Below are 144179 nucleotides of genomic sequence, written 5' to 3'. Positions count from 1 at the left end.
TGATAAGCGGAGTTGACTCGGAAGCTCTTCCTTCCTAGAAAAACATTTGAACAAATGGATTTTCTTTTTATTTCGTCGCACAAAACGATGTGGGCCTTTCCAAACAGAAACCCCGCACAGCCACCTAAAACTGCCTCGTCGTATAGGTTTTTCGTACGGTTAGATGTTGCATACTTTGTTTCTTGCGAATCAGCACTCGCCGGATCACGGAAGTGGCAAAGTTTCCTCACGGATAGCCCCGTAGCCTAGGGCTGTGGTCTTTTTAAAGGGACACTGACAATGTAATTATGCTAGCCAATGTCTTTTTTTGGACAGGAACTGTAGGGGCCCAACTACACAGAACATAATTTGAGGCCCGAAAATATTTTTAATTTTAACCTAAAACAGCCAGCCGGAATTAGGCCGGTCTCAGTCGCGCTCACTTTCTTTTCCATGGTCCCGTGGCGTTCAAACTATGTGTACCAAATATATTCAAATCGTGGGTCATCAGGCACACCTTTAATGTTAAAAATAGAAAACGGATATGAATCCCATTTTTGTTACCTCCAAAAAGCTTCAAATACGTTGATTAAAAAAAATGTTGCGCAGATATAAAAAAAAGTACATGTCCACGTCATTCTCGATACTGCGACGTACCACGGGCTGGACAACGCGATGGCGGCGCACGAGGCACCAACGTTGATACGGACGTTGGGCTAAATCGGAACTGTCGTTCGTGGTACCGACCAATCAATCTTCAAGCGTTGAACATCGAGCAGAAGGGATGTAAGTGCGAAACAGTCGCACGACTATCGGTGCACACAACTTCGTCGCCGTCTTCATCACACACCCGAGAAACAGACAAAAAGAAAAAAAAAAAAAACGCGGTCGGGTGCAGCCACGTGACTTCCAGCCATGAGCCTCTGTGCTCGTATTTCGGTTCCCAGGTAGCACCCAATGTCGTGCGAACGTTCCCTGGATGTTCGGAATGTTGAAGGAATGTTAAAACACCATTCGGAACGTTCTTGGAACGTTCGTATGCGAACATTACGTAGAAGGTAAGCTGCTCAACATTCTGGGAATGTTCGTTGGCGAACATTCGTATGCACAATATTCTAGGAACGTTCCTCTTCGGACATTCATATGCGCAACATTCTTGGAACGTTTGCTTGCGAACATTCCTAGAATTTTCGCATGTGAAGTTACGGAGCTCACGCGCAACCTGCGGTTGGAAACACAATCAACTTAATGTCACTTTGTGCCAAAAATATGCAAATTAAGTGGAGTTTCTGAAAACTTAGCAGAACGGATCAGTTCTATTTTTTATGAGTCTACCGAGGAATGTGATGTAAGGTGTAGGAGAAAAGCAATGGTTTTTAAAACTTGTTAATGAACTTGGCACTCACTCCATATATAGAGGGACAGTTTTAGATGGACCAGATTTTCTGTATCTGGGGTCTAACCGTTTCAAAAAGGTATTTCCCAGTTAAATGTGGGATGCTATGTTCTCGGCGTGATAATATGTTATGCATACGGCACATTGGGGAATGAAAGAAATTGGCAAATGACATGTAGGAGTAAATTTTCATTAGTACGGGCTGAGGCTGGTGCGCTGGGAAAGCTGCTAACTTGGCTTGCGCCTTCTAAAAATCTGTTTCGATTAGTAAATATCGCCCTGTGAGGAGCGTTATCACATTTATATATGTAGTGCGCCTCATTGGGGCTGTAGCTTAAGCAAGCCGTGATTGTGGAATCTTTGTAAATAGACCTCAGAGAATGTTCCCTGAGTGTAGCGATGTACCCACGCCACGTTCTGAGGAGATTGAAAGGATGTCCCCGCATTTCAGGAAAGTTACAGGTAATGGTAATGTTTTATGCCATTCTCAGGACGTTTTAAGAATGTGCATGAGAATACATTTTTCGAATGTAGCGGTAAGCGCCTGCACCACATTCTGATAACATTGGTAGAATGTTCTTACGTAAATTTGCAATATACCAAGAATGTTGCTTATGTTCTTTTGAACATTCCCGGAATGTTCTCAGAACGCTCTCTTGCTACGTGGGTTTCGGTTTCGGTTTCGAGCAGTTGAGTTGTTTTGGCTTCATTAAGAATATACGTGATTATACAGAAAAATATTGATTTCGCATTCCTTACTTCATATTAAATCACTTTGCAAAAAAAAAATAATTAACTACATCAGGAGATTTTAGGTTTTTTAGTGTGCCTAGATTTCAGAGTGTTTCCAAATACTCGATCGAGGCCACGTGATTGAACGGGCCGCGCTTGCAATGCGAGGGGTGAGTCGAGAACACCTAAAGCGTCGATCGTGTGCAATCGTCAACGCGCCGCCGTCCACTTTCCACCTCGCCACACGACAAGGCAGGCAGGGCAACGCATGCGCACTTGAGACCAGTCTGCGCAGGAAGCGTCCACCATTAATTTACAGACATGGTTTGCGTTGCTCCGTCTCTTAAATCTAGGCACTTTAGTGTTGTTGCGCGGCTGCGCAATTTTCGGGGTTGAGGGCGGCGTTCAGATGACTCTCTCGTCTAGCGACCCCGGACACGATCCGATAACGTCTCCAGAGAAGTAGCTCCCTCTCGTCGGCCAGTATAAACTACGTACATGGCTTTTGCGGCAAAAGCCATTCCCTGTTCTTGCCGGCACCGTGTCCTGAACCCTTCCCCTCCTCCCCCCCCTTCCCCCTGAGCGAAATTCAATGAGATATGTTGCGCTACAGTGACAGCATGGGACTACTCCCATACGCTGGTATGCCTGTTGGGAAGTGCGGTGAGTCTTCCGGTGAAGACTCCAGAAGTCAACCCAACTGTCGTTGTTAGTAAAAGGCGGCCCGTGTCACTCGTTTGCAAAGCGACGTAGATGGAAACAAATTGCCGCGGCCTTTTTCGCGGCCTCGGAGATGCAGGGGCGAGCCGACGTTAAAGGGACCATGAAGGCAGTTTCGAAGTTTTAATCGACGACTGAAATGGGTGCCAGGCACGTCTCAGATACTGTTGACCAAGTTCTAGCCCGAACAGAAGTTTGGGTGCTGCACCAATCAAGCAAACAGGCGCGGTAATAATAGCGCCGGGAACGATGCCTGGGGCCCCACCGAGGCGGCGGCAGAATGGTGAACTAAAGTGCGCCGAAGCGTGACGATAACGGGCTCCTCGTCTGGCGATTGGTTCAAACGATAGACGCGCTCTTGGTTTCGATTTCGGTGGTGAGATGTGATGAAAAAAAGTTTATTTGAACGTTGGATAATCTTTTGAAGTTGTAGTTGGGAATTAATAGGTTTCATACCGTGTATAAAAGCATAATCTGAAGTGATCCTTCCGTTTGTCACTGGTTGAACGCATCCCGCACTGCTACCTCGGGCGCGTAACAAGCATCGAGCAACCATGGACAAAAAAAGAAAAAGAGGTACGAGCGCCGGGGGCGGCGGGTTTTTGGTTTTGGTTTCGTGCGTCGTCTCGTGTTCGCTTTGCGAACTGGTGTCTCACCAATCATGCCGCGTTTATGTGCAGTAGTAGGTTGCGCGAAAGGTCGGCTAAAGACGTGCCGTCGATCGGGCGACGTTAGTTTGCATAAACTGCAGACCGATGCAGCAATGCGCTGCATTGCTGCATCGGTCGCCAATCCAGAGTTCTGCGTCCTTCGCAGCATCTCCCTTTCAGTCGGCGTGAGGTCGCTGAACGGGAGCTCAAACTCGTTTGCGAGCGCGGCGTTGTCGTCCATTTCTTCCAGGATTTCTTCACAGACCGCCGTGCACTAGAGCGAGCCACGGGAACCACACTGAGTGTGCACTAAATCCTACCGATGCCGACAGTGCTCCCTGACGTCACTTCTCTTTCCAGAGGCGAAAGAGGGAAGAAAGCTGAACGTTTGTTTCGGTTTCGCAAATTTATTTGGAGGTACAGAAATAAGAGTCAGAACGTTCTAGAAAAAATTGTGTGGCATGCCAGGACCCCAATGCTTCCGAAAACACCTTCTTTAAAAAAAAAAAATTAAATTGCCTTCATGGTCTTTTTAAATAAGATATGTTTGAACTACGACAGTGTCAGCAAGAGCCACGTAAATATCTGCTCACACTCAGAGCGGACGCGTGCGTTTGATGGGAGTGCTGTATTGCGCTGTTGGTAAGCGCTTCTACGATTGCAACTCGATACTGACGTGACACTCGCAAAAGGAAGGTTGGAACGGCATTGCACGTAGCTCCCACGAACGGTTATCGCTCGACAATGGCGTGCACTCGTGTCAGAATAAAAATGGCATATTTGTAGCGCGTTCGATGTTGAAGACGGAAGAGATGGCGCTACCGACTCCGAGCTTAGGTGAAACGTTCTGTTTATTCTCTCGTGCCACCGGGCTCGTATCGACGAATAACGTCGTCGTCTTTTATCTGCGGCTTGGTAGGCCAATAGACCGCCACAGAGCTCCCCCCCAGAGCCGTCGCCTGCGGGTATGCAGCCTGTAGGGGACGGAGCGATGGATTGGTTGCGGCAGCAGCAAGTGAGGTGGGCTGTTGCCGTTTGCGCTTGATACGAGCCAAACGACGTGGCAGAGAGCGGGGCAGTAGACAGCCTGCGCAAACCATGCAGGGAGTTGACGCTGAAGTCAGGCTTCTTGAAGCAATGCGGCAGCAAAGAAAAAGCACAACAGTTCGAGCCAGAACACCGTGGAGCTCGGACGTCTTTTCCACAAACTGGTGACCCGGACGTGATTTCCATGAAACGCGTAAGTCAAGGGCTTATGGTCCGTTAGGACGTGGAACTCATGCCCTTCCAGGATGTACCTGAAGTGCCGAAGGGCAAGGTAGATGGCAAGGAGTTCTCGTCCAAACGTACTATATAGTGTTTCTGCAGGTTTCAGTTTCTGAGAAAAGAAACCTAGTGTCCTCCACTGGCCGTCAAGAAGCTGCTGTAGTACAGCACCTACAGCTCTACTGGACGCGTCGGTCATGAGACGGGTAGCAGCCTCCGTCTGTGGATGGACCAGCAGGGTTGCGTTGACCAAGGCTTCCTTCACGGCGGAAAAAGCTGATGCAACCTCATCGGTCCATTTAAGTGACGATGATCGCCACTCCGACTCCCTGGAGAATTTTTCGATATCACCAAGTGCACTCCAACAATTCTTCACCTAAGCTCGGAGTCGGTGTGGCGATCGATCAATACTGATAACAAAGTCTACATACCGTGTTACGAAGGTAATCCATACGGCGTTTATTTGAGCTCTATATCACACAAAACAAGATAGAATCTACGAGAGTCTCATTTAGACGGCAATGTTCGTCAACACTGACTAGGAAAACAAGGAGATGACAGGGGAAGAAATTAACCTCACCTCTTAATCTAAAATTGAGGTCAGCGATCAAACTATAATACGGGAAGGGTCCACAAGGGTCGCGCGGGAATATTCCATTCAGCACGCCAGCCGGTCGTGGACAGGCGGCCTTGGCCAAGTACTGTTGAAGCAACGCTGCGCCGAGTCGGAGTTCCTGCTAGGCCTATATTCTGCCGAGCTCGCTTGACCGAGGTCGCTTGACCGAGGTCGGTGGATTCGTGGCCTTAGTCGCTTTTCTCAAGTGTTTGTGGATCCAGCGTTCTTGTTCGTCGTGGTCTGTTTCGAGAACTTTTTACTTTTTTCTTGCTGCTTGAAGTTAGGACGCGCGAGAAGAACACGTAGAAAAATAAACGTTCGTTGGTCGTCGCGGCGAAGTAACTGAACGACGCTGTCGGCCCCAATGCGCAAGCGCAGTAGTTGCTTCCTTTACAAGACGATAGATGGCACTTGGCTCTTAGCATTTTCAAATTCGTCAATTTTCGTCACATCTCTAATTATGCTACAAAATATGGATCTGAATATTATTTAACAAACCTTTTAGGAAATATTCGCCGGCTATTTATTGTTTATGATCGCGGTGCTGGAGAGGTATGCTCTTACCCAATAGGGGACGTGGATTCGGCTGACGTGCTGCGGTTCCGCGGATGCATCGCAGTGAAAAGTCAGAGAGCACTCGAAGGAAAGAAGGCGCAAAAGAGTCCAATTTTCTTTTCAGATTTCTATAGCGAATAATTTTTTTTGGCTCCCTATTTTTGTGTTATGGTGCTTCTTTTCACACCTTTTACGACGATCGGTGGATGAAATTCGATTTCCGAATCGTTTCATAGTTATTTTAAGTTTAAGGCCACGGTCCCACTGGATATGGCATTTTAGGTACTTTTTGGCAGGTCATTACTCATTTCTTTTGAATACTGTTTTGTGTGATGAATGTCCTTCGAATGTCAACGCGCTCTTGAGTCTTGTGCAGAGCAGACGCCACTGCCGATCGTCATGAATCAAAAGTGAGACTTCCTCAGCATTAGATCCGGTGTTAGGAAGATGATGCAATATTGCTTTGCTCTGTTGCGGACTGTTTAAACATTTCTGGAGGGCGGAAAACCGTTTCCTGTGATTTCAGATAAAGCTTCAGATAACTGGCAACCATGATTATAGGCCACAATATGGTCCAGTGTCGTTACCCTGAAGCGTAGCTTGTTTGATGACACTATTCATGCCCTTGTTCAAAGAGCTTGAAATACATGGAGGGGCCATGCCATAAGACCCGTGGGTTCCACAAGTCACTACCTTTTTACGCTTGCCTCTTCCTCATTGTTCCCAGTAGTGCCACTAAATTAGCTACGCTTCAGAGTAACGACACTTGGCCATATCGTGGCTTTAAATCATGGTTGCCAGTTGTCTGAAGCTTTATCTGAAATCACAGGAAACGGGTTTACGTTGTCCACAAATGTTTAAGCAGTTCGCGACAAAGCAAAGCAATATTACATGAGCTTCCTAACACCGAATCTAATGCTGAGGAAGTTGCACATTTGAATCATGACGATCGGCAGTTGCGTCTGCTCTGCACAAGCACAAAAATGGCGGCGCCCAGAACAATGTTGGGGAACGAAGTTTTGATACTCTAAGCGCAGCTCATTTAGTGGCTGTAGTTCCCGCGAACCACCTTTCCCCTGAGTTAAACTGAAACTAAATATAAATATTAAACCATTATTACATCTGATTTAGTTATACCCAACTACACATAATGAAAGGAGGAAGCGGACGGGTAGGAGAAACGCGGGGTTTTGTGCGACCGTTCTAACCGTCTCAGAAGAGAGAACGCGCAAGCTTTTGCTGGTTTCAAAAAGACCATCTAAAGAAAAGAGGCGGCACGTTGTGTACTTCGTGATTCTGCGTCTAATTCATATACAGGTATACTTGAAGATGGACGATGGACGTGGATTGTTTCGAGGTAATGTAACGTAATAGCATTATATAAATGATAAACATAATGATGGACTGAACGACTCAATTTTTCACTGCTTGAATTGTAATACATCGGTAGCCTATTGTACTTACTCTTAATGAAGAGCAATATAAGGCGACGACGTAATGATTTGATGATGAAGCTCTATAAGGACGACGACATTGGTGGTGTTGAACTACAACGTACAGTGCCAGACCTGTTTCAGGTATCGTGTACCCAAAAACGTTTCTTCACCCTCAACAGAATATGGTAGAATAAATTATGCTTTACAACTGTACGTGGAACAGGAAAACTGCTCTGTGCAAAAGTGCGGCTTATTTGTTAATATGAAAGATAGATTTCTAGCAGCATCTACTGATTGACTCCTTGAAACAAATGGCCTCGTTGAGGTAAAGTAACCCCGTTCCAAAATAATCTCGAAGCCTACTGAAACCGCAAAAGGGTTTGAGGCAAAAATAAGAAAAAGGAGTATGGTGTGAAAGGTCTAATCGCCCCCATAGCTTCTACTACCAAATACAAGGGCAATTACAGAATAGACAAAGAGAGTTTTGAAATTTTGTTGTATGAACACTCAAGGGCATTGATATCCAACGTATTTAGAGGGATAACACATTCTGGTCAGCCAACATGGTGCCTTTTCTACTCAAGTTTTACATCTAAGGCTGGACTTCCGCTGAAATTCCTGACTAGACGAGTTGTCCGACCGGATAGACTGACATTACTCCCTATCTGGGAATCTCTCGATCTTTGTTCGTAGGCCACAGATTTATTATATAAAATAAAGATAAATAAAGATTTATTATTATTATTACTATTATTATTATTATTATTATTATTTTATTTTTTGTTATTATTTCTTATTATTGTTTTATCTGCATCATCGTGAGGCCCTAAGACCTCTGCGAGTTTGCCCAGTGATTTTTTTTTCTCGTTGGTGCTCTTTTTGTCTTTAGTGCCCTACACTATTTGTAACTACAGTCTTGGTCTGTTCGTCCCGACGTTCTGCTTCGCCTTTCTTCAATACGGACGTACAAGTGTACGTGTGTGTGTGTGCGCGCCGATGAGTGCCGTTTCTTTTATTTAGTGCTCCGGCTGATCTGCTGGCCCAGCGGCTAACTCCGTTGATCGTCCTGCGGGAGCAATGACAATGTTTTGTGTAATTTTCTTCTCTTCTTTTATTTTTCCATACTGTGTGACAATATGCGAGCTCGCCCTTTGATTCTTCCCTTGCTGGATCTGGTCCCACAAGCCCTTGCCGGCTTTGACCAGGTCCGAAGCTGAACTTGGTAATTCTTCTCTCATGAATAAATATTATTATTATTATTATTATTATTATTATTATTATTATTATTATTATTTTTCCATACTGTGTGTCAATATGCGAGCTCGCCCTTTGATTCTTCTCTTGCTGGATCTGGTCCCACAAGCCCTTGCCGGCTTTGACCAGGTCCGAAGCTGAACTTGGTAATTCATCCCGCTTCGTAAAACATCAGGCTCAAAGTTTCCCTTCTGGTTCTCGCACGAATTACGTACTTTAATGAATAAGAAATTGCGCGCTCATCGAAAGTTTAAAAAGAACGATACCCCCGAATTAAAATCAGAATTTGGGCACTTTAGGTCTCTCTGCAAGGAAGTTTTTAAACGTGATCGTCAGGCGTACACTGATTCCGTCGAGTTGCAGCTAACTAAAAATCCCAAAGAATTCTGGAAGTATGTTCGCTCTCGGTCCCAGAAAAAAGGTAGAGGAGAGATCACCCTGCTGGACTCACAGGGAAACTCGACGACAGATGTTTGTGAAATTTTTGCACGCCACTTCCAGTCTGTTTTTAAGCATCATCCAATCCCTTCAACTACTGCCGCGCCAGCTGTCTCTGGGAATGCATCCTGTATTGCACTCTTTGACGAGGAGCTACTGCATGAGTGTGTAAAAAAAATGAAACCATCATTGTCTTCTGGCCATGATGGTATTCCGTCAGTCCTCTTGAAGGCATACAGTGCCATATTTATTCCTGTTCTAGTACAGATTTTTAACAACTGCCTAAAGAATGAGGTCTTTCCCGCCATGTGGAAAACGGCACTTGTTGTACCTGTGCATAAGTCCGGTCCAAAAACAAATGTGTCGAACTACAGACCTATATCTCTTCTTTGCACATTTTCGAAGCTCCTCGAAGTGGCACTACACAAAATATTGTCATTCAATCTCAAGCGTTATCTTATCCCTAACCAACATGGATTTATGGCGGGTCGCTCGACCACAACTAATCTCGCCTGTTTTATGTCAACCGCTGCTCACGCCGTCGCTAACAGAGGCCAGCTTGATGTGATTTACTTTGACTTGAGTAAAGCGTTTGACATTGTTAATCATGAAATGTTACTGGCTAAACTGTCAAAGCTAGATATTCACAACTCATTGCTTTCATTGCTCGAAAGTTATTTGCGTGACCGGAAGTGCTTTGTTAGCTCGAATAATAATTTTTCTGCTACTTATGAGGCGACAACGGGTGTGCCTCAGGGCTCCGTTCTCGGACCTCTTCTGTTTTCAGTTTTTGTTAATGATGTTTCGACTGTGATTCGTCACTCTTCATTTCTTCAGTACGCAGATGATATTAAGATGTTTATGGAGGTACGAGAAGACCGAGACTGTGTTTTGCTACAGAGAGATGTTGATGCTTTTGAAGAATGGTGCCGGGGGAATGACCTAAAGATAAATAGCTCTAAAACGAAAGTCGTGTCGTACACTCGTAAGACACATAACATTGTATTCCCATATGTTATTCAGACAGACCTTTTGGAACGTATGAACAGAATCAAAGATCTTGGCGTAGTGTTTGACAGCACCTTAATCTTCTCCAGTCATGTGGATCACATCGTGAACGCAGCTCTACGCACGCTCGGGAGTGCGTGCCGCATCACTAAAGAGTTTATTAACCCCTGCACATTTCTTATACTCTACAGTGCATTGTGTCGACCACAGCTTGAATACGCTTCTGTTGTATGGAATGGAATTTGTGCCACAAATTCCTCGAAAATAGAACGGGTTCAGAACAAGTTTCTTTCCATCTATAGACATCGTTGCTCAGCGCGCATTGTGCCCACCACTACTGATGTCCCTGTCCCTGTTCAGCGTAGCGTGGCACTACCTACCCTGCTTCGTAGGAGAGAACTTGCCGATATCTTATTTTTATACAAACTTGTCCACGCCGTCACTGATTGCACGGTATTGACGTCAAGAGTACTCTTAAAATTCCTCTAAAAACAACAAGGCAAAATGCGTCCTTCTGCAACAGGCGTCTACTCAACCTCCACGATCCTGTGTCCAGACTTGGGCATACTTATAATTCTTCTTTTTCTGAAACACTCGACATATTTAACAATAACACGCTGCAGTTTGTAAAAACGTTAAAGGCCATCACTTAAATTTGAACTGTATGCACTAACTTGCGGCGTTCACGCCGAAATTCCCCACTTTGAATGCATTTTTTTTCTTTCTTTCTAGCGATTGGTGTTGGCGGTAGTACCATTAAGCTTATCGTGTGTTGTGACTTTGTGTTTACTTTTTATAATTTTTAAGTGTATTTTTCTAGGGCTTGTCCGTTGTTTGTGTTGTCCGTACTATTGCTTTATACCCTGTTCTGCCTTACATGTTAACACAGTGCACCTGTACCAAGACCGCAAGGTTGTTCCCGGGCACGAATAAAAACATTGATTGATTGATTGATTGATTGATTGATTGATTATTATTATTATTATTATTATTTTCTCGTCGCGCAATGCGTCCACCTCAAACAATGATCCAGCAGTCCCAGTCCAACATAGCTTGGCATTGCCCACCCTGCGGCGTAGGAGAGAACATGCCGTCATCCTATTTCTGTACAAACTTATTCATGGCATCACTGACTGCACATCATTGATATCAAATGTGCGTTTGAAAATTCCCGTAAAACCTACAAGGCAAAATGCATCCTTCTACAATGCTCCCGTAACTATCTTCACGACCCCGTGTCGAGAATTGGGCACACCTACAATTCCTCTTTTACAGACTCTATTGATATATTTAACAATAACACACCGGAGTTCGTCAGAGCGCTAAATTTGGCTTCCCATTTTTTGCACCTGATTAGGTTGCTCAGAACCAATTTTTATACTCTCGCTTTCCTTTCCTTTCGCTATCGTGGTGGTATAGCCTAGCGAGTTTATGTGACATATGTGATCTTTTTTAAGTGTTTTATTGCTCACTGTTTGTTTGTTGTGTGTAGTGTTGTTTTTCATGTTTCCTGAGTGCACCTGTACTAAGAGCGCAAGGTTGTTCCTGGGCACTTCAATAAAAACATTGATTGATTGATTGATTGATTGATTGATTGATAGTGTCATGAGATCAAGGGGTGTGACTCTTCGTCCGCCGAACATTGCTTCGGCGGGTGTTTTCCCCGTGGAAGAGGAGACCGTCGCATGCTGCCGGAACAAGAACCTGGCGATTTTTCACTAAACTGCTTCTTCACCATGCTTCAAAAGGGCTTTCTCCCTTTCGCACACCATCTGTTTTGCTTGCCCGTTAGTTGCAGGATGGTATGGTCCACTAATGTAAAGCCTAATGCCAGTTTTCTTGACTTTTAAATTTTTTTTTTTTTTCATTTTAAACAAGATACGGCGCGTTATCAGAGAAAGGTATTTTTGGTAGGGCAAAAGTAGCGAAAAGAGAGCGTAGAAAGTCAATGACGCGTTTGAACATCGTGGCATGCATCGTTTAAACTTCCAAAAATTAGAGTACACATCGACCATGACTCCGCACATGCGGATACGTTTCGCCACCAACCGACTGAGTTGTGGATCATTTTCAGTTACTGTTCATGATGGCGCTGGACTCGAGGAAGACTTGGAGTCTTTCCGCAACGTAAGCCCAGGTGCCAACACATTTGTTGAAAGCGGCAAGTGTTCGAAATGTCGGCAGCGTTGGTAGCGACGTGCTGTGCTTGACACTGGACGCTTACCATTCGTTGAAAAGAAACTTGCTTGTTTGTTTGCCACAAGTCCTCCGATATCAGGTCATCACTGCAACTCCATCTCCCAACAAAACAGGTCATCATTGTCCGCATGTCCGTAGTTAGCAATCATGTGTGAACTTATAAATCCCCGAACGCTCATTGCTTGCCGTCGCTAAACGCCGCTCAATCATAGCGCCTTCATAGCAAATAAACGTTTTCCTATTTAATCTGATTCTTTTCATAAAATTACTCCTAAGCTGTAGTTACATCTTTATGTCTGTCGGTACTTCCGAAAATATTGTAATCGCATTTGTTTTTTGGGAGCTATAATGTAACAACATTTACAACATCTTCCGGATCCCATGAAACACAATATTTTGTGACGTCAATTTTCAGTCGTAATTATAATGGTGAGGTAAGTACCGTAATACCCCTGTCAGACAGGCATTTTAAAGGCCGTTAGAAGAAACTCCTTTATAAAATCGGCAAACCGGCGCACGTCGTAAGGCACGGGCGCACTCAACATTGCAAGCAGATTGGCTGTTTTTATAAAGGAGCTTAGTGAAAGGGACCTTTAGAACGCCGTTTGACAGGGGTATTAATCGCGAAGCAGTTTACTAGAAGTCCGCCTCAACTGGTGTCTTGGAAGATTGAGTCTACTGACTCAATCTTCTAAATTTTTCTGCAATTCCTGCAGAAGAATTTTTCATTGACAAAATTTTGACATGCCAATCAACAATAGACCGATCTCACCAAGCGTTCAGCGCATGCGTGACGCCGCCATAACTTTAGTTCAAAGGAAGCAAACGGCGGTGCACGAGAGGGCTCGTGATGTCTCGTGCTCCATACGCGCAGAGCTCCAGCGAGGTTGTCGCACGTGCAGAAAGACTAAAGTTCTCTCGAGGCATTGCAGCAGCGGTGGCGTAGTCAAACTGGCTGGTGAGATCGGTCTTCTTGGTAAGACTTATTGCGAAAGCAAGTCGAAACCGCCAAACCGCATGTCCATATTAGCGACGTGCGCGACCGAAAGCGTCGCTGTGGTCGGCCTCCCACGGTTGGCCGAACGCTGACTATGACGTCGGAAAGAAGATTTATCATTGACGAAATAAGAGGAATGAAAGAACTTTAATTTTGACGGTGTTGGCAGTGTTCCTTTGAGAGTGCAATGATTTCAAGCTTCCACCATGTTATTTACAAACACCATCGAACTTGTTGTTTGCAAGGTAATGACGTCACAAGGGGGAACCGTAAGAGGGCGCCACCAAAACATCTCGCCCGTAATAGGGAGTATTCACTGGCGGCCATAGTTGTGTGCGCGAATTCTGAGGGGGTGCTGATGGCGAGCTTTTACAGTTCGTTAGCAACGTGCATTTTACACCATCAAGAGTGCCGGTCTTTGCAGCCTATTGATCTGAGCTGGTTCTGAGCATGCGCTTTAAACAGCACCCACAAATAAGGCGTCCAATGAATACTTCCTATATCAGAGAACTATTATTACCCAGCCGGACATTCTCGCATACATGAGTTTGCTGGGCTGAGCACAGCTGGCTGCGGCGCGAGCAAGGCCACGATGGGAACGTGATGGTACTCGAGCCATCATCCCATTGTAAACCAATATTTTGGCCACCCCACTAAAGCCCCTTGATAAAGGCGTTTTTTACAAGTACCGCCAACCATTGTTGTGGAAACGCGCGAGACACGTGCCACCAGCGGGTGCTCCGCCGCCATTCGCTTCCAAGGGCCGCTCATTCCAGTGCTGCGCCGCCATTTGCTTCCAAGGGCCGCTCGAGACACGGGCCTCGTGCACTCGCGCATTTGACGCTACTTGCAAGACAAACGCAAATATATCAAGGGGCTTTACACCCCACGGGTGCCTGTCGCCATCTATTGGTTGAACTAACGCCTTGTTCAAGATGGCTGCCGTGGGACCACAGCCTTAAGAAGTGCATTGTTGGCTGTGTTGCAAAGGTTCGTTTAGTTTTACTTAGAAGAACAATCTTAAGGATGCATCAAGAACTGCTGGTAGAATGGTTTTAACAATGGTGCTATCAGAATTATTTTTTTTCCATTAAGGAACACGGGGACGTAGACAGTTGATCTATAGTGAATGAAGATGAAGGTTGTTTTGTCATATCGGGGATTGATGGCCGGAATATTTAAAGAATTAACAAGAAATGTATTTCTATAACATATTTACATGATTTATATACACTAACGTCTTCGTTTCCCATGCTATTTACCTAAATTATTCATAATTTTATTTTTATTTTTTTCAGAAGCAAAACAATAATTACCAAACAAGAGGCTTTCTGGTGTTTAGCCTCGTTTGATTAGACCAAGCTGGTGATTTGCTTATAGAGTGAGAATAATGTTAAAATATATTAACTATCATATTACCCCTTCCCACATATTTATTTTTGCTAATTGACTTAGTTGGTAAATGCGTTCTCTTAAACCTTTCACAAGACTGAGATGTGATGCCGTGATGAAGGTGAAGAAGAAGTCGTTCCTTGAATATCGAATGTAGCGTACAATTATTTTTTTCCTTTTTGTTGTTGTTATTTTAGAAAGAAAGAAAGGTGTGATGTGCTAAACGTTCAGTACTTTTTTTTTTTTGAAGAACCTGCATAAATGTAGTTTTTTTCTGCTCATTTTCATTTTTTTTTTACCATTACAGTATTTTATACAACTGCTTATTTGACAAGATTTAATTTTTGGTTACCTAACTGGATGATTGTTTTTGGAAAAAGTTGTTCTCATACTTATGATTCTTCCCCTCCTTTCTTCTTTTCTGGGGGAAGATGTTGAAATTTGTTGTACATACCGAGCAAGTGTTCCCAGTGATTGTTGGTATACATCTGGTTGTACGTTGCGATGTTTTACAGTTGAAGCTAATGTGGAAGCTTGCAGCTTTGGAACCAGTCTCTAGCTCCCTTGGCGATAAAAGTGGGGCCTTTCTTGAATGTGACTTAGCGCCTCCTCTTTGCGCGACTAACCTGGTAGGAAGCCGAATTTCCAAACTGGTTGGAGCATCCCTATCTCACAATATGGAGTCTTCCTTTTGCCATATATTTTATGTTGTAGCATGTTAGACTAAGAGTTCATCTTGCCCGTGACTTAGGACAGGTATCGTTCCAAATATGCTCGGTTTTTATTGTTGGTAAAGCTTTTTATGTTACTTCAGTTTCTTTTCTTCATTAAAAAGATGCTAAGTGATTTCATGAATAAGTTTTATTATTTTTGTTTAAAAAAATATTTTGTTTACTCAATGTAGCATTTGTTTACGAAGTTATTAATGCTGTGCTTTCAAAAAATGGCTAGAGTCAAGTTACATGTGGTGAAATAGTGTTCAATATCAATGCATTCCTTCCCGCAAGGACAGGTAGTTTTATTCCTGATGATAAATCTTTGAAAGTAAAATACAAATTTCCATGACGTGTGATCAGTTCCTTTATGTAAAAATGTGGAGGGAAGCAATAAGGAGTATTTTCTACTGACAGAACCCATTAAAAAAGTTCCTTTGTTTGTCCATCGTCCTTCCATTCGTGATCCCATCTCTGATAAGCAAGTTTTAGTACTTATTTATTTATTTATTTATTTATTTCAAATACCCTCAAGGTAAGTACATTAAAGAGGGGAGAGCTGTAAAATATTAACTATAAAGTGCACATATTAGTAATAGCATTTTTAAACATAACAATATCAGTGATGTTAGCAATTGAGGCGGGAAGGTGGTTCCAGTCTATAGATATTTGTGGCATAAAAGAATATTGAAATAATGAAGTTTTAAAATTTGGAATACCAACCTTATGGCTATGATCAATGCGAGCAGATATGTAGAATGGTGGAGCAATTAGTTTATGACGAAAGGTAACATTTTGATGAAATATTTTATGAAAAAGACACAAACGATAGATTTTTCGGCGGTGAGTTAGTAACGGCAGACCTAAAGTATTTTTCATGGTAGTAACACTGGCAGTGCGATGATAGTTCGTCAATATAAAACGAGCTGAGCGGTTTTGGATGGATTCAACATGAGCAACTAGTGACGAGTGAGCGGGGTCCGACACAGCAGCAGCATATTCTAATTTTGGACGGATTAGGGTTTTGTACATGGTTAGTTTTAATGAAGACGGAGCGAGGAAAAAAATTCTTTTTAAGTATCCTAACATACGGTTAGCACTGTTAATTATGTATTCAATATGAATCTTCGAAGAAAGGTTACAAGTTATATGAACACCAAGATATTTGCAAACAGACACTGAAGCGAGGGGATTATTGTTTAGATGATAAGTATGACACACCGATTGAGCACGTGACACTCTCATCGATTTGCATTTGTTAGTGTTAAGTTCCATTAGCCACTGGTTACACCACAGTGATATACGATTAAGGTCAGATTGTAGAATAGAGTCAGATATGCTAGTTATTTTCCGGTAGATTACGCAATCGTCAGCATAGAGGCAAATAGAAGACGACAAGTTCTGCATCAAGTCATTAATGTAAATAAGAAAGAGGAGCGGACCAAGCACTGATCCCTGTGGAACGCCCGAGGTTACTGGAACAGTACACGAATTTGTATTATTAGCTGTAACGATTTGTAGGCGGTTAGTTAAAAAGGCATGAATCCAATTTAATATACAGGAGTCAATGTTAAGTGATTGTAGTTTATGACGAAGGAGTTTGTGGGAAACTTTGTCAAAGGCTTTTGAGAAATCTAAAAAACACACTCGGTTTCAATTTGATTATCAAGAGAATTATGGAGATCATGCCTGAAGGATAGTAGTTGCGTCTCACATGAAACATGTTTTCTAAAGCCATGTTGTGAATTTGTGAAGAAGTCATTAGTTTCAAGATAATTTATCAACTGTGAGTAAATGACGTGTTCAAATATTTTACATAACACACTTGTTAAAGAAATTGGTTGATAATTGAATGGGTTTTGTTTTTCGCCAGATTTATGTAAAGGAACCACCTTCCCAACCAGTGGCGTACCAACTTGTTTTTGAGTGGGGGGGCAAACCAGACCCTCTCCCCCCCCCCCCCCCCCAAATCGAAAATTCGGCGCAACTTTTGTCGAACTTTTCTAAAGATTTGGCAATGATTCGGCAAAATTACAACGTTACCAGACTTAACATTAATATTTTGTTTTTTCTCACGAAAAAAAAAAATTTGCTTCTTCTTAAAATGAATACAACTTGTAGTGCCTATTGAAACAGTTATGACTAAATAAGGTGATATTCTAGAAGATAATTGTATCGATGTCGCTTTTGTGTGTTTACTGGCAATTTTAGTGTTTGCTTGCAGAAAGTGGCGTGACAACGAGGTTGGGTAGTAGCCGGAGCAGTCACGAATCACACTACGAGAGCTTTGATTTTGAGGCTTCATCAGTGCACGCCTGCAAGTGTGTTTACATTGTTAAAATAACGGAAATCACTGCGTTCTTACTTTCTCTGGGAGTCACCGTTTCGTGCGCGAAAACGGATGCAACGGTTGCTGAGCCTTCACCAGAAGAGATGACAATATTGTAAATATGCATGTTCTTCGATTTGAGTCACTTGACGTCAGCTTTGCATGAAAGTGCGCGTTCCACATTCGCAGCGTGCCGTTTTTAACCTTTAAAATTCCGGTTTCTGGTGTTAGGACACACACGGACGTTTAGGAAGATGGGGAGAGTTAGGAATGTCGGATGTGCAACGTCGAGGCATGATAGTTCTGTGTTTAACGAATACTTTTTATCAGTGTTTACTAACGAGTGCTTGGACTCCGTCCCCACTCTCCCTGAAGAGCTTTACGAGCGCATGCATCCTATTAACGTTAACTCCGCCGGTATTAAAACATTGATTGATAAACTAAAACTTACTTCGTCGGCTGGAACCGATAACATCAACTCTAAAATTTAAAAGAAACACCAGTGTTATTTCGAGTGAGTATTTAAAACTCATCTTTATTCAGTCCTTATCTCAAAGCTGCCTTCCATCTGATCAAAAGGTGGGAAGGGTGATCCCAGTCTTTAAACAGGGCAGCCGCTCTTCCGCATCTAATTATTGCCCTATTTCTTTGACTTCAATTTCTTTCAAACTACTTGAGCATATCCACTACTCCAATATCATGAGGCACCTATCATCCCATTTCTTTTCTTTAAACAGCAGCACGGTTTTCAAAAGGTACTTTCCTGTGAAACACAGCTCTGCGACTTCATCCATGACTTGCACACTAACCTTGAAGCGCAGTTTTTTTTTTTTTTCTTTTTTTAAAGCGTTTGACCGTGTCCTCCATCAACGCCTTCTTTCTAAGCTATCATCTTTTTGCCTCGACCAATAACCGTTTGCATGGATTCGTGACTTTCGTTTTTCCCGTGTACACTAGGTCACGTCCATAATGATCATGAATCTTCCTTAATAAATGTATCTTCTGGTGTTCCCCTGGGGTTCGTACTTGGGCCCTTACTCTTTTTAATATTTACTAATGACATTCCCACTGGGCTTTCTTCAAAAATACGCTTTTTCGCCGACGACTTCGTCATCCATAACAAAGTAACTTGTGTGCAAAATAATAACCAGCTTCAGGAAGATTTAGATAAAATTAACAATTGGTGCAAAGAGTGGATTATGCCATTAAACAAGTATAAACGCAAACTAATCCACTTCACCAAGAAAAAAACCACTCTGTCATTTAATTACTTCTTGGACTCCGATCTGATTGAGACCGCTACTGTGTATAAATACCTTGGTGTAAGACTAACATCTGACCTTTCCTGGAATAACCACATTGAAGTCATTACTGCCGATTCATCTGAAACTCTTGGACTAAGCAGACGAAACTTAAAAAGCGCTCCACCCTTTGTCCGTAAGCTAACCTTTGACACGTACGTCAGACCCAAAAATAGAATATGCTTCAACCATCTGGAATCCCCATCAACTGTACCTCATCAATACCCTATAGAGGCAGTTCAGAAGAGAGCTGCTCGCTTCATTTCATCCACTTACGACTTTTCTTTCAGTGTCTCAGCGCTAAAAACTGAACTAACCATGTCCTCTTTGCAGCTTCGCAGAAAAGTCTCTCAGCTGTGCCTTATTCACAAAATCTACTACCACATTCCCGACCTCAAAACCACTTTGTTATTACCCCCCGGCCGAACATCTTCTCGCCTCAACAACGTCTGCACCATCAAGCACATTTCTGACTCTACTAACGCTTTCAATTGGTCATTCCTTTCTCAAGCCATCAGCCACTGGAACAGTCCCCCATCTTCCATTGTCACCATCTTGGACCCTGCTGATTTCTCCTCTGCAGTAAAACTACACCGTTCTTGGCCCATGTGGTGGTGTGCGGGGCTAGGCAGATAGGTGAAAACCCTTACGCAGAGCGCCTGCCGGGCCAGACTTGTACGTAGTTCAACTACTTTACTCAAGTTACTGTAGTTTAACTACTTTTCTGGGTAGTTTAGTAACTTTTAATTACATTTATATTCTAGTAATTCGTAGTTTACTGTAACTACTTTTCCGAGTGACTTCCACTCAAATTACAAATTACTTTCTAATTTTAGTGGTTGTTTTGCCTATCAACAGAGAAAAGATGTCGGAAGGTCAGCTGATATTTGCAGAGGGGGAAGCATGCGGAGTAGAAAAGGGGGGGATGGGAAGGAAGAAAGCGATTTAGATAGCCCAAAAAAACCCAAAATTTTAACAAGCCCCCCCCCCCCCCCCCCCCCCCCCACTGCAGCAACACTGCTACGAGGCGCGGGGAGCGAACAGACACGACGCAAGAGAGGTCGAGTAACTGTGGGATTAGCTCCGAATAGTGGCGTTTCTTTGTATTCCGAAGCTCAAGGAGACTTGACGCATTTGAAGAAAGGGTTTGTCCCCGCTTCTCTCCAATGTATTAATTCTTGCCCACTACAGGAGGTGCACACACTGCTCCTTTTACGGTGCAGGCGATAGAACCCCTAACATCGACGCTCACGCCGGATGGGCTGCTCGTGTATCACTCGAAGCGCGTTAACCCACCCCCGCGCCTGCGTTCACGCCGCTTCGCGGGACGGTGTGCGGCTGCTAATTACAAATCTATTAACCCACCTAGCCCCCCCACCCCCCGTACACGCCGCTTTGCGGCGTCCGGTCGGCAACCCAAGCCCCGCTGCCCCCCATGCACTTCCGTAAATAGAGTCGATACGATTTAGTTTAGCGATGTTTCGTCAACAACATTCGTTTTTTTAGTGTTAATGGTAAAAAAGAAATGTAAATATCGCCAAATGCCTCGACAAAACAAAATGTTCGAGAAAAAAAAATAAAAAGAAGTAAGCCGGCCCACACCATAAATAGAACCCGGGTCTGACACGTATGAGGCAGACACCTCTTCGGAAACTCGCATTGCATCCGCTGCCTATGTTGACGGCGGCAGCGCCTATCTCGAAGCAAGCAAACAAAACTTTATTTTGTGTAAGGGCCTACGTCCTGGTCTGGACGGCCCGTCCGGCCCATGTCTCGCGGATGGATTCCGTAAGGTTACCGTGTAGCCTTGTTCGTGGGGCAAGGCTCCACGAACCAGCCAATCCGGCGTGCGTGAGCACCGTTGCTAGGGTTTGTATCGCCTGCGCGTTAAAAATATGCCCGCGCGGGTCGGGGGGCAGTGCCCTTGGTATTCCTTGGGTGCCGCCGGCCTGTGTCTGCTCTGCCCAGTGGCGGCCGTTTCAGGGGGGGCAAAACGCATGCCTTGCCCCCCCACTCTGAGAACTGGGGGGGCAAGTGCCCCCCTTGCCCCCCCGGTTGGTACGCCCATGTTCCCAACCACCCAATCGCTAGGGACTACGCCATGGTTAAGAGACTGCATATAAAGTTTTGAAAGAATTATTGAACAATACATATTACAATGTTTTAAGAACTTGCTGTTAATCCCATCTATTCCGGCGCAGGATGAAAGCTTCGTATTATTAATAATGCCAGCAATGCCAATCGCGTCAACTGCCACTGCGTCCATAGGCAAAAAATCAGAACATGACAATACCGGTACTTGGTTAACATCAGAGGTTGTAAATGACAAAATAAAAACACGATTTAATACACTTGCACTTTCAGTTACTGGTATGTCTATACCGTCAGGTGATTGAAGAACAATGTTGGACTGAAACTTGGGATAACGACATTCCAAAATTGTTTAGGATTAGCTGCTAGCATGATATTTAGTGTATGATTAAAAAAAATGTGATTTAGCTTCTGTAAGTGCTGATGTATATTCTTGATCTGCAGTTTTGTACGCAGCCCACCGTGCATCAGCGGAGGATCGTTTGGCAGCGCGAAACAGTCTTTTTTTTCTATTTCGCAGGCGCCTGAGATTAGAGTTAAACCAAGGCGAGTTAGTATTGCAACGAATCTTCCTTAATGGTATGTACTTTTCAATTAATAATAAAACAAAATTTTTAAACAGCATTCAATTTGACTTAACGGAGCGCTCTGAAACTTCGGGTAAGTAATCACTAAGGAACTCAGATAGGTACAAGTTAATTGACGTAAAATCAGCTCTGCTGTAGTCACGGATCAATTTTACGTGAAGTTTAGGCGCTATGAATGGGATATTTAAGGAAAAGTGAAGAACTGAATGGTCACTGAGACATGGCAGGTATGTTAGTGATGATATGACGCTCGGATGCGTTGTTAATACGAGGTCAAGTATGTTTGATGAGAGGTTTGTAACCCTAGTGGGCTCTGAGACAAGTTGAGAAAAGTTAAAATCAGAACAGAGTTCAATAAACTCGTTAGCTTCAGATGAGAAGGGGGTTGAAACAGGACGTAGATTAGACCAGATAATGTTGGGGTAATTGAAATCACCCATTAATATGATTGGCACTCCTGGATATTGGACGGTTATTTGGTTAATGCAATTATGTAACAAATTCACAAATGAACAACTGCTAGTGGGTGGTCGATAACATACAGCCATTATCATTTGTTTATGCTCAAAGGAAACGCAAACCCAAACAATCTCCAGTTCACAGGCTACAATGACAGGGCGAGAAACCAATGAGTCAGCAACCGCCAACAAAACACCACCGCCACTTCTGCCACGCCTATCGCAGCGACATGTATTGAAACGTTTTTTTACAATGAAACAGCTCGGTATCAGACACTTTGCTAGAAAGCCATGTCTCTGTGAGAGCAATGACGTCGGCGTCGCATGAGTCAGCAACTGGGCACCATTCATCTCGTTTACGAGTTAGACTGCGAATGTTAGTAAATAAAACGGAAACACTTGAAAAAATGTCAAACCACTTTTCTGCCTCGTGCTGATTGCTAAGTTGACAAAGAAGTAGACGCTCTTTGCAAATCGGATAGTGGTGTCGCGGAAGAAACTTCGAGACGAGGCATGACTACTTCATAAATACAGTCTTCGATTTCATTGTACGCATAACACTTGTTATTAACAAAAAGTTTCTTGTAACTTAGCTTAAACTGGTTTTCCTGGCTCTTTCCATACTCCAGCAGTTTGCGCCGAGCTAAGCGAGTTGAAAAGTTAAAATCTTCTGAAACAGAAATAAGGCTGGTTTTTAATTTTGACTTGGCCTGCAGGACACTTTCTCTAGTTTTAAAAGACTGAAACTTCGCTCAAATAGGGCGACGCTTCCCTGCTACAAAATGCCCCAAGCGATGAGCACGCATGATTTGTTCGCGCGAAATGATACAAGAAGCTAAATCTGAAAGTAAACGAACCACTTTCTCTTCCACCTGGGCCCACGTTTCACCAAGGCAATCGTCCACACCATGAAATACAAGATTGTCCCGGCGGGACTGGTCTTCAATCTCATCGAATCTACTGCGAAAAGCACGATTTCTTTTTGAATGCGCTGAACAGATTGGCTGGCACCAGCCAACTCGCGGTGTAATTCATCGATTGAAGACGACATCAATTGAATCGCAGAAACCCTTTGACCGATATTTGTTACCGTGACTTGTAGTTGTTGTTGGTTTGTTTTTGGTTCGTTAATCGAACCCGTATACTATTTTGCCCTTCCTCAACTCTCTGAGTTCGCGCATTTGTATCCTGCAACACCCGCATCATTTGATCAAGCTCCTTAGATAGTTCCAATATTCGTTGGTCCGGGGTTAGTCTCGACATCACCTCCAAGCAGCAGCAACAATACTCTGAACGAATTCACGAAAGCTTCTGGGCGTGGAAGCACTATTATACAGAAGTCATTAGACTTAAAACAATAGAAACCGTCATGACTACTAACCTGCAGGGTTAGAAGAAAAAAGTTGACGATGTGCATCGTGTGCATGCTTCCATGCCCTCTGACGATCCACGGTGACGAGGTCGGCCTCCTGGGCCAATGCGATGATGCGGGTGTTGATGTGACTGTTCCGGAATGACCGAGGTGAAGCTGGTTGATGACGGAAAAGTTGATTGCCTTGGTTGCCTGGCGTTTGTCTTCGTTTGTGGTACAGGAAACGTTGATGAAAGGAGAGATGCCATCCAGGTCGGTGGGATCCCTTGCTCCAGACAGGTTTTCTCTCATGAAGCCAGGCCGGAGACCGAAGGCCGTCCCGCTCAAAAACTGCAGGGTTAGCAGAAAAAAGTTGACGATGTGCATCGTGTGCGTGCTTCCATGCCCTCTCTAATACTTCTCTTTTAATATTTCTGTTAGGCCGAGGTAACAGAACGTATTCCCCGAACCGCCTCCCGGACGCAGCAAATCGATCCGCGAGATCGTACCCGAAAATTCCGGAGTGCCTTGTAACATGATAAAAGGAAAGGGTTGTGGATGATAAAATTGAAATATTAGTTTGTTTTATTTCAAATTCATTACGTAATCAGGAATCGATAGCGCTTGCAGTACGGACGAGATGTGATTAGAAACTACAGTTTAGTTTTTCCTGAACCATTTCAATATACTGTAAAACTTTTAGGATTGCAATGGGGCCTCTGCATCAAAGATGGAGTTATGCTTGGCCAGGCAGTATTTTCCAACTTCAGGTAGTCCACCTTTGTATTTTAAAATGCCAAAAAGGTGCCTTTATCCTATCCAAAATTACCGAACTATCAGTATATATAGATAAGGAGTCAGCTGCCAATGTAGTGATTCCATCAAATTTTTTAAAAGAAATGTTACTTCTTTTTGATGGGTTAATGAGCCTACTGTCAATTTGGTATTTATCTCTCTAGGGTGAACGGACAGTTGATCAAAGCTGTGGGTACTTTAAGCTGAAATATGTGGAAGATAAATACCTCAATATCGAGTGTTATGTGTAATGGTAGAATGTTACAAAGCACAGAAAGGCAGGTAATTAAGACCGTACAGAATGCTCTAGCTGTTTTGAGGACTGGAATTCTCTGTATTGATTTTAATAGTCTTAGCATGTGAGACTTTAGAGCATGTGGGAGTTTCGAGCATGGTGGGACACTCTAACTCACTTAAACTGCCCAAAAGGTCGATAGCGACAATCGCCCAGCTAGCACAGCATGTCGGCCAGTGCCTGGAAGTGGTGGTCAGACTCCGCCGTCAACTTTCCAGTGCTGGCCGATGTAGGCCGAGTGCTGGCCGACAAGCTGTGCTAGCTGGGAGGGAGATACGTTAATATTGCAAGTAGTCTTTGTAGATTTATTAACCCAGCAAATCGCCGTTTCACTCATAGGCATTTTTCTCCGTGTAAATTTTGAACAAAGCTTGGTCCAGAAAGAAGGACCGCCAATATTTAGCACTCATTCGAAAAAAGTATTTCGTTTATTAATCTTGCGTCGACGCAGTGGCGTTATTGTTTTAATTTTATCGGGATTTAAAAAAGAAACGTATAGTGGTGTATCCTTTGTTTATATGAAAACATTAAATCCTAAGATTTGCCAAATTTTCGTTGTTGTTTTAGTATGAAACTTCTGCCGTCGAAGCTATACCTGGGTTTTGCAGCGCGAGCTTTCTCTGCCAGCGCTCCGAGCTGCTGTGCGCTAACACACCCGCGGCCTCCGTTGCTATAGATCTGTCTACAGTGGCTCACTCACTACACCCAAAACACTTCATCACATACAGATCATGACCAAGTCTTATTTGTAACTTGTTATTTCCTTCGTAATTTTTATATTTTCAATAATTGCCTTAGTCGCGCCAGTGTACGCACTGACGTGTGAAAAGAGTATATAGTTGTTTTGTGTTTATCGCCTTTATTATTAACAGTTCCCTTGTTACCATTAATGTATATATCTGATACGCATGAATGTTTATCTTGTCTTTTATCAATAGTTATAATTTTGTTTCGGTGTATGTCAAGATATACGTCATGACTTTTCCAACTGTTTCGCACTGCGTGTAATGCCTCGGTAGATGCTTTTGAGGTAAAAAAAAATGAAATAAAATGAAACTCCAAGACGTTAATCCGAAGGACATGGGCTGCATTTACATGGATACGACCATAGCGCATTGAATCGAGATTTTACTATTTTGATTAGTAGCAGATGGGTAGAATAGGAAGAAGTAGGAAGGTGGACTGGATGCGACTGATCCCTGCTCGATTCCATACGCTATTATGTCATACATGTAAACGTAGCCATTGCTTAGGTTAAGATACTGCGCACCAAATATTCTGGAATATAATGTCGTTGCCAGGCACGTCCCTAAGGGGGGAGAGGAGGAAGGGGAAGGGGAAGGAGGGATAGGGCCCCCCCCCCCCCCCCCCCGAATTAAAATCCTGGCTACGTGCCTGATCGTGGCATATGAGATACATCGCGTAAAGCGAACTGTAACGAAGCATATTCGAATGAGAGGTGTTTGGTATCAAGAGCCCGCGAGAAACCACCGTGAGGATGAAATTTCGAACGGAGTGCGCGATAGAGCCTCGGGCGTAGTTCCACCAGAAACCTCTCTGTGGCTGAACGCGATAAATGTTGAGCTGCAGGGAGTGCGTTGTTACGTCCGAACAAAATAAAATAGACTATGGGGAGCGAAAGTTCTGGTCACGTTAGTGCCTTAATTTGGAACCAAAGTCATGTGTCGCCTTTCGCACCCTGCGGCGCCTGTAAGCTCCCTAGCGGATGTGAGCATTCTAACGAGAAAGTTTGCTGCTCAAAAATCGAAACAACGAAAAGCGGTTTCCGTTTTTTTCTTCTCGTTGTGCTTAAAGCTTCACCTCAAGTTTGTGCTCTTCGTTAAACCACGTTTCGATACAACGTTTTGTTGCGTTTACTGGCACCGACTTAATTTTCTCCCTCAAAGGTTTCTATGATCCAGTCTGACTTAGCACCCCGGGCTATTTGCCTCTTTACTCAGTATTGCCGGGTAACTCAACTAAGTTCCAGTTTAACGTGCTCTGAAAGGAGGACGTCGGAAATTGGATTTTTGTTTTTCATGTTCGAGCCAACTCTGACATGTTTGGTTAGTGTCAGCTCATTTCGTCTTTCTCTATAGCATTAAGTCTTGATGTATCACACGTGTCGCGTTCGGTCGTCTGTTGGAGCCGAGGCTCTCTTTCACAATTTACTTGCTTGAAGTTTTGTTGTTGTTGTTGTTGTTTTTTTTTTTAGCAGGCGGTTCTTGGTTTATTAAGAGTTGTGGAGACAGGTCACTTGGTTTCAATAATTCAATCTACAAACCTCTCAGTCAAAAAAAGAAAAAAAAAACCTCAAGGGGAATTTTTTAATGCCAGGATGGGTCGCAAGGTACAAAATATAAAACTAAAAGTCTCAAGTCTTTACACAGGATCCCGGTTAAGATCCAACTCAGCAAAAGCCTCGAAGTCGTGGTGACACGTACTGGAAGCAGTCTATATAAATTGCATTTTAGAGCCTTTTTGTGTGGACACAAAAAAAACTGACCCTGTTAGCGCCAAGATGTTTCAGTGGCGCCTTCTTGCCGCACCCATCTGTGACGCCATGACCTGGATTATTGATTAGCAGCAACAACTTTGAAAGCGTGTGTAGAAAGCACTCTGAAAGCTTAGTCATCGCGTCCTCGAACCAACATCGTCAGTGTTAACAGCCTGACATTCCTCTTACCTCCATTAATAAAGGTTGAATTCATCATACTCAAGGCGTTAGCGCATGGTCAATCGTAAGAGGCGGACTACATCGGCGCTTTTGGTCGTACACATCGCCAATAAACATCAACGCCGAAATATAAGAAAGAGTTTGTCCGTGAATAAACTAGAGTAGAACCTTTGAAGGAATCACTTACTGGACTCCTAACGCCTTTATTAGGGCCATTTACTAAGCAATATGCTTTATTGAGTTCCCAAAAGCGTTACGTACACGAAAAGAAACGGCGCCCACCCCGAACCGCGTTTGGGACTGGCACTTGGCGAACACGCTATTGTTTTGCGTGAACATAGCTTTTGGGTGCGCTTTGGGAGCTCTAGGCTTTCAGCGTCCCTCCAAGCACACGCGCTCGTGCAGTTCAAGCAGTTTTCAGGGTCACACGTTGGCGCTTGTAGCATCGGTTGCGCCCGGACTTAAGCTGAAACTAAGTATATCAGTTACTAGCGAAACCTTATTTACTTAATAAAGGATCTCGTTAATCTTCGCAACAATGGAGAGTTTTTAGTAGATCGATCTGATACCCCCGAATACGATGCATGCTCAAAGGTGGCGGCGTTGTATCGGGTATCGTTATCGGAAGCATTGAACCGAACTATTCAAGCAATAGATTTTAGATGATAGTTAATAAATGCGAACACATCAATAGAAATATTTTTTTTTATATATGTGGTCCCCACCGTCTGTTTGACGGATTGTAACGTTCCGATGTACGATGTACGCCATGTGAGATTATCCAGGAATCGAAGAGGAAGTCGACATTGGTTTAACAAATCGTGATTTCGTGTGCAGAGAGGGCAGTGGGAGAGCATAATGGAAGATGTGATTACCTCCTTTGGTGTTTGCTTCATTTCTTTTGCGTCCTGTGCTCCTTCTGGTAAGAGAGAATGAATCGTGCCGGTTCCACAACCTACGAAGTGTTTGAGTCGGCACGGGTATACATCGGAAAAGCCCCACAATTCCCTCGTCGGGAGATCTACTGCGATTTTATCGAAAGGTCAATAAACCTATTGCTAAATTAACCAAGCATCAAAGAGAATGCTAGAAATCTAGCTCTAGGGCCGAACGTGCCGGCCGCGGCAGCAGTAACTGTTCTAAATAAAAAAACTATAAACAAATGGCATCTTGCACACGCGTTCGTCAACGCCTTATTTTAATTTTTCCTTCGAATCTTTTATACGGGGAAGGCAAGCGCGTGCGGTGCTAGACTAAAGTATATTCCAAGCACTCTTGTTGTACTTGGGTAATTTAGAAATATGTCTATTGGAGAGACAAAGGAAATGACGCCTTGCCAGCACGGACTCTTACGTACATCACATTAAAGGAAGGACATCTGTGTGTATATAGACATCATCTTTATCCAGAGACATCTATTTATCACCAAACATTAAGGAAAAAACACACGCTTCCGTATATTAGGCATACAATATATTGCAACATCACATTAAAGGATAATTTTTCCGGCATTCTGATAAGTATTTTGCTCACATTTATACACCAATGTAATTAGGACTACATTACTAAATTATGCACTAACACCATATCTACACGGGCACCCTCAGTTGCAGTTACGTTACTGTTCAGTGCTGTTACGCTTCACCACAGTTGTTACACTATACTTTCGGAGAGCTAGTTCAGAAGAAGTAAAGCGTGTACGTGCACAGCTTTGATGGGCGTCGAAGATGTGCAAGCGCACGTGCACTCATAGCTCTGATCGCATAGCAACGGAAAGTTGTCCAAGAGCATAGTGTGGTAACTGTGGTTAATCGTAACTGCGGTTAGGCGTGCCTGTGCAACTAGGGTACGAGAGATTGCTGTGAGCGAGCGTTTCCTGCCTAGTTAAGGAATACGCGAAAGCTAACATCAGCTACAATTTTTCTTCAGCACACTGTTCCTCTCTTTTGTGCTTACGGCATCGCCAACAGCAAGTCCAATTTTCGGCGTTCATCTCGGAGCCACACAACTCTTTCCTGCTCTCCCCCCCCCCCCCCCCCCCCCGTTTCCCCGCCACCCCCTTCCCGGCTTCTTTCGGGTTTGCCTTGATTAACGTGCCTCATTTCGCTCCGATCTTATTTATTAGTCTTCTCCGCGTTTTATGCCGGTGATTATGCCCAAGCCTATACTGCCTTCACCCCTAGGTAGATAGTGCAGTGGAAGCTACGTGTCAGATGGACTATTCGTAGGTCTACCTTTTGCCCCACGTGATCACGCTCTAAGCTGTAGGCATGAGCAGAGAGGCCGGGCTTTCGGTGATGAAATGGAGGCCGCTGATTGGTTCAACGGACTCGTTGTTCCCGCCGTACTGTCACCTTAGGAGTGAACAGATTACAGTGTTAACGGTTAGCCAGGAACTCGCAACCAAGGCAATAAACGAACAAGACGGTCGTGCCGGGCTGGAAGGCGGATAATGGCACTTAATTTATGGGCGTTCCGACAGCCCACCACCGACCTCCCCTCGTTCACGCGCCATACGGCTGGCAACCACGGGCAGAGTTCCGCAGAAGATGCAACATAGAAAAGCAGGCGGCTAATCCTAAACGGAAGCCGTCTGCTAACCGTGTACTATCTCCCTCTGGGAAAGGGAAGCGGCCATGTCCCGCGGGCACGGCCCGCGGGGAGGCCGCCCCGCCAATCAGGCTGAAACTCTCGGCCAAACTTTTATCGTCCGGGCCTCACGCGGCGCGTGCATGCTCGAGTTGGGTGCTAGTTCCTCCGTACGCGCGTAATTTAAGCAAAGTGTAGATTGTTTTTTTTTTTTTTTAAATATAGTTGAGGCTTCGTTGCGCGTAAAAGTGGATTTCTCGTTTACGACGGTTGCCTGCATCGGGTTTAGACGTAACACGTGCTTGATGTGCTACAGCTAGTACTTTGAAAACTAGAATGTTTTAAGTGGGCAGTCTCTTTTAGTGGGGAAAGAGATAGGCAATGAAAAATGAAGTGCAGTAATTTATTGGAATGGCAGTGCCTCACCGCCTAAACTACTCTAACCGATTAGATTGTGTAAAGGGCAAAAACGTTGGCGCAACAGACTTTCCGACAGTTTGTTTACACTATTACATGATATGACTGAAACTACATATGTAATTAAATACGCCTTTATACGGTGCCTCTCACGTTACTTCATCGTATCGTGCCTATGCTCATTTCTACTTGTTCTCGCCGAGAAAAAACAAATTCGGTTGTTTGAAATGTGTGAAATGTATGAACGCTCAGTAAGCAAGGTCGCGATCCCGGCTGCGGCTGTGACCTCAGTGTGAGTCACGCAGAGGTCGGCATTTTAGGTCGCTCTCACTCACCCTCACCCTCACAGCCACACTCACCTAAGCCCCTCACTCACCCTCACCCTCACAGCTACACTCACCTTCAGCCCATCACTCACCCTCACCCTCACAGTCACACTCACCTTCAGCCCTTCACTCACCCTCACTGAACCTCACGGCCCTCACGCACTCACCGCCCTCACGACCCTCACGCCCCTCACGGCCCTCACGGCACTCACCGCCCTCACGCACTCATAGCCCTCACGCCACTCACCGCCCTCACGGCCCTCACCGCCCTCACGGCCCTCACGCACTCATAGCCCTCACGCCACTCACCGCCCTCACGGCCCTCACCGCCCTCACGGCCCTCACGCCACTCACCGCCTTCACGCCACTCACCGCCCTCACGCCCCTCACCGCCCTCACGCGCCTCACCGCCCTTGCGGCCCTCACACCCCTCACGCCCCTCACGCACTGATGGCCCTCACGCCACTCAGGCCAGCTTCAGATGGGGCAATTTCGCCCAGAAACTTTACGTTGCAACACCAGCAACACGGGCCGCCCGCGATCACACGCAGCAACCAATTGCTGCAATTTGCCATCGTCATCATAAAATTTTATTTTTCTTGCACTATATAGACACAATTACGCGTTATAAACGTGTTTTTGTGCATTTAAATCTCGTTAAGAATACTGATGCACCTTTCTGAAACAGTTTATTTAAAAAAAAACGATCGATTTCAAACCAGAACCAAGTCTTTCGGTGCCATCATAACCGGCACGAGGTATCACGTGAAAATTTTGCGTCCCTGATTGGATGCAGCCGGTTCAAACGCATTCGAATTGCTCCGAGTTGCTTGCTTATTTCGAGCCGGACCCGATCTCAGCAATTCGTGTCGATCTAGGGAAAGCTAGAGAACAACCCGCCATTACCACCAAAATTGCTGAGAAAGATGCTCGATCTGAAGGGGGCCTCACGCACTCACCGCCCTCACGCACTCATGGCCCTCACACTACCTCATGTACTCACCGCGCTCACGGCCCTCACACCCCTCACGCACTCATGGCCCTCACACCCCTCACGCACTCACCGCCCTCACACCACTCACGCACTCATGGCCCTCACGCCACTCACCGCCCTCACGCCCCTCACGCACTCATGGCCCTCATACCCCTTACCGCCCTCACCGCCCTCATGGCCCTCACCGCCCTCACGGCCCTCACGGCCCTCACCGCCCTCACAGCCCTCACGGCCCTCACCGCCCTCGCAGCCCTCACCGCCCTCACGGCCCTCACGGCCCTCACTGCCCTCACGGCCCTCACGGCCCTCACCGCCCTCACAGCCCTCACGGCCCTCACTCACCCTCACACTCATGAATTTTCCTGGTTCAGAAACTCACACACCCTCACCTCACCTGTGAAGATGAGTGTGAGTGAGGGTGAGTGAGGGCCCTCATGAGTGAGGTTTGCCGAGGTATGGAGTCACGTACTATAGGTGACGCACAAACCTTAAAGTCCTGAAGCCCTTGAGAAAATTCCCGCTTCGCGTTTCTTATGGATACCGACCGCCGTTGTTGTTGTCAACGGGCTAGACACGTGCCGCGAGCGAGTGCTCTGCCGCCCTTCGCTGCCAAAGGCCGCTCATTTCGGTGCTGCGCCGCTATTCAGCTTCCAAGATTCGCAACAAGAAAACGGACTTATAGTGCTACCTCTGTTTTACGGTCTAGAAGACAAGGCCTTTGCCAGTTCGTCTGCTTTTCCACGGGGGTTACTGCGATGTCCAAACTCCGAATACATTGAAAAAAAAAAAGATTTTAAGGCGTGTGTGTGTGTGTGTGGGGGGGGGGGGGGGCAAGTTGTTTGCTTCTTATGCAGTAGTTGCGGTGTCGCCAGAAAGACGCCGACTTATTATTGGCTCCGATCGAAGGATAGTGAATAGACCTCAAAGCCAAGCTGCCTTCAGGTCTACCCACTTTTCTTCGTTTAAAACCAATAGGAGCTCGGCGCTCTGATGTCACCACAACCCCTGCGAAAGAAGCAGCTGAACTTGCGCTTCGCATAGCGTTAAGGTCTAGTCATTATCATTTCAATCAAAGCCAATCAGAGCTCCGACGTCGTTCTGACGTCACCGCCACTCCTGGACAACAAGCAGACGACTTGATCTCCACATAACGTGCGTCAGCATTGCGCCCCCCCCCCCCCCTCCCCACCCCCCAGAGCGTCCCGCAGCGTCTCAGAACGAGTGCATGCGACGCTATGCGGAGTCCAACTTCGTCTGCTTTTCTTTTTGCAGGGGTTGTGGTGACGTCAGAACGCCGAGCTCTGGTTGGTTCTGAATGGAGGATAGTGAGTATAGACCTACCCACTAACCTTCAATCGGAACCAACCAGCTCGGTTTCTTTCTGGGGTCACCGCAACTCCTGCGCATGGAGCAGACGGCTTGCTCTCCGTTCTGATAGAAGGAATGGAGAGAAGACAGCTGCCTTTGCGTCTACTCATATAATCCTTCCATTCACATCTCAGGGCTCTCCGATGTACCCGCGCGGTCTCATCTTGCCTTCTCCCTTAGTTTCTCTTCGAATGCTCTGTTTCACACTAAAAACAAGAACACATGTGCACAAAAAGAAACCAAACGAAAATTACGCCAATTATTGCAACATGCAAATAATTTTTCATGTTATTTCCGAGAGGCCAGTGTATTGACACTTCTCCGATAATTTCTAAAGCGCAGCTCTTAGGCGTCTACTTCCGGATTTCGTGGCGTCGGCGCAATCGCGCTAAATTTAGCGGAAAAATACCGTCACGTGAACTCAACGCTAATTTGATTACCCGCTAAATTTAGCGGAGAAAATGACGTCCCACGACTTGGTGTCTCGTCATCTATGAACAAATTCACTTTCTCCGCTAGATTTAGTGGGATAATTGACGTCAAGTGACCTCAACAGCAATTCAATTCTCCGCCAAATATAGCGGAGAATTGAATGGCTGTTGAGCTCAAGTGGCGTCAATTTCTCAGCTAAATTTAGCGGGGAAGCTGTGGGAGGAGGGAAGGGTATGGAGGAGAAGGGGGGAAGGTACGGAAGAGAAGGATGGGAGGGTAAAATGGAGCAGAAGGGGGAGGAGGAAGATGAAAGGAGGATGAGGAGTAGAAAAGAGGAGGATGGAAGGAAGAAGAGGAGGGGAGAGTAGGAGGAAGAGTAGGGAGGAGGAGGAGAGGAGGAAGAGGAAAGGAGAGGGTACGGAGGAGGAGAAGAGGCATACCCTCTCCGCCGTATTCTCCTCCTCCTCCTCCTCAAGAGCTGCGCTCTAATTTGGCGTTACAGGGATTTGTTAACGTCTTTCATTTTTTTGTTTTGTTTTTGCATTCTCGCGGTGGCCGGCATCCATCATGATCGTTTCAGGACAGTAGGCGATATTTCTACACGTCAGTTTGTCTCTGAACCTGGGGTTGAAGAAAAAAAAAGGAAGCCAAGAGACGTCTGGACCTGAGTAATAGCTTTAGTTAACAGCGGTCGAGTAAAGCCCGGGAAGGCGGCGCTTGCTCTTCCGAAAAGTGTCGCCACTCTGCAGGCACGGCCATTAACATTGAGACACTCTTATTCGTTGGCCTGATCACTGCGCTGCAACTTTCTAAAGACTGGCGTAACCCTAAATATATATTTTCTCACCGAATCGAGCTGTGCCACAAAATTACAGTAACGTTTTTTTTTAGTTTGACCGTGACGGCCAAGAAGCCTAGTCAGCGTAGACATGTGTAAACGCTAAAGCAGGATGGTGTGGGAGAAAAGTTTAGTGTTAGCTGATCGCTGCAATTAGAGTGGTTGTTTAACGATCGAAAAGGGACGGCTACTTTCACCAAATAAAACTTTCTCAGCGGTCCCCATGCAAGTGAGTATTGTCTTTTGTGTTGTTTTTCTTTTACGGGAGAGTTTTGAAAGAACCCTTGATTGACGAGCCCCTAATTATGGTCGCAAAAATAATGACCTATTAATCGTTGCCGCATCACTTGCTGCAAAAAGGCATGGCGCAATCGCGTAAGCTTTATCACGTGGCACAGGAGGTAATCTCGGACGAACAAATAAGAACAAAAATAGGTTAGCCAAACGCAACTCTATTGTTACACATTTTTTTTTGTTCATGAGCAGGGTATAATTGAAAAGACTCTTCGTAAAACAATGGCAGTTGAACACGTGTTTTTCAGCGTAACCGTTTCCGTGATATTAGAAGCGTGTGTTCGACACCGGTATATAGTATACAGTATCAAATTAAAACGAGCGACAGAAACTTGTTACCGCAATTAACGGTGATCTTTTAGTTACGCAACGCTCGCAAGCATCCTATTTATCGCTTTTCGGAGTGCTAGAGAAACGTTTGTTGAACAAACAGAAACCTTCCGCTGTTTCCATCGAAATGATATCCGATGCCACGCGTGACGAAGCAATTGTGAATGCTTGAGAGACCTCTCTTTCTCCATGCACAGCTCCTTTTTCGGGCTATTACATCATTTCCTCTGAAATGCCGCAGCACATACAATATGACCGTAGAATGGCCCCGCGCCGACTATAGGTTATTCTACTAATACCCAGCAGTTCCCAGCCTACCGCCCAGCCTCCGTAATTATGCTGTGGGAAAAGAAAGGGGGGGGGGGGGGGGGGGAGTGTTAGCAGACCACTCGATTCTCTCACGTTTCCCCCCCCCCCCCCCCCCCCAACCCTTTCCGCGGGACGCTCACCATTGTTCACGCGTACTACGACGCCAAATCACCAGCTGCCAACCGTTGCCGACTCACTCTCCCGTGGCCTTGTTCCGGTGCGAACAACATCAACACGAGCAAGCAATGTCCGTGCAAAGTTTTTTTATAAGGCTATCGATTTAAAATTAGACCAACGTTCCTTAAATGGTCAGCAGCGAACGCCACTGGCGTTGTGAAAGGGCTTGCTCACGCACCGCTGTTGCAGCATGCTGCGAGCATCGATTTTTTCAACTCTTTTTTTACCAGGTCACGTTATTGATGACCTTCTATACATGCTTTGAGCTGCTATCAAAAATGTGTAGGGTCATTGCAGATTAATTAAAAATACGGCTCGCAACCTTAGGAAAAACAAAACAATGCTTTATTCAGATTGAGCAATTCGTTTTAATGGCGCATCAATTAGTAATGGGCCTTAATTACTTTCCTTGTACATATTATATTTTTTCGGGTATGATGGTTGCGCCTCCAATTTAAGGAGGTAAGTAACTCATAAATATTCAACTCTCTAAAGAACGAGCTATTTTGTCGGCTATCACCGCTAATTAAAGAAAGCTATATAAAGTTTTTAATATGCACAGAATTTATTGTCGATTTTTTTTGCTGTAGTCGGGGGCGCCATCATAACTGTTTCGTTGAAATTCGCTCGAAGAAAGCTTAAGGCAGACATAAACAATAAATTTTCGGTTTGCAGTACGTGAAATCACTCGCATCTGAAAATTATCTTGGTAGGTTTGAGATGGCGCGAAAAGTTTGCTGCACTATCGAAACGCAATGGAACGCGAACGCCGGGAGGCGTGACCTTGAATACATGCAACGCTATCTGAAGGCGATAAATCTATGCAGTGGAAAGGGGGCGAGGGGGGGGGGGGGGAAGGCGGGGGAGGTCTGCGAGAGTGTGCGCTTCAAGAAAAGCAGGCACTCTCGTAGCCCCCTCTCCACTCCGCAGTTTTACCAGCCGCTAGCCAGTGCATCATGTACCGAAGGCCAGGCGTTACGGCCTTCACGGTTCATTCCGTGCTGATAATCCGTCTTATACGTTTCGAATTCATACAAAATTATATGTCTCACTTGAGAGGGTTTGCACCATACCTCATTCAGATCACCCGGCATTCCACACAGCAACATTTGTAGGCGTGGCCTTTTCATGCAATAGCGTTCTTTAGTCACTTCACCCGCTTTTCGCGATACGTTATCCGGCATCGAATGCGCCGTGCGTACGCGCGGCGCGCGTATAGGAAGTATTCACTGGCGGCCATGGCTGTGTGCGCGACTGCTGAGCGCGTGCTGATGGCTAGCTTCCAGGGTTCTTTTGCAACGTGCATTCCACACCCTCAAAATGGCCAGTCCTAGCAGCGTATTGATGGGTGCTCGTTCTGAGCATGCGCTCTAGACAGCACCCACAAATATGGCGCCCAGTGAATACTCCTTATAGGAGGCGCAGCGGTGGCACCTATGCTGTGCGCGGATTCGGAGGCGCCGCGCGGCGGCGCGGTGCCTCCCCACGCGCAGGACGGTTGTAAACGCAGGCGCCGCGCGTATCCGGACCCCGTCCTCGACGTCGTCCTAGAGGTAGTCCTTGAGGTCGTCCAAGAGGTTGTTCTAAACGTCGTTTTCGACGTCATCCTCTAGGAAGTCCTCCTAGACGTCGTTTTTGAGGTCGTCCCTGAGGTTTTCTATGAGGTCGTTCAAGAGGTTGTTCTAAACGCCGTTTTCGACGTCATCCTCTAGGACGTCGTACCTAGACGTCGTTTCTGAGGTCGTCCTAGGGGTAGTCCTTGAGACCACCCTACAGATCGTCCTAGAGGTCGTCCTCGACGTCGTCCTAGCAAGCAGGTAAACCCACGCCGCTCATACGCGGAGCGGCAGTACGCACACTTTTACATTTGCCCCCAAGCTGAGATGCAATTATCGGTTTCAGTTGCCCTAGTTGGTACATGGTCAAAGATGGTGGTGAAGCAACTTCAAGAGTACATGGGTACAGAGAGACAGGACAAGACCATAAACTTCAATCAATCAAGCAATCATTTTATTTATGGCCTTTAAGCCAACGGAGACCCTAGACAAAAAGCTGCCAGTGGCAGCTTGACGAGGTCTGGAGCCCGTCTCAAATTTGTCAGCAGGACAGTCATTCAGAACACAAAAGGATATTACATGCAAAGGAAAGATACGCTGAGTTATCACTTCATGCGTACAACCTCTAACAGCATTATACAAAAAGAAAAAAATATATTCGCAGAACTTGTGACAGATTGAAAAGATATACAGCTACATGTAGAAGAAAATTACGCAAAACAACACAAGGCGCACATACGCATAACTTCTAACAACACTGTACAAAATGCAAAATTTATACAAAGGTATGGGTATGCCCAAGAAATTTCACGGAACAATTCACAAAAAATGCATAAGTAGTGATTTCCTTCGCATTTGATATATATCAGTATTATTATGAAGAAGATGATTAAGTAATAAAGGCAGACGATACGTAGTTGACTGGTAAGCATAGTTAGTACGAGCTCGTGGGTACTATCTATTTTTCGGAAAGATGGGTGTTGAAACCACGAGTATGTTCGGAGAGCTCCGACATCTTGCACAAAAGCGAAGCATGCTCAGGATATGAAAAACGAAAGCTGTGCAGTAATCTATAGTCATACATCTTATCAAGATTAATTATTTTATATCTGGCAAACAAAGGTTTGGTGTGAGCGAGATAGTGCTCATTGGCAATATAACGAAGCATCTTTTTTTTGAAGTAAAGTAAGTTTTTTATGTTTATTTGTCTAGTTTTCCCCCAAACAAGATGGCAATAATTAATGTAAGACTGAAATAGTGAATAGTAGATTTGTAGTTTCACGTTAACTGGGAAAATATTGCGGCAGTGTGACATAACTCCAACAACCCTAGACAGCTTCGTAACAAGGTAACTGACATGATCATTCCAGAAAAGGTGTTTAGAAAAAATTATTCCAAGCGTTTTGTGTTGTTTCACTAACTCGATTGGTACGCTGCCTATTGTAATATTATGATTAATTGGCAGAGCCCTGCTCTTTGGTCGAAAAACTAGAGCTTTCGTTTTCTGGATGTTAATTTTAAGGCCATTGTTGTTGGACCATATAAGGAACTGGCTAAGAACATCATTTGCGTCTACGATTAATTTTTCAACACTCGTTTCGGCGAGAAATAGGTTGGTATCATCAGCGTATACTATATATTTTAGTTGTTTGCTTTTATTTACAATATCATTAATATACACATTAAATAACATTGGCTCAGGTATACTACCATGGGAAACCCCACATCGTATGTTAAGAAAAGGCGATGTATAATCATCTATCACAACACTTTGCTTACGGTGCTCAAAATAGGAATGTAAAAGGGACAGAGTTACACCACGTATTCCATAACAGCATAGTTTATCAAGTAGTATGTTATGGTTTATGAAATCAAATGCCTTACTAAAATCTATAAATATACCAAGGGTAAACAACCGATTTTCTATATTTTTCAAAGTAATTTCTTTTTGTTGAAGCAATGCAGATTCAGTTGACTTTCCTTTGCGAAAACCATATTGAAAATCCGATATCACAGAATGTTTAGCAAATAAAGAATCGAGCCGTTTTAAAAATAATTGTTTCAAGCCCTTTGGAAAATATCGGAAGAATAGAGATAGGCCTATAGTTTGTCGGTAGATTTTATCTCCTCCTTTAAATACGACTGATACTTTAGCTAATTTGATTCTACTAGGAAACGTCCCCTGTGACAAGGCAAGGTTAAAAATATGCACCAGGCAAGAGGCGATGATATCTATAACAAATGTTTCGGGCCTAGCTTGTAAATCATCTGTGTCGCAACTTCTACTATTGCTAACACCCGTAAATATATAAATATAAAACGTACTTCGTGTTCATCAGTCGGTTCTGAAAAAATTGTTTCGTGCACTATATTTTGTATAAAACTGAAGGCGTTAGCATTATCTGGCGGTGGGCTTAAGTTTACGAATACTTTATTGAAGTATTCTGCTAGTGATGTCCCAGAAACGTTTTTCCCGTTAACAGAAAGTTCACCAATAGCTTTACGCGCTCTACTGCGGTGTAACACCTCATTTATGGATTTCCAAACTAATTCTGGTCGTTTTTTGCAATTTCGGTTAAAAAGCTGTGTATGATACTCCAGTTCAGCTTTCCGCAATTCAGATGTCAGACGGTTACGAAATCGCTTGAAGATTATGAGTTTATCGGGAACTCTCGACGTTAAAAAAGTCTTATATAAACGATTCTTCTTTTTTAACATTTTCAGGTGCAGAGGAGTGATCCAGGGCTTCCAAATATTTGTAGAGACTGTCTTTGTTAATAAGGGAAAATTCGAGCTATGCAGATTGCTACAAATGCTAATAAATGTGTTATACGCCTCACCTGCACATGTTTCAGAATAAACTGGGCCCCAATCAGTGCGCAAAATATCAACCATGAAATTTTTCAAATTACGCTCGGATATGTTTTGGAAAACATAAGATGCTTTGTTTGATTTCACTATGGAAGCGCCAACCCCACAGAATATAAATATAGGAATGTGATCGCTAATATCACTCATTATTGTACCAGCGTCACGGACATCTGTGCTAATATTGGTAACGAAAAGGTCAAGGGCACTTGAGCAGGAAATATGTATTCTAGTGGGAGACTCGATCACATTCATGAAACCATTTGAACTGATGATTTTATCTAATTGCGATGATAAAGTCGAGTGTAACAGTGTGTTCACATTCAAAACACCACCAAGAAAAAGGGTTAATTTATTTAGAGATATAAATTCAAGATACCTATCTAGAAAAGAACTGAACTTATCAAAACACGCTGATGGCGGTCTATACACTGCTGAGAAAACTAAGTTGTTACTTCGCACGGTTAGTATTTCAAAATCATCTGTCATTTCAGTATACCTTGCCAGAAGTTCACACCTAATGCTTTTCCGAACGTAGATGGAAACACCTCTTCCGCGTTTCACCTGACGATTTAAATAAAAATCATTGTAGCCTTGCAAAGCATACATATCATCGCGGTCATGATACCGTGTTTCTGTTACCATAAAGACGTCGAATTGAGATGGAAAATGCGAAATTAATGTGTCAAATGTATCCACTTTATTTCTGAGAAAGCGCACATTGAGGTGAAATGCAGAAAGAGCGTTCTTAGTTTGTAAGCATTTTATTACAACGGATGGCAAAATACAGTCGTGATACCGCATTTCCATTTGGCGAGACAGTCATTTACATCAATATCTAGCAAATTTTGACGAGGTCATCTTCACTCACGAGTTGAACAATAGGCGTGCTGTAAGACTTCCTGGCGATAATCTTTCCATTTTTTACCCAGACAAATTTCCAGTGAAATTCTCGCTTTCTCCCGATAGCTTTGCCAAGCAGACGCTTGAGCGCTGGGCATAAGTGCTCATTTACAAAAACTGGCACAGCCGGCGAGAGGCCAAGATCAACAGAAGAGATACGCCTCTTCTTTGCCTTCTCAAGTACAGCATCGCGTTTACGGCGGTTTAGAAACTGGACGATGATGTTGCTTTCTCCAGCGATACGCGTCGGTACACGATGGCACACTTCGACGTCGGAGTGCGTTATCGGTTCACCGATAACTTCACCGATATGGGTCAGAACGGTTCCGAGTTGTTCGTTATCACATTTTAGAATGCCTTTAATCTTTAGGTTTACGTTTCGCGTGTACTGCTCGCAGAGAAGCAGCCTAGTCTGACATTCTTTCATCTCTTTCTGCAAATCTGCATTTGTTGGACGAAGGCTTTCGTTTTCTTTTTTTAATGCTACGTATTCCTTGAGGACTTCGTCCAGTTTCTTTTTCATCAGTTCGAATTGGCCGTTCATGAAGTCCATGCTACACTCTAAGAAAAAGGGGAGCGCGACTTAGTCCCCGAGGGGAGCAAGTGCCTTGCCACAACCATTAGTCCCCTCGGGGACTAACGGGAAGGGGAGTAACAGTTGGACCCCTCCATTAGTCTCTCGCAGTTGCGCCGTTGCAATTGACCCCTGGAGACTAACTGTTAAGCCCTTGCAGTTACTCTCTGGGGACTAACCGTTATTCCCTCGCATTTGAACCCTTAGGACTAACCTTTATTCCCTTGCACTTAGACCCTTAGGACTAACTGTTATTCCCTCACATTTGAGCCCCTAGGACTAACTTTTGTTCCCTCACACTTAAACCCTTAGGACTAACTGTTTTTCCTTCACATTTAGACCCCTAGGACTAACTGTCATTCCCTAGCCCTTGGACCCTTAGGAGGAACTGTTAGTCCTGTACACTTGGACCGCAGCGGCTAATATTTTAGCCTAACCTTGCACACACTGCAGGTCCACCGTTGCAGTGTCGCTGCAGTGTCAGAAAAAGTATACTGGTTCCAAGTCAAATATTCCTTTATTTTTCATTTAGAGTGCTTAGGTTTGTTTACAGATGTCGCCCTCAAAAAGTGACATTGGTATTCTGAACAGAATAGATACATGTGAAAAATACAGCTCAGGGTAATCAAACCCTGAAAAATATGAAAACCAAAATACTAGACCAAAATTCTACAAAACAAGTTACTAAACAGGCATTGGACATGATGAGGAAACTAAAAGATGATTAATTACGAAACATCCACTGCACTCTGAAACACTTTCAGAATATTAAAACAAAAAAAATCTTACAAACACATGTAGTCAATGGCAATGGAAGTACTATAGCAAACTGTTAGATGTAACATGGTAGCTCTGGTTGTTCTATGCCTCCCAGCACCACTTGACAGGAGCACTCTGGAACACTGCACTTACCCGTGCAGCGGAATCACTCTTCCAGGTTGCAATCACTCTTTTCCTGTCTGCTAGGTACAAAGCAGACACTTCCACTGCACTTTACCAACTCAAAAAGAGTTCTAAATGAAGAAGTTAATTTTTGAGCACAGACCATTCACAAATTCAGTTTTAAACATTTACTTACTATGCATTTAGAGACAACATTTGGAACAGTTTGAAATTAGAGAAGACTTTCAACAGCCGTCTGTCCTTCTAGTAAAAGTAATCTACCAAGATAAGCGTAGAATCATCAGAAACAAATATGCTTAACTTATGTCCCCTTTGTTGGTTGCTTAGCAGTCACTTTTGTAAGTTGGGGAGTCCCCACACTGAAAGAGGCATACACAAAGGTCTGTGAAGCAAACATACGCAAAAACTGTGGTGGTGCCTGCTTTGCACCTAGCCAACAACAAAGTAAGTGTGATTTGAGCCGCATAGGGTCGGTGCAGTGTTTCAAGATGCTCCTATGTGGTGCTGGGATATGGTGTGGCCATGGCTGCAGTGCTATAGCTAGAGCCCTGCATATCCGCGGATATCCACAATAAACTGGCGGATGCAAATAAATATGAATAAAATTTGGTGGATTGCAGATCGGACATAGGTATCCGTGGATCAAGATTGACAATACTTCCCTCCATAAGAAAAACGTTCATAGGTTAAGAAATAAGCGAGTCTCAAGAAAGATTGCTTAGACTGCTCTCTAACTCCACAAAAAATGCCGTCCTGGGAACAAAATAAAGGATGCAACGCTGCACATCGCCCTGGCGAAGAAACCCAATTTCTATATTTTCATGATGTAAAATGAATGCACAGATAGCGGATCGAATATGGTTCCGAACTTTAGGGATGCGGATACAAAGTCTGCGAATGCAAATTCCAAGTCTGCATATGTAGGTGGTCACATTGCTACCCGCGCAGGGCTCTAGCTATGGCTCATACAGTCTGCGATAGAACAAGGCACAGCGACACTTGAAGAGCATTTGCAAGATTTCCTCTGTTCTGGATGGCATTTCGTTCCAAAAGCTTGCATGTCTGTCTGCACAGCTACTGTACAGGATGTTTGAGAGAAAAGAGAACGGTGATTTTCTCCTGAAAATCAAAATACATCTGGTGACAAGCCTAAGCTTTGCCAGGTTGTGGTACTCTTTCTGGTTGAAAAGCAGGGTGGTCTTTTCTCTCAAATGCACAATGCTGGCTCAGCCATCTATGATTCCTAGAGCCACAAGAACAAGAGGTCTGGCTGTAAGACCGGATTTGACACCAATGAGGTGTGACAATAGCTGCAGTGTCTTTGCAGCCTTGGGATTGAATTCCATGTTCAGGGTCCAGTAAAGAGCTGTCATCGTGCCGACAGCCCCCAGCAGAGTGTGTTCCTGAACCCGAAGCTCATCCACACAAACAAAAAATGAAGTCGCGTCGTAGACGTCGTCGCCCTCGTAGCCAATGGCCGGGTACGTTGGCTGTGCCGCAGGGTCCTAAAGAAAGAAAAAACAAAAACATTTCCATTCAAGATATCCTGATCCACTTATATTTTTAAAGCAGCCATGAAACGATTCTCAGACTTCGGTCAAATGATTGCGGCAATTACTGGCAATTACTTCCTTTCGATAGTATAGTCAAGATCAGAAAACCAATTTTGTACAGGAGCGCTGTTTTTTATCTTCAGAAATAAAATAGTTTAGAGTGTGAGGTACTCATCAACGTTTACACCACTTATGGGTCACATGTGTAGCCATGGGTCATGAGAAATGTAGACTTCCAGTTTTAGTGTGTCTTGTGCACCCCCAGCATTCATTGCAGTGCAGCCTCAGGAGCGGACCTTCTACCGCAGCATTTTTTAAAGCAAAGAAATTAAATAAATGCTCCTGCTATTACCCCTACTAGCTTTGGGTTATGTCTCGAACGGGTGCCTGTATTTTTTAAAAAAGAAGCATGCAAATGAATGAGGCCGAGGAGACTTGGTCGCGTTGCCAATTCTCATTCCCTCTCCTCTTCGCTTTGTCCCCTCGATGAGGTGAACCGAAGCGGGGAGGAGAGAAGCGAGGCCGTTTTCTCTCATTCTCAACAGTTCCAGGGGAATGGTTACATCACATTCTTCCCTCAGTCACGCCCTTCTTTACCAAAAATACCATCCGTTTGGGATATTGCGGCATGAGTGATGTTTTTCGGTTCATGGCGTCCCATTCAACATTTCTGCAGACTCATTTTGTGGAATCCAAATTTTAGTTCAGCATCCCTTTAATATTCTGTCTGGGGCACCGCGGAACACCGCGAGGCAAACCCTGTTACAGTGAAGCACTGGGGAGCGGGTGCTCTCGTTGACTTCCTTGGGTAGATGGTGCCATTAAAACTTTGCACAATGAAAGCCTGCCGATAATACAAGACTTCTGACATATTTTTGTAATGTCAGAGGAACAAAATCTATTAAAATTTGTGAGGAAACAATGCATCACTGCACCAGTGGGTTTAATGAAGCATTATCTCTACACCTCTCGAACTATATTACATTATCTTACAACTTTCAAACCCCAATAGAAACTACTTTTACAGAAAAATCAGAATCCTAAATACAATGGTAATTATGACTTTGTGTTCAGACAAAATGTTTGACACCTCTGACCAATAAAAAAACCTCCTTCAATACTGTTATGAGCCGCGCAATTTTAACACCCTCAGTGCCACTGTACACTGAAGTATATTTTGCCTCTTCAGATGAAAATATGATGCACTGTTATTTTGTTGTTTAGTCCTTGTTTCCCAAATCTTCTGAACCACTAAGGCAAGAAGCGTAAAAAAAAGTCAGGCGCTGAAACATTATGAAAAGGTTGCTTGAACATTGTTTCATGAATCCTTTAAAGGAGCGGTGCAACGATATTCTACTGGAATGCATTTCACTTTACAAGAGCTTACTGGCACTAGTGGGACTCAAGGATACTCGGACCAACGCCACTGGCCAAGAAACTCCTTTGTTGCAGTGTAATTTCAAGGACAAAAGCGATCATTTTCATTCAATCTCTCCGTTGCAAAATTCGATGACGTAATGTGGGGATTGCAGTACACCCCAATGACGATATTTGTATGCGATTCATAAATTGGACCCGAGAGTTGCGTGGGCACTCGATTTGGGCTCGTGATAATCACTAGCTCGAGAAGCATTCAGGTAGTGGCTCGTGTCCAATAACGACGTGTCCAGGTAGTGGCTCGTGTCCATAACGACGTCTGGAACTCAGCGCGTACCCTGTGCTTTGCCGACACCAGCGCGTGGCTATGATCAACATTGGCGGCATATAATCGGCTCCAGATCACGTGGCCGCTTGTTCTGGCTGCGAGTTGAGGGGGCGAATGCTGTTCGTTTTTCTTTTAATTTTTTTTCTGGGACTTCTATTGCGTGGGGTGAAAAACGAACACGTGGTTCATAGGTCATTAACTTCAGGGATCCATTCTAAGCGGTATTTGCACGAAGTACAAAAATTGTTGCATCGCCCTTTTAATGTTGCATGCTTTAAATTAGATTCACTAAAAAAATTCGGTGAAAAATAAGCTCAATATTGAAGCACCTAGCGTCCCACCAATGAAAGGCAAGCACTATAACATGAATTCACTAGAATCCTTGTTAGCCAGTGCTGTGGGATCAGTTGTCAAGAAAGAGGCTTGTCCCCTATACTCACATCTGGGTAGAGGAAGGACAGGCTCCTTTCCTTCACCAAGGATGGCAGTGCCTGCAGCGCAGCCCTGAACAGCATTTCTGTAACAAGAAAAAACCATTAAGACATTTACTATGGGCTACCCGCTGAGAACATAAAATGAGGCCCTGGAAGCTTTCCCATTACTTTCAACATAACAAGCCATCAACTAGTCCATAAAGTTGGGAAATATGAATCTGTTTTATGCCCCATTTTTATCTATCAATGTGCCATATCATCACATTCCTCACACAGAATTTCCATTCTCTGCTTGAAATTGCCCCTTTCCCACACTATTGTGGCAATGGCAGCAGTGACAAAGAATATGTTATTTGGGGCACCTGTCACAAGCCTGATTGGAGACACATTCATGAAAGAGTGCCCTGCTGAAGCAAGCACTCAAGCAGTAGTGGAGCATGATGTTTGCAAACTTTTTATGTTGCACAGCACATCTACAACTCTTCTGTTTCGAATCTATTATTTTCCCTCGGAGCACATGCTTGTTCTCTTCCTTCTGGACTCCCACACTCTCCCCACCACATCTGAGGGAGCACACCATGCTTCCTTCTGAAAAGCTTTCAAGCTTGCTTTCCCATGTGGACATTTAACTCGGGGGCTTAGAAGTTGTTCGAAACTGAGCGCTTCCTCTCTTTTTGTGGTACTTTTTTATACTGGTGAATTTTTGGTGTGATGCAGTTCCACTACCGAGGCATGCATCTTATGAGGTGCTTGATGCTAGCCCTCTACCATATTTTCTGTTTAAATGTATGCTTTAGTTGCACTGAGCTAGAACAAGCAGCTGAATAAATAACAAAGTACAGTCACAAGTTAATCCCTTAAACGACATTAGGTTCAGGAATGTGGCCTCCATTCCTGCCTCTCGGAAGTAACTGTCAGGTTTCAACATCAAAATTGGTGACGAATCAGAAGCCACAAAAAATTATAAAGCCCATGCAAAATTTTCCTCCTCTCCTTGAGAGCCCTAAAAGTGCTGTGCAATGATTTCAACATTGAAAGGATTCACACTTTGTAATTTTCATATTGGTTATCATGTGACAACCATCCCAAAAAGCATCACCTTTCTCTGAAATACTGCGATTCCGCCACATAATTGTAAAGCAAAAAGTGGTAGTATCTTCCGACCTGCAGCCGTGGAAGCTGCAGCTTGACATAGTTACAGGTGGCATTTATAATAGACAATTTGCAATTTTCCCAAGCGCCCCGGCCCGCGCGCTAGGAATTGTGGGAGAAACTGTCCCTCGCCTGGCCACTCTGCTTTGAGATTGCATTGCCTTGTCGCTTGTCTCCTCTTAATCCTCTATTTTTGATTCTATTACCTATTTTTATCTATTCCAGTGTAGTTTTTATTGCTTCTAAGTGTTTCACTTCTCTTCTGCGCACAATATTTCTTATATATATATAGTATTTGTGTCTTCATTTTTGCCTTTTTGACCGGAGTGCCTACGGACAACACGCCGCTTCGCGTGTCATTCCCCGGTCGAGTACTACTGTTGCTATCGATTCCTATCGGGCTGGTAGCTGTTCATTTTTGGTTCATTTGACCCGCGTGCAGTCGAGAGGAGTTATTTATGAACACCCGCGCACATGTTGTAGGGGTAGGCAGACCTCGTAATCAACAATTGCAACGTGAAAGCCAAGTGTGCTGTGATTTGGCTGCCCGCGCTCGCCCCGTTGACTCGCACTGTAGCGTGTGCCTTCGAGTGCCGCTTACTTGACCAAGATACAGCACACCGCTTTGTCGCTGCGAACCATTTGTCCGAATGTTTGCGAAGCTGAGGCATATGCAACGCTGCGGCACCTGACAACTACGCGCTGCGGCGCGATCCCTTTGCAAACGCCGACGGCTCAACATCGCGGTTTGAATGCGCCTATGGCATGCCTTCGTAATCTATTTGCTAAGCTGCTGTCAGTTGCCAATGCCCTTTTTCAAGTGCAGAGATGTGTTGCCGCAAATCATTTGTCTGAATGCCTGCGAAGCCGTAACAGCATTTGGCATATCCAACGCCGCGGCACGTGACAACAACATGCAGTTGTCTTCACCCGAATGCTTCACAGGACACTGCCTTTTGGAAAGCGGTGCCAGGAAACATGCTGTGCGCTGGCAGTATTTTTTGCAGAGCCTGGTACAAAGCAAACTGTACAACCAGACATGTTGCTGCTGAAGGTGACCTAATAAAATAAAATAACTTGAGTTGACATCTTGACTAGAGAAATAAAGTTATCGAAGGAACTACGACTTTAAGATAACTGCCTGGGCGACAGCACATTTCTGCACTTGAAACAAGGTGTTTGGAACTGACAACCTCCTAGCAGATAGATTAATAAGGCATATATACCATAAGCGCATACAAGCCGCGACATCGGACCACCCTCGCTCAAGAAGGGCTCGTGCCGCTGCGCGCAGTTTGTCGGGCGGTGCAGCGTTGGATATGACGAACAGTGTTACGGCTTCGCAGGCATTTGAAAAAAATGATTTGCAGCGACACGTCTGCGCACTTGAAAAAGAGTGTTGGCAACTGACAACAGCTTAGCAGATAGATTACGAAGGCATGCCATAGACGCATTCAAGCCACAACATTGAGCCGTCGGCGTTTGCAAAGGGATCGCGCCGCACCGCGTAGTTGTCAGGCGCTGCAGCGTTGCATATGCCTCAGCTTTGCAAACATTCGGACAAATGGTTCACGGCGACAAAGCGGCGTGCTGTATCTTGGTCAACTAAGCGGCACTCGAAGGCTCATGCTACAGTGCGAGTCAACGGAGCGAGCGCGGGCGGCCAAATCCCAGCAGACTCGACTGTCATGTTGCAATTGTTGATTCCGAGGTCTGCCTACCCCTATGACATGTGCGCGGGTGTTCATAAACGGCTCCTCTTGACTGCACGCGGGTCAAATGAACCAAAAATGAACAGCTAACAGCGCGATAAGAATCGGTAGCAACTGTAGTACTCACCCGGGGAACGACGCGCGAAGTGGCACGTTGTCCGTCGGCACTCCCGTCGAAAAAGGCAAAATAAAGACACAAATACTATATATATACAAAAAATATTGCACACCGAAGAGAATAGAAACACTTAGAAGCAATAAAAAATACACTGGAATAGATAAAAATAGGTTATAGCAGGGGTGGCCAGGCTGACCCTGCCTAAGAGCTGCAAACCCCCCAAACCTCTAAGAGTGGCGGGGGGGGGGGGGGGGGGGGGGAGGGGGGGGGGGGGGCTTTTATTTAGAGCAATAAACGAAACTCGGACTACTTTCGATCTGTTCGAGTCAAAAGCAATCTAACTGACTGTACGTATAGTAGCAGTAGCACAAGACCAAACCGCAACCTGCCTTTCGATTTAAGACGCGTTCCATTTCTCTTTTTGGGGAAGTGCTCGTGTGACCGTGAGGGAGGCGGGAGAAGTGGAAGGGGGGGGGGGCTGTTAGGTGGAGGGATGCGAGCCGCACTTTAACACATGAAGAGCCACATGCGGCTCGCGAGCCGCAGCTTGGCCAGCCCTGGGTTATAGAATCGAAAAACAGAGGATTAAGAGGAGAAAAGTGACAAGGCAACGCGATCTCAAGGCATAGCAGCCAGGCGAGGGACAGTCTCTCCCACAATTCCTTGCCCGCGGGCCGGGGCGCTTGGAGGATTTCGCAAAGGGTCTATTGCGCAAGATATGCATATCTGCTCAATATAAGGCTTATCTCCTATAAATAATGTTGCTTGAATGTGAACAGAGACATAAAAAGGCTTTGTATCACTATTATAGCTGCCTAATTTTAGTGGCGCCGTCTCCCCGATGTTCATGAAAACCCAGTTGAACTAAAAACGAAACTAACTTCTGTGTCACATGATCAGTTTAAATATTACGAGAAATTACCCAAAGACGCGCTTTTTATTTGTTATACAACAATATGTGATACACCTTGTTGTTTTTAATGCCACTCGAACAAGTACCAAAAGTCATTCTAGGTTAGGTGGCACATGCTTCAGGATAGGTGGCACCAGCTACCGCCCGCTACAAAGTGTATAGTCATTATCATTAGTCCAGTTGGTCTCTCCACCACCTTCCCCGTTCGGCGAGTCGCAAGCTTGCCGGAATCATTTTAGCGGCAGCTCGGATGCCTTAAAAATGTTAACAATGCCAGAATGTTTGCTGCTACAATTTTTTTAGTGCCTCCCCTTGCATTCTGAAACAGAAAAGGCTCACTCACACAGAGAGAAAAATGCTCATCTCGGCCGATGTCAACGGTCGCATGAGCAAAGTGGGGTGGCCACACAAGGACAAATTTAGTGTAGTAATGAAGATGTCACATTCATCATCAATTTTATTATAAATGTACCTTGTGTGCCTGCCCTCCTTTGCTCAATGCAACCGTCGGCGCCTGCCGAGGCACGCATTTTTATCTCTGTGTGAATGAGTCTTAAGTGCTACGCAAACGGCGGCAACTGGGTGCTGTGACAATCGTCACCTTCAACTCCTTTGGGCAGTACACACCACCATAACAACTGTACGGCACAACATACCACAACTGGAATGACATCACCAGCCTGAACCACGTCAATGCGCATGTGACTTGGAAGCCTGTGGAGGAGTTGAGTGGTGCCGCGGACCCCGATCTTTTAGAAATTTTTTTTTACAAAGTCTACGGCATGCAGAAAAATATGGTTTTGTGCTTGAGAATTAAGAGAGAAAAACTTCCACAATTATTCGATTGAAGTGCAAAAATCGTTGCACAGCCCATTTAAAAGAACTCAGCACTGGATGACCCGGTTTACTGTGTTTTGTTATCAACACCAGCCTATTTAAGCAATTATTCCTTACCATCTTCTGGGTTAGACTCAGCGCTAAGAAACCGGTTGTCGAAGTCCTGGAAAAAACCAGCGAGGTGTCGCTTGCCCCAGGCTGCCTCCAAGACCCTCAAGCTGCTATTCACTAGGCCAGACATCAGCCTATCTTCTATGGTCTTGCCAGTGACCGCTGTGAACTCTTGCTGCACCTGAACATAAATTTTAAAAAAAGGAACTGTACATGCAATTGATCTGTCATTCTGCAATGCTCAGTTTTAAATTCCAATGACACTTACAAAAGTACCATGCCGCAGTGCAGGGTACTTGTCCACAATCGCCGCCACAGTTGGGTGTTCGACTGTGACCCACAGCCTTCGTGTGGCCAGCGTCCGCGCCATGGAGTCTTCCACATATGCCATGTTGGGCTTGGGCTTTTGGAGTTCTCTTTGCATCTCCAAGACGTGCCCCTGGATGCTGTTAGCGTCCTCCCCATCCATTGGCAGCACTATGTCCTGCAATATGTTACATGGAAACAAAGGGTTGGCACCAAAGCTATTGATCAATCAAACCGAAAATACTATTTCTGAAATAAGCTTCATACAGTGCCAGACCTGGTGACACGCCTTGGTGTGGGGTCTCGGGGTGGCCTGGAGGCCTTTGGTGGCCGCACCTCGCCCTCGCAGTCGTCGTCCTGCCTGGCACGCTCCCGAAGCTTGCGCCTCTCTCGCTTGGCCTGAAGCGCAAGGCTATGCGCCACGAGTCCTGCGTGCACAAACGAGATGAAATTTCGGATGTCATACCAGACGTTCTGAAACATAAGCATGCCAATAGCAGCTTGTAGATGTAATCACATTTCATCCAAGACCCATCATGATGACTAAAGCCCACTCCTTACAACTGCTAAAACTAAGTTCTCTAAAATGACAGGTTTGAATACAACATCTTTTTATATGCCACAATTGCAGAGACAATGTATCATTTAAAATATTAAGTTGATTTGATATACTTTCTGTGTACCTTACTTTAGAGGCTTCGCACAGTGGGGGCGACAAGACTGCATTATCTCACGCATCGCAGTCCAGCTGAGTGGACTCAATGGCTTTAGGCAATGCTGGGATGTCTAACGGGCATGATCACATCCAGCCCTAATGGCACCTTATATGTAGGGCTCAGTGTTTTCGGTAAAAGCCGTAAAGCCCCGAATTGAAGCTCTTGAAGGAGAAAAATGAGTTTCATGGCGGGAGACCCATAACTGTATATGTGTCACACTAGAACACCGTCACTTACCTCTCCCAGTCTTATCTCTGTGTCTAGCACGAACCTTGCACAGGGCCAACCCCAAGATTCTAGGACACGATCTGCTTGCGCCCTCTCTTGGTAGGTGTGCAATATCGCTGAAAAACAGTCGAATCTAGCGATCCGAATAAAATCACGCAAAGTTCCCCCGGAATTATTGAGATCATTGTGATTGATAACTTCAGGAAAATTTTCACCACTTCGTCACTCTTTCTCTTGGTTCCCAGGAAAAAAGAGTGATTCCCCCATAGACTGCCATTGAAATCTCGCTTTATTTTTCACGTTCAGTGAGTTAATAAAGCAACCCCTCAATAGTTCAATAAGTTCCCGCAGGTATATATTCTAGAAGATTTATGCTATCGAAATATTCAAGCAGTTTTCGTGTATATTAATTATCCCAGGTTCCCAGCGAGATAATTAATTACACCTGTAGCTTCCGCCGCGTGAAGGCATCTTTCCAACAAGAAGAGGAGTGCTACGGGAAAGACTACTTTACACTCGTCAGCAAAGGCGCACTTTTTGGCGATGTGCGCCTTTGCTGGGAACCTACAGAAAATACCTCACACGTTTGAAAGTTCTTAAAACATGTACCGTGGTAACTGTTCAATATGATTCCCGGGGAACTTTGCGAGATACGTCTTGGTTGCTGAGATACGGAGCGCTGAAGTGGGCTCCTTTGACAAGATTTCTCCCCGAAGCAGTGAACCGCGCATTTTTTGGCGAAGTGCGCCTCCGCTGGGAACCTACAGAGAACGCCTCAGACGTCTGAAAATTCTTAAAACATGTACCGTGTTAACTGGTCAATATGATTCCTGGAGAACTTTGCGAGATACGTCTTGGTTGCCGAGATACGTAGCGCTGAAGTGGGCTCCTTTAACAAGATCTCTCCTCGCAGCAGTGAACCGCGCATTTTTTGGCGAAGTGCACCTCCGCTGGGAACCTACAGAGAACGCCTCAGACGTCTGAAAATTCTTAAAACATGTACCCTGGTAACTGTTCAATATGTTCCCTGAGCACTTTGGGAGATACGTCTTGGTTGCCGAGATACGTAGCTCTGAAGTAGGCTCCTTTGACAAGATCTCTCCCCGAAGCAGTGAACCGCGTATTTTTGGCGAAGTGCGCCTCCGCTGGGAACCTACAGAGAACGCCTCAGACGCCTGAAAATTCTTAAAACATGTACCCTGGTAACTGTCCAATATGATTCCCGGGGAACTTTGCGAGATACGTCTTGGTTGCTGAGGTACGTGGCACTGAAGTTGCCTACGTTTATGGAAATGATCAAACCGCTGAGTGTTTTGCCAAGGTACGGCTCAGCTGGGAACCTGTGGAAAAAATTGCAAAGTCTTGGTCATGGTGACAAAGCTGAAGGGCACAGAATGTTCGTGCGCAAAGATTGGCGAAGATTGACATATGATGTGTCAATGGACGTTTTGCAGAAATGCGGGTTCGAGAGTAAATGGATCTGTCGCGCTTTTTCTCTTCGTGCTGGCCGAGAGAAGAGGGACGGAGGCTTCTTTGTATTTACCTCAGGGCGAAAGATAATCGTAAAGATAAACAAAAGGGGTTTAGAGGGAGCTTGATCTAGGTCACCTCGACACAATAATCTATTCACTTGCTGAGTCAGCGCCCACAAACATGGCCGCCACACGATAAAGCAACGCTTTTATTCGAGAGCTCTGTGAAAAATAAAAGAAGGCAAAGCAAACTCGCCAATCGGATAACCGCTTTTGCCTTCAGCGGTCATGCTTGTGTGTAGTGACTCGACATTAAAAGACGCAGTGGACATGCCTGCGGCCAGGGGACGCTCGTCTTCTAGCCATGTACTCTCGAACCAATATTTCTGCGTCCATTGTTGTGTAAGCTTTGCGTGGTAGGACGTCATGCTTTGCGTTGTTGGCGTTAAGTATTGCTCCCTTCGCGAAATGTCGTACGCTGCGCCTGCGTCCACAGCCCAGTGACTCGGCATTTTTTGCCCGGGTGATAAACGATGGAAAGGTGTATACTCTGTATCACTAAAACCGTGCAGTGACGCCAAAGCTACAGCCTCGTATGTCAAACAGAAAATCAAACGGCACTCTGCACTATCACTCTGCGGCGCATGAATCCGCGTTGGCTGTGTCCGCTCACATGAGCAAAAAGCAGACGATGTTCGATCTTCTGATTTGCTTACGACGGCTGTAACTTTGGCTGTATTGCGCGGGTTTAGTGAGACGGAGTACAGTTATATAACAGCTGAATTATGGAACTGATAGCGCATGCGCGATATTTTTGATGGCCGTTAATTTCTTGTCGCTTCCCTCTTGACCAATCTTTGCTGAGTCGGCGTTGTTATCGACGATGAGTTTAGATTACGCTGGCAGCTTTCCGGCACAAAAGGCTGGAGCAATCGCGGCTGATACAATCTGGTCTTCAATGCTTGTGCGTTCGGAGACAAGGTCGCGGGACAGGATCCGGACTTCAGTGAATTTTTATGAAGCGGTATGATGGCATAACCAGTTTGTGCCCATGAGCTATGCTAAAAATATTACTTTCCTTAGAACGAAGAGTTCGAGCAGTTTGGATTCCCATTGACAGAAATTGACAATTCCGAAGTTTTTTTTTTTCTTTGTGTCATGTTTGAGAAAATGCCTAATCCATAAATTACGTTGGCGCATTCGCAGTCAATACAGTCCACAATAAAGACAACCTCCATCGGTTTAACTATTTAAGTAGGATTTTGATTAATGCCTCCCCAATTAGCGTCGAAATTGTCGTTGACTGAGTCATAGTAGGGAATCCGGGTGGAGAGCTGGCTGAAAAAAATAGATCAGCCGCTGGAATGCCGTTCGCATAGACATAATCTTATTGCTGCTGTGAGTTAGTTTTTTTCTGTTTAGACAAGATAGGCGCTTTTAAACCCACGTACTCGCTGTGTTTGTATCGTCCCTCATTTTTTCCCCAGTCTCGGGGTTTTGTCTAAAATGTTATTCGCTTAGTTTCATTATATTGCTCGCGATTACAGCGTAGTTGCTTTACTACTGCTTTGATATTTATATAGTGAAATATCTTGAATTTTAATGAATAAAAAACTAATTTACAACTCTGTATTGATCTTCTATTCCAAAAAAATAGCTACTTCCAGTAGTTACATGTCAAATGAAGATTGGTTAGGCATGCGCCCTTTTCTCGAGATATGTTTTTCGAGGTTATATATGTTTGCTCAACGTATTAACATAAATATTTATATTCTTTTACGTTGTGTTGTCGCACGCGGTTCCAGTATTTGTGGTACAATATTAAAATCTGCGGAGTAGCAACACCTAAAAAGACAGACATAGAAGTTTTACATATACTTTCATGCTGGCAGTAATCCAGGCACAGATTAAGCAAGAATGAATACAGTCGTGCATGCAACATAGTACGCTGGATGGGATACATAAGATCTAATGGAAAGGAGAACGACCTAGATGGGGCGCTTTCTCGAGTTTCTTGTCCATCTGTGTTTGTTTTGAGATAAGTCGTCTTACAAAATGCATTTACTGTTTCCATGTAGTAGTAGTAGTACAATATGTATGTATCGCTTCTCAGAAAACGATTCATGTCATCTTTTCTTGGTTAACGCCATCTGGGGTGAAAGGGAAGGAAGGGGGAGGGAAAAAGGTAGCCACATATGCTTCGCCAGCCCTCAGAGACGGAGAAACTCTAATAGATTCCACTATGTCTTTTCTATGAGAGTTTTCCATTTCTGGAGGGCCCATCCTTCATATGATGTGGGCCTCGTTTCCTCTTCGGGAGAGCTTATGCCACGCTTCGCGATATCGTGAGACCCCGGCCCAGTCCCTTACGAAGTGCGAACATATCGCCAGGGCCCTACAGTGTTCAATGTTGGGGCGATTCATAGGTCGTCTGGGTCCGTAGGTCTGCAAAACCTTGTCTGCCAGAAAGGAGTGATTATGGGTGATAGCCGTCTTGGTCTGATGCAGCCTGAGAATCACCTGTTCCCACCGGCTCTAGCCCGGTGAAATTGGGTGAGAATCTGGTGGGAGGAGGGAGATTAGCCTGAGTTTGCAGGCTAACAGATCATCTCTCTATGCCTCGTCTGAGACCGCGCTATGCCGGGCCTATCTTCTCGCGGTTCGAGGAACCGCGAGTGAGTGGGTACATCCGTACTGCTGCGATATCGCGGTGTTGTTCAACCTTTTGTTTCCCGGAATGCCTTCGTCACCCGAGATCCAGTCTACGACGACTCGGTTATTTCACGAAGCTTCGAATTTGAAGTCTGACGCCACCCTGCCAATAGAAAAGTGTGCATTTTCTGAAGGCTTCTGGTGAATCGGTGCACATGAGTGATTTGGGTCGCTGGTGACTGTTTGTGGCTTCCCTGGCCACCTGTAATATGGCCAGCCGCTTTGCCGTCTTCGGGGTGCTTGCCTTGTGTGTTTCTCCTCTCCTCGTTTGACCGCGGGTAGGATGGTCCCGACTCTCAAGGGATGCACGTTCAGGCTCGCTTGTGTCGGCGTCAGTTTCAGGGACGTCAGTGTCATCTTTCACTTGATGAAGCTTCTTTATGTGATCCTCGCTACTGTATTGGCGCTCCTTTCTCTGCTCTTTGCCTTGGTTCGTGGAGATCGGCTTGCTTGTAGAGACATCCCTTGTTTTCCATGGCGACTGTTGCGTCACCACGATTGTCCTTTTCAATTCTATGCAGGATAAGAACAAATGGTTGCGGTACACACAACAAAAAAATTAAAACCACATTCCACTGTGTGGGCTCGAGCTCGTCGCTCCAACCCCTATTTTGGTCACGCAAGAACTTGGACACAAATTTATTTCCTACGCTTCGCGCATCGTGAATAATCGCCTTCGGCTTCTGGGACCAATAATAAACAAGCAATTTTTGTTTGTTGCCCCCACGTATGAAGCAGCGTTGCTGTTCGATCTTGTCTCCACGACATTTTGGTTGCACGTCGAAATACCCCTAGGTTTTCTGAAGAATCATCAATCCTTCGCTGGGGTGTGCTATACTTAGTTTCACCTTCAGTCCGAGCGCAGTGGATGCTACGCGCCGTTCCAGCCAATCCAGCGCCGGGGGAGTATCGCGTGATCTCGAGCTCCGCGTGTCGCTCCGCCCAACCACAAGGTCACGTGATACTCTCCCGGCGCTGAATTGGCTGGGATGGCTCGTAGCATCCGCTGCGCTTGGACTGAAGGTGAAACGAAGTATAGATGCTCTGCGTTGGTTTGGCATGTAAACACAAAAGAATAAGGTTCCTTAAAACAGGGCTGGCTTGCTCGAACTAAGGCACCCTAGCTCGAACCATTGTCTGAGATGAGACTGTCTGAAAGAAAGCACTGCCAAAGCTAGCGCATGAGCGGAGTGGCGCGTGAAGTCGCGTCTCAAATGCTCACGCGCCCCATGTTTGGCAGGCTTTCTTTCCTTCAAACGGTCTCATCTCAGACGCTGGTTGAGCAAGCCGGCCCTGATGTTTCAAGGCACATTTATTAGTTTTTCCTCGCCAACACTCCTAAGCTGACAGTGTGGTGGAAGCTACGTACTTGCTGGACCAGACACCTGTCGTTCTTGCCACACGGGATCACACTCTGGGTGAAGCGATAACAGGCAGTCGATTGATTCGTCCGATGAACATGTAGTTTACATCGCATTGTCAGCTTAGGGGTGAACCCGAGTGTAGGTAAAATGTCATAGATATTTATGCGCGCTTACAATCAACTGACGACTGGGTGTTGTTTTCCTATCACGCAACCAGCGGAGTGAACAAACTGATACCCGGCACCACCGTGCAGGGATATGATAAATGTATGCCCTTACTCAGTTTGTTTTGCTTTATTGCAAAAGGGCTGCGACGGCTAAAAGAACACTTCCTTGCCGCGGAATAATGCCTTGTCGTCTTTCGGCGCGTCTTCATGTGAATAGAATCAGCTCCCAGTGTGTTTTAACGCGATAGCGTTAATGAGCTCGTGTCGCAGAAAAGCTGACGTCGGTGGCGTGACGCGAAAGCCCGGGATCGGTCAACAGGGTGATGACGTAACAGCCACATGACCTCGCGCGGAAATTTCAAACAACCCACAACGCTCACGTGAAAAGTGACGTCACGCGTGGAATGAAAGTGATAAAAAGATTACATGTAATGCGAATTAAAGATCGCCGCATTTCTCAAATGATTTCACTTTATGAAGTAATTCATTTTCTACGAAGACAAATTTGAAGAATTTTAGGCGGGATTTGAACCCATGTCCTCTCAGTTGCGCGCCAGCACGCTACTCACTACGCCACGTAAGGCAGCTTGCACGGCTTGGGAACGAAGAGTGTTGTGTCATGAGAACTAGGTCGTTGTGTGACTCATGAGCATGAGAAGCGAATGAGAAGGCGATGCGAACGGGGCCCGATAACGCAATCGCGTTCCACTCCTAAAGGCGAAGCTTAAGCGTCCTCCAAGTTTCTCTTTTTTGCGCCATTGCCGTGCAACCTTAAGCAGAATGCGACATTCTACATGCTTTAAAAAGAAAAAGATAAAGATTAGTTTTGTGTTTTGGTGGAATGAGCTATCTACAAACTAGCAAGGTACCATGCAGGCCCCAACGGGGCGTGTGTTTGTGAACTAGCCTTCTTACGCTGTGCTGGGCTTTCTAGAGCGGCGTGTCAGTCTTGTACCTGGTCTGAGGTGCGAATAACGATTCGTAGCCTTGTTCGCATGACAGACCCTCATTACAAATCGGACCGCCAGGCGTTCAGTTTTTCCACTGAACTATTGAAATTTTACACTGTGCCTCGACATGCTTATACATCATAAAAAGGGCAGTTTGACACTCTCGACATCCATTCCACGATGTTCTGTGCGTCTTGACAACCCTCTTCGTCCAATTAGCATGTTGTGTTTGTAGGCACGCGCGCTCTGCATGCTGCCGTCTGGAGCGGTAATTTTGCAACCAAAAGTTTTAAGCAAATGGCACGTTGCCCGCGCGTCCATCAGTGTGTGAACGTCAGAACGCACTGGTGCACGTCGCGTCAAATTACAATGTAGCATGCTCCTTGGGCTTGGATCATTTCGAAAAACATCTATACTTCGTTTCCCGTTATCTGCGAGCGAAGCCAAAGGTACAAGTACAAGCAGACTGACTGCCTTGAATAATGCTTGCAATCCACAGGCACGCGTGCGAAACAGGAACACTCAGAGCGCTGGGCTCGCACTTCTAGCTTTGACTTCGCTCGCGCATAAGGCGATACGAAATATATTTGCAACTTGTGGACGGCCTTGAGACACACGACTGAGGTGTTTGAAGCATGGTAGGCTTAGGGTTCCTAGGTAGGCTTTGCTTGCTTATTTTTTTCCCGCCTAAAAAGAACGCACGCGAAATATAAAAGTACCACGAGACAACGCGCCCTCGTGCCGCGATTGGTGGGCGCGTTGTCACGTGGTCGAGCGTCCGACACTTCTTCGCTAGAATAATCTAGTGTGGGTTCGCGTATAGTACCAGCTGAGGTGAATACAGCACTGGCTCTACAATAGTAGGTAACACTTCCCCCCAAACCTCGCTTTTCTCCGACCGATAGGCTCCTACGCCTCTGACGCGTGATGAAGCGTTTTCTTCCAAAATGCGGTCGCTGGGTAAAAAGATTAAAGGGTGTGAGGGGGAACGAGCTATAAGAGAGGAGGTTAAGATAGCGGTGGACCGACGCACCGGCGTTTCGGAGTCCGTTCAAGGTTGATACGCCACGTGGCGTGAAAGTCAAGAACTAGGCCGGCATGTCCCAGAAAGCTGGCCATGAGATAATGGTTTGCACCTGCAGTCATGACAGTGACACAAAAGATGGCCACCTTGAACCCCATTCACTTTCTGGTAGTGTTCTCTTAGTTGCACATTAACACATCTGCCTGTCTGGCCCACATATTTCTTTCCAAATGAAAGTGAAAAGTTCCTAATTAAGCAGCGCCTCAATACTTTTTCGAACGGGTTTGTCAGATTACACACTTTTGCGAGCTTCTCTGGTGCGGAGCAGACAACTTCCACGTTAACCCGCTGTGCAATTTTTTCAAGGCTGTGCGCTGTTTTGTACATATACGGCACAACTGCAACTTTCTGTCTAGTTTGATCTTTATTTTTAGTTTATTTTCATTCCTTGGGGCCATATCTTTAAATAGAGATGAGCAATTATATTAAAATCTGACAATCTCCGGTTACTCACACATCCTGTTCCAGTTGAGTCCGAGAGCTCCGGGAAGGTCCTCACGAGCCCCCTTGCCGCTACCTCATATAGCTTCTCTGGAAACCTGCCAGAGCAAACAGTTCAGATGAAGAATGAGCAAAAGGAGAAAGTACAGCCTTGGTACACTGCATGGTGCCATTAGCAAGAACAAGTGACTGATTGCTTCTGCAGTGTTCCTAACAGGTGGTGTTCACTGTTGGCCAAAGTATACCTCGCTTCACCTTGAGCCCGAGTGCAGCAGGCACTACGAGCCATCCCACTCAGCCAAACCAGTGCCAGCAGGGTATCAAGCAACTTCCTCGTTGGGCGGAGTCACAGGCAGCGCTCAAGGTCACAAGACATTCTCTCAATCCTGGATTGGCTGGGATGGCCCATACCCCCCACTGCGCTCGGCCTGAAGATTAAGTGAAGTGCAGGTCACTGCTGCTCAGTGCACCTTAAGGGGGGACACTACCCAGAAAAATCAATTTCTGCAAAAAAAAGTTGATTTTGAAAAATGGCATATTTACATCCACCAACATCTGGAGAGTATTCCCAGAAAGTTTCGTTAGTTTACACTGCATAGTTAATTTTTTATATATTATTTTCGGTCCACCGATGCTAAAGAAAAGGTAGGGTTTGAAGCACTTTGAACGCATTTTTCTCCATTCCACTTTTTGGCATAAATTTCCCTTTAGGAAAACTATCGTTTTGTTATTACATAACTTGGATTTATTTTTATAAGTTTTTCTGGAGTGAAATTTTAAGGGGAAGATAGCTATGAGCTTGAATTTTTTATTTTTGTCATTTTTCATGCTCAATAACTAGCATTTTGGACAAAGGATGGAAATTTAAAAAAACTGCAGCTGTGTTTAGTGGCTTTTTTGTCATTAAATATGGTATAATATAGAAATATAGCTCCATAGCTATCTGCTCTGAACTGTTCTAAAGCAATATAACACATAAAAACAACAAATTTATAAGTAATTTCAAAACGATAGTTTTCCTACGTAGACACGTCCACTTTCGTCTTTGACCATTTCCAACTTTTTTTGTACTTCACCTAGGCTAACAAAATTTGGCACAAATGTTCTCAACATCAACAGAAACAAGCCCTGTAAATGTCATTTAAATCAGACAAGTGGTTCAAAAATTGACTTTTTTGGGTAGTGTCCCCCCTTAACAGCAAGCCCACGCGGTGCTTCGGAAAAGTACACAGTGCGACACTGTTAGCACGAAGAAACCGACAACGATTTTCTAAGATTTGAGAAGGATGTCAAGACACCACCAGAGCTGCGAACATTGCTCACTTGGTACTCGCAAATAGTCAGCAAAACTTTGAGCTCATCAAATCTGTATGTGCAAATCACGAAGAAGCTTTGAAGGTGCATTCGTGCCAAGTGTATCATACAGTGTACACCAGTTACCAATTATGAGTAGAACAAAATGTATGCTGGTATCATTGGCACCCATAAACCAGCTATGAGCATGACAAAAACTGCCAAGATAACATGCAAGGCCAGTGGTCAGTCTTCTTATTGTGGAAGAGGAACAGCACAAAGATATACTAAGGACAAGGAGGTAAATACAGACACGGCACTGTGTACTAACTGAACTGAGTATTTATTTCTGTAATGAAACAGAAATAAACACAAAAAAGAGAAAGAAGCACACAAAGAAACCGATAAGATGGTGCCACACCACACCTACCTGTGGTCAAACGAACTTGCCATGTAAGCCACTATGTGACTCTTCAGTCATTGACAACACACTAACACATGCATTCTCTCAAAGAAATTAAAAAAGCTTTGTCAGTCTCCCTCGCAGTCTTGTTTCTGAGGCAGGCTAGAGTCGTGATTTCATGGAACCGTGGCTCACAGCCGCATCGGCTATAATGAACTACAAGGTGGCCAGGGCACGAAAATGCTCCTTTGCCCTTGCATTCACACACCTGCCCATTTACCCTAGTGGCTCGCAGCCAATGTGGCTGCGAGCCACCATTAAATGAAATCATGATTCTAGCCCGCCACGGAAGCAAGACTGTGAGGAAGATTGCTGAAGTGTTTTGCATTTCTTTGATAAGAGAGGATGTGTATGACAATGTGCTGTTGGTGGCTCTGGGGAGTGATGAAGAGGCAAGTTCATTTAACCACAGATAGGCATGGCATGGCACTGTCTTATCAGTTTATTTGTGCATTTTTTATTCATCTGTTCATCCTGTTTCGTGCAGAAGTAAACATCTAGTTGGTAGTCAGTGCCATGTCTGTGTTTACCTCCTCTTCTTGTTTTCCATTTATTTTCACGCTGTTCCCCTTCCTCGATGTCAAACCTACCCGCCAAACTTTATGCCTTGCTGCTTCCAGTTCTACTCTCCGAATACATATCTTGATCTTTAGTTACGAATACCCTGCCACGATGCACTGAAGGATTTGTGAACTCCATCCGTGTCCACAATATCAAGATGGGAGATAGTAGCAAAGATTATGCTAGTGCTGTCTGCAAGAGCTGCTGCATGAAGATTAATTGAGGTCACAGTAAGGCCTCGATGTGCCTAGAAGAGCACATCAAGTTTGTAAGTCACATAAAGTGAAAGCCATGCACTATCTGAATGTGAAACTGAAGACAAGAACGATAAGAAAAATATGCACATAGTGTACTACATTTTGGAAGAAAATGCTTTAAAGAGCGCACATGGTCAAAGCATATCCAGTAAAAAGACCCGGTAAATCTTTACCTGTATATATATTCGCTGATAGAAGCCTAAAATTTCATTTTCAAATAAAAACTGAAGAAGGTATGCCGTATTAAAAACAAACTAAGTGTTGAAATGCTGGACCCCCTTTATAGGGTAACACTGAAACCGGCACACTACTAACTTACAGATCATAAAGGCACAAATCGTGGTACAACCACTCGATGATCCTGCCCCTGCACGATAAGTGGTGTCCCTTCTTGTGCTTTCCAAGGGACTGCACAATGTCCAAGGGGACTGGAGGGAAACTGTATGTCGATCGGTCCTTCACGGAAACTCTCGACGGTCCGGGGGCTTCTTGGACGATGACGTCCATGACCCTAGATATACCAGTTGAAGCAACAGATGAGCTACACCGTTTAAAGATGCCATTTCTCGGACGACGACTTGCTGATGTTTCGTCTGACAATGTTGACACAAAGACTTGCAGGGAAGAGAAATGTGCCATACTTTGGGAAAGTAAAGGCAGTGAATTCACACTACCTTAATATATATATCTGACAAATCGCAAGACACAGAAAACTTCCTGTTGTGATTTCTGGTGCTCTATAGCATCAGAACTCAATCAAACACATGGATGAACTACTGTATGTAGCACAGACAATAGTGCCAGAGAGCAACAATAAACATATCTGATGGCTTAAAACTACCTGATGTGTATAATATTATCCTGTTTAGAGTCTAATTTTACTCTGCACGAAAACCTCATATGATATAAAGTGTGGCAGGCAACAGAATTCCATTCCACTTAAAGGAACTTTCAAGCTTAAAAGCCTGTATTACAGAAAAGTAATGTATGTCTATACTACCATAAAAATGCCAGCAAAATGTCAACTCCAAATGCCAATCATTCATAACTGAAATTGCCTCTGAACGTAATTGTAGAGTATTTCGTCACTTCAAGGCTGTGGAAAGTATGACTATAGCAGAGATACGATCTACTGACTTGATTGCAGCAAGCACTTAGCACAACCACTGAAAGTCTCAACTAGCTCCAAAGACGTAGAGGAGCTTAAAGCGATAAATCATTCACCAAGCAAAATGACCCCACCCCCCGGCTGCCCGCATGTTGTACATTTTCTTGACACGTGACTTCATGAAAACTGTGACGACAACAACAAAAACATAGCGCTTTTTTCCTGTGACACACTGGGTGCCACCAACTTTTCGCTGTTATTGTCTCGTATTTGGTGTCAAGGTCAAGAAAATGTACCAGGGGGTTACTTTTGCCTACCAGATCATTGTTCTAAGCCCCTCTACCTCACTGACTAGCTCCGACAGTGCACATACAGCGGAGCATATCGAGATCAGGAGACGGCACCTCCTCATCTTCAATAATCACACCCTAGAGAGCTGTCCTGTGCTCAAGTGTGCTTATTGCCACATGTGAAAGCTGAGCGAGTTTAAAAAATTACCTGCCCGTGATCAAACCACCTGGACCCAAACACCTATTGCAATGCATGCAGTGCTTCCAACATGGTGCTGCAAGGTGCCATGAAAACCTAATATCTATGTTTGCAGGGGTAGCGGGCAGCAGGGGTAGAGGCAAGAGCAAGCCACTGCTGCCACACTACCCTCCTCATGCCCCTTCTCGTGTATTGCGCCACTTGCCGTTGCCAGCCAAAGCCAAAATGACCAATGTGCCAACTGGTCTATGCAATATAATGGCGAGAGCAATATCTAAAGGGGGTGGATTAGAGAAGGCCTGTTACATATGGGCTTTTGGAATGTGTGTAAAAGTTCCAGTGGTTGTCTTAGAAAGCATTTTTGCCCACCTGTACTGCGATGCATCCTGCACAACTGTCAGCTGCGCCTTATCTTGGAGGACCATGTCCTCCATAAGATCAACGTCGGTGCCGAATCCAGCATGGTAAACCTTAAAAGACAAATAAGATAATGCGCTCACAGGTGCAAATGAAACTGTTTGCATGAGCTGCAACGGTGAAAGGATATGGTTGAACACCATGCCTCTTCCTGCAGCAGATCATGCAGACCACTCAGTAATACAGTGGAAAGCCACTGCACTTCAGTCGTGTCATTGTCTGCTGACCAGCTAAATCATCCACCAAGATTGTGCCGCAGCCTTGTACTGGGACACAAGTGCCTAAGCTACTAAAGAGTAAGATGTTCACATTGTAATGAGACAGAATACACAAGGCATACTTTTTGTTTTTACGGAATATTTGTATGCATGAACCCCAGTGTGATAATGCAATAAACAAGTGGTTGCTGCCTCAAAAGCACTTGCGTCCAAATGTCGCTGAAACTGTGCCAATCGACATACCTCGAGCTGCTTGAGTCCAATCGTACATAAGGTAAGGAGCTAGATATCTGAAGGGGCATGATTTAATCTATATGCATCATCACCCCATTAATACGACACTCGAGCAGCACTACCTCACACTAATAATGATCACACAATGCATGGAGATGATTGGAAGAACTGCGACGGAACTGGCTGTCAACGGACGGACCTGGGAGTATTTGTGCTTCCATGGGCTTAACAATATAGTAACGTTGACTGGAAAGGGCAACCTCAAAGCTCAACGAAGACTCCACATGGAACACAGCCGCACATCTCTCAACTGCGCCATGCGCCTCCCGGCAAAGACATTTTCTTTTCAGATTTTTGCGACGATTAACAAAACAAGAAAAAAAAAAAGCAACCTACATGATCACTACATGGGGACCAGCGGTAATAGCATCATCATCACTACCACCACATAAAAATAACTATGATGATGATCACAGTTGGGGTACTCGGAACACAGGTGCTGATAAGGGCTTCCCTCAGAGTTCTGGACGTGGCTTCACGGTGAATGCACAATGAGGGTTCTTAATACAGTCTTGCGTTTGCAGCGAAGCATCCACGTGCAACCTCAACTATGGTCCCTTTGCCGAAATAACTGGTGGTCCAGATGTCGGGCGGATCTAAATAAATTGCAAAAAATCAGATTCGTAAGCTACCCATATAAGTTCGGCTTGTGGTGGATTTACTTGTAAGATTATAAAATACTTACCTCAGTCATAAGCTATGAGGGAAAACAAGTAAATTCCTATGTTCTCCAATGACACCAATAAAGTGACTCCGTGGGCCATTCATACATTTAACAAAAAAAAAATGCAAAGAAAGACTTTCTCGCCTTGTTATCGATCCTTGTTTTTGTCTATAAAACGCTCCATGGGCCAACAAGAATGTTTTCTAACTTTAAGAGGAAAAGGCTTCACCTGAAGCCGGCCCATAGAACTTTTGTTTTTACTTGGAACTTTTAAATAGGGCAAGTTTTTCTTTAATATTTTCACAAATTAAATCCACCACCTAGACGAAGTGGTGTGGTAAATTACAGTGTCGTAGCTTGCAAATCTGATTTTTTTTTTTTTGCGACTTATCGAAGTCTCGGCCCGACATCTGGACCCGGACGTCCAGTGGTTGCTGTACCTTATATATGTCCTGGGCACGCGCCGATCAATAGAGGCGAGAAATAAAGGGAAGACAAACACAAGGGCGGAAGAGTCGTCTTGTCCGTCCTTGTGTTTTATGTTCTTCCCGTTATTTCTAACTAGTAATTACACTTACCAGCACGCTCTCCATTCAAAGTATCTAATCATATTCCCTGCATGGGAGACGTAACGCCTGAATAAATTGTTGTCACTGTCCAATGTAGGTGAATTTTTATTAGACCCAGCTTTGGAAACGTTGCTTAACCGCCTTGGCATAAAGAAATCGAAAGCATGATAGGATAGGATAACCTCTCCATAACTTGGTTTTGGGAACACCGCACGACACCCTCCACACAAAGAAAACAAAACCATGCTTACCAGGATGTCGCTTGATTGGAGGTCCAGCCCCTGGAACGCTTCTTTATGCGCAAGGCTTCTGATCAAATCGGGGCGCCTGCGCTCTCCTCCCACAGTGACCACGATTTTGCGTTGGCCGTAACGCACCAAGCACTCGATCGCATCCATTTCAAGGAGCACGTTAGCACACCAGGATCTAAACCGTGCTGAAACCACGACCGGTCGTGGCTGAACCGCTGAACCAGCTAAAGTGACTTGGATTGGACTGGATTGGTTTGACAGGTGGTGTTGGTTTGGTCCGTTTGCCCCCCCCCCCCCCCCCCCCCCCCCATGGGACAATTGGATTTATAGATTTATGTTCCTGCGAATTCACGGCATTTATTTCTTTGTTCGTTGTAGTACAGTTTAAATATTTAACACCCGAGTCAATGTAGGACAGTTTAAATATTTAACACCCGAGTCACTTAGCGACCGAATCACTGTAACTCCGCACATACATCCACAAAATCCACTGTCATTTTTCAAAATTGAAAATAAAGCATCCAGCGGTGTGGATGTTATAATTTTTTGTGTGTGCTTTGTATGTTCAGCTGATCCGTTCGTAATAAAATAAAGCTATCATCATCATGAAATAAAGAAAATAAAGCTATGGCCGCTGCTCTAGGTGCTGTATTGTACTGCTGAGCCCACTGGTCAAACTAGTGTTATGGTGTTTGCAAGCTGCCCTTTCTTGCTTGGTCTCTGTGAAAAATGGCAGTAAGGTACTGCCCCAGGTGTCCGTACTTTTTTTAACAATTCACGAAAGTGGTGAATCATATTGGGATCGTGCATGGCGGTGATGCTAACTTCACAATCTTCTGTGGAATCGGTGGGTGCACAAGTAGCTACACGAAGTTTGCATCATACAGATCCCATCTCTACCGGTGCCACAGGGACGTCCTGCTTGACACTGGAAGCAACCTAAGCACCAAAACGAGGGATGGAGACGCTCAAGACCTCGGAGACAACGGCGCTAACGCCGACGCTGAAGCAACTGCGGAGCCAGAAGAAGCGTCCTCCGAAGAAAAAGACTTCGTGGATTTCTTGGCAGAAGCCAGAACAGCGATCTGGAACTTCTTCTTTAACATCACTGAGAACCACAAGCTGGCTCACACAGTGGCAGAGAAAGTCTTCAGCGACCTGCAAATCGTCTTTGAGCATGTCATGAGGGGCTTCGCTGATGAGATCGCAGCCAAGGTTGATCTGTCAGCCCTGCCTCCTGATGTGCTCTCACTTCTCAGGTGTTCATTCGTGCCAGAGCTTTTCGAAGGCATTCAAAGCAAGCATCTCCGTGAACAATATGTCAAGGCACATACTCCATATGTTGAGCCTAGGACATGTGATCTTGGCTCCGAAGGGGACAGGTACCACTATGTGCCAATTCCAAGGCTTCTTGCAAAGCTGTGTGAAAATCCTGACATTGCTGCCCGACTCATCACGCCGCAAGCAAGCCATGGTGAACCCGAGGTTTACCGAAGCTTCTCAGATGGGCTCCTTTTCCAAGACTTATGAGTCTTATCCCAGATGGGGCCCAGTACACAATTTTCATTTTGTTGTACAGTGATGAAGTGGAGATTTGTAATCCCCTGGGACCGAAGCGTGGCATGCACAAGCTACTTGCTGTGTACTTCACGTTGCTGAACCTACATCCAAGACACAGGTCGCAGCTACGGTTCATATACCTAGTGCTCCTGGTGAAGTACGACGACGTACAGAAGTATGGTTTGGACAACGTCCTGAGCCCCTTGATCAGTGACCTCAATGAACTGCAAGCATACGGACTTAAGTTCATGAGCAAAGAAGCAGCACAAAATGCACTGGTCTTTGTATTCTGTGTATGTGGTGACAACTTGTCTATGAATCGCCTTGGGGGCTTCTCATGTTGCTTTAGTCGGGGCAGGGTGTGCCGGTTTTGTATGGCATTATCTGAAACATTGTCAGTGATAACAACAGAGGATTTCTGTACCCTGCGGTCGGCTCAGGCACACGAGCAACATCTGAAAGCTGTGGCTGTGAACCCAAAGTTAAATAGAAAACTGTATGGTGTGAACGACCGCTCCCCAATGCTGGAGCTGCCATACTTTGACGTGACGCGACAGTTACCCCCCGACCTCATGCACGACATTCTAGAAGGAGGCTTCGAGTCCGTTCTTCGCCCAATACTGAAGGCGTTAGTTGAGGGAGGGGTGCTGTCGTACAGCGACATGGACCGCATCGCTTCCTTTGCATATGGGTGGAACGACAAGAAAAACAAACCCATCGCAATGAACAGAAGCTTTCTAACAAGCAAAGCAAACTTGAAGGAAATTGCATCAGAGAAGTGGTGCCTTCTGCGACTCCTGGGTTTGATTCTTGCCGAGCTGATTCCAGAAGGTGACGCGGACTGGGAATTGTTCCTCCAGTTTCGGGAAATTGTTGACATCAGCTTTGCTTCTGTCGTGCCCAGCGGGTACCTTCCTTGCTTGGAGACAACTGTGCAAGCGTTTCTTGTGGAGTTTGCGCAGCGGTATGGAAGCACAGCCATCATTCCCAAGCTTCATTACCTCATTCATTATGCCAGAATGATTCGTGAGGTTGGACCACTACAGCAGTTTTGGTCTATGAGGTTTGAAGCCAAACATCAATATTTTAAAACCCTCGCCTCACGGATCAAGAACTTCCGAAACATAACTCTGACCTTGTCCAAACGACATCAGCTAATGCAAAGTCACCAGCTCAAGGAGCTGTCATTAGATGCTCAGCTCATGGCCCCATCTGGCAAGCCTGTTGACCAGAGTGCTCTGCCACCTTCTGTTCAAGACGTGCTGCCACTGAATGCACGCCAGGTGTCGCATGCAGCAATCGACCACCGCGAGTACCGGTGCGGTGATATCCTTGTGAAGGCTGCACAGGACGTTGAACCAGAGTTCTGTGGAGTTCAAGCCCTGTATGTTGCATCAGGCAAACTGTTCATTTTGGTTGAGTTGTTAACCAATGAAGGCTTCGACAGGCACAAGTTTTGCCACCGTGTGGGCAAGTCAGGGCACCTAAAACTTGTGGACGCTGATGATGATCAGACGCTCCACTGTGCTCTAGATCTGTATAATGGTAGTGAGGTTGTTGTCAAATGGGAAGTGCTTTAAGCTTTTGTATGCTGCTGTTGTGGTCAACCTGTTTCAAACATGTGGCAGTAGAAATAAACATGAAGTGTGGTCCACACATGGTATCTACAAGAGTTTGTTGGCTGATTGTTATCTGCACGACAACTTGGTGCATCTAAAGCACAAGCTCACTTTGGAACCCAGAAATCTGGGTTTTACTTGCACCCATTATGTTCAATTTGGATCATTATACCAGCACGCAGTTTTGCCATCGCTACTGTGTGATGAATGTTAAACACCTGCAGCAGTCGTCTTGCATTAGCTAAATTGCTCATCTCTACGGTGAGACAGTGCCGCCATACAAAGGCAGACTAATCGCACACTATCAATATCCAACAAGTAGAGTACTGCGTTTTCATATAAATCTGATAAAACCTTTGCAACATCCGCTGGTAAAAATATTGTGAACTCTGATATATGTATGGTTCTTCGTTTTCGGGTAAAACCCAATATTACTTAATTTTTTCACCCTAAACAGGTGTTATGAGAATTGGGTCAAACCCGATTTCTTCCCAAAAGTCGGTCTTTACAGCAACTAAATTTATAAAAAATTGTGAAGAAACTATATCTCTTTCGTATCTGTTTTTCCAGTCATTCATTTGATGGTTACAAACACCTTGGATTGGTGTCATCTTGGCATAGATTCACTTCGAAATGGGCCAGAAGGTGGAAAGGTACTGTGTGCTCAACCACCTTGGCTATATCGTAGACATTTGTTGACTTTTTTTCATGTGAATAACAAATTTTGTATATTTTCCCATTGCTTAATAAGGCCCGAAAAAACCCGATGCTTCCCCGATTATGAGTCTGAAAAATAGCACCCTATTTTATACCCTGATTTCTGAAAAATATAAAACCCCAAAAACGACAAACCCTAGATGCCTGAAAAACCTTGAATTTTGGAACTGCAAGTTGTAAAAGCCAAACTGTTCTTTATTATTTTCTGGAATTGTCAATCAACTTTCGCAATGAATGTCTCTTTCTCTGTTTGTACTTTTCTCTGTACGCGTCACAAAAATGTCCTTCGGCTTCTTGTGAGAAGGGTGAAGCCGTCTTGAAGATGCACTGAAAAGGTTTCTGAGATTGTCTCTTCTTGGTGATAACTCCTTCTACAGGCTCTAAGCATTCTAAAAACCCAAAAAATATGTGTAAGTGACGCTTTTTTTCCTACTAAAATGTAATTTACGGGACACGCCCCTCTTGAGCAGAACTTTCCGCTCTGGAAGAGTGGCACGTAATCCAGCCTAGCTCGAGATCAGGGCGACAACAGTGCTCGTCAGTTGTCCGTAAGCCGCTGTTGCATTAGCAGACGATGCAGCGTCATCTGCTATTGGAACGGTGGCTTACGGTTGGCTGACGAGCCCTGTTGTTACCCTGACGTCGAGCTCGGCTGGATTATGCGCCAGCCTTCCCGAGCGAAACGTTTGCTCAAGAAGGGCTTGTCCCAATCGTAAATCACATTTTAGTAGGGAAATAAGTGTCGAATCACCATAATTTCTGGACTTTTAGGATGCTTAGAGCCCGTAGAAGTTAACACCAAGAACAGACAATCTCGGAACTCCCTTTAGTGCGCCTTTGCATTGCTCTCAATGCCTTCAAGTGCGAATTTGGCGTCAGTGAGCTGAATTTTTGGGGAAATTCAGTGGACAAGCATGGCATTCATCCTCTCGAAGACAAGGTCAAAGTCATCAGGGACATCCTTCAGCCGCAAACAACGAGGAAACTCCGCGAGTTCCTTTGGCTGATCAGTTTATACAGGAAATTTATTTCCCACTGTGCAGCGATCATCCATGCAACTCAACAAACTTTTTATTGGCAATCCCAAGAATTTTACAGCAATCTAGTGGAATGAATCAGATATCCAACCTTTTCAAGCAATAAAGGAAGTGCTCGCTAAGGCACTGCTGCTGTCCCATCCCAAAACCAACGCACCGATTTCCCTTGTGACAGATATGCCTTTGATGGAGTGGTAGGAGCGGTCCTCCAACAGTTCACTGCTCCGACTGGCAACCGATTTAATCTTTTTCGAAACAAATGACTCCAACCGAAATGTGTTGCAGTATGTTTGGGCATAAACTGTTGGCTAGATATCTCGGCGTGAAACACTTCCACCATTTTCTTGAAGGACGTCAGTTTGCCGTCATGACAGACCATAAACCCCTCACTTACGCCTTAATATCCAACAGCTCATCGTACACCGCAAGGGACGTTCGTCAGATGGCATACATATAAGAATACCCCAGCGACATCAGATTCATTAGGGGAGAGAAGTTAGAGAACAACAATGTCGCCGACGCACTATCAAGAATAGCAGTCAACCAGTGCAACACGGGCCGATTGCCCATCAACTTCAAGGGCCTTGCTGCCGCACAGAACGACGATCAGGAGCCTCAACAGCTTTGCTCTACTTCCACGTCATTGGTCCTGGACGAAATCAATCTCCCTGAATCTGAAGAAACACTTGTCTATGACATCTGTACTGGTCATCCTCGGCCCTACGTAGCGACACGCTTTCGACAAGGTGCTTTTTAACGCCCTCGACTCGCTCTCGCACCCCGGGATACGCAAGTCGCAGCGTCTTGTGTCATCTCGATTCGTGTGGCCAATGGTGAACACAGATATTAGGAACTTTGCAAGGACATGCTCACAATGTCAACGGGCTAAAGTCCACCGCTACGCTGTAACTCCTGTAGGATGTTCAAACTTCCGGATGCGAGGTTCAACAATGTCCACTTGGACATTGTAGGACGTACTACCGTCACACGACCATCGCTACTTACTTACGTGCGTTGACCGGTTTTCCAGGTGGCCAGAAGCAATGGCTACAAAAAACATCCCCGCAGAAACCGTGGCTCACACGTTCATCACAATATGGGTCAGCCATTTCGGAGTACCATGAACCACAACAACAGACACACAGTTTGAAAGCGCTCTGTTTCAAAAACTGTCTTCCATACGAACCACATCAGGATGACAGCCTACCATACATCCCCAAATGGCCTAGTGGAACGATTCCATAGACAACTGAAAGCCGCGATTCGGGCACACGACTTAACAGGACCATGGACCAAAATTCTTCCACTGGTACTGTTAGGCGCCCGGACCGCAGTCAAAGTCGACCTTCAGTGCAGCTCAGCTGAATTAGTATATGCCACGACCCTTCAACTTCCCGGAGAATTTTTTCACACCGAAAACAAACAGCAGTGTATGGACACAGATAATTACGCTGACCGACTACGCTTGACTCTGAAGAACATCCAACCAACCCCACCAGGAAAACAGTCGTGCAAAGTTTTCGTCAGCCCTGACTTACAACACCGCAACCATGTATTTGTGTGCAACGACAGAGTGAAGCATATCCTCTCCAGCGTCCTTATGATTGACCATATTCCGTTACTGAATGTCACGACAAGACCATGACTTTGTCTAGGAACGGTCGGTAAGAAGTCGTCTCGCCCGACCGACTTAAACCAGCTCATCTGGCTAACAACAATCTAGAACCTTCCGAGAACTTCATCGCCACCACACCAGTAACACCAGTAAAATCACTCATCTCATCGAGCTCACCTCACTAAGGGGGGGAATCCTGTAGCGGCTCTCAGCAACGCGTGGAAAAGGAAGTCGATGGACACCGGCCGGCTTCCACGATGTTAGCACCCGACATCGTGTCAAGCGACTCCGCTTTATTTTGCCTTTGTAAATATGTAAAATGTAAATAAATTAGTTCAAAGTGGACAAGCCCCTTTCAGGGTGAATGTCGTATTTTAAAGGAAAGGAGAAAAGGTCAAAGAGGTCAAATTAGCTGTGCGAGTTTATACAGCGTAAGGTTGGTCAGCCTTTTTATCCTGGCAACACTGGTTCATCCTGTAGAAAATTAGGCCAGTGCGGTACGACTGCTCGTAGACTGGGGTCATGTGTCAGGCTCACGAACGCATGGTTTGATGCTCATCCAGATTGAAACGATCAGGGTCACAGTGGCGATGAAACATATTTCAATAAAAAGTTGTCCATGAAACATGTTGACAAAATATGTGTCGACGTGAATATAACGGCTGATCTCAAAGAAGCATACTTCATAGAAAGCAAAGCGAAGTCTCACCCTTGCATTCAAAGAAGTGACGTGACTTAAACTTGACTCGACCTTAGCTTGCTGCCATTTTCTACTTGACGCTAGCGGGCTTCTGAAATCCTTCAGAAGCCTTCTGAAATTCTGAAAACCTAAGACAGCTCTTCAAGTCCTGAAATCCTTTAGGACTTGAAGACCTGTCTTGAGGCAAACTTAGTTTGATTATAGTTCTCAACAAGACAGCTCTTCAAGTTCAGGAGGATTTCAGAAAAAAGCTAGCATCAAGTAAAATATGGCAGCAATTCAAGTTCGAGTCAAGTTCAGGTCAAGTCTAGATTTATGAATACAGGGGTCAGTTTAGAAAAACGCTGTCTGAAGATGGCGGAAAGGGCTTCCAGACGGACCGCACTTTGGTCACCGTCCTCTGTCCCTCCAGGACAATAAATACCCTCTCTAGCTTGAGCGTGCGCCATGAAGGGTTTACTGCCAATTAAGGCTATTAAATCAAAAGAAGATGATACAGGATGCTAATGGCCCCAATTTTTTTTTAGCGAAGTTAAGAGAGGGAACTAGTACAGCAATCGCTAAAACGAGCATCAGTAAACTGGACTGGGACCGGACATTTCATCGAACGTCGTTTCGTCAAACGCCGTTTCATTGAAGCCGTTTCATCGAATTCCGTTTTATCGAACGCCGTTTCGTCGAACACCGTTTCATCGAAGCCGTTTCATCGAACGCCGTTTTATCAAATGCCGTCTTATCGAACGCCAGGGTGGCATTCCTGCTTCCTGAAGCTGGTCGGAGGTACCCATCCAGGGTTCTGGAAGTTTTTGACTTGTATCGTCGCAGAACATCAATTGACGGAAGACAAGCTGGAGGCGATGCTGTGTACCCAAGAGCCTCCTCGCCAGAAGAAGGCCATAGCGGCAAGAAATGAGAAGGCCCGCCTTTTTTATGTGAACGGACGGAGCATGGGGGGGCGGGGGGGGGGGGGCTGTGGGGGACTTTCAGAGAGCAATTGCTCATCACTGGAAACGGTGAATGGCTGTCGCACGAACGCATGAACCCCCAAAAGTTTTCAAATAAAATTTGAAGTGACGTACTTACTTTTGACTTCATCGAGTCTTAGAACTAAAAGAACAATGTTTCGTTGTAGTTTCATAAATGGCACCTCAGCTTTAGCTAATGCAAGCTTTGGGCAGTAAAAAAGTATCAATAGAAAGAAATGAGAGGCTAGGAGGCTCACATGGCTAAAGTTGTTGCGCCTGCGCAAAACCTAAGTCGCCTTCTGGCCTCCATGAGTTGGAGTGAGCTCTTACCGGGAGTGCGACTTTTTATTTATTTGTTACAATAGCCTCAAGGCCCATCGGGTAATACACAGGGGGTGAACAGATAAGCACAATGTGCGAAACAAACATAAAAATCGGTACAGATATCCTCATGGGTTACTTGCATCAAAATAAATTGCAATAGCTACAAGTTTGGACATTAAAAAACCTGACGATGAAATGGGTGAATGACAAGAAAATGCACTTGGTCCGTGCATAAAAGAGCTTCTTTCACACTTCATATATAAAAGACATTCGATGAAACTGCCGTTAGCGATTCGATGAAACGGCTTTCGATGAAACAGCGTTCGATGAAACGTCCATTTTTTCGATGAAACGCCGTTCTATGAAATGTCCGGGAACCAAACTGGACGCCTCCAGATTTAAACGCCGCTTCGCGGCGTCCGACTATTTGCTAAAGTGTCATTCAGTGAAACGTGGGCGTTCGCTCAAACGTCATTCGATCAACTGAGTGCCTCCCGACTAGGCCAATGTTTGCCTAGCTGCCACAGTCATTAATCCAGTAAGCCTTGGGCCAGGCTTATGAAACAAAATAGCAAGCTTTTGTCTCATGAGCTTTTCAACATGGATGGAACCAATGGAACTAACAATGGCACCCAGTGTCAAGGGCCGGGTTACCACGATTTAAGAACCTCATTGCTTTTGATGGGTGAAAAGTGTGTGCAAACACTCCCGGCTACATTATGCGTGGGATCTAGCCCACACAGTTTCTGAGAAACTTCCAGAGTGGCTCAACATGAAGCAATGGGTGCTCACCAACAGCATTGACTTTAACTAGAATGCAAGGTCTCAAAGACAAGCTCGATGCCAATCTCAATCAATGTTAAACACCGTGTTTCACGTATGTTTTAATTTCGTCACACTTCAACTCGAGGTCTCATTCATAGGCCAAGTGGACCTTTTCTGCATAAAGACAACAAACAGTGGCGGCTACACGAACTACGGGTGGAAGATTGCAGAGAGCAACCGCAATTGACTAGCATTCCAGCGATCCAATTTTTGCCTTCGGTGAGAGCAAGAGCCTCGCTTCTTGACCGATGGTTGCCTGGACATGCACTATCGACCGCTGGGGCGATTGTGATCTATCTATTTTATGAGGCTACGATCAGGCAATATCCTGGTGAGGTTTCATGTTTACAAACGACAAAAGATGCCTTGCAGCTTGTTCGAGTGCTCAATTGTCTGCCAGTGGATGTCAATTTCTACAAAAGCAAAAGAAGTCATAATTAGCAGATTAAACTCAAGCTTGCGATCACTTGGTTCATGAAATAGCAGACATTGACAAAATCTTGTCTTTGATCTCGCTGCTTGCTTTTGCAGCAGATAATATACCTTCTTTTTGTTTTATTTTCTTCTCCAATTTATGAATTTCATAGTAGACAAATCTCCATTCATTGCTTCCATTAGGAGTAGGCTTGTCTACTAATGATGTTCTCACTTGCAAAGGGGAAGTCAGCCATCTCAATTGCTCTCACTAGTGATGAAAATCAGACCACTTGTTTCCTCCAATCCTTCGTGTGTAATTCAAGCATTCAAGCATCTGCTGCCTGTTACTATGTCGAAAGTTGCATGTACAGAACTTTTCCTGGAAAAGGTCAGTTTTGTCTGACTTGTATTTCTTCCTTCAAATCGTGAACTTGTAACCACTGACAACGAAATGGAGGGATTGACTGCTGAAGCTGCTGTTGAGCAGCCTTATCCTATATAGGCTGTGCATCAAGAAACATCCAACCAACTTGTACTCCTAGTCATATCTGGAGTTTGGGATTGATTCTTCACATAGTGAACTGTATGACAGCATCGTTACATGAAGAATGGTATAATAAAACGCCAAGCTTTTATGCTGCAAAGCATTTGGCAAAAAACCCCATCAGAACAGGGTCTGTAAGTTCGTGTACAAGCCCATATATTTCAGGTACTGCATAATCTAGACTTCAACGAGACTGTTTGCGCCAAGAAGACCATTCTAGCTGACTGAAATCTAGGCCTGCGTCATCCTCAATGACACAGGCCTAGATTTCAGACGTGTCATCCTCAATGACACAAGGAAGTCGATGACATCCTTGTGCGCTTTTTTATTGACAAAGGAGCTGTGGTGCCAACTATAAAAAATAATACCTTAAAAATGCTTAGAAGAGGCACGGTGAGTCAACGCTGCTTTAAGACCCCAGATTTTTTTAGATCGTGACTTGCGACCTGCAATGGCAAGTATGCCAGACCAGCTGACTCAACAGACGAGGTCAATGTGGACGTGACGAAGATGGTGGCAGGAGTGTCATGCCAAAACCAAGAGCTCCTCAAACACCTTGCATTGTCGCAGTCGAATCGACCAGCATCATCGGTCATCTCCATATGGGCGGCTCCTGATCCGTCAGTGGTGGTTCTGAACCGTGGTGGAGGGAGAAAACTTGGCAAACAAGTAAAGTACCGAGTTCATCCAGATCGCCAAGCTAGCGACGTGGGACGGCGAAGAAAAGATCACCGTGACCAAGGTTTCCTAATGGGGGGCTTGACAGCTCCGAGATGTAGACCAGATGGGATTTCACGAAGATTGCATGTTTTTCAGAAGCATATAGCCAACCTGCTTTCTCATTGCTTTTGTACAACATGCCTTGGGGCCCAGCAGAAGTTTACAGCATGGCCATGCTCTAGGCATAGTGACGGCAGAAGTGGGAGGCGGAGGGGCGCAACAGGGGGCACCGAGCCCACCCCTGCCCCATTTCCTTCTATTGCTTTCTAGAATTGTGAAAATTGGGGGGGGGGGGGGCAGGAACCCCCTTGTTTTAACGTCACTGTCTAGGTATCCGTCAGTTTTACAACGTAATAGCTTAGCGAAAATATTTCTAGTATCTTTGTCAGAGTATATTTGTAGCTGCCTTGGATGGAGAACTATGAGGATGGGCTCAAGCAGTATATTTACATAAGTGTGCTATGGTAAACAAATGGTCTACTTGTTTTTATAAGTTAATTATATTTTCATGTATGTCCAACATTCGAATTATATTGTGATGGCCCCTGCTTCTTTTGCACCTTTGGGAAACACTTGCTAAATAAGCAGCAGGAAGACAATGCTTACTCTACCTCTGTGAACGACCAGTCTGCTGGTCGTTCACAGAGGTAGAGTAAGTGATGAACAGACAGAGTAATGCTTTTGTCTGTTCGTCACAGAGGAGGGACAGAAGCATTATAAACTTATAATACCAAGCTTCATTTCTATCTTTCAGAGATAAGGCATGTTGAGAACAGCGATGGGCACCTACGCACACTACTATGAGTGCTTAAAGTCTTCCGTGAGAGTTGAGGGGCGTTTCAACAGAGAGGTGCACCCCCCTTTGTCTCTCTAGTGTACTATAGGAAACCTGCAATGCAGTTTGGCGCTACACGTTGCACCACTAGTGGCTGCAAAATAAAGAAACTGGGTAGGCCAGGCCTGTGCAGGTCACGGGGGCTGCGGGCGGGCGCATCCAGAAACCACGTGTGAACGATGCATTTCGGATCGGCGTGAGCTTTTTTTGGAACCGTTTTTCGTAAATGTAAGTCCCAACTTCACGTCTCTACGACCTCATCGAGTTCCTGTAACATATCGCCTACTCCTAGAGTTCCTCCAAAAAATAAACGTTGCTACTGCTGCGTGAAAGATGGCCACAGTCGCGAAGGTGACTCAAGCGTCAAACTTCACCGCTTCCCTGGCTTCTTTCTGAGATCTTGGGAAGCGACACAGCAACAGAACTGGATTACTGCAGTGCGCCACATCAAGTAAGTGAATTTTACAGATATTGTTGGCGGGGAAGCGAATGAAATTATATGTGCAGGCTCGGAAAGTGGTCCGATGAACTCGTTTTGCAGACTACTCGGCAAAATAACATATTTATACAAGTTGTATTATGAGTCGCTTTGACAGCCACATAGGGAAATACGATAGGAACAATCGGGCCGATTGTCGCTTCGCTGTGACGTCGAAAATCGGGCAATGAGGTCTTCAAGAGAAAGGCCCGTCGACCTATTCCGGCACTCCTAATGCCGTTCGGCATGTGTGGTCGCAACCAAAACCTTCCAAACCTGCGAGTTTTCAAATAGCGGGTTTTCGTAGCACAAAGTTTTGCTTGTTTCAGCAACCAAATTTAATGCTGAGTCTAGTAACAAGTGTAACGGCGTGCAGAAAGCAGGCTGGTAATGTTCTTGTTTAGAAAAAGCTTGTGCGAAGCGTAAATATCCTTCCACATACACTTTGTTCCCGATTCTGAAGGTTTCCAGCTGTACGTAGAAGTAAAAAGCGAGCAACTGGTTTTTACTTCTACGTTCAGCTGGAAACCTTCAGAATCATGTCATACCAACCGGCTCAGCTCCAGGCAGTCACGAATACACTTTGTTGCCTGTCGCCTTTTTACACCAGGCTTTGCAATGTGCATACGGTTATGTAGCATGCAGACTTCCAAATTTTATTCTAGTGTATGTGGGCGTCGGGAGGAGAGGACGGCCGAGCGAGGTGCGAGTGGGGCCAGCCGGCGAGGAAAGAGGAAGAGCGTGCTGCACGAGGCTGGGGCCAGGCAGGAACGATAGAGCCGTTCTGACTGGTGCGGCCCATGGCTATTCCCGGGAGCATTCCGCCAGCCAAGTCCGGATCAGGACTGGCGGAAGCGGCGAGCCCTGGCCATGTTGGCCTGGGCTATGACGATCCCGGAGTGGTTTCGCAGCGAGACTCTGACTGTGATAGCCTGGAACAGCTAGCCTACGCAACACTGGCGTGGGAAGGACGATTCTCAGGACTGGACACGGGCTCTGACTGTGAGCCCTGAACGACGGGCAACAACTAGGGTTGGCGGGTCTGGACTGCCGGCTCTCGAAGACGGGCAACTGGGATGTACAATAAACCTGTTCGCTGCCTTCTCGTTGTATGTGTCACTTCCTGGGAGACGAGCGAAGCACAGACCGATCGGGCGGCCACAAGTAGTGAAGACAATTCAAACTGATGTCCAAATGACGACTCTAGACACTTAGAAAACTTGTTGCAAGCATTTGTTTTATACGAGTTTCGCATATACTCTTGTCAAAATCAGTGGGGGCCCCCGAGACCCCTTGACCCCCCAGCCTGAAGCACTGATTACTACATGAAATTACCAACAATACAGATCTTGCCACATCATTCCCTTGCAATGATAGAAGCATACACCAACTCACTTCACTGAGATAAAAGCGGAAAACCTAGGACGCAGCATCTACATGACTACAGTTCACATGCAAATAGCTCGAACTCGAGCATACACATGGACTAGTAAAAGAAAATATATACCCGACGTCTTGCAGGACCCCCAAAAAGCACAATTGCAAGGTAAAGAAACAAGTGTATATATTTATTCCGTAATGGATGCCGCTGGCGTGACGGCGCAACATCACCGCCGCAGGTGGATGGGTTTTGACGTGCTGCATGGTGTACCACCGGTACAACCGCGACATGCGGCCAACAACAGACGCAAAGAATATAAACTTACATCGTGGTGCGCCACATTACCGACGGCGCCTTTCACAGCGGTTCGCCGCAGCGGCCGCAGGCCCAGGGAGAGAAACGATGGCCGCTGAAGCGGGATCGGCATCGGCGCCGTGCGGGTTGGTGCGAGATTGCCGGTCATGGTCGACATCTCGACAAGCGGAGCGGCAGAGGCGTGAAACTCGAGATAAGGCAAACGGCTGACTTGGGTTAGCTCGGTTGCAATGTCTGCATCAAAATGGCACAGAAGCACACATGTCGGCGTTCAACGTTTGATGCGAGGTGCACGATATATCTCCTTAGTGAGCTTCGAGTCATCAATGTTCTCACAGTTGTGCAAGCTGTATCGATGGCAAGGAGAAAAGACACCGAGCGCGGTTACGCAAAGGCCGTTCGCGCACTTCACAGCTTCGAGCACAAACATTTGTCGCGTCAGTTGCATTTCAGCGTCTCGCTTCGAGGGATCAGATCCGTGCGAGCACTCAATATGCCTTGAGGATCTTCGGATGCGGATGCTCCTCGGTCCGAGGAAGACTAATTGCTGCTTTTGCTCGCGATCACCTCTCAGTTAGTCTCGGCCGACCACAGTTAGTCCGCGGGTTTTGCACACGGTACCTAGCTCGGACCAGAAGATCCCTTCGGGGTGCAAATGCGAGTTCAGGGGTTCATATGCTGCCGTTAGTCTTAAGGGGCCATCTTTTTTCTTAGAGTGTAGTCTTAACTTCACGTAAATCAGCTCGGATGTCCCTATCAAACGAGTCTTTCAACGTTCTTACTTCTTTCTTTAAGTCCTCTTTTAACTCAGTGAACATTTTGGTGAGATCCTTTGCCATATCGTAGGTACAAAACAAAAACAGAACAAAACAGCACAATACACTATACACTATGGCAGCAGCGACAGAAGAAATGAAAAAAAACAAGACAAAAGAAAAATCAAGACTTTCTATAATAAACGCGGGAGGCTGAGCAGGCGCTAGTGTCTATAGGACTTCCAGTTGCAAATTGAAGCAGACAGGAAGCGGTCTACTTTACCAGTCTTGCTGTGGATTCTTATGGGAAAACGTACGCGATATTTTTCTCTTCGCCGGGAAATAATACAAATCAGCGTAGTCTCTTTACTCGCAACGGGTACTACTTAGCTTTATTCACAGTATAAAAGTTTAATTTATTTAGTCTATGTTTTTTTTAATTACTGAACGATGTTTAAGTTAGCGAAAATTGAGGCCCAGGTCTGTGTTGTACAGCGTGATATGTCAACACAAGCTATCGAATCAAGCAAAAAAACGTTAAAGTCGTTTACAATTCTCTGTAACGCCAAAATTGGAGCGCAGCTCTTGAGGAGGAGGAGGGTACGGAGGGAACGGTATGCGCCTCCTCCTTTCCCGCTAAATTTAGCTGGAATATTGGCAATTTTAGATGCGCGGACGTCACGTGTGACGTCACACGTCATGTGACGTGACACGTCACGTGTTCCCATAATGACGTCACACGTGGCGTCATGAGGGTAACGTTTTGCCATTACCCTCGTGACCTTCAAGGGGGTTACCCTCACGAGGGTAACCCTCACGGGGGTTACCCTTACGAGGGTAACCCTCACGAGGGTAAACTCCGTAAGGGTTACTCCGTGAGGATAACCCTCGTGAGGGTTATCCCTCGTGGGTGTGCCGGCGACAGTAGTGACGACGTGGTCAGGGCTAGCTGCTGTCGTTATGCGCGAAATTTAATCAAGAACGATAATTTAACAGTTAATCAATAAAATCACGAACCATTCCACTCTGAGGGTGGATGACCAGCGAAGTTGTTAGGCATACGACACTGATGTGACACAGAATTTTGAGCAAAGTTACGGATACATTTATGCACGACCGTCATCGGTGGTGTTTGCCGCCCGCCGCCGCCGCCGCTGACATTCTCGTTACCGTTCACGCCGTTGCTCATCGTAGGTGCGTTGCTCTTCGGGAGTCCGGACTATACGCGGCCTTCTTCATTACGTAGAATGAAGTGAAATTGGAAATAGAGAACAGCAACTTGTCTTTCTGGTTCTTTATATATACATTCGCGTGGACGACTATCGCCTCCCCGAGGAGCCAGAGCAAACTAGACACGCGCGACGGGATCGCCACCCGGCGGAAAGTAGGCACGCGAGACGGGACCACCACCCCGGGATAGTGTAAGTAAACAAGACACGGAGCGCTTGGAACGACGACAAAGAGAGGGCGCTGCGATTTTTTTTTTTGTTGACGCACATGAAAAATCAACGGAACAATATCCACATACAGCTTTGCTGTAATATTTCAGTTACACAGTCATGAAGTCAACTTAGCATGACGATTATCCCCTCGCCTAATGCCCCTGATAATTACATGGTGAAGACGGCACTCGCCTAACCCTCACCCTTTGCTTTAATATGTTCAAATTAAAATTAAGCTCCCTGTGTTTGTATATACAACATGTATAGGGTTAGGTAAATAACACTGAGTGTAATGGCTAACGCGGTCTATGCAAAATATTTATATTATGCAGGGTGTATTTTTCTAAGGATTTGGAGATCTAATTCTAAAAAGACGTGAAATCTGGCGGTGTGCAGGTGAGTTATATGGCCAGGGGGACATAATATATGTAGATAATTGTCATGATAAGTCTGTTAATTAAATAAAATTGTTGATTAACTTCCTTAATATTGAAGATAAATATGGGGTTCCAATCAAAAACTTGCTGAGCGTCATGGAAAACGAGTAAATAAATAATTAAGCTAGGTTTGGGGCGAGTGGGAACCCCGGTGTTACGCTAAAGTTACCACTTGTGACACACACGCGCACGCGAAAACGCGCCGCTAGAGTGACGCGTTTTCCCGTCTCCTGTCAATCACACGCGTGCTCGAACCACCAGTAATTATAGCAACAGCCTACTCTATATACTCACAAAGCCTGGCAGTTCGACGACGGAGCCATGGAGTGCCCGGTTGCAGATTTGGAGCGCGGAGATCTGGTAGCACAGAGAATTTCTCGGGGAACCTGGACAGCAGCGCAAAGTTTTTGCAGCGGCGAGGACCCGAAACATGGTTTTGAAACCCGACGAGAAAAGAAGCGGAAGCACAAGGAGCGCGAGGAGCACGAGCGGGTGTTCCATCGCTCGGGAGATGCGTGTTTCGGCGTCTCGCCACAGCGGGGCGCTCATCACGTGGCTCTGCTCTCGTCCGTTGCCTGCCGCTCTACCTTTTCAATTTCGGAGGCCGCGTCTCGTGGCGATCTGCCAGGCTTTGTCAGTATAGAGGAGGATATGCCTTAGCGCAACAAAGAGCTTCCCGCAGCTCCCCAAATCTTTCTAAAATATACTTTGTTCGTGCTTCTCGACGGCGCTCAGGAAATTTTTAGCTGCAACAATATTGATGTATTAAGTAATCAAAAAATGAAAGCCGTTTACAACTCCCTGTAACGCCGAATTAGAGCGCAGCTCATGAGGAGGAGGAGGGAAGGGTACTGGGGGGTGGGTCAAGTGACCTCGGGGGGCGGGGGTCACGTGACCTTGTGGGAGTCACGTGACCTTGGGGCGTCACGTGACGTCGGGGGGGTCACGTGACCTGGGGCCACGTGACGATACCGATGACGTCATCAGAAGCGTCACTGATGACGCCATCAGTGATGATGATGACGATGCGGGTGCCGGTGACGTCATCTGTGACGTCACTGATGACGTCATCAGTGATGATTACGATGACGATGCGGATGCCGGTGACGTCATCAGTGACGTCACTGATGACGTCATCAGTGGCTATGACGTCAACGGGGGTCACGTGACCTCGGGGGGTATCCCCAGGTCACGTGACCCCAGGGGGGGTCACTTGACCTGGGTAACCATCGTGACCCTCGTGAGGGTAACCCTAGTAACCCTTGTGAGGGCAACTCTCGTGACCCTCGTGAGGGTAACTCTCGTGACCCTCGTGAGGGTAACTCTCGTGACCCTCGTCAGGGTAACTCTCGTGACCCTCGTGAGGGTAACTCTCATAACCCTCGTGACCCTCGTGAGGGTAACCCTCGTGAGGGTAACTCTCATAACCCTCGTGACCCTCGTGAGGGTAACCCTCGTGAAGGTTACCCTCGTAACCCTCAAAAGGGTTACCTTCACGAGGGTTACCCTCACGAGGGTTACTAACCCTCGTAACCCTCGTGAGGGTTACAAGGGTAAGTAACCCTCGTGAGGCTAACCTTCGTGAAGGTAACCCTTTTGAGGGTAACTAACCCTCGTAACCCTCGTGAGGGTTACGAGGGTAAGTAACCCTCGTGGCCCTCGTGATCCTCGTGAGGGTAACCCTCATGAGTAACCCTCGTAACCCTCGTAACCCTCACGAGGGTTACGAGGGTTGCGGTTACGCCGACGCCGACGCCGACGGCGACGGCGACGCCAACGGCGACGGCGACGCCAACGGCGACGGCGACGCCGACGCCGCTCAAGCCGGGAACGGGCCCCTAAGAGCTGCGCTCTAAAAGTTAATTAACAAATCTCAGTCGATTATTCGGCTTCGCGGCGTCATTATACCTTCTATATTAGGTCATCGTGTCCGAATATCTCACCTGTACAGACCGCATTAGAATATCATTCGCGGATTTTGTTTTAAACTAATCTGAGAAGACTAAAAAAACCTGCAGATGGCGACATTTATAATATGTTATATTTTTTGTTGTTTTTGTAATCACACATATTACGGCTTTTTTTTTTCTTCTTTCTTGCTTTCACCTCACGCAATGCATCGTCAGATGTTCTAGAAAGTGAGTTATTTAAAAGAAATCAAGTTAAAGTTGCAGCGAAGCAATTTATGTATGTTCAAGAGTCACCATCCCTGGTGTTTTTGAGCCGTCAGCTCCTGTACCTGTAATATAAAAAAGAATGAAAAAAAGAACACAACAGTGGTTGCCTTTACTATGGCATAGTCACATTCGCATTCAATCATGAAAGCTTGCTCGACAGTCGAGTCTTGATTCAGAGAACATCACGTCGCGGCTCCTGTCACTTTCTCAAAAGTTAGGTACATCCGATCGGCAACTTCATCCTGACTACATGTCAGAGCACTCACGTCTTAGTGAAAGCAGAAGTAGGATTGTTCCCGCATCGACTTTACTTACGCTGACAGCCATCTGCCACCCAAGGTTTGTACTCCTTCATTTTTATGGCTTCCTTTTCTCCCAAAGACAACCTGAAAGATACGGGAATACGAACAAAATCGTGTAGGTGTTCAATCTTTATTCCTCTTCAGTGTCATCCGCTCCATGTTTTACGATGCTTAAAAAAATTCTTCCCGTGTTTCTAATTTTTTTTTTCTTTGGGGGGGTTCGTACGTTTATATTTTTTATCGTGGATAATATTGTTTTGCTTCTTCCCTTGCGCAAGAAACGTCCGCGTGCCAGTCTATAAGTACATTCGCTTAGAGAGCTTTCGTGTTTTATTGTTGTTTGTTGCTTTTTTCCCCCTTCTGTTGTAGGCCTCGTTGGCACCATATTAATCCTTTCCTGTCTGTCACCCGCTTTGCGTTTCCTCGACGCATGTCGCCGACGACAATTTTCTCCCCGACAACTTCCATTTACGAGGCTCGCAAAAGTAAAGACGTGATTTTGAAAAGTTATAGGCGACCGTCTTTTTCTTATATATATATGTATTTTTTTTATACGTTCCTCAAAACCTGCCCGTTGCTATGGCAGGTTTTGTAGTATATTTCTGACGTTATTTTTCAATTTGCTTCTTTGGGCAACCTGAATCTTGGTGGCAGAATAAGACGCGTCATTCCATGTGTCATCTGTTTTTTTTTTTTTAATTCTAACGTTCGTTTTTTTTTTTTCTTTTCCTTTTATGAATTCTAGCTCTCCTCGAGGCATCTATTCCTCGAACTTTTCTGATTTTTCTCTTGGATCGAAACCCGATGTGACTTCTGAACATCATGGCGAAACGTTGCAAAGCCCGATCCATTCGACGCTAAAAGCCACCTGGGTTTTAGCGCTGACACCCTTAGCGTGCTGTCACACTCTAATAAAATATGACCGCTAGATCTGGTGTTTAATTTATTTTTCTGCTTGGTTAAAGCTTGTATGGAGGCAACAGTTTAAATTTTAAGCTACATCCAGGTATATAAATCTAATAAGGTGATTCACAGTTTGAGAAACACGGAGCACGGACTTCTATCATCAAGCTTCTTGCTTCGTGATTTGTTTTTTTGGCATTTTTATCAGCATTGGTTGACGAACGACGATAAGATTTCGTCAATATCTGCACAAGCTTTACTACGGTCTTTTGCAACACAAAAGCTTCACCAAAGGGTCCGCCTGTCCGTTCCCAGAGCACTCGACAGCTCGCTCATGCTTGAAGATTCGTGCCCACAGAAACAAAATTAATCGATACACCGAAGAAAGTCAGGCAAAAACAAGAAGAAGCACGCAACCGATGACACGTCTTAAACAGATGTTTTACGAGCACATTTTATGGAAGGTATTCATGTGTCTTGTTTTCCGGGTACAGGGAGTTTCCGAGAGAAAAGAACCGTGTTTCTCAGCCCAAGTGAATGAACGATCTATCGTAGAATGCTCAAGCTCCTTGAAAAGCGTGACGCTAGCGGTTGATAGAACGCGAAATTTTGACACCATAAAGTTACCTCGACGAAAGAGCACGACGAAAAAGAAAATTTCTGCATGAGCCCGGGTACATTTAAGCCAAATATTGTCAATATGAGAAATTACATGGTGGGCGCCAGTGACATATAATTACCTAAAAAGAGAACAGCTTCGCAGCAAGAAAGAAAACAATATCTTCTTGCTTGCTGACAGGTGTTTTCCACTGTTGTAACTCCCACAAGCATCCACAATGTTGAGCTCTGTATTGACGATATTAGGCTTAGGCGGACGTCAGGTCGCAGAGAAATTTTATTTTCTTCAATTCCGTTTTTTATTCGGGTAACGTCATGTTCTCAAACTTTTGAGCTCTATCCCCTTTGCTAGCTTCACACTCTGGCGGAGTTTCGACATTATGCTATGCATATAATTTATTTAACCGGGCAGAGATGCACGGTTGTCGCTCCTCGGGAACTCCAAAATCTACACTTTCTTCATTTATTTTCTCTCTCTCTCTTTCTTTTTCTGTCTTTTTTTATAACCTACGAGAACGAAACTTCATGCAATGTCGAAATATTTTTCTGTGCATTCGCTCTAACTGTTGGCGACGTGAGCATTAAAAAAGCGTCTTTGTGGTAGGACTTCTACGATTGGCCAAACACTTACCACGATGCCTCTAATAAAATTACTTCTGCTTTCGTCGACGGAAATGAAATTAACTGCAAACTGCCAACCCTGGCGGTGCTGGATTAAGAAATCGATTACATCGAAGCTTTTGCTGATCTTTTACTCAACACCATCGAACTTACACTTAACGCTTAGTGACAACACGTACTATCAAAACACTTGTGGTCTTCGAACAAAAGCTGACACGTGTATGTCAAATGTAGTGTTATGCGATTTAACGTAATTCGTTTCGCTGGAACTTCACTTGACTGGAACATTTATATCGAATTTTGTTTCCCTCCCTCCTATACAGTTTACCGTCGCAACAGAAACTATGATGATGATAATAATAATAATAATAATAATAATAATAATAATAATAATAATAATAATAATAATGTTTATTTACACCTGTAGTTTTTGTTTTTTTTACATTTACGTTTGAATGTTTACATATAAGCGGTCTCCTTGTGTTCCCATTGTGTCTGAGGTATTTTCGTACTATTGCAAACATATCATGGATCGAGAGGAGAGGGAAAAATGCATTTTTGTTGTCGCTTTTTGCTCTGTTAACAAACCCATTGTGTTCTCCTAGGTGTACCCAACTTTCTGCGAAGTGCAATGTAAAATATATGGTTGTATAAGGCAAACAACATAGACAATTTTTTTTTTTTTAGCTTTGACTGTATTTGGATGGCGTGTGACATGTTATTTAATCTGTCCTTTTATTTCGCGGTAAGGTGCAATGTTTACATAAAACTAAGTTTGCAACATGTGGTATCAAAATTGAGATGTGTTTATTTTACGCTTGTTCTTTTTCTGTTTGATTTGTTTTTCTTGTATGGACTGCCTGTTCTCACACACAAGCACGCAAGTGCTTTCGTGAGGCAGTAATTAATGTACGTGAATTATTTTGTGCTAATAAAACTATTATTATTATTATTATTAGTTCACTTCATAGTGAGGCGGGTCTGTCAAAGTCAGAAGAAGGGCTTGTTGGACAAAATCCTGCAGTTCGCAATAGAAAAGCATCCCCACACACGTAAAGTTCCAAGGTCAACATGCACCACAATATAAACGAGGATGGTTACACAAACACATGCACATACACAGCACAGTCAAAGAGTTGCACTATTACATCGGAGCACTTGCATCAGTTTTGTTAGTGAGTCTGCTGCGTAAACATCGTCCAGTAGGCTGTTAAGTATATCCAAAGAACAGATCCATACTCAAGTTTGGATCTACTGTTTGGAATTTGTTGTCAAAATAAGGATCTATGCTTTCGTACGTCAAACATTTGGGGTGGTGTTTTAATTTGCAGTCAATCAGTTAGTTATTTCGTATCGCAGACCTCTCCTTGAAATTTGTTCAGAATATGTTTGGATTCAATCGCTGTCACATGGTGAATTCAACTACTTGACTGGAAATTATAATTTTTCTCTTATTTTTTATCCGTATCTTTATTGACCACTTTGATGCGCTCTAAAAAGAAATTGACCTTTCAAAGTTTCAGATTAAACATTTATGGGTATTCTAACCTTCCCGGTGTTGACTGGTCATCAAGATTTTTTTAACTGTCAAAATGCTCAGACAAAAATAAAATTATCTCATCGATTGAATTTTATGCGTTTTAATAGTTTGAATCAATTCAACACTTAAGAGAAGAGTGCTAGAAACGTTGTCGATCTTTTCATTTCCAATTTTTTCATTAATGGTCTAGCGCTAGCAGATGTTCATATGGTAAAAACTGATATGTACGCCCGCCTTTTATCGTTACTGTCCGCGGTTTGTTGAAACATACAGCTTGTTATATATAAGCTTGTGTATTACTCGTTTAGAAACGGTGTTTATTTCGGCCTCTATACGTTTTGTCAAGATTATGACACGTCACCCCTTCTAAATAGGCTACCGTGGACTCGGCGGCGGAATCCGTTACTGCAATAGTAAAGCAAAAAATCGACCGATTTATTCAATAGCGAGCATCCAAACCCGGAATGCATCCTTCATGGTATTCTAAAGATTTTATAAACTATATGCACGAAGAAGTGCTCTGTCACAAACTTTATTAACGAAGGGTATCACAAGTGTGAAACACTAGGTACAGTATGTATCGTGCTCTTGTGAAAACGTTGCTTAAACGTCATGAGCGTGTGCATTTAGAAGCAGTGGACGATAGCTTGTTTTAAGAACCAGATAAGTTTTGGAAATTCGCTAGAGAGAATACAAAAGATAGTGTACCGGGTATCTGCTTAGGAACTCATTCCGAATAGTTTTCTAACCCGAAGGATGTAGCGAACTTGCTTTCAGGACACTTTAGTGGTTGTTAAAAAATATGAAGATATCAAATTTGGTTATTACTACGTCACCCCTTACATATTTACATTTAACAGAGTCACTTTTAGCGAAATCATGGAGGCCTTTAAAAAAGTTAAAGCCGAAATTCACATCGCGGAAAAATTCGATTCCTAACTTTATTGTCAAGGGTCCCTTTCACCCACCCAAGCACTAATTTAATATTTGATTGTCTAAGTGTGTATTTCCATCTGTGTGAAAGAGTCTATTATTTTTCCTATTTATAAGGTGGGAGCTGCTTCTAATTTTGGTAACTACCACTCTATATTCTTGTCTTCTTCTTTATCTAAAGAACACAAGTTTATTAAGAGACGTTCAGTTGAGACCAATCTCTGTACCCTTCTTGATTATTTGGTACCTTACGTTTGTAATCGTGGTCAAGCTGATGCTTTTTTATTTTGACCTTTCGAAAGCATTCGATAAGGTGAATCATACCTAGCTATTACTTAACTTGTCACGGATCGAGTTTAGTTGTATTTTCACAAGGTAGTTTGAAAGCTATCTGACCGATCGTCGCTGTGTTGTGCGTACTGTAAATTCTTTATCTGACTCTTTTTGCACGTTGTCTAGAGTAGCTCCCGGCTCTAATTGAAAACCACTACTCCTTTTGGTTTTTATCAGTAATTTAGCCATTCGTGCCGTCAATTCAGGGGTGTTGTTATTCGCTGATATCAAATTTCTTATGAGTATGAACTCGATTGATGATTGCGAACTTCTACGAAGCGATGCATCGCGTATTCTTGCCTTGCGATTGGAAAGTTATTTGGTTATTAATCTTAATAAAACAAAGGTCTTGTCTTTCAATAAAGAACGCGAAATCGAGCAATGTTTGTATTAAACTGATGGGAAGTGCATCGCACGACTGTCAATGCTCGTGATCTCTGAGTGTACGTTGATAGTTCTCTTTCGTTTACTTGTCATATCACTCATATGGTCAGTTCTGCAGTTGGAATGCTAAGAATGATTATTCGCTTAACTAGAAATTTCGCGAGTCAGTCTGACTCTCAAATTTTGTGCACTGTGAATTTAAACGTACTAACTCGTTCTACTAGGACCGATCTTACCTTTTACCTTCAAGATCAATAGATGGCATCACCCATAGCAACAATGCAGACATCTGTGAATAGATTTAGTCATGGGGTTTCAGAAGGAGGCTCAACGATACAATTTTCCATCTTTAGTTGTGCATTCTTACTTCTTGTTGGATGTAAGTTGAGTGTCTCTGGTATACTTTCGTCACTTTTATTCAAGCATATTTTATATATGTATAACTTTCTATTGTGACTCATTACATACCTATTCTGGTTGTTTATGGGCACAGAATAAAGACATTATAATTATGATTATTAAAGTTCGCGAGTGGTAGTCTTAGTCGTGACGTCATGGGTAGGAACCATCAAAGGCATAAGCTATACACCCCGTCAGCAATAGAACGGAGAGATCCACTCTGAGTGCGTAGCTTCTTCTGCGTGTCTTACGCTGCAAATAACTAAAGCTTTCTTATTTTCTCAAGTTGTTGCGTCCGTCTTAAATAAGGTATTTTTAATCGAGCATTTTATTTTACGTGTCTTAATCGTAAGACAAAAAAGATTATGCCAAAACGTTTACTGTTAAATATACATCAAACTATTTCGCTCAGCTTTTACAAATCTTGAGCATACATCTGTCCACAAACTGAGTTGTTAAAGAAAAGGGAGACGTTTTATACAATGTCTTCTTAGTTTTCCACTAATGCAATTCGTAGCCATGCGGCTCCTTAGTCCCGTACAAGATTCATGTCATCTTCAGCAAATGCAACGTCATGGGGCCCTCGCAGAGCGGCATCCAAATTGCAAACAAAGTCTGAATGATTCCTTATAGAGTGAATAAATTCTCTCCAATACTTTCCCAGTGTTAGAGGAAATGCAAGGAAATAGGCAGATTCCACTTAACATCTAAAGACAAATTGTCCTTTGCATATGAGAAAACTGCGGAGGCAAAAGTGCGAGCTACGATTCAATATGCAATCTAAAGTGCAATTAAAAAAAAACGCCTAAGGGAGTTTTATTCAAACGTCAGCAGTCGAAGTTTCTGTGAGCAAATGAACATAGCCGGACTCTGACTGATCTCAGAAGCTTACACTAAGACTTAGTGAAATTACAACGTCATTTTAAATCACCCAGTTTTTTTGTTTTTTTTTAATAATTACTTCCATCTAATTAGTTGTGCTATTTGCGTGATTTCTTCGGACGTTACATCTGGTAATGGCCAATTCAAAAAGACGCCTAAAACAAACTCAAACGATCTTTGCCCCCTATTTTAATAAAGCACGCCTACAAAGTTTACTTTGTAAACCTGGTACTCAATAATGTTGAGTTTTATTATTACTTATACCTGTAATTCTTTCCAGTCGAAACGCATATTGTTTCTATCTCGTTGAAATCTTATTAGCCGGCTCCAATCATTTCTGTGCTGTCGCCGTTTTCTTACTGGTTTAACCTCGAACAATGTAAGTCTTACGTGTCTTCTATGAAAACAATAAAAGTATGACATAATAAACGCATTATTAAAGAAAAACCGTTGCATGTCTCTGTCGCAATAATTTATGTTTCGATAATGTCTCGGAGTATTACGACGAATTGTTCCGGCTGTCGGCCAAACAAAGGAGTTGTGCATTGCATAGAGCCATGATCGGTTTCAATGTTTCTAGACGCATTCACGTTCTCTCAACCAAGCAACAAACGCTTCAGCAGAGCAGAACACTCGCCATTGTTCTGTACTACATGAAAACTATTTTCTTTGCTCTTTGTCCAAGTATTGGGGATTATATAGTTAAGACGAGGCGGATCTTGCGCAAAACTCAACTTAGTTATTAGGTTATGAATGTCGCAGTCCCGCGGTGACCAACATAATACATTTATGTCTCATTGGTATGATAATCTCTATTCCCCCAAAATAAACGCCCAGAGTGGACTTGTTTACCCAGTTTATTCTGCAAAAAGTTGAACAATAGAGCGGTATCTATATTATGGAGGTCCGTATTAACGAAACATGACTGCATTACTTGAATTGTCTCTTAAATTAAACCCCTCTATTCCAGCGGGGGCGTTACGATACATTTTATGCCCTATTGTACCAAAGCATTCGGACCTCAGAAAATAAAAAAAAAATTAAAAGACGAATTGAATTCTTAAAGGTATGACTGAAAACAGTGAAACAATTAAAAGATTTGCCAAGTACAATAAAGACTGATACTGCTGCGAAACGTTTCCTTTTATAGCTTGAAGCACATCTCGTAACTAGAACTGACATAACGTGCTATATCTCACGCTCCTAGATATGCACTTTTCTACACCGCACTTAAAGCATCAATCATTGCTCATCTTTAAATCCGTTTAGTCAATGAAGGAAATGAAGGGTTTTCAAGCCCCTTGTTGCAACTTTGTGGCCCTCGTGACTCCGAATCCAGGTGAGGCTTTTAAAGTGACCGCATAAATGGGCTTGGTAACGTATCGTGCGACTATTTACCTCAGAGGTGCCTGAGGGTGGTGGCTGCCCACATGGAAGCTGCCCATTAGGCACGCGGTAATTTTTAAAACTTTGGCATCTAATCCGAATCACCAGCGCCACAGGCGATCGGCGAAGCGTATAAAATTTTTTTTCCTAAGATAAACACGCGGTTATTTTTTTTAAACACCTGTTACATCCAAGATGCTGTGTATATAAAACAGAATAGTTCATTTCCTTTAAAAAAAATGCAACTATAAAAACTTTAAAGTTGTAACCATCTATCTCTTTTTTATTATTAAGCGCTATAAACGTTTGAAACGAGAAAACCTTCAGGCCCAGCCATAATTCCGCGTCACTTTTGTGTTTTAACTGTTTGCAAATTTGCATTTGTGTTTCACTGGAATAATGACATCTAAATATTTTGCACTTTTACTTTCGAACCAAAAATTCCACGCGAAATGCTAGAATACAGACACACAATATCGAAGATGGCTGAAGGGCAGAACAGAAAAAAAAAGCTGCCCATCAAGAGCCGCAAAGGGTCTTACGAATCATCATTATATTTAAGAATTGATCGCTGAATTCACAAATGGGAGCTTTAATTAAACCCACGGCCGTCGATAAAAGAGGCAGATTTGTTTGCATTGTTTTGCGCATACATGCCCTTATACTGACGTTTCGTTTCTTTTGTGATTCCGAGATACTCGCTTTTCTATTGCCTCAAACCATTTGCATAAATTATCTTTTTGATTGCCACACTTAGATGTTCCAATAAAACAGTAAAAACGAGCCTATTAATTCATTATGCACTTGGAAAGGACACATCCATAACAAAATTCTGGAGACGCACAATCTCTTTTTATAAAAATACTTTATAAAACCAATCAGAAGGCAAATGGTTGAATTAATTTGGACGAGGTTGTTAGGATGTTCACTGTGGCACACATTGGAGCACATAAATAACTTGATAATAAAAAGATGCATTATCTGAATTACTTCTATTATCTCTACAAATATTCAGCTTACAAAGTCCAAACAAGAATGTAGAATGAAACATAAGATAGTCATAACCGGTAAGTTTTTATTTTTTAAACCTTTGATAATTTTTTATGTTAGTTTTAAAATATCTTCTGCGTTTAATGTAAGCTTACATGAATTTTAGAAAAAACATGTTCTGCACTTGAAACTGTACAGCTTGTAAAACAAATACGGAAACCAAAAAATAATACGTAAAAAACTATTACCGTGTTTCGCGTACCTGCCTACCGGAGCCTTTGAAGCATGCTTTTAAGCGCGTGCCCCACGGTCATGGTATCACCCGGGCGTGCGCTTAAAAGCATGCTTGAAAGCCTCCTGTAGTGCGGTACGCGGAACACGGTAATGGTTTGCTAAAAGTCCCCGATGACTCACTGATCGAAAACGGCAGGAAAGTGTTCCAGTTGCCACGCCTCCAGCGCGAGTTTCCTACCTTCGATAATGCTTCCCGTCAGCTTCGAGAGTGCACGGGCAGCGAAAGCACGGCGGAAGGCCGCGAGCAGCACCGTGTCGTCTTCACCTTGTCAATGACTAACCCGGGCGCGGTATACCTTTGAGCGTTCCGCAAGCGCAAGTTTTGTTTTCACCTTTGTATTGCAGAGTCGAGGGTCATATTTTCAAAGCATGTATGAAGATTTTAATCGTGTTTACTTGCATACATCTCAACTTCGAAGAAACACAGACTTCTTGAAGATTAAAGCGGGTTGCGCAAAGCCCTATTGATTTGCTTTCAAAGTCTGATGTAAGGCGAACGTTCTCAAGATTTTACTCTTGCCTGTCGAAGTCTTGGATTCCGGTTTCTGAGATTACTTTGATGTTCTGACCCCACCTCCAAATCGCTTCGGGAAACAAACAAATACAAAAAGCCTGCATGCATGGCAGAAAACCGAGAGAAACAAACACATACGTTCCACCCAAATACACACAAAAGAATAAAAAATAAAAGAAATGTAAACACCACGAATACCACAACCACGAACTTTTTATCTTTGTTTTTTTCTAAATGCTGAGCAAATTATATGTTTCTTTCTTTGAAGAAGCTGAGCAGACGAAGCGTCGCCAAAATACTATTTGGAAAATCGATAAAAAAAATGCGGGCGCTCTAAAGTAAACTTTTTTGCAACGTGGTTTGCTTGGAAGGGTGTCTTGTTTTCGCCGGTTATTAGCTTGTCATTTTATTCAGTTTTTTTTTTCTTTTTTGTAAAACTATAAAAGAGGAACACATTCTATAAGACTTAAGTATAAACGCTTCCCACAAAAACGTGGAGGCTGCCTGGTATTAAACTCGCTGGGAAGGCACAATATCCCCTGATAGGTTGATAAAAACGCGGGCCCCGTGCAGATTTTAAACAAAACGAGGGGGAGCAAAAAATGACAAAAACCTGTCATCGAACTCAGCAAAAGGAAAAACACGCGAAAAAATAGATCATAGAGCCACAGTGCGAGGTTTCAGAAGAGGCGTCAACTTTTCACACAAAAACGGAACACTGAAGTACAAGCACGCTCCAGAAGCAATCCCGAAACAGCATTTAAGGCTTGAGGATAAAGAAAGAAAAAAATATAACGGAAATAAATATAGTGATTGCGAAAGCTTTCCACTCCTTCGATTTTTACACAAAGATTTGGATATACAGAGGGAGCTCGATTCCTTTCTTTCTCAATACCACAACGTTTGCCGACCGTTTGCGCTCCAATTTTGGATGATCTTTTTTTTTGTGTGTGTGTTTTTTCTTGAGCTAGGTTTTTGCCTATTGCGTTCGAACCTAGAAAAGTTGCGCGCGATTGGAGAATGGTTGCTACGCTCAAACCCAGAATTCCAGATTGGATCGCCCTTGTTGGGGATTCAGCCTGCAAATGAATTTTTGAATTCATTGCGAATTCAATGAATCTTTGAATTCAATGCGTATACACTTTGGTAAACTTAACGATAACTGAATAAAACTCTCTATCCAACCACATGGTCAATGATAACTGTAGCGAACGCAGACGCTTAACGCGAAGGGTTTCTTTTTTTTTTTTCTTCTTTTTTTTTTTTTTTGAGCTTGTAGCCTCGATAGTGTATCAAGACCTGACTTTTACGTAACGCGTGACAAGTAATGGTTTGCTTGTAATAGATTACATTTTACTGTAATTTTGTAACGCGTCACTTACTTTCTTTAACGAGTAACGATCCTTGTAATTTAATTAATTTCTTGCTGTAATCGATTACAAAATTACCCATTACATTTTTCTAAACTTTTTTTTTTTTTGTGAGAGGGTTTAGAAGTGCTGGGGTCACTCAGTTTTGGGCAAAACCGGTCGATGGGTTAAGAGATATGTGCGAGCTGCAGAGGAGGAAGCAGACGAAAGCTTTGGAGATGGAGCAGATGGAATCAACGACGCTCGCGAGCTCTAAAGTCCCTGAGAGCGGACGAGAACCGCCGTTCGCCCGGAGCCGTTCCCTGCTTCGCCTAACCTGAGCGCCCCGTACACGGGGAGGCGTCTCTTCTTTTATTTCCTTTCATCTTTAATAACCGAGAGCTCAGTCTTCAGCCTGACTCCGGCACAAAAGGTTGTTTGTGTGTTCTGTTCGCCAAACTGACCTAAAACGAAACAGAAAGGAGATAGCTCATGTCCACTCCAAGCTTGCGTTTGCTTTATCTTCTACTCCTCGTAAATTTTTCTTAACTTGTCATTGACTTTTTTTTTAGATTTTTTTTATAGAAGATTTGCAACCTAGAAGATTTCTATACTCGCCTTTTCCTTACGCCCGGACGCAGCTTGCGCTACGAGCTATCCTAGCCAATCCCGCTCTGTGTAGGTAGTCCGTGATACGGTTTCCGCGCGTCGCTGTGCCCCCAATCCAAGGTCACGTGACACCGACACGGCCTTGGATTGGCTCTGAGCGCTCATAGCATCCGCTGTTAACCCGCTGTCTTCTTTTTTTGTCTTTTATTTTTGTCTTTTTCTCTCTCGTGTATCCTACTGGTTTCATCTTCTCTTCAGAGGAAATTGCTGTATCTAATTAAAAATAAATTTTTTTTTTGCACACGGCGGAGGCAACGTTCTCTTTTCGTTGTTATAAAAATGAAAGACAAAATCAACGTGACGTTCGAGTGTTTGCTTTGTCGGCCACTACTAAAGATTCTTTCATGTTCAAGGGCGACAAACTCCAACTTGCTGACGTACATAGAGGTAACGCGCTCTTTTTGTTATGGTGATCATCTTACTGCGCACTTTTAAAATGTTTAATTATAACACCCTTCATTTCTGGGATGCTTGACAAGTTTCGCTCGGCAGCTTTAGGTGACAAGCTCTAGTTTTTTTACTGGCCACTCTATTTTCCAGGCGTATCACCAGCAGCGCTGTTGCTCGTCTACCGTCTCGTTCTTGCCCGTGCCTTTGGACTGTTTTTGACTTTTAGCCAGGAAACAGTTTGTATTCAAATTCATGAGCATGCTCCTACGAGTTTTTGACTGGATTAGAAGGTATCAATCACTTTTGAACTTTTACATTCTTAGTTTTTGTTTGGTACATTTCATTGGGTTTGTCAAAATTATGTCCTCTTCCCTAATATTAGTTCCCGAATAATATCCCTCCATCAACTGTGCCAATTGAAACTAGGAGCTCTGTTCATGACACCATGATTCGTTGGCGGATGACCGACGAAAACTGTAGAGGTCAAAATGGTCAAGATGTAGAGGTCAAAAACAAGAAAAGAAGAAATGTATAAATGCAGAACACATATCTAAATGTGTACATGTGCTACGATAATAAAACAAAATGTATAAAAAGTAACGTCAGAAGTAATCGATTACTTTAGAGTAACTTTTCAATTACTTTTTGAGGCAGTAATTGTGATCGTAATCGGTTACTTTTTAGAGTGAAGTAATCGTAATTGTAATCGGTTACTTTTTTCAGTAATGTGTACAAGTCTGATCAAGACTGGTGGTACGATTAGCCCGCGGCCCGCGGCCAGCGCACATCGTAGAGTTTGAACTGTAAGGTCAATATTAAAGAAAAATAAACCTTTCGCGTTACGTGTCTGCGGTCGCTACACAAGCAGCATTGATAATTTCAGAGAGGTGCACAGCGAATATTTGGAATATGTGCCATTCTGATAATACAGAAAAGGATAACGCGTTACTAGTTTATTTTATGAATAACTTTCCTTCGCAATTTTATGTATATTTATCTACCTTTCTTGAGTGAAGGACGTTTCTCGTTCTTGAGTGTATTTGTTACTTTTTACTATCTATATTTTCAGAAGCCCGTCCGTCGTATAATGTCCCATGGTAGGGCGTCCAACGTTATGCTAAAAACTTCGGCAGAGACAGTTAAGACTGCTTACGTGTAGGAAAGCGAAAGCATTCCTACACGCAGCGCATTCCTACCAGCAGCGCGCCACGTCTTCCCATCGCACACGGCAGTCCGGCGGTGACATCACGCTCTCCCACTGCGCAGGCGCGCCGAACCCCGCCGGCTGCACGGCTTCCTTGACGATGCATCTGCTTTGCAGCGTTTTTCTTTATGTCTTAAATTGAAGCGCGTCCGCTTTTACCTTGAGCGGCCCCATCGGCTTCCGTGACGAAGCACCTGCGCTGCTGCGCTTTTCTTTGTGTCTAATTTCTGACCTCGCGTGCTCGATGACTTGCATTTAGATGCCGTTTCGCTCAGCCAATGGGCATTAAGGTGCCGTTACACTCAGCCAATGGGACTAGATGCCATTTTACGTGGTTACAGACAACGCGCCGGCTGCGCTCCATGCGACAGTTAATGCTTTCGCAATAATTAATAAAAAATCGGCGCCATCGCCTTCGCCACGCTCCTCCGACGGCCACGCCGACGGCGTAATTAAGGTCACCCCAGAGTCACGTGACCCCCAAAGGTCACGTGACCCCTCTCAAGGTCACCCCAAGGTCACGTGACCTCCCAGGTCACGAAACCCCCCGGTCACGTGTGTCACGTGATCCCTCCCAAGGCCACGTGACCCCCAAGGTCTCGTGACCCCCCGAGGTCACGTGACCCCCCGAGATCACGTGGCCCCGCAGGTCACGTGGCCCCCTTCCCGAGGTCACGTGACCCCCTCCCCCCGAGGTCAGGTGACCCCCCCGGAGCATATTAAAGAATGAGGGGAGGAGGAGGAGAAGGAGGAGGGGTCTACCCTCCCCTCAGTACCTTTCCCTCCTCCTCCCTCAGGAGCTGCGCTCCAATTCGGCGTTACAGGGAGTTGTAAACGGCTTTCACTTTTATGATTGGCTCTTTTTTAACTTTTGAGAGATAACAAAGCAAACGCCCGACTTCACGCGAATCTTGTTCCTGTGCGCGCACACTTGTACAATTTCCTCGTGTGGGCTTGTTTTGGATGCAGCGCGTTGGCCTATAGGGGAGGACATGGAACAGTCCCACCTCTAGCGGCATGCTGCAGCTGTGTGGATAACAAACCGAATTTTCTTGTTTGTTGTTGATCAGAGAAATCAAAGATGAGGATTCGAAGGCCGCTCCTCGTGCGACCAAAGCACTGGTCAAAACGAAGCGCTCGTGCCCAGACCGTGCTAGGCGAGATTCCATTTCTTTGTTATGCTGTGTTAGTAAACACCGAGCAGTGTGGACAACAAGCTCGATGAAGCGCTGCTTATAGTGCGATCTCCTGCCCAATAGGGATGACAGGATGGCAACGGCAGGCTGAGAATTGCCTTTAGATGTCCAGCCCCCAGCACGCGCGCGTTGGCTTGTTACGTGACTGCGCCTGCACATTCCAGGCGCACAAAACTTCCAAGTGTTTTCAAATTCGCTTTAAGGAATGCTTGCGCTGGGGGTGGGACAACTAAAACATTTCCCTGCCATTCTGAAGGCCTGTTCAGACATCTGCGACTTCTTAGGGCCAAATACCTTGAAACCTCTTAAAACATATTGCTCCGAAAAAACATATCAGCGCCCCCTATCGGGTAGCCGTGGACCTCTTGGCGTTGCCGTATATACATACATATATATATATATACATATATATATAAATATATATATATTTGCGCATCATTTTTTTTGGGGGGAGGGGGTTGAAATGTTTTCGTTAATGTTATCAATGACCGTGTTTTATAAGTAGTAGGTACATTGGACCTCGTAAATGCGGCAAAACCTTCGCACTAGTGAAATGTAGTTCCAGGGTAATCTCATGGATGGCGACACGTGCCAGCGAGTTCTCTCGTCGTAAAATATATTAAGAGGTCTTAAGGTACTCGATCGGTCTTAAAAGCCCGTTCACATACTTCCGTTTGACAACGACAAACTGAAACGAGACCGGTTTTTAAGCCTCTTGTGGCTGCTCACGACCACCTGCGCGGCAATACACCCGCTCGTGAGCCGTCACAGGAGGCTTAAAAACTGGCCTCGTTTCCGTTGGTCGTAGTCAAACGAAAGTCTGTGAACGTGCCTTAAAGGGTTTACGACACGGCAAAAATAAAACATGAGATCACTACACTGCTAGGAGCCATTGTATGTTCCGATATTTCTGCTCAATTTCTTTTGAAAATAGCGCGATAGTTTTGTGAATAAGTCGATTTATATGCGAGACCCAGGGATCCATCCCACTCGAAAGGGCCGCGGTGGTTGTTGGGTTCATGACAGACTAGGCTTTATCTGGGTCTCGAGCTTTAGCATTCACGTTTACCTTCCGCGTCTCGAGCATGCGGTTCGTGACGATTACGTTTACAGCATCGCTCGCTTCGTCGAAGTCTTTGACACTGATCGCAGCAGCGATGAGAGTCAGTGTCATCAACGGACGTTGGAAGCTGGTCATTTTGACTGCAACCCGCTTGTGACCAGCTGCAGCAACGACGAGTCGCAGACGAACTCGCTGTGGCCGCCGTCGTCCGAGACAATCTCGTAGGCGCATGAGGAGTGTAGAAGGTCAAAGGACCGGGGCGAGGGCGAGAATATCGGGGTAGTATCGAATGGTGAATTCCACTCGTGGATCTGGAGCGCTTTCTAAAATCCGCGAGGGGGGCGAAATTTCGCTCCGTGGGACCCGCTCCGAATCGACGAGGGGAAGATAAGCTTCCATTTTTGGAGCAACCTCCCCCACACCCCTCCCCACCGCTTCCCCATCCGCCGTTTAAAATGGCCGCTGCTCGAACTTGACGAGCCCACCAACGCCTCAGTCGACCGATCTTTCCAACGACCAGTGACGACTGTCACTGCTTAGCTGCAGAAATAACACGCGACGCAGGCCGGGCGAAATTATACGTACCACGGCGCCAATGTCACAAATACCGAAGACGTCCTCGTTCGGCACCGTCACATACATTTCGGCCGCCTCGAAGCGGCGGAGCACGGACAGCGATTGCCTGCGGTGGAGTTCAGATTTCTGGTACGACTTTAATAAACACAGAGGTAACAAACTATCACGGTCGTTGCCTAATCCCTTCTTGTTTTATTGCACAGGAAAACGCCGGCGAATTGCAGTGTAAAAAGGTAAACAACCATTGGCTGCAGATTGAACAGGGCTAAACTTGCGTCTGCCTCCGGCTTTTCTAGCGTAAGAAAAGCTTTCGGATGTCTGTCTGCTAAAACCAAGATCCGGCTTGGCGACCACTGCAGGGATGCCCGGCGCTTATCTTTGGCGCCGAGCATCCCTGCAATGGGGGAGATAGGTGCCTATCGCCGATGCATTGCCTTCGCTAAGCATTTGAACGCGTTTAAGGACATGTAGGTTTTAAGCAGTTCTCAGGTATATGTACCGGGCGGCTCGCATAGGTAGTCGTGAAATTTCGCTCACAATTCCTTCAGCAGGTTTGACGTTTGCTTTCTTTACATCTTAGGGATCAGAAAAGCGTGTCGATCTCGTGTAAGTGCATGAATTTCAGGAGATACCTCAGTTGGTCCTTAGCGGTAAAACATTTAAAGTACGCGCTGCTCACTACGGTTGCTCAAAAACAAGCATAAACAATAACCACCTGGAAGCAACATACTCCCCCCGAAAAGAAAGCCACATTTGCTTTTTTGTTTACCTCCGCACACCCTGTATACGCTTTTCCCGCGCCCTCAACCGGCGGACATATGCACTCGCTTCAGCGGTCTACTTTTAGGCGCGTTGTTGTCATGTCACTGTATTTCCGTCGTCTCAGGTTTTAACTATGCGTAACGTAAACCAGCTCGCCTGTTTATTAACATTATCGCTTTTCTTGAGACATGTACAAATCACTTAAAAAAAAGTAATTAGGTTATGTTACTGAGTAGGCGTGAAAAGTAATTTGAGTATTGAAATGAGTGAAATGTAAAGTAACTGAGTAAATTACTAACTACCACAAAAAAGTAGTGATTTACTTTTGAAGTCACTACTATATAATTTTATGGTACTAAGAAAGTACATAGGTTTTGATACGCTAGTGAAAATCTGCTAGCCAAATATAAAGCGGCTTGCGTTTTCACAGTAATGCTTTAGTAGCTTGTTCTGCTTTTGCGTGCCTAATTGTTTTGACCTTTTTTTGTTTTTTGGTCAATGGTGTACTGCGAATGTAGCATTTCTACTTTGAGATTTAGCAGTGCCTGAGCTTGATTTTTTCAGACAGCGTTGGCTTGTTTACAGTATTGCGCTAAGTACATATAAAAAGTACTTGAAGTAAAGGAGAAAGTAAATGAGAGGTTATGTACTTCAAGAAAAAAAGGATGTAGACCTGGTGGAATGTACTTAAAGAAGTAAGGTACAATAAATACAATGTTCTTTCAAAATAGTATAAAAGTACTTTTTAACATGATCTTTCATAATGCCATTCAATCTCCTAGTGTATTTTGTTTACTAGAATGGAAAGTTGGGCGAGTTGGTATGAATTCATTTTGAAAAACAGCGCGAATACCACACGGACAAGAAGGAGGAACACAGAGGACGAGGCGCTGACTATCAACTGTCTATTCAGAACACATACATAGAAATTCACGCGAGGTCGGCTTCTTCTTTTTTCTCTTCCAGTCAATCGCCATTAAGCACGCAACATATCAAATTAAAACACACGAGTACATTAAAACACACCAGCACAGGTATAAGTCATCGCGTCTTCCTCTTTTCTTCTTTCTAGGATCTTCAATCTTCAATTCTCAGGTCAACCCATGTCCAAAAAAATTTTTGGACATGGGTTGACACCACACCAAACACCACAGTTCACTAAAAGGTAACGCGTACTCCCATTTAGCTGTCCACTGCCGTGATTGTGGATGTGAGCCAAAATTTAGTGACACAAAAGTGCTGTTTAAACACAAAGATCAGCTACCGAGGGAGCTAGTAGAAGCTCATCATATAGCTAAACGAAAACCCGGGTGCGTGAGCCAACCATCCACTAACCTAGTGGACAGTGAGGTAATTTTTTTGGACATGGGTTGACCTGAGAATTGAAGATTGAAGATCCAAGAAAGAAGAAAAGAGGAAGACGCGATGACTTATACCTGTGCTGGTGTGTTTTAATGTACTCGTGTGTTTTAATTTGATATGTTGCGTGCTTAATGGCGATTGACTGGAAGAGAAAAAAGAAGAAGCCGACCTCGCGTGAATTTCTATGTATGTGTTCTGAATAGACAGTTGATAGTCAGCGCCTCGTCCTCTGTGTTCCTCCTTCTTGTCCGTGTGGTATTCGCGCTGTTTTTCAAAATGTATTTTGTTTTTTTGTTTTTTCCTCTGGCTTGCATTGCTTAAGGGGTAATCTCTGGCGCATCAGCTTTTTTCGGAAATGGCGGCAAATATTGGATAAATTCAAGTCGCCACAGAGTAGTTGTTTTACTCTTGCTGACGTACTATTTAACGCAATAAACTTATAAAGTACTTATTTGTATCGGGCTTATAGTCGCCATTACTTCACTGAGAGAAATGACCAGATGACGTCTCGAAAGACAATAGCACGTTTTCACAAGACGATACGCCATTTTTTTTTCAAATTTAGAAAATGTATTTTGAAGTCGGGAGTTGTACTCTCCTTGGAAAGCACCAGAAAAAATTACTTTATAGTGAAATAGAAGTTTTCGCTCAGAGAATATACTTCAAGTAAAGTACAAAGTTTCTGAACCTACTTAAAATACTACTTTAAGTAGCATGTGCATAAAGTTTTTTTTCAATACTGCTTGTATATTTTATTCTTTTATGTAAAAACGTTTAGGGATTTACTAAGTTTTCTCGAACGATCTTCGAACCTTGGAAGACCTGCATATCATGAGTTTCGGGAGGAAAGGCAATGTAAAAAGGTCACCTTTGTGTTGCCCTTTTCTTCAAGTACAGCACACACCACGGGAGCACCAGATGAGCTTCAGAGCGGGTGCTGCATTTTGTTGCCTTTTTTGAGTGAGGACGCAGTGTGTACTATCACAATCAATATGAGTGCGAACACCGCTCCGCGTGGCCCGCGGTACTATCAGTGCCCCCTGGCGGTTTCTCTTTGAAGCATCAATGCACCTTGTGGTCGAGACATGTCGTCTCTAGCGACCGCCGCACCACTCTGCACTTCCGGGTCGTCTGGTAGCGAAAAAAAGCGGCGCGAAAAAAACGACGAGGACGCCCAATGTGTGTCTTCGTCCTCGTCATTTTTATCGCGCTGTTTTCTATGATGAAGGGTATCACCCACGCTCGCACCGCGCAAACTCCTTGCCTATGCGCCTTGGGGGTCCTTTGCTCTCGCAAAACGTACGGGAAGTAAATAATAGGGAGCCTCAGTTGATTGTTTTGATACCACCGATAACAATACGATGCATGCTTAAAGGCGTCGGCGAAGTATCGGCTATTGTTATCGGAGTCATGAGAATAATCTACTAAAACTTTATAATAAAAAAAAAAAACGCTAAAAATATGTCAGTAATTCCTCCTGGCGCACATTGCTAGTGAAAATAGCGCTTCGTCATTGGTGAACAGTTTCGCAGTTTCGCCGACCGTTTTTCGCTAGCAGACGACCCGGAAGTGCAGAATGGTGCGGCGATCGCTAGAAACGATATGTCTTGACCACAATGTGCACTGATCCTTCATAGAGCACTCGCCAGAGGGCACTGATAGTAGCGCGGGCCACGCGGAGCGGTGTTTGCACTCATATTGATCGTGATAGTACACCTCCTGTAGTGGGCGAGAGTTCGTACGTTGAAGAGAAGCGGGGACAAGCCTTTTCTTCAAATGTGTCAAGTATCCTTGAGCTTCGGGACACAAAAGAAACGCCAGTCTTCGGCGCTAATTCCGCAGTTCCTCGGTCTCCTTTGGGAAGCGTTTGTTTGCTTCCCGTGCCTCGCAGCAGGGTTGTTGCAGTAGAGGGCTCTCGAAACTTTTAGGGAATTCCGGACCCTCCAAACCACTCCCTGTCATCTGCCTACGCCGCATGCTTTCCCCTCTTCGGAAATATTAGCTGATCTTCCAAAATCTTAACTTTTTTTCGTGTAGTAATGTTTGTTGATATGCAAACCTACCACTAAATTTCAAAGTAAGTTGCAATTTGAGTAGAAGTTACTTGGGAAAAGTAATTAAAGTAAACTTCTCATTACCCAAATAATAATCCAATTGAAAGTTACGAAACTGCTCAAAAAAGTAGTTATACTACACTGTAGTATAACTACCTACAGTAACTTGAGTAGAGTAGTTGAACTACGTATAAGTCTGCTTTTCTTAAAAGCTATAAAAAAGAGCATATTTTAGCTGTCCTTGTTTTTTTAAATATTCTCGTCAGCAAAAAACACCAAACTCGCGGCGGTGCTTAGTGCAATCTTTTTTCGATTGGATAGCAGCTTTCGCGGTTTAAAATATTTGCAGAAGGCTAATAATGCCTCCTGCGGTGAAATCCTTAAACTCCAAGCTCGAACGAGTGCCAGAAATATTGAAAGAAAAGAAGCATGAGTGGCGCGAAAGGTCACTGCCTTTTTCGAACGAAATTCGATCCTACACTTTTTTTGTAAACACCCAGCCTCATAAATATACGCGGTTTCATAAATCTCAATATGCGTGGAATATGTAACGCAAGTTGAAGAAACTTTAGATAGAAACCGATGGATGAGAAACGAGTAAAGCTTCCAGGCACGTGCCTGTATTGCAAAAAAATATGACCGACTCGGTGACTCAGAAAACATATTTTTCAAGCTTTTTCTGGAAGATATACCTGAACGAGCCAAAGGCCGAAAGTAATTTAGTAAATTTATAGTAGCGGGTAACCCTCCGTTCGCGTCGAAATAAGATTGGACAAAAAGGGTTTGCGGCGTAGAAACCCCAAGTCGATTTCTCTTCGGGCGTTTTCGACTCATGTTCACCGGAGAGCCCGCATATGACTGAGTTCATATGTGCGCATTTTCATACATGAACACCTTCGTGAATTGCACGAAATTTGCGCCTACCAAGATCCTTTGAACCCATTCAGTTGCGACACGTGTGTTTTCGTTGTTTCTGTTGTCTGTTGTGTAGAAAAATATGTTGAGGCCTAAATTCGTTTTTTTGACGCCACATGTAAAGGCGATTCATATAAAACTGATATATAATATAACGCTTGGTGCGAATAAAATAAAACGAAGTAATTTTATATACATGAGAAACGAAAAATAATTTGTCAGTCTTCACGCATACCAAGAACTCAGAAAAATTCCAGCGGACAGGATTTATAAAGTAGGATAAGATCAATTTAAGTAGGAAAATATCGTCTGTACGGCTTGACAAACTTTTATCTTTCGTTAGAGCGTTGCTCTCGTTTTTTTTATTTTTTATTTTCTTTTTTTTTTTACTGTGTAGGAGTTAGTGGGACACTTTGCAGCTTTCGCACCCTTCATATCATCGCGGGGCATTTTCGGCACTCCGCCAAAAGATTCTACATTGACGTCACGCCGCTGACGTCAAGCCACTCGACACGACTCTGACGCGTCACGCCGCGCATCATGTCACATGTTACCTGGCGCCAGCTGGCACCATGACGTAGCATTTTCAAGTCATGTCGCACAGTGACGCCGCGCGACGTATTGACGTCAGGCTTACACCACGAGTCACGTGACGTCATGACGTCACGCTACGCTGTGACGTCACATATCATTCAAGCGTCACGTGACACCATGACGGCAAGTAGAAACATAAACAAAGCGTTTTCGCTGCTTATGCCAGAAAAGTTCTCGGGCGATAAAAAAGATAAAGCCAGGTGGGTGCTAAGCCGGCGAAACCATGTGCGTGAAATCAGGTAGAAACTTGAGTGCGCGATATTGGAATTTCTCTTCAGTGACCACAAGGCGGTGTTAGTTTGTGCCAATGCCATTACGTAGGACATTCAGGCAGCCGCACCAACGACAGAGAACGGTTCATGCATACAAATGGAGTTCCGTTGTTCCCTGGATTTCAAACTTGGGCGCGCAATTTTCGAAGTGTTCCTTAATTGCCACAAGGCAGTCCTAGTTTGTGTCCAACAAAATTGTTTAACAGGATCACGAAATGCACTCTACTTAATATACCCTTATTGTTTAAAAAAAAAAAACTCTGGAATATTTGTCCGGTGTGGTACTCAATTTCATACGAAATGTACATGCGGACTTTATGGCGCGCGCTCGCAACTTGACCGTTAAATCATCCCATCTGCTCCGAAATGAGAGCTTAGCGGCTCCGATGTCACATCTCAGCTGTCGCAGTGTTTCACCTTAAGGGTTGCGTAAGTGTTTAGCAATTTTTATGTTTGCGAAACAACTCCCAGACACCTTAGGGGTTTTTCCAAATTTACCGACCTAGAAAATTCACGTGACTTGCATATAACATTCTATTTTATACTAGGGCTGATTGAGATACGTAACAAAACTACTTTTTTTTTTGCTTTCGTTTTTATTTGCGAGTTGGTGCGTGGGCAGTGGTGGGATTTTTGTAAAGGCGATGCATCTACATGTCCGAACCTGTTGGACGGTTAGTCTTTAGCCTTCTGCTGCAGCGAGTGAAGGTACCTCAAACGAACCGTCATGTCGTACGACGAAGTCGCGTTTTTGAGAGTATGACAGAAGTGTGTTACTGATTTTTGTGTAAACTTTTAATGTCCCAGTTACTGAGCTGCAACACTCTTCATAAAGCCTGGACTTATCGCCAAGTAAAGTCTGGGTATTTCTAACATTGAAAAGATAGGAAAACTAAAACTGCAGCATGTTTTAGAGTACTGTTTTCTGCTATGCTTTTGATGCTTTTTATTCTTGAATATTGTTATGATTGACATATGAACGAATTTCCATGCCTAAAAGTTTGAAGTGTTTGCACTGTATTTCTTACTTCCTATAGTTATTATTAAAAATTAAACCTTTTGACCTGTACGTCTTTTGGTGTGGGAAAATATATTTCGACCCCTTTATCTGTTAAATTGGTTTCAAAGTGCCTTCTTTTGAATGTACTTCATTTTTCCACTCCTGCTTGGGCCAATCATTGGCCTACGGTATGTTCTAAAAAGGTGCATATTTAATTGTTTTATATGAAATTAACTGTGAAAAACAGAATGACATTTCGCAGATCACTGCTTAAAAAAGTGGGTTTGTTTTGCTTTTTACAAAACGTTCATCCGATTCACTATTATTCCATCAAGAGCTGCACGTTGACCATTTTTTTAACGTAAGGAGTGTTCTTTTCAAATGGGGAAGTGAACAAAGTCGCGGCTGCAACGGTGATGTATTTTTAAAATACTGTAATCAATTTACTGAACGCGAAGAATGCTACTTCGAAAGGAAAAATGACCAGAGCCTTACCGAATCACTTGAATAAAAAAATCGGCCTCATTTATACATTTGATTATTTACTACCAGTGTGCCGCCAATCTTTGTATTTATTTATTTATTTGACACATTATTAGTCTAAGTTAAGGACTTTATTACGAGTGGTAATTACAACTAGATTTTGAAAAGCAATAAAAAATGAAAGCCGTTTACAACTTCCTGTAATGCCGAATTAGAGCACAGCTCTTGAGGGGGAGGAGGGGAGGGTATTGAGGGGAAGTTATACCCCTCCTCCCTCCTCCTCATGTCCTCATCCTGTCTGCTACTGCTCCCTCCGAGCGGCGTCGCCGTCGCCTCACGAAGGTCACGTCACCACACGGGGGTCATGTGACGTAACCGGAGTCACGTGGCACGTGACGTCACCGGGGTCACGTGTCACGCGACCCCTAGAAGTCACGTGACGATGGCGTCATCAGTGATGTCACTGATGACGTCATCATCGCCACTGACGTCATCAGTAACGTCATCAGTGACGATGACGATACCGATGACGGCATCAGTTACGTTACTGATGACGTCATCAGTAACGTCTCTGACGATGTCACGGCATCCGCATCATCGCTGATGACGTCATCAGTAACGTCACTGGTGACGTCATTGGGACCCGTATCGTCATCGTCACTGATGACGTCATCAGTGACGATGACGATGTCAATGCGGATGCCGATGACGTCATCAGTGACGCGACTGATGACGTCATCAGTGACGATGACGATGCGGATGCCGATGACGTCATCAGTGACGTCACTGATGACGCCATCAGTAACGATGACGATGCGGATGACGTCATCAGTAACGTCACGCGTCCCATAATGCACCGCGCAGTTACACGGCGCGGTTATGCCGACGCCGACGGCGACGCCGCTCGCGCCGGAAACGGGCGCCTAAGAGCTGCGCTCTAAAATTGGTTAAGCCCATCCACTTCACATGAAAATGGACGACCAGCGAAGCTGTTATCTTACTACCAAAGCTACTAGTTTCCGGTTGGCATCGGCGGCCCGATATCAGTCGGTCATTTTCGCCCGGCGACGACGTTCCCACTCCCGCTTCTGTTGCCGCTGATGCTCTAGGCGGGCACGTTTTTCGTTGGTGAGTGGAAGATCAATCGAAGCCGATGGACCCGCATCATCGGCCGCACCGCGTTGGCCCGCTGCGCGCTTGGCTTCTCGACGCTTTTTTTGCGCGCCGACGATCCCTGTAGGCACGCTCCTCCTCTTCAGAGCGAACAACATGCGGCACCCATGGCGAGTCCAAAGAGCACCTGATAACGTCGATAGGAAATGGCTACGCCAAGACACAAAGCAACGCAACCATTGGTTGGTAACAATTTTAGGTTTTACACCGACGTTACAGCGAATTGCTATATTGATTGAAAAAAGACACGTACATAAATAAAGGCGGTGAGCTCTTTCAGTTCACGACGTTATAAGTTCTAAACCCAATTTTTCGAAACAGACCTCTAAGGCAACTTTTTGCGATTGAGCCCAAGTATGTTTATCAGCATCGTGGAAGCAAAAGAAAAGAATGTTAGATCGGCGCATTTTGCATTCAGCCTCGTCACAGAGCACTCTTAGTTGAGATAAGTCGGTGACCGTACATAATCACAAGGAATCAGGACCTCACTATCTAATAATGCCGAGGAAAGCTGACTCACGCGGGTTGCCCCATTATTTATACTTGCCACGACCAGCTTGTGACGAAGGAGCGCCGTTTAAACGGAAGTTTTTCGTTAAGATCCATGGACGCATTTATTTCCAGATCCTAACGCAACAGCTTCGCTGTAAAAACAGCAATCGAAGCACACGCAGAAACGCCGGTACACACAATGCAAACAATATAAGCAATAAGCGGCATCCAATGCACTAGCGAGTTTATATATTGTCAAATACAAATAGGTATGTTGTGTCTGAATAAGATGAAAACAACTGAGATTCATGGGTTGCTAAACTCGTCAAACACAAAGTTGGGGCCAAAGTTAACGGAGCGCACCGATTGGCCTATGACGATGATGACTTCGCGCTTTTTCCGCCGACGTCCAATTGGAGCGCTCCGCGAACTTTCGGCTCCAACTTTGTGTTTGACGAGTTTAGGGCCCATGGAGTGAAACAACATAATCCGGTAGTACATTCAATTCTCTCAGTGCGCGTGGGAAAAAGAAAAATTTGAAACGATTTTTATTAAACGAGAATTGATGCCGGTAACGCGAGCTCATGTTCCGAGTAATACGCGACTTATGAAATGTTGCGTAAGTTCATGGGTCTATGAGCAGTGACTCAGAAAGTATAATGAAAAGAAACTTCAAGCGATTGTTATTTCGTCTAGACTCAAGGGAGCGAAGATTGGTGTTGGTGAATCTTAAAATAAAAAGTATGGCTAATCGTTGCACGGGTTCGAGATCAAGGATAAGAGTTTTCTTGTGAGGGTCCCATACTTCAGCGCATACTCTCACAAAGGGAGTATCAGAATTCTATCAGCAAGCAGTCTTGTTTCCCTTGTTATCAATTTGAAAGACCGCCATAAGATGGCCTGTCTTGTATTGGCCTTTTTAACGATATTTTTTACGTGCACGCTCCATCTAAGATCACTGGTAGTAGTAACGCCAAGGTATTTGAAACTATCAACACTGTCCGAAAGTACACAATCAAGACAGTAACGGTATATTATTAGTTTTAGCTTGTGTGTGATGGGCATGCAAACCGTTTTTCCTATATTAAGAGGCATATGCCATTTCCTGCACCATTTCTGACTTTTATCCAAAGACGCTCTTAGATTTATGTGGTCGGACGCAGTTATGACATTGGTGTGCAAAATACAATAATCTGCAGAGAGCCTAGCTTGCACAGGTATGTTCTTTATCAGATCATTTATAAAAATTAAAAAGAGTAGGGGTTCGAGAACCGAGCCTTGTGGTACCCCAGATTGAACGGCAAAGAGGTCCGAGTAGCGATCGTCAATACTTACAAACTGCTTTTTATCAGAAAGAAGCACCTCGATCCATACTAGTATTGTTTGATTCTTTAACATAGGTCTTAGTTTGCACATTAATTTTGAATGACTTGCTCTCGGCACGTGTTGTTCCTGTGTTCAAAAAGGGAGACGCGCTATCGCTAACTATAGGTCCATTTCCCTCGCATGCACATTTTGTAAACATACGGAGAATAATGCTTCGATTTTTATTTATTCTTTCTCGGAGGAAAGCAATATCTTGACTTTCTTCCAACATGGTTTTGAAAGGTGCTTTCCTCTAGCACTCAGCTTGTTTCATTTATTCATATGATTGCCGCTAACCTTCTTAGGTCAGGACAAACGAGGTTATCAATCTAGATTTTAGTAAAACATTCGGTAGGGTTCCACATAGAAAACTAATTCGTAAATTAGAAAATATTGATCTTGCTGCACCTGTTGTGCACTGGATTAAATCTAAGTTACATGGACGAAAATAATTCGTTGACATCAATGGTAAATACTTCAGCTTGGGCGAGTTGGTCGTTCACGCTTACACTTTTCAGCGCACATTAACAAACGCACCTCAAAAGTTCACTCGCAGAACAAAAGAACACTCACACTGCGCTGACTCTCAACTCTGGCTTGTATTATGCTTCATCTTCAAATTATTTTACTCTCATGAATAAAGCACTAATTTAATCTACGAATGATATAACTAGGTAACGTTTCCTAAATAGTCTAAAGGCTGGTTCACCCAGACCCGTTTTCTTACGTTACGTTACGAAAAGTCACAGGGATATATGTGCGTCCTATTAAGCGTGGCTACCAATTCAAGGAGGTATACCTGGTACGCAACATTCGAGACACGAATGTGTCGGTGACTTAGACGTAACGTAAGGAAAGGGTGCTCTGCGAAAAGTTAAGCCGAGCTCAACTCCTTACGTTACGTTACGACGAGCATTTTGTCCTTAGTGGCCACGGTATCTCAACGTCCTAGCTCGTCCTCACCGAAACATTCGTGTTTAGAATGTCGTGTGTTAGGCTATCTTCTTGAATTGGTGGCCATGCTTAATACGAAGCACACATTTCGCGGTGACCTTTCGTAACGTAACGTAACGTAAGAAAACGGGTATGTGTAAACCAGCCTTAACTCTTTTTTTTTACAAAGTTATCGAAGGGGTGCTAACACAGAAGCTATCTAGCGTAATGATGTTCACGGTTTCTACGATCTCTCGCGTAAGTTCATTACCCCTGCCCACGCTCCTGTCCAATACGGTGCAGTTAGCGAGAAGTGGAGAACACCCGCAATCTTGGCAATGGATGCGTAAATGACCTGAGTCGGCCCTGATGGCGCTGTTATTGTGTTCGCGAAGTCGGTCGTTGAGACATCGTCCTGCCTGTCCCGTGTAGAACTTTCCACAAGAAAGGGGCAAGGAATAAATCACTCCCTTTGTGTAAGGAACAAACTTAGTTTGGTGGCTATCGGTGCAACACGCTGGTCGAATAGAAGGCCCATCTACCTTCTTACATAAGCTGGAATGTTTATGCGGAGCAGAAAAGACGAAGTCAATACTGACTCGATTGGATGTCGTCTTCAGCTTGTGGGGAAAGTCGTGAAGGTAGGGCACAATAACACATCTTGTGGTGCCGTATCTTGGACTGCGTGTCATAGCTCCTTCATGCTTGACTTCCCTGAGTAGGCATTCAGCAAATGATGTTAATAAAGACGAAGGGTACCCCGCTGAAACCAACCGAGAGATTTGCATTTCGAAGCTCGTATGTACAGTGCGCTTGCATGATTTCTTAAGAGAGTTTTTTAAAGAGCGTCTTGCAATGCCCTTTTTAACAAGCTTTGAGTGTGCTGAACTATAGCTAAGGAGTGGCGTTTTTGTCCTAGGTCCATAGGACCAGCAGATGTGATGGTTTGTCATGAACACGTGAAGGTCTAAGAATCTTATGGGTCGCTCAACCGGAAATTCGTGAGTAAATTTTAACGTATCCAGGCATTTTCTGAAAGTGGAAAGAACACTGGTCACCAAGGGGGTGACGGTGTTATCGTCAATGTCAAGGAGCACCAAGTAATCATCAATGTAGCAAAATACACACACTATTTTTTTAGTGGTCCAGGTTTCGCTCCAAGATTCTGTTATAAAAGGCAAGAACATGTCACTAAGGAAGGGCAGGAGCACTGAGGACAAAAGCAAGAGTAAAAGATGATGAAGATGAAGCACAATAGAAACCAGAGTTGAGAGTCAGCGCAGTGTGAGTGTTTTTTCTTTGTGTGAGTGAACTTTTGACGTGTGTTTGTTCTTGTGCGCTGTGAAGTGTAAGCATCAATGGTAAATTTTTTAATGATATATTTTCTATTGCTTTTTAGGGCAGCGCTATTAGACCGTTGTTGCTTCAATATATATCAACGATATTGTTTACGTCTTTCATGGAAGTGTGAATATTCCACTGTTTGCCGTTAACTGTGTGCTATTTAAAAATATATCAAACCCCCCTGCCAAGCATATAATAAACTCATCACTTTCAGGCAGTGGCGTACGCAGGATTTCATTTCGCGGGAGGCCGGACCAACGAGAGTAAAGGGGGGCAAGATAAAAGGAAAAGAAAGTCCAAGAGAAAATAAAAGAATGTTAATTTTTTTTCTAATAACTATGCATTCTTCTATTAAGTAATTAAAATAAAGTTGTCATATTGGTTTCGGGATGATTATGATACATAAAAATGATGCCCCGGAAATTCCCCACCAGGAAGGCATTTCCATTTTATTTTGTTTTATTTACAAGTCACGTCATAAGAAGGCACTAGAGTAAGCAGAGAACAAGAATTATAAAAAAAAAAAAAAAATATTTTATGAAGCGCGACTCCAATGCACAAAGCTTCCAGTCATCGGGGCTGATAAAACAATGATGCATAAGTAGAAACGCGGAACAGCTTGATGGATAGACGATAAGCACTGGAAAGCTGCTCCACCATAAAGTACTCCCTATATTATCCTGATCTAACCAAAAAAACATCTCACGTGATTTGTTTGTTGGTGTCGATTTCTAAGGTTTTCGAAGTCCGCTCACAAAAGAAAGTCGAGGAAGTCACACAACGCAACAAAGTGACGATGTAAAATGGCTTACACGCTCACATATTGCACTTAGCTCTCGTCCTGAGGCAGCAGGTCGCACACTCGCGCCCCTATCTCGCGCCGTTCTCAAACTGCCGATGACAACTTCCGTACTCGAACCTTGAACCGCAAATCCCGCGCCTTTAGACGTCTATATTAACTTTTCTAAGACTTTTCCCGCCATCTGAGGAGCCAATCAGACATCGCTCTTTTTAGACCCAATGGGAGCCACGCGGTACAAAACAAACACATACAATATAAAACCCAATTAAGAAAGGACACGTGCATAGACCCCCGAAAACTCCTAAAAACCTTCGCCCTAACTGTCAACCGTCAGCCGGACACCGCTTCAAGGAAAAACGCCTCGTCGGGGTGCAAGAGCAGTACCGACGCTTCTTTTAAAAAAAAAAAGGCTACAAAACATCGAGGGGCCCCGCTGCGCTCGAGCGAGGCACAGCGCATGGTACGCACCCAGAGCGGGGTCCTCGAGGAACAATTAAGACAGGGGACACGGGGACCGCTCCGTGGCGACGACAAACCAACCCTGGCGGCTCCGCGAGAGGGACACGGGGCACTCGCAAAACAATAAAAGTATAATTAAAGAAAGATATTCGTTAATTGATTATTTTCCAGACATATTAGATAAAAGACGTTAAAACTACACATTTTTTTATTATTTTTACTATGTCATAAAGGGTATATTGCATTTCCTTCCTTTTTTATTTCCTTTTTTTTTACAACTTCTCCACGAAGTATGATATTGATAAACCCGAGAGTCAGTAACCTCGCCGACTCTCGGGAAGTATATTGTGCTATCAAAGTCGCGACTTTCGACAATCGGCGAAACGTCCGAAGTTGCCGCCAATATACTTCCAGACCTAATGCCCAAAAGTTAAAAAAAAAAGGTTTTTTTAATTACTAGTTTTTTCATAACATTGAGTTACTTGCATTTTTACGCTCCGTCGTTTTGCCAATCTCAGCCTTTGCAGTTCGAAGGAACGCCTACCTGCTTGCACGTCTGCTCACTGCAGCACGTTTCGTTGGCGTTGGAAGCCGGTGAAACAGTAGTGAGTTTTAATTTTGCGTATACGAGCGAACTCAACCCCTGTGTGTTTGCGTTAGCTTTGCGCGTCCCAAACTGAACGTGCGCGGAGCCCGAAATCGCGGTCTTGGATGGCGCATGGCGATGAGGCGCACGCACAACGTGGGGCACGCAACTCTAACGCAAACGCACACCGCTTGCGTTTGCTTCTATGCGCAATACTAAAACTCTCCAGTAAGGTACCATCCCATACCGGCTGCAGCACTACGTTGGGACAGTGAAGAGTGTTGTTTGCATTCGGAAACGACATTTCGCGAGCCATGACCGCGAGCAGTTTCGCCATGCCCGCTGAGCAGGAGAATCGGGGGACCCTCACTAGAGCGCTTCCCGTGTCCGCCGCGGAAGGGCGAGCGTCGAGCTGGAGACGCGAATAGCGATCGGGTGAACGTGGCACGCGTTTAGAGGAGAGTGCGTCATTGGTTTGGCTGTTGTGTTGCTGTTGTGTATGTGTGTTTTTTGTATTTATATCAGTTTATTGTATCTCATTTTTTCCTCTTTTTTGTGCATTTAGGGCTTGAATGGCTTAAACACCAACGACGCTGTTTGCTGTAAATGTTTTCTCTCAAACTTGAAAAAACAGAGATTGCTTTTTTTTCCAAGTTGCAAGAAAAGGTTGTAATTTTTTTGTGAACGAACGCAGATTTTTTTTTTTCACGTGCTTTCAAAACAAAAATTTGAGTTTTTGTTTTACAAAAATCTACTATTTCTAAAAACTGATAACCACTGTTTTTTCACAAACTTCCAAAACAGAAACCCGCTTTCTTTTTTTTTTTTTTTACAAAATCTCTATTATTTCTAAAAACAGATACAGTTTTTCTACGAAACTGTTAGCAACAGATATTCAGTCATTTTGCAGAAAAGGCAACAACCGAAAAGATTTTTTTAACAAAAATTATGGAATCAACGAAACATTCGAAAATGGATAATTTGTGTCGAGAAAGGCTTTCCCTGTCTTCTTTTACACGGCAATTTTTCGCAGTTTAGGGTTTTCTGTTTTCGGTTAAAACCCGATATTTTAAGCTATTTACACTCCGAACATGTTTCTTGATGATCTAATCAAACCTAATTTTTCAACAAATTTGAAAATTAGATTTTACCATTTTTTTAAATTTATCTGCTCCGAAAGTGTGTTGTTTTTTTTATTAAACAAAAATGTCGTAGGAAGATGTGCGCTAACCTCAGCCTTCACAGACGAACTTAGATCCTCTTGCCTTCAATAAAATGGAGCGACATAAATCGAACCCCAAAAGGTCGCTTTCGCGCCGATCGTGAAGTAACTTTTGCCTTTTTTCCCTTCCCGTTTCAACCGGTGTAAAAAAAAAATAATCATAATAAATACAGGAAAGAGAAGTTTGACAAACTTCTCTCAAGAGTATGTTTTGATAAGACCAGCGAAATATTTTATTCTGTCCAACTGACGTTATATTTCTTGTGCATTGTAAATGTAAGATAAAGCTGCGGTCGATGTCAGTAAGGATCGAACCGTCCGGCCTAAATTTACATAATCGCTTCTGTGGATGTGTCGTCTGCTCTAGGCAGACGATGAAAAGCATGAATCACCGCGACGGATGCCTGTTTCTGGGTGAACCGCACTATTAATATTAAATATTTGTATTTTTGAAAAGATATATCGCCCCACAAACGCGGTAATTCAATAAAACAAGGAATTCCAACCCGGATACTTACATAATGCTGGTACTCTGGGTTCTGGAATCGCAGGTTCTGTGCATATTTTTGTTTGTGCCACTTTTAGCTTTCGCGGTAAGATCAACATTTCGCATTGAAAAATTTCAGTGTTGTATTGGAAATTGCTGTGATATTGCAAGCTTCTATGAGCATAAAGTTCCGGTACAGCCAGTGTTTCCCTTTCCTGTGACATAGCGTGGGTTAGTTTTTCGGAGTCGAAGCAATTCTAATTCTTTGTGATGAGGAGAGAGTGCCTCTTCTGTTTACGATCCGCAAACTGTTCGTTGGCAGGACAACTAAAACGAGTGAAACAAACTGTTCTAATATATCTGCAACGATTGGAATAAACGAGTGCAAACGAGCAACGCAGCAGCGTGCGTGTTATTAGATGGTGTACTCGGTGGTGTGAGTTCACCCGGGTCAATTTCCTCGGAGAGGACCGCGGATGTCAAGAAGATAATATTATAAATTTCTGCCTTATAATTATTCTATATAAACGTAGTAGACTTTGTAACTCTAGCGAACTACCCACAGCACGACGCAGACAACATCGGGCGCAGCGACACTCTTTTGCTGATGAAAGATAGCGACTCTCCACAGGGTTTCTGATAACTTTTCGTCCTAATCTAACGCGTGTCAGGGCTGGTCAGTTCATCTGTTAACCTTCAGAACATCCCAATGATGCTTTAATAGCGATATTTTTTTGGCGTTTAAGTGGAAATTTTGTTAAAAAATTCAAAAGCAAAAGTTAAAAAAAAGCCTGCTTTAACATTTATGACGTCTTTATTTTTTAGGACACTTGCACGGTAAATCACGTTAGAATGCCTGTAATTGTCATAGAAAATGATTATATTGTTTAAATAAAACATTAAAAATTACCTAACTGTAACATGCTTCTTGTGCTCACATATTGGAAGGCGTCACAACGTGAACTTTAAAATTGCCCTGCAAAATGCTACTTATATGACAATGATAGTTTCAACGTCGTTCATGCAATATGACTGGAGAAAAATCTTCTAACGTATTTACAGTTCATTAGTTCATTAAACGGTGGCGATCAGTCGTGTTAAGTTTTTAATCAACCCAATAAACCTTTAATATTTGATATTAATGGATTGTGCGAGATTACAAAAGTATACGGGACCGGCGGTTCCACAAACCACAGCACTAATATTACGGTAATATACGACATCTACATAATCGCGTTGCTGAATTTCCACGCGTCTGAAACGACACAACACAACATTTGGTTAGAAGAAACAACAACAGAAACAACAGGGGCCTAGCTCAGCAAGAAACTTGCGTGTGTCGTTGAGATTCGTGTTTCTGAACGTGCGCCCATAGCATATACGCGCACGGCGATATCTCCGCTTTAGCCTGCTTTCAACTTCGGTCGCACGGTGGCGACATGGTTCGATCTCGAAACAAGCAACTGACCACCCGTTTTTCCGGCGCTTGCGCACGACCATCAGAGAAGACGAACTTGCGTTCCGTATCTAGCTAGAACTCGCCAATACTGCAGCAGGTTCGAAGAACGCGAATTCCAGCTACGGCGCGCTGAAGAGGCTTGTCGTAGACGAAGTACGCATGAGGAACGGACCGACTGTGCGGTACTAATTCTACAAACAATCAAATGACTCCAAATGTACTAATCTTCATGCGACAGCGTTAAGGAGATCGTGTGGGAGAATATCCGGCGCCGGCGTCGGCTAAACGAGAAATTCCTGATTGGTAGGTAGGGCCATGACGTCAAAGTGCGGGAATTTCAAACAACATACAACGCTCACGTGAAACGTGACGTCACGCGTAGAATAAAAGTCATTACAAACACGACAAGACAGTGCTGTGCAGCATTGCCCTGTCATGTTTGTTCCTCATGACCTGTGATACGATTTAAATGTCGCCGCATGTCTCAAATGATTTCAGCTTATCAAGTAACTTATTTTCCTTAAAAAAACATTCAAAGAATTTTAGGCGGTTCGAAGTTCGAACCCACGATCCTTCCGGAACGAGGCATACATTCTGCCGACTAGACCACCACGAAACGCTTGCCCGGCTTGGGAACGAGAAAGGGTGAATAGGTCGCGTTCCACCCTTAAAGGCAGTGCTTAAAGGGGTATTCACACGAGGGAGAAATCCCGGGGATTTCTTCCCGGCACGCGCGCATCACGAGATGAAAACGCGAGGCTTTTGCACATCGCAAAACCTGACGTTTTCATCGTGGGATGCGCGTGCCGGGGAGAAATCCCCAGCATTTCTCCCTCGTGTGAATACCCCTTAAGGGTCTTCCTGTACTTTCTTGAAGTGACCTCGTAATCATCTGAATACGTTTATAAAGAGGCAATCAGAAGAGTTATTCGATCACTTTTATAAATAATAAAATCACTTGAAACCGCTACTATTTTTTCCTCCCCTTCCTGATGGCGCCTTTTGTTTTAGACGTTTCCTAGCGAGGAATCCTCCAATCAAGTCTCGGACACGAGGATGGCGTGGCAAAATTTGTGGACCAAGAAGATGAGTAGCTTAAACTTAGCTGAATCTAATTCAATGGAGAGTTTTAGAGAACCGTTTTTTGGGAATTCGATATGGTACGATGGGACCCTCCGGAACGCACCGCACACGCCCTACCGCAGAAGACTCGTATATTCGCGCAGTTCGTAGACTGCGCAGATATCGACTTAGACGCATTAATAATAGGGAATTGTAGTAGAGCGTTTCCGCAGCCTGCTAAGCACCCGAATAGCGCTCCGTAATCTGCCACAAGACCTTGAACTATGCAGAGAAGGCTAGGGGCGCGCATGCGCAGCTGCGACGTTTTCTTCGGGGATACCGTAGCGGAGGAGAAAAAGGATCCACTACAACTTCCTAATAGATAGTATAATACGAAAAACCCATCTTGAAACTGGCAGAAAAAGTTTTTCACTTTGAAAATCGGAAGTATTTGGAAAACTAACTGTTCCTTTTCCATGTAAGGCCAATTACTCTTCTTCTCAAGTATTTGAGTAATCGAATTTAATATGTTTTAACCAAGGGTTATTGTAATTGTTATTCATTACTTTTTTTCGAATAATTTCTACAAGATTGGTCACGGGAAAAAAATTGAGAGAGAACGCGATAAGGGCGTGGATATTCTCAGGATCGTGCACCCGAGGAGCTACAGAAACAACGACGGCACCGAATCGATAGCCAATTACACTAGCTCCTAGTTACGGTTCGCTGTGAAACACATCTTCTGTCTTACCGCAGAGCAACCCACCGTGATGTCTTCAACACGTCCGTCGACAGCGCGGTCCGCAGTTTAGCAATTTAGTTTTTCATGTCATTCAGCTTTTAGCCGATCAATCCAGGAACGTTGCTTGTTTGTTGTTAAACGATGCTTTTAGTTTTGTTTTCACGTTTTTCCTCTTTCAATCTTGCTTTGAGGCGTCGCTCCCGTCCCAGCGGGATAGCCATTTGACTTGTCACGCCACCCTGCACCTTTCATATCCAGAGGCTGTTCCTGTCAACGGGTCGTGGACAGCTCCATTTTCTCTGAACCCCCTGGGGCTAAGCCTGCGTTTGGGTCCCTTATTTGTCTTCTGGCTCGTCAGTGCACCTTTGGAGAATTCTCAGCCCCAGGGAAGGCCTTCCTCACGTCTATACCAATCTGACCGTAAAATTGAGCAAAGACTTCTTTCATACGTTTTCACACCTAATGCGTCGGCAGCGAGCAGCTTGAGCAGCAGAGGCTGAATTGATCATCACGCCTGACGCGAGCAGATTAAGTCAGTTCCCATCTGAAATCAGCGCCCGTGTGTCCACAACATTGAAGGCGCCTGATACTTCCAGCTTTGAAATAACTTGTCTTTCTGTAGATGTTCTATATCTCAGGGGTGGCCAAGCCGCGGCTCGCGAGCCGCATGCTGCTCTTCCCATGTTACAGTGCGGCTCGCAGCTCCCTCCCCAACCTCCCCCGCCCCCTCCCCCGCCTCCCTGCCAATCACACGAGCACCTTCCAATCGAAAGGCAGATTGCGGTTTGGTAGTCTTGCGCATAGTTTGTCTGCTTTTGACTCGGATAGACTGAAAGTAGTTGGAGTTTCGTTTATTGCTATTTACAAAAATCCCCCCCCCCCCCCCCCCCCCGCGGCTCTTGGAAGTTTCGTGGCTGTGTTTGCGGTTCTTAAGCCCGGTCAGCATATAATATATATATATATATAGGTGAGGCAGAGTAGCTTGAGAACAACGGACCGGGAAAGTGTAATAAGTATGCCATCTCCTGAGGAAGCCGAGCCTCTTGGCGAAACTGTCGAAATACATGCAATAAACTCCTAGCATAGCAACTCCGCAAGTACGGATCTCTGACTTATATATATATATTGGCAACTACCTTTAACTTTAAAGTCCTATAGTGCATAAACTGAAGAATTTAGTAAAGAACGCTTCAAATCTTTGGTAGACATTGAAGAGTCGTTCCGTTAGTGAATAAAACCCTATATTTTTATAAATTTTGATGTTGTTAGCGATGAGGAGCTAGGAAAGTAAAGGAGAGTCAATCGTGCACTCGCTCGGGGCGAATTTGTCACCGACTCCAATTTTGAGCAAGATGAATCAAGTGTCACGTAAACAGGAGGGGAAGGGAAGGTAACTGGGAAAGGGAGAGAGGGTATCTAGGCCACACCACTTAGACTCAAGGCCGGAGCGCTCCTCCCGTGACGTCACCGAAGGAGGCGATCGAGTCGGGCCGTGCGCCTCAGGATGGTGCTGATATGAAGGCATCGCGCGAAAATATACCGTCGTAAAAACAAAGTTTTATTAATACGAACATAATTTATTATCTATAAAGTAGTGTAGAAATAACAGATGGTTTAGTAAAGAAATATTGTTGTACGGAAAGCGACCGGGCGCCGCGGAACAGCGCTGACATGCAAGCATTTGCGAGTGCATCTACATCAGCTTGAAGGCTGTACGCAAGCGCATGATTAGGGCGCAGAAACATTAAGCCGCAGTGTAAGAAAAAAACAATACGTGTACAACGACGCCTCGGGAACGATAGGTTTGCTTTGAAGCAAACGTCTTCAGGACAGGTTACACCAACGTCGCTTGCCTTAACCCAGACCGGCTTTTTTCTAAGTCGGCTTAGCGCCTTAACCCGAGCTCGGCTAAGCGCGGGTTTAAATTCCGGTTGCACCAATATTAACTCGGGTTTACAGACGCGCCCCTAGTCGAACGCTGGATTCGCGTACGAAATGTAGGGACAAACAGAGCAAGCTAGGGAACGCTCAGAGGGACGAATACGATTGGCTGAGAAGAATCATATGATGTGAACAAACTTTTTTGCCGCGGCACTTTGCGCCGGCGGCTGCTCTTCGCTGTCTTTCTTTTGGTGAGTAACGAACGAAACATCTCTAAATTGAAACCTTTTTACGCTGACCTTTCAAAAACAGGAGTCAAAGCTTTTAATAAACACGACATCGCTTTATATCTGTGATTGTTTGTTTAATATCGGATGGTAGCAAACTTTTTTCACAGTGACAGTACTTTTCGTGCTCACATTTCAATATAAAAAATCCACCGGTGTGCCCCGAATTTCACCAAACGCGAGAAGGATGCTCTACTCGCTGAAGACTGCGAAAACATCATCGAGAATAAGTAAGAAACTACGAAAATCAAGGATCATGCCTGAGACCAATGAAGTTCAAAATAGTGACGAGCTCGCCACGGCAGCTGCGAAAATGCCCATAAAGCGCCCAAAAAAAAGGCATCGAGAGATCAGTTTGGGAAGTAGGGATCCTTGCGTCGACCTTATTGGTCGACGCAAGGTAGCAGAACTGCTCTGTACCATCGTTAAACATCTGCTACATCCCCAAACGGACTTGAGTTTCACACTGTGCTTTTTGAAGGTAGCTGTGCAGCCTCGGCCATTTTTATTTGATGTGTCCCTGCGCAGGCACAAATTACCTGTCTACTTTGTATATGCCCTTCTACGAAAATGTCCTGAAAGCGGCGAACCACGGTAAGCCGTTTGAACCGCCATTTCCAAACCGATAATTGAAATCCGAGTCGTTTGGTCCGCGTATAATCAAGAGAACACACAAAAAGTTCACCAGAGTTCTTCATGTGACCTCTTAATGACCTTGACTGCATTAATTGGAAATTATCGTCATGAACGGCGTTGCTACTTGCCCCCTAAACATCATCGAAGAAGTCGAAATCGCCTACAATTATCGGCGAACTGTGACTGGAACGTTCCGTAGCGCTTTCATCAAGCACGCCATAGTCAAGGACATCATTGATGAAATCAAGTAGAATGGTCGTATAAGTATTCATTTTAATCCTCTCCGCACCTCCCCCCCCCCCCCCCCGGCCCCCCTCAGGTTGCACGTCTCGCTCGAGATTGAGAGAACAGGCAATGGTAAAGGCTACAAAACCGAAGTCCTCCCCGTTGTTGTGCTTCCAGTCTGAGTGCGCTGCCTTCATATTATGCTGAGTTACGAACACAAACGGGTAGACTTGATATGTTAATGCCGCTGCTCGAGTGCAGAGCAGCCGCGCATATCAAAAACCTGGAGCTCACGCTGATATCCATCGCTGTTGTGTCTCGGTTGCGCTTGCACGCTCTATTTTTAAGGGATACCTCGCGAAATTTTCAGGACAACAGAAAAACGTCCCTGTCATTCCTGTATCGTTTCTCCAAACAAAATGGTGTCCGAGATGATTTAAAATTATTGGCAAGCTATACTCGCTCACTTAAACACTTGACTGATTGCAAGAAGGTTGCAATCAGTCGAGTTTCAATACGTTTTGTTTGCCCTGTAATGTATTTTTTTTTATTCGGTTGATTTGTTTTTTGTCTCATTTACGCGACAAACACTTTCGAAGAACATCTGATTAATCAAACAGTTTTATTTGCCAGGGGCGAAGCGATCAGTGTAAGTACAGTCACCGCAACACGACCCAGCTCTAGCAGCCTCAAACACTAGCTGAAACTTCCAGGGAGCAGTGAGCAGAGCAGCTATAAACACCATTCGTTTGATCTTGTTGCAACTTAACCCGACATTATTCAAGAGCTGTTTTAACGATAACACTATATGTTCACATATTGCATTCAAAAAGGCATTCTCTAACAAGTGCCTCAAATAGCTGCAGTTATTTCCCAACCTCTGCACAACTTTCATTTATTATCTCTCTCTCTCTCTCTGCAGTTCTTTCTTGACAGGTTCCCGTTGAAAAAACTGCCGAGGCCCTAGCACACATGGCTTGGCCAAGGCTGCGAGAAGATGACCCTACGACCCGATCCATTAGTCTAACGCATGAAAAAAAGCTATTTACAATTTCAGGTGCTGGACAAATTAGTCTCGGCCGGTGCCTGGATGATTAGATTCAATAGATTGGTACTTTAAAAAAGTCAAGCAGAGCATGTAGGATGTTGAGCGTTCGCATCTGGAAGCCCATTGGGGAAAGCTGTGTTGGAGAATATGTCCAGTGATATCATTGTATTGCTAAGCAGAGCTCACTGTTGATGTAGGATAATAGTCTCCAATAACGGGCTGTGATTTTTTTATTTTTAAGATGCGTGAATTCCACTGATAATTAAGTGTGCCCGATGATTTCAAGATGCTTAGCTCAAGAACGATTTATTCCTTACCTTTGATAAAGTGCTCTCTTTGTTCCAGAGAATTTGTTTAAGTATTGTGTCAAGTACTATAACCCTTTTAGTAAATGTGAGTGTATCCAATAAAATTATTTTGATGAATCTTGATCCTCCACTACAACACGTGTCAAACTATATCCATACATATATTTGAAAACCCGGAGGCGGCGGATGAAGGAGGGGATCAACACAAAACCAAATTCAGGCGCTTTGTGTTTGTCCCCTTCTTCGTCCGCCGTCTCCGGTTTTCCAAATATGTGTAACATCAACCTGCTCGCCTGTTTACTTAAACTTTCTTTAATCATATACAGTATATGTATTTACGAAGGCCGGACTCCGGCCGAAATTTTGAAGAATAAACCGTCCGTTGTTGCTGTTTTCACCAAGGTTTTTTTTCTTCCGAGCTTATATATATATATGGGTGTTTTCATCTCAAATCGGGCATTCTAAAAGGGTCTAATTTTTAATTTTCACGAAAAAAATAAATGTTTTGGGGGCATTTTTCAAATGAAGGACGGCGCAAACCGCATGTTCTTCCGATTTTTTGTTCTCGAGGTACGAGCCGTAGAAGCCGCAGTGGCAGAAACTAATGTTTTTGCCTGTCGTCGCAGGTCGCGTGTTTATCACCCTCTGCTGACGCTATTGTTTTCTCTACACCCTTTTAACGTTCCCCCCTCATTTAATAGGTATTATAAAAATACCTTGATGTATTCAAATATTTTTAGGAATTTGATTGGTTCTTAAAACACATGTCAAACTCGTCACTCCAGTCGCTTTTTGGTCGAATTTGACAGGTCCTCACTTTGTCTGTAGTTAAGGTAAATTTTCTTTCTTTGGCTCTACAGAAAGCCCAAAGCAAGCCCAATACAGATATAATAATATCATTATGATCTGTCGACTAGCCGCTACGCGTCCTTCACGTAAACGTTGTAAGAAATAACAAACGTTGAACGTTCGAGGTCGATTTTCTCAAAAGCCAAATTTTTGTAAATTTTTATTTTTTAAATTCTTTTAGAAATATTGGTCGACTATAAGAAAAAAGAGTTTAGAAATGTAATATTTTGCTTGTATGTTCTCTGTTTGAGCCGCAATCACGTGAAATGTGTGAATGTTTGTTATTTTTCACAACGTTTACGTGAAGGTAGCGGAGCGGCTATTCCGCAGATAATAATGATGTTGTTATATCTATAATGGGCTTGCTTTGGGCTTTCTATAGAGCTAAAGAAAGAAGATTTACCTTAAGTACAGACAAAGTAATGGCCTGTCAAATGTGACCGAAAAGCGACCGGAGTGACGAGCTTGACATGTTTTTTAGAAAACAATCAAATTCCTAAAACCATTTGAATACATCAAGGTGTCTTTATAATACCTATTAAATGAGTGGTAAAAGATAAAAGGGTGTAGAGAAAACAATAGCGCCAGCAGAGAGTGTCAAACACGCGACCTCCGACGGCAGGCGAAAACACTGGTTTCTGCCACTGCGGCTTCTACGCTTCGTAACTGAAGAACAAAAAATCTGGGGAACATGCAGTTTGCGCCCTCCTTCATTTGAGAAATGCCCCCAAAACAAATATTTTTTTCGTGAATATTAAAAATAAGACTTTTTTAGTCTGCCCGATTTGAAATGAAGCCTCCCATATCGGGCAGGCTGAAAAGGTCCAGTTTTTAATTTTCACGAAAAAAATATATGTTTTAGGGGCTTTTCTCAAATGAATGAAAGCGCAAACCGCATGTTCCCCAGATTTTTTGTTCTCGAGTTACGAAGCGTAGAAGCCGCAGTGGCAGAAACTAGTGTTTTGCCTCACGTCGCAGGTCGCGTGTTTGACACCCTCTGCTGGTGCTAGTGTTTTTTGTACACCATTTTAACTTTTCCTCCTCGTTTAATAATGTACTATAGAAATACCTTCACGTGTTCAAATATTTCTAATAGTTTGATTGTTTTCTAAAGAAAATGTCAAACTCGTCACTCAGGTTGATTTTTGGTCAAATTTGACAGGTCATTAGTTTGTCTGTACTTAAGGTACATTTTATTTCTTGGGTTCTATAGAAAGCCCCAAACATGCTTAGTACAGATATAGTAATATAATTCTGATCTGCTGAGTAGCCGCTCCGCTACCTTCACGTAAACATTGTGAAAAATAGCAAATGTTCACACATTTCACGCGATTGCGGCTCAAATAGAGGACATACAACCAAAATATTACAATTCTAGATTGTTTTTTTTGTAGTCAATTAAAATGTCGAAAAGAATTTTAAAAAAAAATTACAAAAATGGGGTTTTTGAGAAAATCGACCTCAAACTTTCAACATTTGTTATTTCTTACAACGTTTACGTGAAGGTAGCGGAGCGGCTAGTCGACAGATCATAATGATATTATATCTATAATGGGCTTGCTTTGGGCTTTCTGTAGAGCCAAAGAGAGAAAATTTACCTTAAGTACAGACAAAATAATGACCTGTCAAATTTGTCCAAAAAGCGACCGGAGTGACGAGTTTTACACATATTTTAGAAAACAATCAAATTCCTAAAAATATTTGAATACGTCAAGATATCTTTATAATACCTATTAAATGAGGCGAAAAAGTTAAAAGGGTGTAGAAAAAAGACTAGCGCCAGCAGAGGGTGTCAAACACGCGACCTGCGACGGCAGGCAAAAACACTAGTTTCTGCCACTGCGGCTTCTACGGCTCGTAACTCGAGAACAAAAAATCGGGAGAACATGCGGTTTGCGCCCTCCTTCATTTGAGAAATGCCCCCAAAACAAATACTTTTTTCGTGAAAATTAAAAATTAGACCCTTTTAGCCTGCCCGATTTGAGATGAAAACACCCATATATATATATATATATATATATATATATATATATATATATATATAGGTGAGTCAGAGATTCGTAGTTGCGGAGTTGCTATACTAGGAGATCTCCTGACGAAGCCGAGCCTCTAGGCGAAACTGTCGTAATACATGCAATAAACTCCTAGCATAGCAACTTCTCAAGTACGGATCTCTGACTTTACATTTTCCCGGTCCATCGTTCTCAAGCTACTCTGCCTCACCTATATATATATATATATATATATATATATATGTATGTATCAGAGCGCAGCTCTTAGTCGGCCCGTTTTTGGCTTGGAAGTGGAAGCTATGGGAACAGAAAGGGAGGGGAAATGGAGGAGAGGAATCGTGATAGGGAATTGGTATGTCACCTGATGTATTTTTGCCCGCTAAATTTAGCCAATATACTACACTGTTCTTTTGGTCACGTAACATTGGGCCACGTGACGTCGATTTCTCCCGCTAGATTTAGCGGGAAAACCGAAATGGATGTACAGGTCACGAGAAATCCATTTCCCCGCTAAATGAAGTAAGAAACTAAATAGTGCTTAGGCCAAAAGACGGGAATTTTCCCGCTAAATTTAGCTTAAAAACTGAATTGACGTATAGGTGGTGTTCACTAGACGCCATATTTGAGAGCGATGTTGAGAGCGCATCCTAAAAAGGAGTGTTTATTATTACTCTGCTAAAACCGGCATTCTTGATGGTGCGGAATGCACGTGCCGAAATAACTGCCGAAGCTTGCCGTCAGCACGCGCTCAGCAGCCGCGTACAGAGCTATGGCCGCGAGTGAATACTCCATATATGTCACGTGACGCCAATTTCCCCACTACATTTAGCGGAAAGTGCACGGCCGGACGGACAAACGGACGGACGGACAAACTTGTAGAACTGGGGTTTCGTTAAAAAGCACTCCGTGCTTTAAATACACTACTGTTCTACCACTATTTCATGAAAAAAAAAAACACTTCTAATCTAAAGTAAGAGATTGCTACGATGATAAAATTCCTGGAGAAGGGGAACAAATCTCCAAACACAGCTAGGTGAATGGTGCGCGACAAAAAAAAATCCGCCTGGTCCTGATATCGAACCTTCGTGCTTTGTCCCTCTTTGGTCTTTGTATTTTGTCCTTTGTCCCCCTTGCTCCCCTTCTCCGGGGATTTTTATCATCATTCTTGTCCAGCTCGCTTGCAACTTTGCATTACTTGTGTTATCAGATTGCTACGTTTGCGTTGTATTGCTTCCCTTGAACGGAGCACCGTGTGAATGTGTTGGCAACAACGCAAGGGTCCAACTACTCAGGCACTGCTAAAAGAACCGACATTACACCTTATATTAGCAACTACACTACTTAGTTAGAAAGTTTAAATTAAAAGCAGTTCCAAGACGCGCGCAACATCGAGAAGGGACTTTTGAAATCGGAATACTATTGAAATTTGAGCAAGTTAATTATACATTAAGAAACTAAAAAAAAGAAATTGCGAAGACGAACGATAGACAAGTGCTCAACAGAGAGCTGTGTTTGTGCACTACTCGTCCTTCGCCCGTCTCGCGGCTATTTTTAGTTTCTTACTATGGTTGCAACATGGTTTTCAATTCTCACGCAAGAAAATATTGATCATAAAAAGAAAGTGGTTGTTTAAATAAAAAATATCACGAAGGACTCGGTTCTAAGCTTTGTAATCATCTTCCTTCCGATGATGTAAAAGAACTCAAGCGCTAAAAAAACATCCGAGATATGAGCTGCCTTCTAGATAAACTTCTGTCCCTTGAATTCGATTTATGCGCTTAAGTAAGTAAAGGTAAGCTGTTTTATTTTGGCCATACGGACAGCGATTGCCGCAGGGGATGCGGCGAGCCTCTCTGCTGCCTCTTATCTGTCCAAGGCGCCGTGACGTCATCGGTGGCATTTCCGAGACAGCTTAGATGCAAGCAAAGGTCATCGGACACTACCGATGATGAAACGTTTTCGATTTCTCATCTCTACTCCTTTCCACTTCTGCGCTGAGCACGCGGTAGCGGACGGAGCTCCTATAAAATTTGACGTTTGGATAAAATCTCTCCGACTAATAAAATTAAAACTTGACACACAAAGTTTTGAGAAGCCCACATTCAAACGTTGACAGTTTTTTTGTTTTTTTTAATTATTATTCAAACTTTTTTTAAGGTTTGTTAGGAATTGCGCGTGTTTGTTATTTTAAAAAAAATGCAGTTTACAGAAACATGCGTTCTTCGTATTGGGGAGGAGTTCGAACAGTCACGCCTCTGGCGGCACGCTTCAGCTGTGGGTACAACAAACCGAATTCTCTAGTTTGTTTTTGATCGGCGATATCGATGGTGACGATTCGAATGGCCGCTCTCGTGCAACCAAAGCACTGGTAAGAGTGAAGCGCTCGTGTCCAGACCGTGCATGGCGAGGTTCAATTTCTTTGTTATTCTGTGTTAGTAAACACCGGGCTGTGAGGACGACTACCTCGATAAAGCTCCCCCTATAGTTCGATCTCCTGCCCAATAGACGTAAATCAACCAACGAAAGAGGAATATCAGAGGTCACAGGTGGCCAACTGTATCTTAGGAAGGAGCGGAAGCGTATGTATGCCTGGTATAAGTGGAAAAAAAAGCACTGCACAATATATTGCTTTGCCAAAAGAACTCACACTGATCTGTAAGATAAAATAAAGGAAGAGATCACCTAATACACTGTGAAGCCGTAGTGAAAAGAAACAACCAAACATTTCAAAACTTATCAGGCGCTATGGTAAGGATTGAGTGGGAATATCGTATGTATTGATACAATGTGAAACGATGCCTTCGAGTTTTAGCGATGGCATTGACGAGATGCTTTTAAATGAGCTCGGCGAGTTCCCAGAACGCTGGCGTGTTAGTGAAAAGGTGTCAGAAACGTGTACGACACTCTTCTACGTCGGTCTGTGAACGCGGCTAACACCCCCTAGAATGATAAAACCCTGCGAACAGCCTTGTTTGCCTCCATGTAACGTCTCATCATACAAGGATGTCGCCAATCCAAGAGCAGGGCCCGAGCCCGACACACCAACTGTAACGAAGACCAGCCAAACGCAGCCCTCACGTCCAGTCTGCATCTACGCTTGATCTCATCGGAATCAGGGTTGCCAGGTACTCACAGATTAACCTACCCAAGTTTCGTGAGATATAGCCCAAACATAGCTCCATGTATGACTATAAAAATAACCCAAACAGCCCAAAACGTGACACTTCATACAAGGTATTCGAAACAGTCCTTTGGCCCACTGGCGACATAATGCCTGTATTTACAAAATAATGCAAGAAGTTGATCAAGTATTACCAGTTTCTAGAAGCAATGGCGGAGCAAGCGTGCATCACTGCCGTGTTGGAATTCGCAACAAAAGAATTTCAGGCGGTAGAACTTACAATAAAAACGATGTTGACTTCGCGACCCACATATTAAATTTTCACAATTGTGATTTGGATAGATTGCTTTTCTACTTTATTTTTTAATTAATCCTTGTTTCCTATCTGGCTAAAAATACACAATGCTTAGAAAACAAGTGCTTTAAAATTGCTTGAATTTTGGGTGCAAAATAGCCCCCTCAAGAATAGCCAAATAACCAACCACCAACAAACTATAAAAATAAGTAGCCCGGTTGGGCTATTTATAGCACCAATCAGCAATCGTAGTATAGACGCTTTGCAGCAGTTGTGCATGGGCGCCGCCATAACTGACCTTCAGTTTTTGTTTCTTCTTATTACGTTTACTTCACTTCATGATTACCATAGCAGGCTAGGTCATTGCCATCCTAGATTTTATTCTGCCTTTCTCCCCAGCATTGGCCTTTGTGGAGGCTCGTCCACACCAATTTCAGTGGCTCGGTATCTCGGTAAAACAAGAGAAGGTCAGCAATGGCGGCTGCATTCTGGCGCGTGTGTAAAGCGTCTATTGAGTCCACAGTCGCAATCGACGCCACCACACTGTGTGATGGCGTCGAAGTTATAGTGTGAGGGTTCGATAACTCCAAAGTCAGTGAGAGGCTAAGATTCCAGTAGAAGCTCTGTCACCCAGCGTGCGATCTTTGCCTTCCACCATGCTTTGACTTCGCGTGCGGCGAAGTGTTACCAAAAGTAGAAAGCTCGTGCCCTGAAGGCGGAGCATCTACTTAAAAACTAACCTCTCACCGTCTATAGACCCTTTTATCTCAAACACTACCAGGTGGTCCTCCAGTCTTTGAAGTCCCAGAGAACTTCCGGTTTATAAAAAGAATGAACAAAAGCCACCTTAACGCCGCTGCTTGAAATGTGGATGGAACGTTTATTAACTACCAATTCTCCAGGTGAACTCCAAAAGAACGAAGGAGTGCAAAATCTGTTAAAATGTTTCGAGTATTTTTGCAAACCAACTTGCCTCCTCCAAGATGTAATATTGTACCGCCGAAAACCCGCGGTAAGTCTTCACCTTTGTTGTCCGTGTAGCATTTATGTTTTCTAGCACTGGTGACATCAGCAAGCTCAACAGGATTGGAAAGGCGGTGCGACCAGAAATCGCATGGGAAGCAAGCGGGAGTTCATGTTTGTAAATCATGTTTGTAAATAGCGAAAGGGTCTATAGGTGGCGTTCACAACGCTCGCGGCGTTTCTTCTGCGTTGATTTGAGGAATCAGGCAGCAAAAAATGCGAGAGCAGGTCAATTATTAATTTAAGGCACATATGTTGCCTTATTATTTTAAAATCCTTAGATTGTTCCAGCTTCCGGTAATAATTGTTGCCAATGCCCAAAGTAGCAACGTTACCCATCAAGATATTCAATTAAAATAGAATTAAAGGAGTTTCACGAACTATCCAACTTATCGTGGCGACTATCTCTTCGTCCGACTGGCCGTACGACTCGCCTGCCTAGACGGCATTAAAACACCTGTTACGTTTTTTTTTAATTTTTTTTGTACCAATAAAACATTTTGTTTAAATAAGGTGTTAGTTTTAATAAGAAAGCAACTTTTCAAAACCATACATTACTGATGACGTAGGCTTCACTCCGTTGGTTATACGGCTATGCAGCCAGTGCGTGGATAACCGTGGCGATTATATATGGTTGACTAATTTACAAAACTGCAACATTCACATTTTATTTGTGACTTTACGAACATCATGACAATAGTAGTTGTGGCACTCATGCATCAATAGATAAAAAAGCAGTGTCTAACATAAAAAAACACGCGTAAGATTGAAACAATTTACCGATCTTTTTTTCTTTTTTTTGTTTGTCTGATTTTAGACCTGGGTTCCAGAAGCGCCTCACGTCTTTCACGAAGATTTGTAGGAGAGGGACGTGCTCGTGAATCTGTCGCTATATTGCTGACAGGGTGAGAGCGGCAGGAAGGAGCTTCAGCTGGGACGCCTTGAGCTCGAGTTTCATTTATTCGACAACGATTCGGCGACTCATGCACCACACGGGCGCCCGCAGTAAAAGCACGGCGGAAGGCATAGAGAGTGCTCTGGAAGCCCGGCCTTCAAAACATACGCCCTCCATTTCTTATTCCGTGAATGTTCTAGCATATCTTTTGTGGCAGCGCCTGCGACACGCTGATGAGTATATTTAATAGAATATATACATTGATTTTCTTACGATCAAACAAAATACACGTTAAGTTTATATTGAGCTTCAATTGACTCTATAAGAATACATTGGAAACTCAATTGAAACTCATGCATAATTTTTGTAAGGGGAGCGACGAAGTGCTAGCAAAGGTACGAAGCCTTTTAAAGGGACCAAGAAGACAATTTTGGAAGTTTTATTTGACGGTTGAGGTAGGCGTCGAGCACGTCTCAGACACTGTTCACCAACTTCTAGTCCGAACACACGCTTGGGTGCCGCAGCAGTCAATTCAACAGGTAGGGTAATAATGGCGCCGGGAACGATACCGGAGACGCCTCCGAGACGGCGGCAGAAACGTGAACTAAAGAGCTGCGTGACGTCGAAGCATGACGACAGCGATCTCCTTGCCAGGCGATTGGTTCAAACGAATGACGGACTAGCTCTTGGTGTTGCGGCGGCGGCGCCGGCCAATCGGGCGGAGAGTCGGGAGAGTCGCCCACCAGGCTCTGAGGCAGCGACTGAGGATCCCTTGGCAAGTCTGTCTGGAACGTCCTCGTAAAGCGCCGATCCAGAGTTTTGCGTCCTGAGAAGCGTTCCCCGTTTCGTCGGCGTGAGGTCGCTGCTCGGGAGCAACTTGTCTGTGAGCGCAACCGTCGTCGCCGTCCATTTTTCCAGTTCACAAACCGCCGTGCACTAGAGCCAACCGCGGGACCCGCGCTGGAGTCCGCTAAATCCTACCGACACCGGCAGTGCTCCTCGACGTCACGTCCGAACGTATATGACGCCGTAAGTGTGACGTCATGGGTAAAAGCAAACCGCTGCTAGGGTCGTTGTTATGGACAAATACATGTGGCTAGGTTTCGCTACGAAATCCCGACCGTTCAAAAATCAGGAGTAAGATTTAAACTTCTAAAAATTACAGATATAGAAAGCTTGAATGTCCTATATGTTTCGACAGAAGTGTGCCGGTAATCGCTTGTTTCTGAAATAGTTACAACTGCAACTTCCGGTCCTCAAGATGCCTGCTGCAGACGACGAATGCGAGAAGTACGCCGTTTGCCACACACCGGCAGGCCAAGCCGGCGCCGTCGTTTGAATCGTGTGAATAAGGACGATATTCTGATATTGCATTTGTTCTAAATATAATGATTTTCAGTAACTTAAAAGAATTCATAGTGGGGTGCGATGCAAAATATGGCTTATCGAAAGCCCGGGCGTCGATCGAGATGATCGTCTGCTAAAAGATCGCGTTGAACCCGTGAGAAAAGCATTTCAGGCGATCGGTCGAGATCCCAAATTTTGCATATGGACTCGCGCTATGTGAGGGTGCGTCGTACCTGGTCGTAACCATCGCTGCAACGGTTGATGAAAAATCGCGATAGACATTGAATTCTTGAATAACCTGACCTCAATAATATTAACAATACTAAACGAATTACCTTGACGGCGTACGATTTGTTTCTCATACTGGCCTGCACTACGCCGGTAATGCACTTCAGGTCGTCGTCCTAAATGATCTGCATGACGTGGTTTGATTTTACGGCATTTTCACCCATCTGAACTAAGCTGGGTTCTTGACAGAAAAAAACGCACATTGCGGAGGCCTCTACGGCCACGGAAATGCACTTGTTTGTTCACTTGTTTACCGACGCAATTCAATGAAGACGCCCGCTGCAACAGAGGCCAGCAAATCTATCGTGTCGTCTGCTACCCAAGCAAAGCGGAGTGTAATACTTCAGAAATGGCTTTCATTGTTGCATTACGACACTGAGACGACAAGAACATCTTCATAATTAGGTATCAAGAGGTTAGGTTGCTTACAAAAAAAATATTTACTTACTTGTAAGCAAAAATCTAGCCTCATGTGGAGTCTCCATGCATTAGTCCATAGCAACGTCCCTAGCAACGGTTTGTTTAGACCCAGACGCCATGTTGTGACGTTATCACTTACGGGGTCAAAGCTCAGGTGCCGCTAGTGTCTTTGGGACTTCCGGTTGCAAATTGAAGCTGACAGCAAGCAGTATACTTTTCCAGCCTCCCTGTGTATTCCTATGAGAAAACGTCTGTGATATTTTCTCTTCGCCACGGAATAATAGAAATCAGCGTAGTTTCTGTACTCGTAATGGGTACTATGTAGTTTTATTCACATTATAGAAGTGTAATTTATATAGTTAATAACCTTTGTATTACTGAACGGTGTTTAAATTAGCACCAATTGAGTCCCGGGTCTGCGATGTGCAGTATGACATGTCAATACAAGCTATCAATCAATCAATACAAGCTATGAGTGATTATTCGTGAACAGTTTGTTACTAATCCAGTACGTGTTCTTCGTTCCATAACTCCCTGCTTCGTTCTTGTCGTCTGTTTTGATTGTTTTATTTAGCATAAATTGGCATCCTTTGGTATTTTTCCAAGCTGATTCATTCTGTCTGCTTCATAGCATTGACTATATATGCGTAAATGCGTGCCCTATAGTAGCAGCCTACAGCGTCAACACGTATTATGCATGTGTATTGGGTTATTTTAGTGCAGCGTTCGACACCATGAATTCTAAAGTAAAACGCTTTATCTGACACCTTTGTTGTACATTTGATTGTAAAATGTTCCAAACTTTTTATTCTATTACAACACTAAGCAATATTTGCTCTTATAATCGAGCGCGAAGAGAAAACGCATTTGAGTTTTCCCATAGGAATGTATTACCGGAAGTCAAATTTAGACTGCTTGCTGTCTGCTTCAAAATGCAACAGCACACTAGCGCCACCTGAACCTCTAGCGTTTATTGTAATAACTCTATGCAGTGCCTCCTGTATAAGTTGCACTATGCCTGTCAGCTTCTCTCCAAGAGGTATCCAGCCCCGATGCTTCACCTCACAAAACGCACGTACAGTTAGGTAGCGCCGCCTGGCGGACGTTCGTTTTGTCTATTTTTCTAGCATGTTGTATTTACCTTATTATTGAAGGTATATCATATATATGTTTTTTTAACAACATGCCGAACACTGTTCTGGATGCGACCACCCTGATTCGAACGAGTTTCGCTGAGACTAAATACAAAACTACGAGACAAGCGCGGCCAGGCTTCGCTTTTGCAGCGCGAACGCGGAGAACGCTTGGCCACTTGACCGTCTGCTTTGGCGGAAGTTAGGGCTTTTGCGATTAACTTGAACCGCGTGCATAGAAATAGTTGGCGCCGGGTCGTGTGCGGGTGAAAAGGTAGGAAAATAAATAAGTAATATTCCGTTGAAAACGGCAAGCTGGTCCCGAGCTGTCAGTCAAAAACATTTAGATTTCTTGCTGTCGGTGCTGCTGGGGCGACATTATTGAACCTCCTACGGAATAGATGGTTGGCTTCACTGCACGGCAGGTTTGTACGCCTAGGTGGCTCCACCGCACGGCAATTACATATACTATTTGCCCTCTCCCTTCCGCTTGCCAGTGCTCCGAGCTGACAGGCATAGTGTAACTTATCTAGGAGGCACTGCTCTATGCGTCCGAATGTTTGTTTCGGTTAATAACATTTATTTGCAGGCACGCAAATAAGAGTCACAGACCTGTAAAAAATATTGATTGGTATGCTGTTCACCATTGCGTTCAAAAACACCTTCTTTTATTGACTGTTTGATTGAATATGTTTTATGAAAGAAGATCAATTGTCCACTGACAGGACAGAGAAGGGGGTGAGGTATAGGGTGTGGAGAGCGAGCGGGGTACCAGAAATGTCTGTAATCAGATAGAGTCCTGGATGTTCGCTGTCGCGACAAAGTCAAGAAGCGAGACCAATATGGCTTTGCGGTGTCGTGGTGCGCCCCTCGGGTGTATCCATCCTGAAGTCATTCCGGGCGCAGAGTCAAGAAGCGAGTCCAATATGGCTTTGCGGTGTCGCGGTGCGCCCCTTGGGTATCCATCCTGAAGTCATCCCGGGTGCAGCTTGGGTTGCAGTTTTCCAATTGCTTTTTCCCGCGTCCGGCTAAGCTCCACACAGCCCCATAAAATATGGGCACTTGTGGCTTGTTGCCCAGTTGCGCATCATCTCCAAGATCCGTCGTCGGCGTGTTCTCTTTCTGCATCTGTCTTGAGCGCACATCTCTCGAACTTAGCCCGGACTGCCGGGGAGACCGCCGGTCCGGTTCAGTCTCCGAAGACGCACTGTAGCCCACCGACCGTATACCTTGTTTGGCAGTGGGTCATCATCTTCAGGTAGCATATTCCGCAGGACCCTTCGTCCAAATACTTTGCTAGGGGGAATACATTACGCTCCTCGAAAATACAACAGCCTCGGCTTGCACAGGCTTTCTGGGTTTGGCGAGAGCCCTCTATCGTCGGGAAGTCTCGGCTATCGGGCGGTAATGATGAAGATGATGGTGGTAGTTTTTGATTTTAAGCCTGGCTTCTTTTCCTTTCTTTTTTTTTTTCTTTTTTTGCAAAGGCAGTGTTTGGTGTGGGCGCCTCTGGCCCTTCGATTGCGTGTCTTTTTATTCATCTTATTTATACATATATATGCGTATAAATAAAGAACACAACGACGACAACGTTGAGAAGATGACGCACCGGGCGACGGCGGTGCCTCAATCTAAGCCCTGGCTCGGTTTCTCGGAGGCGGCAGCTTCTACTTTGACTGTGCTGCCTCCTTGGAGCCTGATGCTTCGACCCCAGTTGCCCCGTCAGCAACAGCACCATCATGTTCCTGGGGATCCATCATGCACCGATGCAACGGCGTGCCAGATCCCCATGGCTCGCTGCTCCAAGTCCAGATTTCGTGGAGGCCCAACCCGCCTCCACGAAATCTAGACTTGTGCGAATCGAACTGCCATCCTCCCCAATACCAACAACCCGTGTCGTCGTCATCATGCATGTATATACTCAGCACAATATCATGTTCAGACGCGGTACCGCGGGCCTCCATGGTACGGGCTGCTGCCTTTTCGCGCTGTCGTGGCTCTCCAGAGCAAAGTAAGTTAAGACTAAAGACAAAATGCTTTGCTGACCAACAGCTGGTAGCGCCTTAAAAGAAAAAAAACAATAGTGTTTTCTGGTTTATAGGATACAAACTCGAAAACTGCACCACACTAGTGGCGCACATCACTGATATAACATACGCAATACAGAAAATAACAGATTGTGTCTTGAACGGAAAACAGCAAAATACATATAATTGCGGAGTTTTTTGTTTCTAAAACTCAAATTGGAGAAACCGAAACTAAACCAATCTTTGCTGAAACTCGGGGTATATCGTGTGCATCGTTTTGGAAAAGTACCAAACGAAAACACCACGCAACACATTTGGAGTTGTTTGACACCTCGAGACACTGGCTTGCACTGGCGAACCGACCGCCGGCGTAGCGTAGCGCGTCGTCGTGAAATGTCTACGACTGATGATGATGGTAGCTTATTTGCCAAAAAAGAAAAAAAAAAGATTCGTCTGACGCGGACCTCCCCTCCGTCAGGGCTGGATTTGGCACCGTAGGCGTTCTGTCTAATGCAAATGAGCAGAGTGGAATGTATTCCCTTTAGTAAAGTATTTGCTTCGTCGCTCGAGGAGGGCAAGGGTCGCCTCCTCGTCCCAGTAGGGATGTTCTTCGTCATTAGAGTCCTCTTGAATAAGTACAGGCGGAGGGCTGTCGAGAATCGCGCTGGGAGAGGGGGGGAGGGGGGGGGGGGAGAGAATTGAGCTCTCACGCGGCTTTGTGTGCCCTCTCGTTCCCCTCGATCCCGGCATGGCCCGGGACCACGTGCCCGGGACCCAGAGGATGGTGATTTTAACTCCTCTGGATTTGAGCGTCTTTGCTCTAGCTTTTATTTTTTTACCGTTTTCCTGGGGGAGTATCGCTTCCGGCAAGTGGCTGGGGCCTTTTTCGAGTCCATTTACAGGCGTAAGTGCTTGGACCCCTCCGGGGGGTCAGGAACTCGTCTTACACTCCGAATGATATGGCTCTTAGCTCTGCTTCTTTGGTAGAGTGTTTCTTGTGAAATGCAAGGTTTGCCTTGGATTGTGTGTTAAGAAAAAAAACATGCACTGGCTGTGTCTCCTCCGTCTTCTCTGAGAGCTGTGTCGGTGTAGACGTCTACTGTTTCGGAGCCGAGACGGGCGTACAGCATGGATTCCGCTTGTTTTTTGGCTGCGTTGCTCCTTCTGCCCTTCTTGTCGTTGTCCACGTTCTGTTTCAAGGGGCGATGGTCCACCACTGCCTCGTTTTTAGAAAATTTTGAAATGGCCTGCATGGTCACTTTAAGTTGCGTTGGGGTTAAGTAAATCTAAACTTTGAAAGCACTTTAAGTTGCAGGGCGCTTAAGTGCTGAAAACCAGGGAGCGGAACAAGTAAATATGAAATAAAAACGTAAATTGAATATATTTACGAAAAGTCTGCGCATATAATTTCATTCCAAACATGCTTTTTTAAATGTTAGAAAAAAACTAAGAATGAGCGTGGGAAAACGAGTGACTCTACATCAAAATCATAATTTTGCGCTTGGTCCTAGACTCCTGAACGTACGCATAGTATATTATTGGACATAAGTCAAATTTATTCTATCACCAAGCCACACATTTCTGCTTCTGATATTTTTTCTTCTTCTTCGGCTTTACGCGTTTTTTTTTTTTTTAATCGCTTTCGCTAGGCTAAGACTGCTACGGTATACTGATTACAACTAATGAATATACTTGTAATGGAGCACTTTTTGAAGTACTTTGTCATCATTTTACTACGCTCATTAGGGAGTAACCACAAGCATAATCTGATCACTTTTGGAAGTACTAACATTACTTGTAAAGAGTGCTTCTTTAACATTAAAAAACGAGCGTGTTGGTAAATACTTAAACAACCGGAAAGAATAAACACAAAGTCGGGACGCAAACAGACGATACAACGTTTTCATTGAAAGAGTTGTATCGTCTGTTTGCGTCCCGAATTTGTGTTTATTCTTTCCGGTTGTTTTAGTGCTTCTTTTCCCTCCCGTTTCTGATGATCCCCTTTGTTCTTCCAACAAGAGGATCAAAGGTACTGCACCTTCCTGCTCCGGCAGGAGGAGGATGTACCAAAATTGGTGGATTAAGAAGATAACTAGTTCACCATTCGGTGACTTTGATTTAATGGAGAGTAGGAAAGTCCCGCTTTCAAACCAGCAGAAAATTGTCTTTCGAGAAGCAAAGGTTACTGTTGTCAAGTTTGAGGAACATTAACTTTCGCCTTGAGTAATCGAGCAATATAACGGAATGCTTTCTCAGCAAGAATAATAACGATTTTAATCGGTTACTTTTTTTAGTAATGGGTACAAAACATATTAGTTTCCAGGGTACGATCAAAAGACCTCGCCAAGGAGAATCACCTGCTAGAGCAACGAGAGAAACTCGAATGCCTAGGCTAATCTCAAATAAAACTATCTCTGCTTTTTGTTTTCCCCTTTCCAATTTCGGGAACAGCTGAGCCCAATTCCATCCACTTACCAAAATCGACCAAGCGGCTAAAAAAGAAAAAAAAATATATAGACATATGAAAGAAATACATATCGTCTGTTGCTCGTTGTGGCACCGGGAATCCTCTTAACAAAATGAGCAGCGAGGCAATAAGCCAGAACTTATTTTGGAGAACGTAGACGCCACAACCATAAAAGCAGAAAAAAAAGAAAAATATAATAATAATAGGAAGAAAGAAACGCGGTAAGCGAACAGAAGCAGCAATTTCGCCTTCACGGATATTGGCGTCGGTTGGCTAAGCAGACGTGGACACCCCTGCGGTGTTTTCACTTCTGTCTGTCTTGGACTGTTTGTCTTAGATTCGCCGACAGCTGAGACTTGAGTGTGCTTGCTTCTGTACACACAGACACATACGTCTCGGACGTCATTTGCCTTCTAGAGAGAATCGCGACGCTGCCTATCTTGTGGCTTCTACGTTCTTGTTGTTGCTTTTTTTTGCCGCGCTACGTTCCACCAGGACTGTCACGCGCAACTGCCGCGTAACTTTTTTCTTTCCGCTGTAGTCTGGGAAATAGCGGAGAGGGCTCTGCGCACTCCAGTGTTCTTCGTGACAAGGGCGGTTCACAGGTTCGCGCCGTGGGCCGTGATCTCTAAAGGGTACCAGGACAAATGGCTCTAGTGGTCGTGCGTGGCTCTCCAATGCGAAGCGCCAGTTCGTCTGTTATTTATTATTATTTTTTTTTGCACGGATTGCAATGATGTCAAAACGCCGAGGCTGTTATTGGCTGATTGAAAAGAAATAGTGTGACGACTTCAAGGAATCTAGCATTGGGGCTACCCGCTATACTTTTAATCGAAATCATTCAGATCTCGGCGTCGTTCTGAGTTTCTGACATCGTCGCAACTCCTGCGCGAAAAGCAGACAACTTGTTTTCCGCATATGAAATGCATCACCGTCTATACTCCGTTGCACTTTGAGTCCGAACTCAGTCAAACGCTGCCATCCGAGTAATGGTCACGTACGAGTATTTGATAGAAGTAACGCGTGAGCGTTCGGCTGATACCCGTGTTCTAAGTGACAGAACTTCATTTTCAGCAGAACGCTGAAGTGAAGCACATGACATGTCCAACCTGTCCCCGGTGTTGGCCCTCATAAATGGCGTATAACATTCATCGTTAAGGCCTTCTGTCCAAGATGTCTTTCCAAAACACCCGTCTCCGTCATTTAATTTCCGGTCACCCTTATGTAGGCGAACGAATTATATGCAGGGTGTTTCAGAGAACGCAGGCCAAATCGCTCCTCCGAAAACTACTCATCGCAACGAAAAAAGTATTGTGGCGTTGTGGTCCTAGGCCAGGGGCGCATTTAAGAAAATTATTAAAGTCCGGGATAATTAACTTCTTAATTATTTTTGCCTAATTAACTTTTTTTAATATTGTGTTTAAGGGCATGGTTTAAATTAGAAAATTGCTCAGCATCATCGAAAACCACTAAATCAACAAATTGCAGAAGAGAGAAGGCACGCGAAGCATTTTACGGCCTTCTGAAAAACCGCACAAATTCGACGGGTTTTTAAGTTTCGGTTTGTTATCGGAGCGCATCTCGGCCCCGGCAACACCGCGCCGCGTGGAGAGATAGTGCAACCAGACTCTGCTGCGTCGCGCGATGACAGCGCAGCAAAGGTTGGTTGCACTATCTCTTCGCGGGGCGCGGTGCCGTCGGGGCGGAGATGCGCCGCGATAACAAACCGAAACTTAAAAACCCGTCGAATTTGTGCGGTTTTTCAGAAAGCCGTAAAAAGCTTCGCGTGTCTTCTATCGTTCTGCAATTTGTTGATTTAGTGGTTTTCGATGATGCTGAGCAATTTTCTAATTTAAACCATGCCCTTGAACACAATATTAAAAAAGTTAATTACGCAAAAATAATTAGCAAGTTATTTATCCGGGACTTTAATAATTTTCTTAAATGGGCCCCTGGCCCAGGACCAAAACGCCACAAGCCTTTTTTTGTTGTGATAAGTAGTTTTTGCAGGAGCGATTTGTCCTGCGTTTTCTGAAACACCCTGTATATTTTGCAAGGGTGAGAAATGGGGGATGATTTAATAGACGACGAGGGAGCGACAGATACCGCGAACCGTTCGTAAGCGCCCAGCGCAGCCTCTCTTGCTGCTCGCACGTTCCCCCGTACCTAACCGTTCCTCGTCTTTATCTTCCTAACACTCCCCGCCGGTCGGGTGAAAGCTGACATGGGTCAGATCAATGGGGTTTGTCCGGAATGCAGAAGGGCTTC

General features: G+C 44.4%; 1 protein-coding gene and 1 pseudogene across 1 annotated transcript; one reads left to right on the top strand and one right to left on the bottom strand.

Moving 5' to 3' along the window:
• Positions 1-43339: 43339 nt before the first annotated feature.
• Positions 43340-66819, bottom strand: LOC120849146 (annotated as a pseudogene).
• A 582-nt stretch (positions 66820-67401) lies between these two features.
• LOC115319211 lies at positions 67402-69812 on the top strand. The gene is made up of 3 exons (XM_040221295.1): positions 67402-67412; positions 67560-68054; positions 68195-69812. The coding sequence occupies exons 1-3, from the start codon at positions 67402-67404 to the stop codon at positions 69810-69812; spliced, it is 2124 nt and encodes a 707-aa protein (XP_040077229.1).
• Positions 69813-144179: the final 74367 nt, after the last annotated feature.

The sequence above is a fragment of the Ixodes scapularis genome, unplaced genomic scaffold, assembly GCF_016920785.2.
Source record: "Ixodes scapularis isolate PalLabHiFi unplaced genomic scaffold, ASM1692078v2 PGA_scaffold6__148_contigs__length_123643588, whole genome shotgun sequence".
Lineage (NCBI taxonomy): Eukaryota > Metazoa > Arthropoda > Arachnida > Ixodida > Ixodidae > Ixodes > Ixodes scapularis.
The sequence above is the reverse complement of the archived record's forward strand: the minus strand, read 5'-3'. Positions and strand labels throughout refer to the sequence as shown.

What these genes read in the sequence shown, in the direction of transcription:
- LOC115319211 (XM_040221295.1), top strand. An exon ending in CTTGGCTCCGAAGGGGACAG is followed by an intron (nt 68,055 to 68,194) that starts GTACCACTATGT and finishes TCCTTTTCCAAG; the next exon opens with ACTTATGAGTCTTATCCCAG.